The sequence below is a fragment of the Azolla caroliniana genome, unplaced genomic scaffold, assembly GCF_043228905.1.
Source record: "Azolla caroliniana isolate FFs.n. ecotype wild unplaced genomic scaffold, voAzoCaro1.0.p SCAF_22, whole genome shotgun sequence".
In the NCBI taxonomy this organism is placed as follows: domain Eukaryota; kingdom Viridiplantae; phylum Streptophyta; class Polypodiopsida; order Salviniales; family Salviniaceae; genus Azolla; species Azolla caroliniana.
The window spans coordinates 11,338,193-11,450,480 of NW_028230457.1; the positions used below are offsets into that span (position 1 = coordinate 11,338,193).

General features: G+C 44.5%; 8 protein-coding genes and 2 non-coding genes across 14 annotated transcripts; 6 read left to right on the forward strand and 4 right to left on the reverse strand.

Moving 5' to 3' along the window:
• The first annotated feature begins 5,670 nt into the window (after nucleotides 1-5,670).
• LOC147849997 (cyclin-A1-4-like) lies at nucleotides 5,671-9,578 on the forward strand. Of its 3 annotated transcripts, none has more exons than XM_087336913.1 (10): nucleotides 5,671-6,025; nucleotides 6,387-6,690; nucleotides 7,225-7,349; nucleotides 7,769-7,998; nucleotides 8,162-8,237; nucleotides 8,351-8,427; nucleotides 8,553-8,586; nucleotides 8,683-8,832; nucleotides 8,983-9,117; nucleotides 9,284-9,578. In XM_087336913.1, exons 1-10 carry the CDS (start codon nucleotides 5,720-5,722, stop codon nucleotides 9,344-9,346), a joined length of 1,500 nt encoding a protein of 499 aa, XP_087193039.1. In that variant the 5' UTR covers nucleotides 5,671-5,719; the 3' UTR covers nucleotides 9,347-9,578. The 3 variants fall into 3 exon arrangements, with proteins under 3 accessions (XP_087193039.1, XP_087193040.1, XP_087193041.1); XM_087336914.1 differs by having other exon boundaries at nucleotides 7,228-7,349; XM_087336915.1 differs by having other exon boundaries at nucleotides 5,671-5,986.
• A 2,319-nt stretch (nucleotides 9,579-11,897) lies between these two features.
• Nucleotides 11,898-15,276, forward strand: LOC147849998 (pentatricopeptide repeat-containing protein DOT4, chloroplastic-like). Its single transcript, XM_087336878.1, has 2 exons — nucleotides 11,898-13,989; nucleotides 14,065-15,276. The coding sequence occupies exons 1-2, from the start codon at nucleotides 12,495-12,497 to the stop codon at nucleotides 14,316-14,318; spliced, it is 1,749 nt and encodes a 582-aa protein (XP_087193004.1). The 5' UTR covers nucleotides 11,898-12,494; the 3' UTR covers nucleotides 14,319-15,276.
• A 119-nt stretch (nucleotides 15,277-15,395) lies between these two features.
• On the reverse strand, nucleotides 15,396-20,574 carry LOC147849999 (pentatricopeptide repeat-containing protein At2g39620-like). 3 transcript variants are annotated; one of them, XM_087336877.1, is made up of 3 exons: nucleotides 20,526-20,574; nucleotides 20,232-20,477; nucleotides 15,396-20,069 (listed from the first exon to the last, which is right to left on the reverse strand). In XM_087336877.1, the coding sequence occupies exon 3, from the start codon at nucleotides 19,946-19,948 to the stop codon at nucleotides 16,466-16,468; it is 3,483 nt and encodes a 1,160-aa protein (XP_087193003.1). In that variant the 5' UTR covers nucleotides 19,949-20,069; nucleotides 20,232-20,477; nucleotides 20,526-20,574; the 3' UTR covers nucleotides 15,396-16,465. The 3 variants fall into 3 exon arrangements, with proteins under 3 accessions (XP_087193003.1, XP_087193001.1, XP_087193002.1); XM_087336875.1 differs by having other exon boundaries at nucleotides 15,396-20,074; XM_087336876.1 differs by having other exon boundaries at nucleotides 15,396-20,074; nucleotides 20,232-20,380; nucleotides 20,508-20,544.
• A 2,417-nt stretch (nucleotides 20,575-22,991) lies between these two features.
• LOC147850000 (pentatricopeptide repeat-containing protein At2g03380, mitochondrial-like) lies at nucleotides 22,992-26,825 on the forward strand. Its single transcript, XM_087337011.1, has one exon. It carries the CDS (start codon nucleotides 23,244-23,246, stop codon nucleotides 25,590-25,592), a length of 2,349 nt encoding a protein of 782 aa, XP_087193137.1. The 5' UTR covers nucleotides 22,992-23,243; the 3' UTR covers nucleotides 25,593-26,825.
• A 1,619-nt stretch (nucleotides 26,826-28,444) lies between these two features.
• Nucleotides 28,445-31,261, forward strand: LOC147850001 (ATP-dependent zinc metalloprotease FTSH 2, chloroplastic-like). The gene is made up of 4 exons (XM_087337012.1): nucleotides 28,445-29,714; nucleotides 29,795-30,108; nucleotides 30,219-30,459; nucleotides 30,767-31,261. The coding sequence occupies exons 1-4, from the start codon at nucleotides 28,482-28,484 to the stop codon at nucleotides 31,106-31,108; spliced, it is 2,130 nt and encodes a 709-aa protein (XP_087193138.1). The 5' UTR covers nucleotides 28,445-28,481; the 3' UTR covers nucleotides 31,109-31,261.
• Nucleotides 31,262-35,386: 4,125 nt separating this feature from the next.
• Nucleotides 35,387-38,573, forward strand: LOC147850002 (pentatricopeptide repeat-containing protein At3g09040, mitochondrial-like). Its single transcript, XM_087337010.1, has one exon. It carries the CDS (start codon nucleotides 35,434-35,436, stop codon nucleotides 37,789-37,791), a length of 2,358 nt encoding a protein of 785 aa, XP_087193136.1. The 5' UTR covers nucleotides 35,387-35,433; the 3' UTR covers nucleotides 37,792-38,573.
• A 621-nt stretch (nucleotides 38,574-39,194) lies between these two features.
• LOC147850003 (pentatricopeptide repeat-containing protein At1g06140, mitochondrial-like) lies at nucleotides 39,195-43,499 on the reverse strand. Its single transcript, XM_087337066.1, has 2 exons — nucleotides 39,580-43,499; nucleotides 39,195-39,540 (listed from the first exon to the last, which is right to left on the reverse strand). Exon 1 carries the CDS (start codon nucleotides 43,199-43,201, stop codon nucleotides 40,628-40,630), a length of 2,574 nt encoding a protein of 857 aa, XP_087193192.1. The 5' UTR covers nucleotides 43,202-43,499; the 3' UTR covers nucleotides 39,195-39,540; nucleotides 39,580-40,627.
• Nucleotides 43,500-49,305: 5,806 nt separating this feature from the next.
• On the forward strand, nucleotides 49,306-52,632 carry LOC147850004 (Transcription factor TFIIE, alpha subunit). Its single transcript, XM_087337154.1, has 10 exons — nucleotides 49,306-49,400; nucleotides 49,513-49,638; nucleotides 49,961-50,081; nucleotides 50,722-50,847; nucleotides 50,927-51,042; nucleotides 51,136-51,319; nucleotides 51,391-51,594; nucleotides 51,674-51,928; nucleotides 52,005-52,191; nucleotides 52,340-52,632. The coding sequence occupies exons 1-10, from the start codon at nucleotides 49,366-49,368 to the stop codon at nucleotides 52,435-52,437; spliced, it is 1,452 nt and encodes a 483-aa protein (XP_087193280.1). The 5' UTR covers nucleotides 49,306-49,365; the 3' UTR covers nucleotides 52,438-52,632.
• Nucleotides 52,633-67,314: 14,682 nt separating this feature from the next.
• Nucleotides 67,315-67,395, reverse strand: TRNAL-AAG (transfer RNA leucine (anticodon AAG)). Its single transcript has one exon. It is a non-coding gene; the product is annotated as a tRNA-Leu (tRNA).
• Nucleotides 67,396-67,481: 86 nt separating this feature from the next.
• Nucleotides 67,482-67,562, reverse strand: TRNAL-AAG (transfer RNA leucine (anticodon AAG)). The gene has a single exon. It is a non-coding gene; the product is annotated as a tRNA-Leu (tRNA).
• Nucleotides 67,563-112,288: the final 44,726 nt, after the last annotated feature.

Below are 112,288 nucleotides of genomic sequence, written 5' to 3' on the forward strand. Positions count from 1 at the left end.
ACGAAGACGTCACGCTCCTTTAGATAACTATGGCGAAATGAGCACACATGGTTTTGTGCTTTCTGATATCATAATTTTGTACCTTATTGTAATAGTAGATTTGTATATTTAGTGTATTTTCTTGGCTACCAACCATACGTTGTAAGAGAACATTTTGTACAAGGCGGCATTTTGTATATGGGTTATACATATGAATGAAAACATTCATTTTGTATATGGCACATTTTTTACAAGTCACTATTTTGTATATCTATTATACATACAAATGAAAACAACCATTTTGAAAGTGTAGGTTAAAATTGTTAGTTTTTATTTTTATTTTTAATAAAAGATATCCTGTCATTAGTATAAACAATTACAAGATTTTAAACCTCTATGTGATTGGCGGGGGAAACAACCATTTTGGCGGCTGAAAATGCCAATAAGGAGTGTGTTGTAGTTGGATGTCATGAATGGAGTAGTTGTCCAGATTATAAGAAACTCACTCCGTTGAGCAATTTTAACCTCAAAGTCTCCAACTATACCATCCCGTTGACCCTTCAAAGTATGAACTATGTCTAACCAAATGTTCGAAACCACTTCAACTGGTGGTGTTTTAAGTTGATGGAAAACGAGAGAACACTGAGCCTTCCAAATGTGATATACAATGGTACTACTCAATATCTCCCATACTGGCTGGACTTCCTTCCTTACTCCTGAAAACTGTAATGATAGCAGTGGTAATGTATGAACACTTCCATATTTGGTGTAAAATCCATGGTCCATAGATTCATTGTCACAGGTTAAAATTGTTAGTTGCCAAATTGGGTGCGCAATGTTGATGATCATGTTCAAACTTATAATATAAGGCCAAATTCTATACATAATATGGAGATCACACTCATTTTGAAAGTCAGTATTAATTTTTTGTCGTTTCATCGGGTGTGCAATGTTGGTTATCACTATTTGGAAACTTATAGTGTAATATCAATTTGTATGTGTAATGTGGAGATCACAATCATTTTGAAAGTATATATTGATTGTTAGCTGTGTCAAATTGGATGTGCAATGTTGGTGATTATGTTGAAGCTTATAGTGTAGTGTCAATTGATTTGCATAATATGAAGATCCTTAGGGTTTTGGCCTTGGTACTTAGGACATTTTGTGGCGCCTACCATTGTGTAATTTGAAGTTGTTAAGTTAAAAGTTGTGTAATCGGAAGTCTTTTGGGTTTTTTGTGGAAATTTGGTGTAAGATTTTGATGTCATTTTTTTACACTTAGAAAAATTTGATGTCTGAATTTGAGTCAGGCGCCCCCAATAAGATAGTAGGGTGGGTGCATGATGATAGAGGTGGTCAAAGTCAAGAGTCTGATGACAGAGGCAGTTAGATAGTTGCTTTTTGGATGAGGCATTTTTGTTTTTCTCATAGATATCAGACGATGCCGATTGCACGCACCCTCAGCTAAGCACCTTGCAGTGTCCATGGCCGTGATTCCCTCACTAGGAAAGCATATTTATGATTTGGTAGCAGATAGACACAAGCATACATACATAAGTACGTAATATACTTGAATGCATTGGCAAAACATTCTCTTTCCATATGATTGCAAACGAATGCGTATGTTATCAAAACATTCATATGTTTTTAAAAATATTTTTTAGCTTAGAAAAAACTTTGCCAAATAAATAATGAATACAAAAGTATGGTATTTACCATACTTGGAGGGTGTTTACCATGCTCGAACGATTGAAAACATTCTTGAATGCGAGTGCACGTATGGTTCGTATGGTTCATACTATGATTCCATACATACATACCATCCCATACATTATAGTACACACACACACACACACACACACACATACATGCATGCATTCATACCATACCATACCATACCATACATTACATACATACATGCATACATACCATACCATCCCATACATAACATTACATTGCTCATGTCTATTCTGCATCAAATCATAAAGAGGATTGGCGAGGGAATCGCGGCCACAGACAGTGCACGTCGCTCAGAGGAAGGCGCGTGCGATCTGCACCGTCAGATTTCGACAAGGAAGAACGCGCGAAAAAAACCTTGTCAGAGGTCGCCCAACTTTGACCGTTGCAAGTCGCCCAACCTTTGTAGGTCACCCAACCCTGACCTTTGCAAGTCGCCCAACCGTGTGGTCGCCCAACCAAATGTATCATTTTGACCAAAATCTTCAAATAAGCTTGATCATTACCCTTAAAACTTACAATAACATATCAAACAGTAACAAAATCCAACCTTAAATTATTCAAAATCGACGATCTTCACCATACTTAACATAAAACAAATAATCATCTTAAAAGTTAAAAGTTAAAAAACATAAAAAACATAAAACTTAAAACAGAGATCAACTTATAACATACTTGAAACATAAATCTACATATGACATATTTGAAACATAAAACTTAAAACATAAATCAACATATGGCATACTTGAAAAATAAATCACCATATGACATCCTTTGAACGTAAATCCACTTTAAACATCGTAAACCCAAATCAACATGTGACATACTTGAAACAGGAAACTTAAAACATAAATCAACATATGACATACTCCCAAATGCATTAGTCTGCAAAACCACTCAAGCTATGTTTATGGCTCATCCGGAGATGATGGCAAGATGCGGCCACAATTCTTGCAACAATCAACATTTGAGTCCCTTAATCTAAAGGTCAAGGCATCACAATGCAAGCATAGAATCTTCTCTGTCGCAGATATTGGCAACCGCCTCCTAGCTCGACTTGCGCCTCTTTGTATTTTTCCAGTGTGTGCCTTGGAAGTGTTTGGGGAGCTGCCAATAAGATATTGTGAAATGTTGACTGCTGCTCCCCTTTTTGCACCAATTGCTTGCTTACGCCTTACGGATCCACGGTCTTCTTCATTGGTTGGTTTCGGTGCACCTGCGTGATACACCACCGTCTGACTCATTTCTTCAATGGACTCCATACATGCCAAAATTGTTGCACGGTTGAGGGATCGTAACCCTTGCCTAAGACATTGAATAGCCCCCTCAGCCGTTTGTAATTTTGACTCCCATCCCTCCATTGTGATGTTATAGGTTTTGTCTCCTCGACCAGTTCTACCTTTGTCTCCACTTCCGTCTCTGTGAAATGGTCATTGCGCATATGGGTTGCATGATCTATAAAAGGCAATGACCCACAGATGTGGCATGTGCCTCTCAATAATCATCCTGATGCTGAGTATATGCTGGTTTAAAAAATCAAATCAATTGGAGATCACAACTTCAAGTTGGTTTAAAACCACAAATCAACTAAATTAGATCACAACTTGAGATTGGTTTAAAACAACAAATCAACTTGAGATAAACACTTGTTGTAAACAACTTTTCCATTAATAAGTACTCACGATATACAATGAGTCGATTCTCGCTATACAAAATTTGTGTGGATTCCAAAATATAGTTACAACATCAGCTCTATAACAAAATCTGTGTTGAAAACAACAAACACAAAATTTACAATATGGAGCCACCGGTTGCAAGTGCAAATCCTAGTACCCTTCATGCCCACTCGTCCACATGAATCCGAAGTGAATCCACTTCGCGTTTGGTGAACCACATCTTTGTGCCCTATCACAAAAAATGCATAAGAACACACACCTATCATTATCTTAATGCTTGTGGTAGAATGATTAGGTTAGTTGGTGTGGTGGAATGAGACTATGCTGAAGTTCAACAAATGTATCTAGGTTTTCTTGTGTGGATCAGACATGGTAAGCAATGATCTCCATGATTTAGTGATGGTACGGCCCATGTACCGTATGACCCTAATCCCTAATCCCTCACTTCCAAATCTCCGAATATGTTATATCCTACTTATCATGTTGCAATAATTAGATGCCCTCTATGTAGTCTAATCCTTCCTTTTATGTAGTAAAATCCCAATCCCTCAACAAGAAAAAAAATCGCTCAACTATTCCAAACCCTAATCCCTCAACTATTCCTACCACATGTAAAAAAAATCAGATAAAGTGATGTAATAGGGTTTGGTACATACATAGGAATAGTGATGGAGGAGATTGATTGCCACTTATGTCGATTGCAGGCCGCCTGACGATAATTTTCTTTCCCGGCAAAAAAACCCTGTCAATCTCGTTTGAAAAAATGAGAGATAATGGCATGTTTTAGGCTTTTATAGTCGTCGGTTGGGCGACTTGCATCTTATATTGAGTTGGTTGGGCGACCAACTCAATATAAACTTACCTACGGTTGGGCGACCTGCTTAAACCAGTCACCCAACTGTTTTAAAAATATACGGTTGGGTGACCAACTTAATATAAACTTACCTGTGGTTGGGTGACCTCTGCAGAAATATTTTTTTTTTCGTGCGTTCTTCCTTATCGAAATCTGACGGTGCAGATCGCACGCGCCTTCCTCGGAGCGACCTGCACCGTCTGTGGCTACGATTCCCTCACCGGCCCTCTTTATGATTTGATGCAGAATAAACACGTCGCATACATACCATACCATACCATCCCATACATTACATACATACCATCACATTCCATACACACATACATGCATGCACACCTACCATCCCATACATCCCATACATACCATCACATCCCATACACACACACATACATGCATGCACACATCCCATCCCATCCCATACATACATAGACCTACATAGACATACATACATTACATACATACCACCCCACACATACATGCATACACATCCCATCCCATCCCATCCCATCCCATACATACATTATATACATACATGCATGCATACATAGCATTCCATCCCATACATATATAGACATACATACATTACATACATCACATGCCGGAAGCTTTTACCTTTGATTATGTATTTCTTTTGAGTTTTTACATTTCAAACCCTCTCTCTCTCTCTCTCTGTGTTTCTGTTTCTGTGTGTTTTGTTTTGGGTCATTCCCGCCTCACCAAATCCTTCTTTTTGTGTTATAAAAATTGAACTGAATCTCCTCGTCTATCTCACTCTCAGTGATCCTCTCTCTCTCTCTCTCTCTCTCTCTCTCTCTGTGTCTGTGTTTGTCTGTCTGCTTCTTGTTTACAGATTACAGTGATATATATATAAGTCTGTGTGTGTTCTTCAAAAGGAAGTTATACACTTATCTTCTTCTTCTTTGGGTAAGCTGTTTTATACATTTAATTCTTGGTTCTGTTCTCCATATTTGGATTAGGGTTTCTTCTTCTTCTTCTTCTTCTTCTTTTCGTCCTCTGTTTAACAATCACTTCCTTAGGCACCGATCGCATTGAATTTAAAATCTTGTAAAAATGGTTACACTAATGAAAGGATATCTTCTTTACAAAAGAAGAAGAAGATAACAATCACTTCCTTAGGGCATCAGAACATATCCTCTTGTCTGTTTAATCAGGTCGTGATCAAAATCGAAAATTTCTCTTTTTCATTTCCAATCTCTCTCTCTCTCTCTCTCTCTCTCTCTCTCTCTCTTTCTTTTGCATTACACATGTATACATTCAGACACCCGCATTTGCATACAGAAAATTTAAGGCGCAAAAGAATTGTATGATTTGATTGCTACTTTTGAACACACTATTGGGGAATCACCATTTCATTCAAACATTGGTTTTGGTTTGTGATTAGTTCTTGGCATTCTTCCATTGGATCCAACTCCATTTGTTTGCACCCCTCTAATCAACAATTGTAAGCAAATCAATGGCAAGAGAGAACCCGACATCTGGATCTGCATCTACAAAGACAAAAGAAGAAGAACCGATGGGTCTGCTATCATCTGCAAATCCATGGAGCATTGATACGGGTGTTAACAATAGGATCAGGTGGCCCTCGGCTCAGTCTAAGAGAGTAGCCGCCAGTAATGATAGACTCCCATCTATGGTTCCACATCAACACCCGAAGAAAAGGGCGGCCTTGACAAATCTCACGAATCAAAGAGGTTTGGAGACCACAACAACAATGGTTAATGCAAGTGTACTCGCCACAGAAACATCTAAACAACCACATGTAATATATGTATTTTCTGTTTTTTTGTGTGTGTGTCTCATTTGCTCATCTTATTAGTGTGGTAATCATCATTTCATGTCAGATTATGCGTTATGGGATCTTGTATATATGACTGTCTTATACCTATTCTTGTTTTTATTTGTGTCTCATCTGCTCATCTTATTAGTGTGGTAATCATCAATTCATGTCAGCTTATGCGTTATGGGATCTCGTATCTATGCTTATCACATTTATTTTGCATCTATGTTTATCTTATATCAATTATTGTTTTTTTTTTGTGTCGCATTTGCTCATCTTATTAGTGTGGTAATCATCATTTCATGTCAGCTTATGCGTTATGGGATCTTCTATTCCAATGTAGGTGTTGGGTATTAGAAGCAGTAAAGGTTCAAGCAATGAGTTGAAGCATGCCATTGTCGTCAAAGTGTCAGATGGAGTGAGTGGTGGAACACAATCTTTTGAAGGGGTGGTGTCACAACAGTTTTTGTCTATTCAGAGAGATGAGAATTTGCGTCCAATGAACGATGAACTCAACAATAGCAAGAGTAGTAACGATCTCGAATCCCTTGTAAATGATGTGAATGCGGTGGCGATTGGTGGTTTAGAGCTTGAATCAAAGAATAACCTGACCATTTCTGATGGTTCTGGAGCTTTTATACCACAAGGTATAGAATCAAATGGGGTTGTTTTTTCTCGTGATTTGGGTGTTTGGGGCACATAATTTGATTTTCTATTCAATTGGTGTATGTCCCCCCCACATTCCATTCATAATAGTGGTATGGTAAGTTGTTATCTAATAAGAAACATCAAGGTATAGAATCAAATGGGGTTGTTTTTACTCAAACTTTAGGGTTTGGGGCACATAATTTGATATTTTCTATTCAATTGGTGTGTCCCCCCCACATCCCATTCATAATAGTGATATGATATGTTGTTATGTAAGAAGAAACATCAAGGTATAGAATCAAATGGGGTTGTTTTTACTTGTGAATTAGGCTTATGCCCCCCCACATTCCATTCATAATAGTGGTATGGTATGTTGTAAGAAGAAACATCAAGGTATAGAATCAAATGGGGTTGTTTTTACTTGCGAAAATCAAATGGAACTCATAATTTGATTTTCTATTCAATTGGTGTATCCCCCCCCTCCCCCCCCTCCGTTCCATTCATAATAGTGGTATGGTATGTTGTTATGTAAGAAGAAACATCGATGAAGAATGGGAGCTTCAACCATAATGGAACTGAAGACCAGATGTGTGTGGATGTCGGGAATGATGGAGTCTGCAGTACGACAGGAATCTATCACTTCCTCCGTTTTTCTGAGGTGATAACTACATTTGAAAATTGGGATTGCTCAAAAATTTATACATCACTTGCTTTGTTTTTCCAAAATGTTATGTGTTTGTGTGTATACATATAAATAATAGCATGTGTGGATGTCTTTTCCTTCCAATTCTTTTTTCTCTAGGTGTTCAGAGGCTTGGCAGAAGCCTCCTATTCCATCTTGTCTACCACGAACCCTAACCCTTAACTGATTATGCCTGAGCACTATACATGGACTAGCATGCATGCGCATACATCTGGTTATGTATAGACTTAAAGCCTCAATGCCCCCACTCCCACCCTTATTCAAACCTCTCGGAGAGCACACAATTAAGTGGAAAAAGAGACATATTGCCTGCTCTATCACACCTCTATGTGGAACTGCAACATAATGCCCGGTCTTCTTGAATGTATTTACAGGTGAAATGGAGACCGAGGACGGATTACATGGAGACAATCCAGCATCACATCAATGCGAACATGCGTGGGATCTTGGTGGATTGGCTTGTGGAGGTGGCCGAGGAGTACAAGCTTGTCCCTGATTCGCTCTACCTCACGGTTGCCTACCTCGATCGCTTCCTCTCTCTGTGCTCCCCCGTGAAGAAACATCAGCTACAACTAGTTGGAGTTGCATGCATGATCGTTGCTTCGTATGTGTTTTTCAGTCTCTAAACCCTAAACCCTAAACCCTGTCTAAACCTTAAACCCTGTATTAACCCCAACCTTAAAAAACCTCTTTTATTGATTTTTTGTGACCTCAATTTGATCTGTTATTATGATTAATCTAATCTATTGTTTTTGTGATTTATCTAGCAAGTATGAGGAGATCTGTGCCCCGCAACTAGAAGAGTTTTGCTACATCACTGACAATACCTACAACATAGATGAGGTTGGTACATAAAAACATATCGTTTTGCTGGGAAAAATGGCCTTAATAGGGATCAAAGGAAAGAAAGAACAAATACTATGTGTTTTTTTTTTATGTGTTGCATATATTTGTAGGTTTTGGATATGGAGAAGCAAGTCCTTCATCACCTTGATTTCAACCTTGCTGGCCCGACCCCGAAAACATTTCTTCGGTAAAAGAGATTGTTTAATAACACTTGTTACTTTCATTTCTTCTTTTCTTCTTGTTTCTTGTTTCTTTATTTATGCAATGTCCGAACAAGAATATGACTTCGGAATTGTTGGAATAAATGGCCAGGCGATTCATTCGAGCTGTCCAAGCCTCGAAGAAGGTATTTTAATTTGTAATTACAGATCTATATTCTTACTTGGGATGTGTTTTGGTCATATTGCTGATTTTAAATATCTTCTTTTAACCCCAAATGCAGAGCTCTACGCTTTGCATGGAGTTTCTAGGGAACTACCTGGCAGAGCTCACATTACAAGAATACAATTGCTTAAACTATCTGCCATCCATGATTGCAGCATGTTCAGTTTTTGTGGCGAAATTCACACTCGAGCCAAATGTTAACCCTTGGGTATATGCATTTTATTTATTTATTCACACATTATATGTATATATAGAGACATAACACAATAGTTTGATCGACTTTTCTTTATATCATATGAAATTTGTTGTCAATTGTAAGCTGATATGTATAAATGCTTGTTTCTCTTTTATTTGGTAGAATGAAACATTACAACAGTGTTCGGGATATCGAGCATCAGAATTGAAAGAATGTGTCCAAGTGATACATAGCCTACAACACAATGTGAAGCAGTGCGCATTGCAGGCTGTTCGAGAGAAGTATAGGCACCCAAAGGTATTTTCGGTTCTCTCATGTCCAAGGTTTTTATCATCATTAACTTGAAATTCATATTTCCTAATGGATTTTTTTTTATCTGCCATATTATTCCTTAAGTATGTTGAATCTATGTCCTTGTTTATATGTTTTGAGATGAATTTATATCTGGTGCAATATTTTGCAGTTCAAATGTGTTGCTGAAATCAATTCTCTACGAACCATTCCGTCAGAGTATTTCGAGGATTGAGAAGTGTTTTTCAGTTGGAATTCTTTTTGGATTGTTTTGAGCTTCTTTTTTCCTCGTTTTAAAGGGAAACTTTGCTCTTGACCTTTTGCAACAAATTGATATACATAGACATAAGCTTCTAACTGTTGTGTGAGGTTGTCTCATTTGTAAGTAAACATCAAGATGGCTTTGCCTCGATTCACATGATTTTTTGTAACATTGTTTCCAAATGTAAAATTTTGTTACTAAGACATCCACTTTTGGTTTGTGCAAAAGCAATGATTTGTAGTAAGATGGTGAAAGTGTCGTCCTTTATATTCTAATACCTAAAAAGATAATGCTTCTTAAGGTTTGTCGAGGATTGATTGAGACTTGAAAGTAGAAATATTCTTTAGACCTAACAAGGCAAAACTTGTTGTTATAAAGAGATCAATCAAACATAAGAAATTATATATATATATATATATATAATCCATGTGAAACTTGAATTTCAAGACAAAATGGAAGTAAGATTTTAAACCTATGCCCATTCTCTTTACTTTTAGCTCTATTGGGGCTTGGTTTGTGATGATTTGAAATTAAGTTGAAACAAGTTTAATTGACCAATATAAGACAACCAGTTTGAGTCATGAATCAAATTAATCCACCAACCCGAACTTGAAACTAATCTACCAAACATGAATTCCTTAAACCATTAAGCTATTCCATATCTATTCAAGTTATGGGTAAACATGTCTCCATGTATTCAATTTGACATGGGTTGGATTTCCCAATGCAAATGATCAATAAACACCTAATAAAAAGGAAAGCTATTAGTAAAGTATGTTGAGAAGGGTTAACACACTCACTTGATGGGCGAGCAGTTTCCTTGGCACTTGGCCTATTTTAAACAATCTCCCAACTAAAGCATGTATATGGACAATATTTTGCACATCTTCTCAATTTGGAATCGCAATAAACTTGCTTTTGGAATTTGAGGATTATTAGCACCCATGATAACCCCTTTCTTCCTTCTAGATTAATGCTTCTTGATTCTCTAAACTAGAAGGAGAAGTATATAATTGTGAACCACATCTTAACTTTGTGTTTTTGTAATCCCTAGTACCCTGGAAGTGAAGCTTATAATCATAGTTTCTTTATAGTTTGATGTTTATTTCTTAGGATTAATGTATGATTTGAGTGTTTAATTACAATATTATTTAATACTACTTGTTCCTATATTGTGTTTATTGTCTTAAGTCGCATTCCTATCCTCCTCAAGTGGCTCATTTGGAAGTGACAATCCAAGTGGGATATTACATGAACTAATGGATGAAGAATTCAGAATTATGGTAGATGCTTTTAATTGGCAAATCATGCTAGAAGAGGGGGATTGTCAAGTCTGTGTGTACCAAAGTGAATGGTTGCTTACATGACACTACCATTACACCATCACGAATTTATGTGTGTGTGTGTGAAATGTGAATGGGTCCCATTGAGGACTCGAACTAGAGAGGATGGAGTGGACTCATGTTATGTCGACTTCGATACTTTGAAGTTCTTTCACTTCTTCGTAACATCTATGCGTGTGAGGACAAGTGAGAGTAACATGTATTTTTTTGGTTATGTTTACATGTATATTTGCATAACTGTGAATATGTGTGCATGTGTAAGAGTGAATGAATGGAGGTGTGAAAGTATGTGATAAGAACAACAATGACATTGATGGGAAGAAGAGCCTAATGTTCAACCTCTTTCCCACCTCCACTCATTGACACCTTTGTGCACAACATCCATTTCATTATGATTAATGACAATGTCTATAACTCATAGATGTGGTCCTCAGAGAAAGGCCCTCACATTTACTTAATCGCCTTGATACACTCATGCCCTATCAACTCTGCCAATCACTAATTATCGTACATGTGATGATCCATTGTGACCTCAACAAGGTGTGATGCATAGTAACAACATGCATTAGGTTAGATGGCCTATTGCAAGTCTAAGCCCCATTTTGAGGTGGGTGCGTGTCATGAAGTTTAGGGCCCATTAATTGAACGAACCGATCAATGCTTAATTACTTTGGGCACATACATTAGTTTCATGATCTTGATTTTGACACATACAACCTACAATGCACCTATCAACCATACAAGTAAGCTTAACCTTTTTTTCCCCCCTCGATGCATGTACCAACCACTTGTTTTCTGATGGCTAATAAAGAAACAAGAGATAAATAAGATGAGAATGTAAAGACATTAACAAGAAAAACAAAACAATTACAAGAATATGCCAAAAGACTAGCATTGAACTAGAATGATTTGTCTATAACTAGAGCATTTTTCCTTATATATATATATAAAATATAGCAATCAAAATCTAGAATGGTTTGTCTACAAGTATAGCATTTTCCCTTGTATATAGCAATCAAAATCCTCATCAAAAGTGTTGCTTAAGCCTTAAATCTTGGTCCTACATTTACTCAAGAATTCTCCACACACTTTAATTCATAGTTGTTTTTACCCTTTGCATTAAGTAGACCTTCAAATTGATCTGGCATGGGAAATAATATCCATCCATGTGAACAAATTCATAGAATCTGTAAAAAGAGAAAATTACAGAAGAAGAAGAAGTTATATGGGTGAAGTAATCCATCAATGACGATTTGGTAAGAAGAAGAAGAAGCAGAAGGAGGAGGAGAAGAAGAAGTTATATGGGTGAAGTAATCCATCAATGACAATTTGGTAAGAAGAAGAAGCAGGAGAAGCAGAAGAAGTTATATGGGTGAAGTAATCCATCAATGACAATTTGGTAAGAAGAAGAAGCAGGAGAAGCAGAAGAAGTTATATGGGTGAAGTAATCCATCACTGACGATTTGGTAAGAAGAAGAAGAAGCAGAAGGAGGAGGAGAAGAAGAAGTTATATGGGTGAAGTAATCCATCAATGACAATTTGGTAAGAAGAATAAGAAGAAGAAGAAGAAGAAGAAGAAGAAGAAGAAGAAGCAGGAGAAGCAGAAGAAGTTATATGGGTGAAGTAATCCATCAATGACAATTTGGTAAGAAGAAGACGAAATACAGACACAGAGATCAAGCAGAAGAAAGGGAGAGCTGGCTGATCATCATCAAAGGGTGAGCACCCACATCTCTCTTCTCCTCTCACATGGCAACTCCAAGTCCCTCACCCATGGCATGCTCACCCATCACCTCCTCCTCAGCCATGGCCTTGAGGACCACCCTTCCCTCGGAAGCCACCTGCTCCAGATGTATGGCAAGTGCGGTGCCGCCCCCGAATCCCTCTCCGTCTTCTCTTCCATGCGCCTTCGCAATGTGTTCGCCTTCAACTATGTCATGGGCGATTGCGCCCGACATGACCGCCTCCCTGAAGCCTCGGACCTCTTCCACAGCATGCTGCAACAATCCATTCTACCCAATCGTGTCACTTTTGTCACTCTGCTCTCTGCATCCGCTGCGTGCCACTTGTCCTTCGGCCAATGTGGTACCCACATTCATGCTCGTGTGATGCGGAGCGAGTTCCAGGATGATGTGGTGGTCGGGACGGCATTGGTTAGCATGTATGGCAAAGTTTGTAAACTCAACGATGCACAGAGAACTTTCGATTCACTGCATGAACGCAATGCTGTTTCGTGGACAGCTCTTGCAGCTCTTTATGCTAATCAAAGGCAGCATGATGTTGTTCTTCATCTGTTTCAGCAAATGAGAACAGAAGGAACCCTACCAGATAAAGTCACTTATGTGAATGTGCTTGGTTCAGTTTCCAGTGACCGGATGCTTGACTGTGGGAAAAGGTTGCATGCACTTATACATCTGGGTGAACTAGAATCTGACATTATGCTAGCCAATGCACTGATCAACATGTACAGCCAATGTGCTAGCCTTGATGATGCCAGGACATTGCTTTTTATGATACCTCGACGAGATGTTGTCTCATGGACAACAGTTATTGTCATGTGCATGGAGCAAGGGCATGGATCCGAGGCATTGCATCTCTTTGGACAGATGCAAGATGAAGGTGTAATACCCGATTTAGTGTGCTTTATGGCTACCCTTACTGCTTGCAGCAAGAATGGGACATTAGCCGAAGGCAATGTCATCTATTGGTGCCTGTTGAATACCAATTTTTTATCGAATATCAATGTTAATGCTGCACTTGTCAATATGTATGGAAAGTGTGGCAGTCCGGATGATGCAAAGAGAGTGTTTGATGCAGTATTGACCAGAGATGTTTTTTTGTGGAATACCATGATTGCAGTGTATGGTCAGGCTGAAGAGCTAAAAGAAGCCCTTCATCTGTTTGAGATCATGCAAAGAGAGAACAAAGTCCTAGCTGATGTGGTAACTTTTGTTACCATGCTGGATGCATGTGCTGGAAAGGCAGCTTTAGTAGAAGGCAAGATTGTGCAGACTATCATCTCTAGCCATGGTTTTGAGAAAGACGTTATTATATGTAATGCTGCTATCAATTTGTATGGAAAATGTGGTAGCCTGGAGGATGCACAAAAGACGTTCGATTCAATGGAACAAAGGAATGTAATCACATGGACCACGGTCATTTCTGTCTATGCTCAGCATGGGCAGGGTAAGGTAGCATTGCGGCTTTTCTCACAGATGCAGAAAGAAGGACCCACACCCGATGCAGTGACCTTTCTCGGTCTACTTGTTGCATGTAAACATTCTGGATTGGTTGTGGAGGGTTGCCAGTTTTTCTATTTTATGACTCAAGTTTATCGTCTCTCCCCAGGGGTGGATCACTTCACTTGTATGATTGATTTGATTGGGAGGACCGGAAGGATAGATGCTGCTGAGGAGCTGTTTGATAAGATTCCGTTACAACCCACAGTTGAGGCACTCACAGCATTGCTTGCTTGTGGCCACCAGTTTCATATGAAGAGGGAGGAATGCACTTTGGATTACCAGATGGGTTTTGAAATGGACACTGTTTTCGCTGAAATAAAGGAGCATGGTGACAGAAAACTACTAAGATGTGCAGGGTAATATTGGGTTGTTTTGGGATGTGTTACATTTGATGTTTGTGCAGTACTCTGGAAAATGCAAGTGGAGGGGTTTTGTGTATGTAGACTGCAGCATTACATGGTATACAAGAAGAACCTACATTCAGTGTTTAGATTGATGCAGACAGCTTATAAAGATCATCTGACCATATAAGCATTTGTGCTGATGCAGCAGAATGCTTCAGATATATAGATTGAAGAAGCTGCAGCCTACTGACGATGTGCTATATTGGAAAAGAAGGAATGGACAAAAGAGGTGATATCATTATTTTAGCCTGGATATTTGGAGACCTGTCTGTATAGTCGTCAGGGGGCTTGGACATTTGATAGTTCTTGGTTGTTTAACTGAAGCAGAAAAGGGGTAAGAAATTGATGTGTTTGGATGTTCGATTTGCCACTGTAACTTTTCCGATTTGCAGCACAGAACATGGATCCAGATTTGAAACGAGAGCTGGAGGATGTAATTGTCCAACTTCAATATTAGATCATCCGTGAATCATGATTATGTATTAAATCTCTTACTGATCTTTCGGGTTCTACATACACGGCCAAAGGCATGCATTATCCTTGAACATACATGTGAACATGTGCTTCTCATGTTCTTGGATTTAGAATGTGTCTATTGTTCATGGGTGCTGAAGTGTTGCTTCGCTTGAGAGTGCTCAATTGTGGTTCAATTAAATTATTTCAAAGATCGCCTTATGAAGAAGAATTCTCATGCATTGTTCCACATTATGGAGATGGTATATGATATGGGAAGTGAAAGTTCTCATAACTTCCTGTCCATTTTTTTATTAAACAGGTGGGTTTAGGATAGGTACGAATCACAGCCAGTGTTTGACATATCAACTACTTAACTAGATAACACCCAGATATAAAGATGAAGTAAGAAAGAAAAGAAAAGGGACCATGTTGTATAAAGATATCAAACTCGAGGAAATATTTGGCCTCTTATTGATAAAAAAACATTACAAAGTCTACTTCTAATTGATGCGATGTTCTGACTCGGAAACAGGATGATTACAATTGGCGTAATTCATAATAAATTGGCCATGATACACCAAAAATGATGAAAGATATGTATTACAAATGACAAGAGATTTGACTCATGAGGAAGAGAAAGGGAGGAGATGATGGTTTTTTGACAATAGTCTCCATTGAAATGCCTCATATTTACTCTTTCCAACTTTCAAGTTCAATTCCATATTTACACAGCCTCATATCACATCTCAGGGTCGTTGAATTTCCTCCTGTGACGATATGCATTTAACACATGCAGGAAGTGTCATTCCAGAAAAGACTTCTTTTTTTTGTGTTTGCGCAAAGCATTCCTGCAGTTAGTACATTTCTTACAGGAAGCTCTAGAAGGACTCACTTTGCTTTTTCTAGAACACTACATTCCTGACAAAGCAGTGCCAGGCAAAACAGTTCTTTCCAAAAAGTAGTGGCTTTAAATATCATAATATGAATCAGTTGCCCTTGTCGTAGCTCCTATATTGCGACAGGCCTCAATCGGGGAGTGGCCTTCCCTTTGCATTCCCTACAATTAGTGCATATGGAAAGACTACAATTGCCTTCAAGCACTATTTGCATTTTTGCAAGTTTACCACATTTCACATTAATATCTGCGAAAGCATTTTCAAGATAAATATATTTTTATTCTCTTAGCAGATTTGAACATGTATCAGCTTGCTAATTTTCTGAGGTATTATGTTTCCACTCCATTTCTTCAATCTGCAGTTGCCAACTCACCATCAATCTTTCCATACGTACTTATGAACCTGCATTAGAGTAAGAGCTATTTGAAAAGTTGTTTGAAGTTCCAACTTCCATTTAGGCAAATCAAATCAGGTTTCAGGGATACCCTTGCATACTGAGACATCCCCCTTCACCACAACGACATTCATTGTTACTCCTACATGTATATTCGGAGCCATCCAAACAATTAAATAAGGTTGCATAATCCTTATTTTGGCGAACCCACTCAAGATAAAGCATTAACGTATGTTTTACATCCCATTTAATATGCAAGACATTTGACAGCATGCAGCTGTTTCTGTAGTGGTATTGCTCACTGTCATGGCTTCAACCATACATGCATGCTCTTGTATACCAGCAGCTGCATAAATATTACTCCTCAGAAAATATGCCCAACTCAAGATTCTTATCATGTTGTGTTATTTGCTCAAAAACTAGTTTTCCAAGCTTCATGTTACCCCATTTACGAGAAATTGTCAATAATGCAACCCAAGCTGAAGGTTCAGCAGTAGCTGCCATTGTTTTAACCACTGATATTGCCTTGTCAAATTGCCCTGCAAACCCATAAATCACCACCATGCAAGTCAAGTGTTTCAAGTTCGGCAAGATTCCATATTTTCTGCTCATGTTCTCATAATATGTCTGGGCATCATCCAATTTCCCTGCATGACAGCATGCTTTCAGTACACATAGGAAGGTTACATCATCAGGAGAGTGACCCTCTCTTTGCATTCGTGTGAAACAGTTCAGTGCTTCATGACTGTGCCTCTCTTGTGCATATCCTGTAATCAACGCTGACCAACAGATTGTGTCTCGATAACGAAGTGCTTCTAGAACCTGCTGTGCCTTAGCAAGTAATCCACATTTAGCATACATACTCACCAAAGCGCTGCCTAACACCATGCTTTTATCTAGTAAACCTGTACATAAAATATCATCATGAATTTTCTTGCCCTTTTCAATAGCCCCTGTTTTGGTACATGCTTTCAGGATAGAGACAAAGGTGGCCTCATCAGGAGAGAGACCCTCAGTTTGCATGCATTCAAAACATTTAAATGCTTCATGACCTTGATCAGTTTGAGCATACCCTGAAATTAGTATATTCCAAGAGACAGCATTTCGAACAGGAAGGCTTTCAAACACTTCTCGTGCTTTTGTGATTTCACCACATTTACCATACGTACCCAGCAATGTGTTACCCACGATTATACTTTTCTCCAATAATCCTCTATTGACGAGCTCATCGTGAAGTTTCTGGATCCTCTCACTTCCTATGCTGCTGCAAGCCTTTAAAATGCAAACGAAAGTGACTTCATCTGGAGAGAGACCCTCTCTTTTCATTTGATCAAAACAGTTAAGTGCTGCATGACCTTTTTCCTCTTGGGCATACCCTTCAACCAGGGCATTCCAAGTTGCTACATTTCTAATAGGAAGCTTTTCTAGAAGTTGCTTTGCTTTTGCAAGCATGCCACATTTGGCATACATATCCACTAAGGCATTGCCAAGCTCAATATATTTTTCCAAGAAGCCCCTATCAAGAATTTCTTTATGTATCTGTTTGCCAACATCAATAGCGCCTATGCTGCTACATGCATTTAAAATACATGTAAAAGTAACCTCATTTGGATAGAGACCCTCCTTTTGCATCTGTTCAAGACAGTTCAGAGCTTGATGACCTTGCCCTGCTTGAGCATATCCTGCAATAAGTGCAGACCATGACACAATATCTCGCCCATGGAGCTCTTCAAAAGCTTGCTGTGCTTTAGAAAGTATACCACATTTGGCATACATGTCTACCAAAGCTGTGCCGATCACAAGATTTCCCTTCAGAAACCCCCTCCTCACAATCTCATCGTGAAGTTCTTCACCTACATTGATAGCTCCCAGGATGCCACAGGCCTTTAGAATACAAGCAAAGGTAATCCCATCAGGAGAGATGCCCTTTTGTTTGACCTTTGCAAAGCAATCCATTGCTTCATGGCCTTGGTTGTATTGCACATACCCTGTGATTAGTGTATTCCAAGAGACTATATTTTGAGCAGGAAGCTCTTCAAGAACGTCTCGTGCTTTAGAAAGCATTCCAAATTTTACATACATATCCACTAAAGCATTTCCAAGCACAACATTTTCCTTCAGCAAGTCCCTACTTATAATCTCATTGTGTATCTGTTTGCCTTTGTAAACTGCTCCTATGCTGCCACAAGCCATCAGTACACAAGTGAAAGTAACTCCATCTGGATACAATTCCTCCTTCTGCATCTGTTCAAAACAGTCAAGTGCGTCATGGTATCGCCCTTGATGAGCATATCCAGATATTAACACCGACCAAGAGACTGCATCCTGAACTGGAAGTTCTTCGACCACTTCCCGTGCTTTTGAAAGCATGCCACATTTGACATACATGTCTACTATAGCAGTGCCAAGTTTAACAGATTCCTTCAGCAAACCCCTGTTCAAAATCTCATCATGAATTTCTCCACCTTTGTCTAAAGCTCCAATGCTGCCACACGCCTTCAAAACACAAGCAAAGGTGACCCCATCTGGAGAAATACCCTCCCTTTTCATTCGTTCAAAACAGTCTAGTGCTTCATGTCCTTGCCCCTGGTGGGCTAAACCAGAAATTAGTGAAGACCAAGAGATGGCGTTTCGAACAGGTAGCTCCTCAAGCAGCTGTTGTGCTTTTTCAAGCACACCACATTTGGCATACATGTCCACCAAAGCATTTCCAAGCACGATATTTTTCTTCAACAGTCCCTTATTGATAATCTCTTCATGAATTTTCCGGCCTGTGTTAATAGCTCTTGTGCTGCCACAGGCTTTGAGAACACAAACAAAGACAACCTCATTTGAAGAGATACCCTCCTGTTGCATCCTTACGAAACAGTTCAACGCTTCATGACCTTGCCCCTCTTGGGTATATCCCGCAATTAATGCAGACCAACAGACCACATTCCGAGCAGGGAGTTCATTAAGCACTTGTTGTGCTTTTGTAAGCACACCACATTTGGCATACATATCAACTAATGCATTACCAAGCATGATATTTTTCTTCAACAAACCCCGGTCCATAATTTCTTCGTGAATTCGTTCTCCCTTACCAATAGCTCGTATGCTAGCACATGCCTTCAGAGTGCAAAGAAAGGTAGCATCATTCGGTGAGATGCCTTCCCTTTGCATCAGTTCAAAACAAGAAATTGCGTCATGACCTTGCCCCATTTGGGCATATCCTGCAATTAAGGTAGACCAAGAGACAACATTCCGAACAGGAAGGTCTAGAAGCACTTGCCGTGCTTTTGCAAGCATTCCACATTTGGTGTACATATCCACGAGAGCATTGCCGAGGACAACATTTTTCTCCAACAAGCCCCGGCCAACAATCTCCTCATGAATTTGCTTGCCTTTGTCAACATCTCCCATGGTCCCACAAGCCTTGAGTATACAGATAAAGGTGACTCCATTGGGAGAGAGGCCTTCCTTTTGCATGTTCTCGAAAGAGTGAAGTGCTTCATGCCCCTTCCCTTCTTGGATATAACCCGAAATTAAGGCATTCCAAGAGACTGTATCACGTATGGGAAGCTCGGCATGCACTGCTTCAGCTTTTCCAAGGGCACCACACTTAACAAACATACTGATTAAGCTGCAAGCAATGTAGGGGTTCTTTTCAAGTAACCCTCTTCTCAGGATCTCAGCATGCAAGCGAATTCCCGTATGAATATCTTTCTTCTTGCTACAAGTCTTAAGTAACTCTACAATTACATTATCTTTCCTTGCATTTTCAGTGGTAATTATCATCCTCAACTCACTCTCTTCTTTTTTTGGTAAGAGAGATTGTTCATCTAGACTTGTGGTCAGCATTTCATCTGTGGCTCTTCTCCTCAGCAGCTCATTGAGAACCCAAGATGGATTAGTGTAGCATCCATCGATCCATGAAGATGATACATCAGTAAGCCTGTGCTGAAAGTCTTGTAATCCGGAGCTATGCTACACAACATATACACACACATATATGTATGTATGCATAAACCATACATACATTATCAATTGCAGCAAACAGAAAGAATCAATCAATCCCTGTCTTTCTGTTCTCAACAAGAAGAAGACAAAACACAGAAGAAGAAAAATGCAGCATTACTCTAACCTTGTAAGGGCTGAAACAGCAGAGCGATGGATCCCTGAAGTAGGCTTTCCATAGGAGGTGTGTAGACATGTCTCCCTTCTTCATTATTGTTTGTCCCTAACAAAGCCATGGAAATTCCTCATCACCATCACCATCTTCTTCTTCTTCTTCTTCTTCATAATCATTGTCTCTTGCATCACCATCACCATCTTCATCATCATTGTCTCTTCTAAATCCCTCTTTTTTTAAATTCCTCATCACCATCTTCTTCTCCATCATCATTGTCTATTTTATCACCATCACCATCACCATCACCATCTTCTTCTCCATCATCATTGTCTCTTTTATCACCATCACCATCTTCTTCTCCATCATCATTATCTCTTTTATCACCATCACCATCATCATCATCATCATCATCACTACTTTTAAGTCCCTCTATGCAAACTAGCGAAAATCGGAGAAAACTTCCGATATTCCCCTTAGGTCCTATGACCGGAGCAAGCAACCGGGCCGGACATATTTAATCATCCCCGGAAGCCGGCCGTTTAAGTTTTGACCAAGCTCCGCAACACCCCACTTGTAACCAGCGTCATATCCTTCCACGAAGACATTGATCCACAATGCTACCGACCATGGCCTTATATCCTAACCATTCAAGGCTGATTTTTTTTTTGGTTCCAACTCAAGACTCTAACGTCATTACCCATGGCCTTCATGGATAGCGGCACGATCGCCCATTGAATCATTCTACCAAAGAAAAGGTGAAGCTTTCCTCAATGATGGTTTTCACCCAATGAAACAATCGGCAATGGTTTGCTTCGAGAATGTCAAAACTCAAACCGTTTAGAAATTTTGAAACTTAAACCAAACCAAACCAAAACCATGAAACCATTTAAACCAAATCGTTACAAAAAATTCAAGCTCAAACCAAACGGTTTTAGAGACTTTCAAACCTTGAAACCGTTAAAATCGCAGTTTCGCGATTTGGTTTTGGTTTTCATGTTAGGTCAAAATTCAAATTTTCACATTTTAATTTTAAAAATTTAAAAATTTTCAATATTTAAAAATTTAAAGATTTTTCTTAAAAGATCAAAATGAGGCTTCAAATGTTCAAACGAAAATTATCAACTGTCAATCATATACCGTCAAACTATTTAAATTGAAAACCGTTAAATTGATAAAGGCTCGAACCGAACCAGTAAACCCCCAAACTGAATCGAACCGAAATCGGACCATTTACAAAAGCTTGAACCTAAACCGAACCATTTAAATTGTTAAGCCACGGTTTCACGATTGGTTCGGTTCAAACCAAACCGTTGTCGATTCGTGACATGCAAGGTTGGCATTGATGCATAGAATAGAGGAGTCTCCATGTCCTACATTGTAGGATATGCATGGTCAAATGTGAACTTTCTAATTAGCGAGAAATATTCCCCTTTATTTCTCTAAATATAGCCAAAGGAGATACGAACCCATTACCATTATATGCCCATTGAATTTGGAAACATCTCCTATTATGGATCATACCTCTCACTTTCACTCATGTATGTATCATCGGAATAAAAGCCCTACAACATGTCCATTCATTGGAGCTAGGTATGGACAAGGACAAAATGAGAGAGAGAGAGTAGAATAGAATTGGTATTTTGTCATCCATGATGAGGCCGAATTTGACCGATGGAACCAAATCAACATATCTTCTTGTAAGTCACTCCTTCCTAAGAAGGGGTTTACTACACTGTAGCAAAACTCTCAATGGTGAAACTAATGCATACACATAAGTCTTCACCCTTCTTGGGTGGAAATTTGAGTATGACACTCACATGATCATGCATGTCTAACAAGTCATCATATTTCTCTTGAATAACCTTATATGTAGTGATGAACATGTGATAAGTAAGTCATATTGTTTGTCCTCAACTAGATGCTCATTAGATACCTTGCTTATCTTCATGTTTGTGTGGTGATGCCATGATGCCACCACAACACAGACACTAATATGAACACGAACAAGGGCATAGACATGACATGGACATGGATAGAGACATAGACACAACCACAAACACAGACATGCAAATGGACATGGACACATACAAGGGCACAAACATAAACACGAACATTGACATCGACACAGTCATGAGACACAAGTGAGACATGAGACATAGGCACAGACACACACGAACACGAACAAGAACATCAACAACGACAACTAGACTTGGGGGGGAAATGGCAGGGCAGGTTCACTTTACTCTTGTGCATGGTGTATGTATGTGTGTGTATTTGCAGATGAAAATCAATCACCCTCGCTCAGATTTAGGAATCGACAACGGTTCGGTTTCGAACTCTAATCAAACCGGTTTAGGAATCGACAACGGTTTAGGGGGGGAAATGGCAAGGTAGGTTCACTTTACTCTTGTGCATGGTGTATGTATGTGTGTGTATTTGCAGATGAAAATCAATCACCCTCACTCCGATTTAGGAATCGACAATGGTTCGGTTTCGGCCAAACCGGTTTGGAAGTTTGAAAACTCTAACCAAACCCGTTTGGACAAACCATTTGGCCTTAACCGGTTTATCCCAATTCGATTCGGTTCGACTTGAGCCTTGCCAAACCGAGCTCAAACCGGATTACGAAGCTAGAGCCTGAACCGACCCGAGCCGACAAACTGTTTATAAACGGTTTGGCGGCTCGGTCTTGGCTTGAACCGAGCCGTTGCCTATTCCTACTCAGATTGCAGAAATGGTAAGCTTGATCCGAATAACAGAGACAGATACAGAAATACGAAGATAGTGAGCGAGTTGCAACAATTGCCGGCAGCCTCTAATGCCATGGAGAAGATGCTGTCTGGGAGCTAGGGCATCTCTATCAGTATTCATCATGGCCTGCAGGCAGCCTGCATCTCTTTTAGGAAAGGTGAGATGATTCATGGCAAGAAGAATGAGCATCCATGATCGTCTACTACCGATTGGCATCTTCATCAGTATCATCATGGGCTGCTGGCAGCCTGCCTCTCTCTTAGGAAAGATGAGATGAATCATGGCAAGAGAATGAGCATCCATGATCGTCTACTACCGAGTGGCCGGCAACAGAATGATCACATGTACGCATATAAGTTTGTGGATTCGCTCAAGGTGTGTGCCAAGGACAAGAATCTCTCTAGAGGCAGTAGGCTACATGCTGATATTCTGAAACATGGTTTACTTGGAAGGAGCCCTTATGTTGCCACTGCTTTAATCAATATGTATGCCAAGTGCGGCGTGCTTGCGAGAGCTCATCAAGTGTTTCAAGAGATTCCTGCTCCAAATGTGGTAACTTGGAATGCTCTCATTGCAGGATATGCCCATGATGGGCGAGGTCATGAAGCACTCGAATGTCTGGAAAGGATGCAAAGAGAATGCATGACTCCAGATGGAGTCACCTTCATCTGCACCCTCAAGGCCTGTGGCAGCACGGGAGCTCTTGACAAAGGCAAACAAATCCATAACAAGATTGTAATGAATGAAGGATTGTTGGAGAAAAATATCGTGCTCGGCAATGCCTTGGTGGATATGTATGCAAAATGTGGCGCCCTATCAAAAGCTCGCATAGTGCTTGACATGCTTCCTGCTAGAGACATTGTGTCTTGGTCTGCACTCATTGCAGGGTATGCCCAAAAGGGCCAAGGGCACGAGGCACTTGAGTGTTTCGGTCAGATGCAAATGGAGGGTCTTTCTCCAGATGAGGTCACCTTTATTTGCGCTTTAAAAGCTTGTGGTAGTATAGGTGCTATTGATAAAGGCATGGAAATCCATGATGCAATTGTCAATAGAAGAATGCTAGATAAGCAGATCGCACTTAGCAATGCTTTGCTGGATATGTATGTCAAATGTGGTCTACTTGAAAAGGCGCAACGTGTGCTAGAAGAGATTCCGATTCGAAATGTAGTCTCCTGGTCTGCACTGATTGCGGGCTATTCACATAAGGGACAAGGACATAAGGCACTTGATTGTTTTGAGCAGATGCAAAGGGAGGGCCTCTCTCCAAATGATGTCACCTTCATTTGCATCTTAAAGGCCTGCGGAAGCCTAAGAGCTATCAACAAGGGCAAACAAATTCATGACCATATTTGCAATAGTGGCATGCTGAAGAAAAATATTGTGCTTGGCAATGCTTTGGTAGATATGTATGCCAAATGTGGTCTCCTTGCAAAAGCACAACAAGTGCTTGAAGAGCTTCCGGTTCGAGACATAGTCTCCTGGTCTGCACTAATAACGGGGTATGCCCATGGGGGACAAGGACATGAAGCTCTTGAATGCTTTGCACAAATGCAAAGAGAGGGCCATTTTCCAACCGATGTTACCTTCATTTGTGCTTTAAAAGCTTGTGGCAGCATTGGAGCCATCGATAACGGCAAACAAATCCATGATCAGATTGTTAATTGGGGCTTATTAGATAAAAGTATCATGGTTGGAAATGTTTTGGTGGATATGTATGCCAAATGTGGTGTGCTTGCAGAAGCGCGTCTTGTGCTTGAAGGTCTTCCAGTTCGGGATGTAGTCTCTTGGAATGCACTAATTGCAGGGTATGCTCAAGTAGAAAAAGGTGGTAATGAAGTAATGAACTGCTTTGTAAAGATGCAGAGAGAGGGCATCACCCCAAATATGATCACATTCACCTCAATCTTGAAAGCCTGTGGCAACATAGGGGCTATTGACAAGGGACAACAAATTCATGAACATCTTCTCAATGGATGCATGTTGGAGCACAATATCGTGCTTGGCACTGCATTGGTGGATATGTATGCCAAATGCGGTGTTCTTGCAAAAGCACAAGAAATGCTTGAACAGCTTCCAGTTCGAAACATAATCTCTTGGAATTCACTCATTGCAGGATATGCTCAAGAGGGACATTGGCATGAAGTGTTAAAGTGTTTTGAACAGATGCAAAAAGAGGGCTTCGTACCAGATGAGGTAACTTTCCTTTCTATGCTGAGTGCATGTAGTCACTCTGGGAAATTTGATGAAGCCCAATGGTATTATGAGAATATGAGCAGAGTCTATGGGATTGCACCAAAGCTAGAGCACCATACATGCATGGTTGTTATTTTTGGATGTGCAGGTCGCTTTGAGAAGGCAATGTCTGTGATGAAGACAATGCCATCTTCTAGCGATCATTCGGTTTGGCTGGCATTCTTGAGTTCGTGTAAGAAATGGGGAAATGTTGCACTTGGAAGGTTAGCTTTTGATGAGGTAATGCATCAGGATATGAACATTCCCGCAGCTTATATTCTAATGGCCGATATTTATGCAGCTGCTGGGATGCGAAAAGATGCGGAAACAATTGATGCCCTAAGAGTAGAAAAATGTTGCACATGGAGAAGTAAGGAAGTGGGGTTATGAAGACACGCATGCAAAGTCACAAGGCATTTCTGTCGAAATGTTGAAGAGGATAGTTGCAAATTCTTAAGTGTGCATTTGGGTGATTCACAATGCTTTACTCACAAGTGTGTGTGCATGCTAAGGAAGATGGAGGTCAATCTCTTGAAACTCACTGATTATTAGTATGTTGTAATACGAAAACAGGGAGCTGCCTAAAGTAAAGAAAGAGAAAGAAAGTGAGTGTCTTCACAATCACTCTTATTGAAATTATTAGGTTCAAGGCAACAACAATTTGAACGGCAAAGGAACTCCAAAAGAGGAGAATTCAGAGAGTGTGCTGGACGAAGGAGAAACAGAAATACCACTCATTAGAGGAGCTACAAATAGGCAATCAATTATTATGGAAAGCATCGATACTTTTCCAATGAATGTTCGAAGAGGCAATGAGAGAAACGAACAAAGAACGTGAGGAAAAGAAACGGTGTATCTACAATTGACTCGAAAGAAGCCCACAAAAATAAGGCTACAAAGGATAGCGAAAACAAAAAGCGCGAATGTTAACAAAGATGACGAAGATGGAGAAGACAATCGAAGAAGCATAATTAGCGGCAGAGAGGAACTTAGGCTTAGCTATGAAGAATATCTCAAGATTGGCATTGAGAAGTCGACATAGAGTTATGCATGCAACCTCTCAAGAGTTTAAAACTGTGCAATCTGCAAGACATGCATACTCACAATTTACTAGGACACGATCGAGTCTTCACAATACAACCTAACAATTGTGAGAACATCCCCAAGAACATTGTATGAACTACAAAAGTGCACGGGGAGGTCGAGTCAGGAAGCCATCAAGGTTAATTTGCTCACTATGTGGAAGGGATGCAATCGATTACTTGTATTCCAACTTAAGGGCAGGTTGCCATGATGTTGTATGTTATCTCTGACTTTTATATCCGGGAGTTGGTTGGTTCCATGACAATGCTCAACACAACCACGACAAGTAGTGGAATTGTAGTGCAACTTGCAAGGAGCTAACATGTAGTTTCTTACCAACGTAGAAACCCTACAAGACAAATAATGACACACTGTCCATAAAAGAGTGATAGTCAATCCTCTTTACTCAGTATAGTATAATTAGTTATCTTCCATGATAACTATCTACACAAAAAAATTCATTTATAATCCTTGCTGTTCCTCGAATACTTAACGATTGGAGGGTATACACTAGTCTAACCAACTAAACTTTTATCTTAAGAGTGTCCTATTCTTCGATGTGTATTTTCTAGAGATATGCATGCACAACCACATGCTCGGCTATGTGCACAATACAACCATGTCGAAGGATGTGTGAAAGGGTTCAAGCCCCTCTTAAAACACTTATTAGCACGTTATCTCAGGTATCATAATATATAGTATATCTACCTACAGGTGCAATGTTCCAAGGAATGTATGTCTATCTCATGCAGTTAGCATACCATGTCATGAACTATCTCCTTTTGCCATATACTAGTATCGATTTTGATTTGATGCGAAGATGTGTTGTAATCGAATGCAAATCCATGTGAAAGATGTGTATCCATGTATCTAAGATATCCAGGATCAATACCTTGGGAGAGTAGCTAGAGAGAAAGTGGGATTGATAATGGGTCATCCTCATCCCATGGGGGTTAACCCATGTCCTCTCGTTTTAAACCTCAACGTGTCAACTTTTATCACTCGATTCATAAGTTGGGGTTTACAAGCAAAACGGAAGTAGCTTTTCTAATATATATTGCCATTAGCAAGCCTAATTAAGAACTCATTTGAGCATACCAACATTGTTTATGTGCCGTTGTTTGTACGCAATTGTATAGAGCAAAACATTGTTATCTTGGATACATATGTGTATGCGTATGAAAATCAATGACGATAGAAAACAACTTTTCACGCAAAAACAAGAAGACAAGGGACCTTTTTTTTTGCCAGCCAAGGCAAATCAAAGAATAATCGGCTCGATGACGTGTTGTCCAAAGGGTCACACATGAAGGCAAGGGAAGATGATTTCCACATGAAATTTGTGGATTTGATTGATTTTTATTTGTTTTTCCGGTGGGGACCATAGAAAGAGAAGGCCATCATCATCCAACATCCTTTTTCTCGGTGGCGTTGAACAGATGGCGCGACTCATCGTTCGGGGACACGAGGAGGCTGGAAGATAACCAGGTGGTGGTTCGGAAGGGACGCTGACGATTTCTTGGGGGGGGGGGTTCTTCTTGCCTGGCGGAATGGAGAGTGAAGGTGATAGTTGGGCAGGCCTTCGATTGGTGCAGGGCAGGGCAGGTGTCCCCCGAGACCAGATGAGTCAAGTCAAGTCAGGTTGAGTCAGGCAGAGCCAAGTCGCGTTAGGTCAAGCTGACAGGTGGATGGATGGACGGGAGCAATGGCACGGGATCGAATCGTCGGGATCAACCAACAAGTTCGTTGGTGTGTTGGGCAAATCTTAGCCTCTCTCTCTCTCTCTCTCTCTTCTCTTCTCTCTCTCTCTCACTCTCTCTCTTCTCTTCTCTTCTCTTCTCTTCTCTTCTCTTCTCTCTCTCTCTCTCTCTCTTCTCTTCTCTTCTAAGGTGTGTTGGGCAAACCTTAGCCTCTCTCTCTCTCTCTCTCTCTGTCTCATCTCTCTCTCTCTTCTCTCTTTCTCTGTTTTTTTTTGTGGGCGATTTGGGAAGAAGAGGCAGGGAGGGGTCTGCAGCCATGCCACGTGGCAGGCGCCCATTGATCCAGAATATCTAGTCTCCTTTTAGGCGCTCTGTTCCTCTCTCATCCAATCCCTTCTTCTTCTTCTTCTTCTTTCTTCTTCTTCTTCTTCTTCATCTTCAGAGCTGAAGAAGCAGCAGCAGCAGCAGCACAGAGACCTCCCAAAGAAACAGAGCTATGGCGATCTCTTCATCCTCCTCCTCTGCAACAGCCTCCATGACCACCATCTCCTCTCCCTCCTTCACCAGCGAAATCTTGGGCCATCTCCACCTCAAATCACTCCCTCTCAGGCGCCCCCCTCTCTTCCATACGGCTATCAGAGCTTCATCATCATCATCATCATCTTCTTCATCATCATCATCGCCCGATGATCAGCGCGTCCCTGATGCGAAGCGCAGGGGATTCCTTCGCAGCTTCCTTCTGGCCGCCACGGCCACAGCCTCTGCCACAGCCTCTGCTCGTGCCGCCGATGAAGAGCCCCAGGGTCAGCAGGGCGTCACTTCTTCTCGCATGTCCTACTCCCGGTTCTTGGAGTACCTCGACAAGGATCGCGTGAAGAAAGTGGACCTGTTCGAGAATGGCACCATAGCCATTGTGGAGGCTGTCTCCCCAGAGCTCGGCAACAGAGTGCAGAGGGTTCGTGTTCAGCTCCCGGGCCTGAGTCAAGAGCTCCTTCAGAAGTTCAGAGAGAAGAACATCGATTTCGCAGCGCATAATGCTCAAGAAGACTCCGGAGGCCTGCTCTTGAACCTCATCAGTAACCTGGCTTTTCCTCTGATCCTTGTCGGCGGATTGTTCTTGTTGTCGAGAAGGTCTCAGGGTGGGCTAGGAGGGCCTGGCGGCCCCGGAAACCCTCTCGCTTTCGGGCAATCGAAAGCTAAGTTTCAGATGGAGCCCAACACTGGTGTTACCTTCGATGATGTAGCCGGTGTGGATGAAGCCAAACAGGATTTCATGGAGGTAGTCGAGTTTCTGAAAAGGCCCGAGCGCTTCACAGCCGTAGGCGCTAGGATCCCCAAAGGAGTTCTCCTCGTGGGACCCCCTGGTACCGGGAAAACCCTGCTAGCCAAAGCCATAGCTGGAGAAGCAGGGGTTCCATTCTTCTCCATCTCAGGATCCGAATTCGTAGAGATGTTCGTGGGTGTCGGAGCCTCGCGTGTGCGAGACCTCTTCAAGAAAGCGAAGGAGAATGCCCCTTGTATTGTTTTTGTGGATGAGATTGATGCTGTAGGAAGACAGAGGGGTACAGGTATTGGTGGTGGCAATGATGAAAGAGAGCAAACCTTGAATCAGCTCCTCACGGAGATGGATGGGTTCGAGGGTAACACTGGTATTATCGTCATCGCAGCTACAAACAGAGCAGATATCCTTGATTCAGCCTTGCTTCGACCTGGCCGATTCGATAGACAGGTAAGCCCTATTCCATTCCTCTTGTTCTTTTTCCCATCCTTTTTTTATCATTCATATGAACACATCGGAACTCTCCTCAGGTGTCGGTGAATGTACCCGATGTGAGGGGACGAACCGAGATCCTCAAAGTTCATGCGGGCAACAAGAAATTCAGCTCGGATGTCTCTCTCGAAGTCATCGCCATGAGAACACCGGGATTTAGTGGTGCGGACCTTGCCAATCTACTGAACGAGGCGGCAATTTTGGCTGGAAGGAGAGGCAAAACTGCCATCTCGGCAAAGGAGATTGATGACTCTATTGATCGAATTGTGGCTGGCATGGAAGGTACCGTCATGACCGATGGCAAAGCCAAGAGCTTAGTTGCGTATCATGAAGTTGGGCATGCCATATGCGGGTGAGTACAATCCAAGGATTTTGTTCGTGTTTGTTATCTGAATAACAAAAAGAAAAGAAAACATGTGGAGCTAATTCAGAATTTCATCTATTTTGTACATCCTTTTCTAGAACATTGACACCAGGCCATGATCCAGTGCAAAAGGTGACTCTTATCCCAAGAGGTCAAGCTCGGGGTCTCACGTGGTTCATACCTGGTGAGGACCCATCACTCATTTCGAAGCAACAAATCTTTGCACGAGTTGTTGGTGCACTCGGTGGGCGAGCTGCAGAGGAGATCATTTTCGGTGAGGCTGAAGTGACAACCGGTGCATCCAGTGATTTGCAGCAAGTCACCTCCATGGCTAAACAGGTGAATACTTTTCTAACTCATGTAGTTTGTTTTAATTTGCAAAAAATTGGATATGAAAGAAAAATGTTTAATTTGAAGTTCAAAACAGCCGAATTTGTTGGGTATTTGCCAGAATGCCCCCCAAGTTTACAAAAGATTCCTCGAATAGTACAAAATATATACCACATATTTCAAAGATTACCCATTTGAAAACTAGTTGTGTTTTGGACCATATCCAAACAGTTCAGAGTTTTTTCCCTTTGATGTCACCTCTGGATTGGTTTATGCTGATACCTGTTTTGCTCTACTATGTTTTGGTTTGGTACAGATGGTGACTGTGTTCGGCATGTCCGACATTGGACCTTGGGCTTTGATGGACCCCTCTTCACAAGGTGGAGATGTGATCATGAGAATGATGGCTCGGAATTCCATGTCCGAAAAGCTTGCTTTGGACATTGATACTGCCGTGAAGGCCATCTCAGACAAAGCTTATACAGTTGCATTGGCTCACATCCGTGACAACCGAGCTGCTATTGACAAGATTGTGGAGGTTCTTTTAGAGAAGGAGACTATGTCTGGGGATGAATTCAGAGCTCTCCTCTCTGAGTTTACCGAGATTCCGGTCGAGAACCGTGTCCCTGCAGCCAAATCCCAACCAGTAGCTGCCTGAATTTGAAGTTTTATGTACATTATAACTCTTGTGAATTATTCAAAAACCAATCATTCTATTGTTCGAGGACATGGCAATGGGGTGGGATGTTAAAATCTTTTTGTTTTTAAACACTTATGTAATGTTAAATCTTTAATTGGGTATGTTTGTGTCTCTGGCTTCTTTAATTTCGAATTCCTCGATTCCTGGCTTTGATCATCACAGGCTACTTTACCCAAATTCCCTGTAATTTCTCTACGAAATACATAAGGTAGAATGGTATGTGTGGTTTTCGTTCGTCATTTAATATGTGGTTATTCATTCGTAAGAAGAAGAGAAGACATGTGGACGTAGAAGGTTTAGGCTTTATGTCTTGTGACAATGTGAATGCTCTCTTGAGATGCATGAGACTCTCCTTCAATGAGCATCAGAGGTAACCAGCAAGATTCTTGAGGTGTTAGATTTGAAATGATGAAAATTGAAATGGAAAGAGATGCATGATTCTTAAAGGGCTCATCATAATGGACTTGGGACATGTTTGCTTGTAAGTACGAATTACATAAGACAAGTTTGGATTACAATTTTTACTTGTTTGCGCTTCTCTATCAATTAGGATGTTGTATAAATAAGCTCTAGATTGAGTCATAATCTCACTCATTATGTTCAAAGGTCCAACAAAAGTGTTTCCAAAATCAAGTAAATGCATGTATTTTTATTAGTAGTCTTAGATGATCTTGTAAATCACTCCATGGGTAATGGAAACCGATTATTTCCTTCCTTTTTCCTATGTAATTGATGTACATGCGATTCTTTTGAATTGGCAACGGCAATAATACACTTCACTATTGGTTTTAAAGTGGGTATAATGTGTTACCCTTACTTTCCTCTAAGTGATTCATACTGTTTCACCATTGATAATTTTACCTAGAATATCATGAGATCTAAGTTGAGGTAAACGCTCTTTAGAGAGCCATTGCTAAATAATTTACCACTAGCCCAATTTCGTCTTACTTTTTGATAATGATTGCCATGCACAACGACAAGAGTTTCATTAGGTTATAGCTTGAATGTTATTCATTAGTACAATAGTCAAGAGCGACAAGAATAATTAGGACAACAAATGCATTTTAAACTTTTGGCCCAAGGTCAAGCTTCACTTTAACCTTTGCACTCAATCAGAAGTTGAAGATGGAGTCTTGGCCTCGAAATTTTCTAATTACTTGGAATCATCTATGCATAATTAATATCATGTAGTGAAGTTTTTCAAACCGTGAACATTTCTTTGGGTTCCACTTTCACAACTTTGGAAACTTCCAAAGCTTGAAATTGCTTCCAAATTTAAGCACTTGATGCATGTTGGAATTTCACTATTGCTAAGTGACATCACTTTTAATGTGCTTTGGCCTCCATCCTTTGAATCAATACTTCTTACCATGCAAGCTCTCATGGATGTGAACCCTAGATGCAAAAGAGAGAAGCCTTTTGCTCTTTATGCACACAACAAATTGGAACTAGATAACATGTTAGCACTCAAGACTGCATGGCCGAATTCTAAATCTACTAGTCCTTATCGATGATAAAAAGAATTGTAATTTAAGAGGAGAGTGATAAGAAAAAGAACAACCAGGCATAATTCCTAATTGACCGCTTCTAGTCCACATAAAATCATCCCCATAAACCTATCTAAACGAGAAAGGTTGTCCCTTGCCAACCGTTTGCTAGATCTTGAAAAAGATAAGGATTCTTGTAATCTATTAAAGGAATGGACTGACCAAAGATCAACCAAACGTAGTGACATACATAGCCATTCCCACTCCCTAAGTTCTGTTCCAGAGATAATACGTAAGCTACTACCTTGCATATCTTGCACATCCTCTAGCATATTAATGCCCAGTGATAAATTTGTTGGGGTATTTCTAATAAAATTCCACTCCAGAAACGAGACCTCGCTACCTCCGAATTTGGGCCATAAAGATTAAGCAAACCCCACTTAATCTCTCCTATTTGAAAAACAATGTACTATGCTCTTTTATTAGATAATGATCTTGACATAATTACATCTAAGGCCCAAATATGTGAAACTTCAATACATAAACCCCCTCGAATATCATTTGGTCCAAAGGTCGGCAACCTGAAGTGTAGCCACCTCCTAGGGAGAAGATTTCCATATCTTAAGAGACATTGTTCCCCTAAATGATGCTCCTGAATCATGAGCACATTTATTGTGCCTACATAAGGTTTTTTTAATTCCTGTCTAAAACCCCCTCTCATTCGTCGAAACCAACTACCTCCTAATCCTTGTACATTCCATGAGATTATATTCAGAACATCCATAAATAAACTAGTTATTATGAAACTATCATTTTCTCCGCCAAAATGAGTCCTCTACATTTTCCTTCCTCAGCAACTCGTAATTGTCTTCTAGTTGTCATTATATCTTTATCTGAATATTTGTGTGAACGGATTGGGATCACCTTTTCCAATGTAGGAGTATCCTTTGTAACCAAGGATATTGCCGAAAAAGAGAAATCTTTAGTATTCTAAGGACTTATCTTTCCAAAACCGAGATAGACTTCTGTTTTGATGTATCTTCCTCATAGATTACTAAAGATAATTGATTTTCACAATCTATGTCAACACCCAAACAATCAATCTTTTGCCCCTTGTCCTGAGAGACCGGGTGAGGCAAGGATTGAATGATTTGCTTACCTTTATCCCCCAATTGATTACCTTTGGCCTACCCAATAGACATAGCCTCTAACTTATGATGGCTTGTAGGGGAGACCGTAGCATTAATTTCTTTTATCATCAAGACTTCTTGATCCTATTTCAAGGGTGGTGGAATCTGTACTTCAGTGACTTTATTCACCTCCCTTAAATTATTTTGCAATGAAATATCCCTACCTTCATTGCTTTTCAAAGGATTATACGGATTGCAATCCAACAAAAACATAGAATTTACCGGAGAGTTAGAATGTTTACAAGAATGCTTAGCATTACTAGTGTCCAATCGGATCTTCCCACCTTAAAAGTCGATTTTAAGGCCTCCTCTAATTGATAGCGTCTATGCGGACAATCCTTCCCTGAATGCCCAAAATGTTTGCATATAAAACATTGATCCAGAAGCCCCTGAAACATAATCCTCTAGGACAACGGTTCCTAATTTTCTTGCAGATTCAACAAAAAAACTGAAGATGGTAGTACACTATTCTTGGGTGCCAAAATCCTCGCCGAAGTTGCTCCTTGTATACGATCATCCTCTTGTGAAGCCTCGTTTTTAATAGCTATTATTGTGCCTAGAAGAGAACCTATTTGGGATAACAATTGACAAAATTCTTTCTTCAATCCCAAAAAATCGGTAGTATAGATCATATGGGCCTCTTTGTTTTGCAGAATATCGTTTGCAACCACATTATGAGTCCACTTGTAAAAATATATCCAAGCACCCTGCAATGATGTATGCTTGATCTTCAATAAATAGGCAACAGGCGAAAGATCGGAAAACTCCAAATGATAACATCCATTGCCAATGAATTGGATGTCCACCACATTATTGATTTCATCCAGAAAAGTCGCGTACAACATATGAGGCAACTCAAGCCTATTCGGCTTTGATCCTTCCATATGCGCCACCGACGAGACCACCTCCAGTCTCCGTACTTCTGTCAACACTAAGGTCCTATCATTATCTAACAAGGAGCATGAGAGACGACCTTATCTGAAATATGAGAAGACATGTCAAATTTCAAAATTCAAAATTCAAAATTAAATCTTTCAGTATTTCAAATTATTAATTTATTCCTAAAAATGTCAAAATTAGGCTTCAAATAAAAAGATTGTTCCAAAAAATATTTAAGAAAAAATAATCAAGCGATAACGTTAAACCATTTAACCGTTTGAATAGTTTAAACCACGGTTTCAAAACCGTTTGAACTGAAGCAAACCAAAGGGTTGACTCCCCAAACCGAACCGAACCGTTAAGCCACAGTTTCGCAGTTCGATTCGGTTCAAGTTTTTTAACGGTTCGGTTTCGCGGTTCAGTTCGGTTCAAACCGTTGCCGATTACTACTTGCCGGATTAAGGTTATGGGCATGCCGGTTTAAGGGTGCTAAATTCAGCTTATGGTCTTGAAGGGCGCGGTTCGAATCCCGCTCTGGTCCCTCACAATTCCTACATCAGAATCTTATTTCAATTGACTGCAATTCTGATGAACCCGTCCAAGTTATGTATATATGTGGGTGAATGCCTTAGTTCTGAAGCTTTGTTGATTTGATCGAACCAAGGAGGGGCTCGCTCTCTATGCACATCTGGTAATGACTAGCACTTAGTTATGAGGAAAGGAAAGAATGAGACGGAGATTGAGTGCCAAGTGTGAGCAAGACCTTACACTTGTGGATCTGCTCAAGGATTGTGTCAAGAACAAAGATCTCCACACAGGCTCTAGACTACATGCTGATATCCTGAGAAGAGGAATCCTCGAAAAGAGCCCTCGTCTTGCGAGCACGTTGATAAGCATGTATGCCAAATGTGGTGAGCTTGCAAAAGCCAATCAAGTGCTTCAAGAACTTCCGGTTCGAGACATCGTTTCGTGGAATGCCCTGATTTCCGGATATTTGCAACATGGGCAATGCCATGGCGCACTCGATTGTTATGAACAGATGCAAAGAGAGGGTTTATCACCTGATGGGATCACTTTTACCTGCATCCTGAAGGCGTGTGGTAGCATAGGGTTCATTGACAAGGGCAAAAAAATCCACAATGAGATTGTCAACAAGGGTTTGTTGAAGAAGAATGTCGCACTTGGAAATGCTCTGGTCGATATGTATTCCAAATGTGGTATGCTTACAAAGGCACGACAAGTGCTTGAAACCCTCCCCAATCGTAATGTAGTCTCTTGGTCTACGTTAATTGCAAGATATGCCCAAGTGGGTCAAGGCTATGAAGCACTTACTTGTTTTGAGCAGATGCAAAGTGAGGGAATCTCTCCGAATGAGGTCTCCTTCATTTGTATACTGAAGGCTTGTGGCAGCATAAGAGATATTGAGAAAGGCAAACAAATTCATGATCAAATTGCCAGTACAGGCTTGCTTATAAAAAATATCGTGCTTGGAAATGCACTAATATACATGTATGTCAAGTGTAGGGAACTTGGGAAAGCAGCACAAGTGCTTGAAGAGCTTCCCGTTCGAGACACAATATCTTGGAATACACTTATTTCTGGACATGTGCAAGAGGAGCAAGGTCTTGAAGCATTGAAATATTTCACCCAAATGCAAAGGGAGGGTCTCTCTCCAAATAGGATCACTTTCGTCTGTATTTTGAAGGCATGTGGAAGCCTAGGAGCTATCGACAAAGGCAAACAAATTCATGATGAGATTGTGAACAGAGGATCGCTGAAGGAAAATATTGTGCTTGGCACTGCATTGGTAGATATGTATGCAAAATGTGGTGTACTACACAAAGCACAAGAAATTCTTGAAGAGCTTCCTATTCGAGACATGATTGCTTGGTCTGCACTAATTACAGGATATGCTCAAGAGGGAAAAGGTCATGAGGCACTCAATTGTTTTGAACGGATGCGGAAAGAAGGCCTCTCTCCGGATGATGTCACCTTCTCGAGTATTTTGAAGGCATGTGGAAGAATAGGAGCTATTGACAAGGGCAAACAAATTCATGATGATATTATTAGCAGAGGTCTATTGAAGAAAAACATTATGCTTGGGAATGTGTTGGTTGATATGTATGCCAGAAATGGCGAACTAGCTAAAGCACAAGAGGTGCTGGAAGGCATGCCTATCCGTAATGTTGTCACGTGGAATACACTCATTGCAGGATATGCACAAGAGGAGAAAGGACATGAAGCATTGAAGAGCTTTGCAAGGATGCAAAAGGAAGGTCTCTCTCCAAATGAGATTACTTTCACTTGCATCTTGAAGGCCTGTGGAAATGTGGGAGCTATTGACAAAGGCATACAAATTCATGATGAAATTATAAAAGGGGGCTGGTTGGAGCAAAATATTGTGCTTGGCAATGCTCTAGTGGATATGTATGCCAAATGTGGCATTCTTTCAAAAGCTCTGAAAGTGTTTGAAGAACTTCCTGTCCGTGATACAATATCTTGGTCAGCACTTATTTCAGGGTATGCTCAAGAGGGGCATTGTGATGAAGTAGTGAAGTATTTTAAAGAGATGTTAAGGGAGGGTCTCGCTCCAAATGAGGTAACTTTCCTATGTTTGCTAAGTGCATGTAGTCACACAGGGAAATTAAATGAGGCAGAGATGTATTATGAGGATATGAGCCTAAAATACGGGGTGCTGCCACAGTTGGCACACCACACATGCATGGTGGTGGTTTTTGGATGTGCAGGGCACTTTGACAAGGCAATGTCAGTGATCAAGACGATGCCATCTTCTGATGATACTTCAGTTTGGCTTGCACTATTGGGTGCTTGCAAGAAATGGGGAAATGTGAATCTTGGGAAATTAGCCTTTCATCAGGCAATACAACTTGATGATAACATTGCAGCAGCTTATATTGTGATGGCTAATATTTATTCGGAGGCTGGAATGCAAGAGGATGCAGAAAAGGTTAAAGCCATGACAGTGAACATTGCTCCTTGGCAAAAGCCTGGGATGAGGGTTTTGGTTGATGTAAACGGAAATCTTCAGTCATTTTCTATTGGGAAAGTAAGGATGTATATATAAAGATTAAATATGTCCCAAGAATTGCAGGATGAGATTGCTCTGGCTAATGTGCAGTTGGTGCTCTACGAATGAACACCATGCCTGTGTCTGATGCTAGCTATATTACGACCATCATCATTGATCAACCAAGAATGGTGATGGCTTGTATATTCTCCTTGTGGGTCCAATAAAAGGAGAATTCTTAATAGCTTTTTACCATTGCCAGACTCCATCAAATATAGACATTGAAACATCTATTATGATATAAAAGAAGATATTCAAGCCATGAATGTTATAAAGAGCTGATGGTCGTGCTGTCATAAGGTTTGAACTTTGAAGTCTTGAAGAAAACAGAAAAGAGTATGACGATGACGGAAGCCTGATGGAACCACACAGTATCCAGAGTGTTTAGTGTGTCACTATGCATGACCCACTGAATACCTATGGAGCTTGTCCATATCCCACAACAAATGCATCCCACAGCACTATGTGAATTAGCAGAGTTTCAGAGAACTCAGAAATTGGCAACCAAAATTATCATGCATTGACCTGCCACATTTAAAGAAACATCAAGCTACCACAAAATTGAGGTGCTTCCAAGTCATGCACAGACCCTTGATTTGAATTATGAAAGCTCAAAAGTGAAGTATTATTTCTCTATTGCAATAATTCAAAATTTAAACTTGACCCATTACTGCACTTCAGATTAATTCAAAGTGACTTTGAGTGTCCATCCAATTACATGATGGTTTGAGCAAAGTACATGGTGCTGATGTACTTAATTTGATCTGTCACTCTATACTTCAGTCTTCAATCAACAGATGGTTTGTGAAATGCCTACTTGAAATGAGTGTTCATTCAACAATTGAAAATGTAACCATTTTTTGTCAAATTCCTAACAATTTTGCCTCAAGTAACACTACAAACTTAAGGCATATGGATCAAAATTGGCCTATATGTTAGGGAACCTACAGGACTCAGCTTGTTTACTTTTAAAATCACTGGAATCTGGTTGATCAAAGCCAAGGCTCCTAATGGTATGAATTATTTGCTTAAACACTAATTTAAATGACATGATATATTATTTACACTCTACATAATTAAAAACCATCTGAATCATCCGAAGTAATAAAACTATCGGCACCAATAGAAAAACCAAAGTATATCCTCAAGTTGATGCAATGACCACTAGAGTCTAGCACAGCGGAAAGTACCAAGAGCGAGCGGACCTCATCCTGTTCAGAACCACAGGACAGTATGCAACATATAACCATGTATCACAACAAAATCCTTGTTACATTGCTCTTGTTTCCTATGTTACCAAACTTGATCACGGGATAAAGGCAAATGCAAACATCTCAGACTGGGTAATTGTCATCTAGTGATGGCAAATATAGCGTTGAATAAAACCAAGAAAAGATAAGGTGCTAACAGGCAACTTTAGCGTGCAGTTTATGAGAGGGAACTGACAGATCACAATTTATGATGCATATTTGGCAGGACAGCCTTCAAACAACAGTGAAAAGAGGTTGAACAGCCAACATAATTTACACGGTAAGGACTGTTTTATATGCGATATTCTGTATCCTCATAACAACAAAAGTTGATTGTCCAAAAAGCATTGATCTTTGACAAAACCAATTAGAACCACGTATAGAAACAAAGGATATTGTCCAGAATACATCAATCGTGAACAGAATCAGTTAGAAACACAAGTATTAGGTCTCGAGAATGTCCATGTAAGTGAACACTTTTCAGAGATGCAGCTAGCTTCTCAACTTTTGACGCAGATTTAAGAAAGTGATGGACCTTTGGCCTTCATGTAAATAAGACCCAAGCATGACCACCAAGGTATACACTTTGCGTCAAGCATGGCTTGCATATATCATGGTTCAAGCCTAAACCGAACCGTTAAACTGTTTACAACAGTTTGGCAGCTCAGTTCAGACTTGAGCTTCATAAACCAGTTTGGCAAGGTTCAAGCTAAACCAAACTGGATGGGGTGAAACCGGTTAACCTTTAACCGGTTTGGTTCACGTTTGAAAACTTCCAAACCAGTTAAGCCGAAACCGAACCGTTGTCGATTCCTAGTAAGGTGTATCACAATAAGGGCAGGGAAATGAAACCTCAGTGGTCAAGATATTATAATCCATCTGGGCATGCACCAGTGTATACACACTGAATCTGCAATGTCGCTGTCAACAGACAGAACAAAAGACAAAACCCAATCTTTAGCTTGCATGGGCTGCAAAGGTGTTTCCTTGTGAAATAGATCAGAATAAAACTCAATCGCCATCTCCATGGCCCACATCAAATCAGTATGTAACTGCACTAAGTTCTAACTCATTCTTCAGGGTGCTCGTGTAAAGCCAAGAAGAAATCCCCATTTATCTTTTATCTGCCTTATGAGTCCATTAGGCCATGGGTGAATAATGAGAGGCAGCAGTACGATGTTACTCAAGGGTAAGAACCTCTGTATGTGCAACCCTTTGCCAAACCATCAATTAAGAATCCAGTGGTACAACTCAAATTATTGTTGCAATGAGAATAAATTTTGTACCCAAACCTTGGCAATACACAGTAGTTAGTTGATATGGCAAAACATCAGGCAAAAGGCAGTACTAGATCTACATAGAAACAGCATGTCTTTCTCTACATTTGCATCTTTTAAAGGAATATTCAGCGGGTTCAGTGGCCTAATTCTCAAGTTTCGCCAAGTGGGTTTAGATTGGAAGTCATTTTTTATATCTTCAGGAATATGATTTGTGTTTCTGTCTCCGGATACTATACTTACGCATTTTTGGATTAAACCATGCGTATACTATTCCCGGAAATCCCCCTTATAAAACTTTTTAATTTACACATGTTTCTTTATTTTCCAAGCATTTGCATCCCAAATGGAAGAAGAATTTAAATTTCTCATGGCATCGACCCAGGTGCTCTTTTTCCAAGCAACATTCTCTACTCTCATTTTCTCAACATTCTCTGCATCCTCATGCATCCCAGCAGCTGCATAGATATTAGCCATAACAACATAAGCAGTTGAGAGACTATTATCCAAATGTGTTATTTCATCAAAAGCCAACTTCCCAAGCTTCACATTTCCCCATTTTCTACAAGCACCAAGAAGAGCAAGCCAAACTGAAGTATCTTCAGAGGATGGCATTGTCTTCATCACTGACATTGCCTTGTCAAAGCGCCCTGCACATCCGAAAATGACTACCATGCAAGTATGATGCTCTAAAATTGGCGTGATACCATAGTTTCTACTCATATCCTCATAATAACTCTGAGCCACATCCAAGTTTCCTGAGTGACTACATGCATTCAGCACACTTACAAAGGTCACATCATCTGGACACAGACCCTCCCTTTGCATCCTTTGAAAACAGTCCAATGCTTTACAAACTTGTCCATCTTGAGCATATCCTGCAATTAATGCTGACCAAGAGACCACATCTCGAATATAAAGCCCTTCAAGTACTTGTTGTGCTTTTGCAAGGAGACCACATTTTGCATACATGTCCACCAGAGCAGTGCCAACCACAATGCTTTTCTTGAGAAATCCCCAATTGACAATTGCATAGTGAATTTGTAATCCTTTACCAATTGCTCCAATACTACCACATGCTTTCAGGATGCAAGCTAAGGTGACTTCATTTGCAGGAAGGCCATCCCTTTGCATCTGTCCAAAACAATTGAGTGCTTCGTGACCTTGATCATGTTGGGTATAGCCTGCAATGAGTGTATTCCACGTCACTACATTTCGCATAGGAAGGTCTTCGAGCACTCGTTGTGCATTTGAAAGGGAACTGCACTTCGCATACATATCAACCAAAGAATTTCCAAGCACAATATTGTTTCCAAACAATCCCCTACTGACAATCTCGCCATGAATAGATTTTCCCTTGTCAATGGCTTTCATGCTGCCACAAGCCTTGAGGATACAAGCAAAGGTTATGCCATCCGCTGTCAGACCTTCTCTTTGCATACATGCAAAACAATTCAGTGCTTCATTACCTTGCTCATTTTGGGCATATCCTGCAATTAGTGTGTTCCAAGAGACTATGTCTCGAACAGGAAGCTGATCAAGCACATGCCGTGCTCTTGCAAGCATACCAGATTTCGCATACATATCTACCAAAGCATTGCCAAGCACAATACTTTTCCGTAGCAACCCACTATTTTCAATTTCATCATGAATTTGTTTTCCTTTATCAATGGCTCTGATGTTGCCACATGCCTTTAGAATGCAAGTCAACGTTATCTCATCTGGAGAAAGTCCCTCCCTTTGCATTCTTGCAAAACAATTGAGTGCTTTGTGGCCTTCCTGATGCTGGGCATACCCTGCAATTATGGCATTCCAACACACTACATTCCGAACAGGAAGTTCATCGAGTACTTGTTGTGCTTTTGTAAGTAAACTACATTTGGCATACATATCCACCAAAGCAGATCCCAGCAAAATATTTTCCTTGAGCAACCCCCTGCTGACGATCTCCTCATGCATTTGTTTGCCCTTGTCAAGATCTCCTATGCAACCAGATGCCTTCAAGCCACAGGTGTAAGTGATTTCATTTGGAGAAAACCCCTCATCTTGCATATGCACCATGCATTTCAGTGCTTCGTGACTTTGCTCATGTTGGACATAGCCTGAAATTAGCACATTCCACGTCACAATGTTTCGAGTGGGAAGCTGTTGAAGAACTCCCCATGCTTTTGCAAACATACCACATTTGGCATACATATCCAACAAAGCATTGCCAAGGATAGTATTGCTCTTTAATAAGCCCCTAGGAAGAATCTCATCATGGATTTGTCTGCCCTTGTCGATATTTCCTGTGAGTCCACAAGCATTAAAGAGACAAGTAAAGGTGACCTCATCTGGAGATAAACCCTCCCTCTGCATTCTTTCAAAACAATGGATTGCTTTATAACCTTGCCCCTGTTGGGTATACCCAGAGATAAGAGCATTCCAACAGACTACATCTCGAACACAAAGATCTTCGAGCACTTGTTGCGCTTTAGTGAGAGCGCCACATTTGGCATACATATGAATCAAAGTGCAAGCGACATAAGGGCTGTCCACAAGTGGCCCATGTTTCAGGACCTCGGAATGTAATCGAGTGCCTTCATACAAGTCCTTATTTTTGGCACATGCCTTGAGTAATTCCACAAAAGATGAGCTCTTTGGCTTGCAGACTGGTGGTTGTCCCACACTGACCATTCCTGTCCTGCTCAGTTCATTGAGAACCCAACATGGGTTAAACCATCCCTCCATCCACAAGGCTTCTTTAGTGATGCTGTGTCTGAAATCTGGAGACATGGGGTTGTACTTAGAATGACGATTATCATTCCACAAGGAGGGGTTCCTAAACAAGTCTTTCCAAAGTAGGTCAGTCCTTCCATAGCTCCCCATGTGTCTTGCCATGAATGTAATGGAAAATTACCATACATCTCTTTCTCTCCCCATGGTCTCCCCTCCCCTCCCCTGTTCTTCTTCTTCTTCTTCTTCTTCTTCTTCTTCTTGAAGTATTGACACATCAACAAATTCACAGGACTGGTGGCCATGATTGTTGACATACATCCACATTGTGTGTCTGGTGCATACATAGATGCCATGCATATCATATGTATGCAGGCATGCTGCATGGTGCTCACCTCTTTCATGGATGAGCTCCAGATTTCTCATTGTATGTATGTTGTATGCACAGCCAATACGATCATCCCTTCTTAAATTTAGGGATTGCTAACTAAGAGGAATTGAACACGTGTTTCATCATGTCTTTTCTCTCAGGGGAGTCAAATTTTTAGCTTTCCTGTTGTATAAGGTAGTAGTGTTCAACCACCCTATGTGTAAGGAATATGAGAAATGGGTTCTTGTTCAATGGTGTGCATAACATTCGGCAATGGTTCGGTTTGGAATCGAACCGTTTACAAAATTTTGAAACCTTAACCGAACCGAACCACGAAACCATTAAACCGAATAACATTTTTCAAAACCATAAAACCGTTAAAAACTGCGGTTTCGTGGTTCGGTTGGTCTAATTTTAATTTTTAAATTTATAATATTTCATTTTTAAAAATTTTTTAAATTTTAAAGATGTTCCTAAAATGTGAGAATAAGGTCTACAAATGAAAAGATTGTTTAAAAAACAATGTTTTAAATTAGTATTTTTTTAAATAAAAAATAAAAAATTGTTAAGTCGTTAAGTCGCGGTTCGGTTCGGTTCAAACCGAACCGTTGTCGATTGTTAGGTGTGCACGATAGATACATAGGGTTCAAAGTCAAAAGAGTATGTATAAATGGGTTCTTGTAACTCTTCAAATTAATACTTTAACTCATAGCACGCAATCTAGAACACCAACCAACCTTTCTTCACATGAGATCACTAGGTAATGGGCTTATGAAAACCCCTTATCCTTAATAACCCTTTATTCCATCCACTTTTTTTTTTTTTCCAAAAAAAACATCTACTTCCATTAGTTAAGAATGTACAAAGGAATCATTTACAACTCATATCTTACAAGACATCTTGCATGTCAAAGGAAAACAATGTGAAGATGAAACAACATAAAAAACAACTCCAAAACACCACTTATGTTTGACAAACAACTTGTAATAAAAATCACTTGTTGTTGTCATAGTTAATCTCTTGTTTCCAACCAATTTCCAATCAAGCTCTTGAGAAATCTGCCATCTAAATCAGGATTTGGCTCATACTATACGATGATGATAATCCTTGCAATTATCCCAAATAAAAGGCACAACCTCTTGGATATACGAGATTTTGATATTTGTTGTTTGAAAGGCCATTGATATTCTTTGTGGCACCAACATAGTATCCTTCAGTGTTACCAAACCTAATCTCAAAATCCGATGAAATCGAAGGTTAAGATGTTGTTTTACATTCCCACATCAACAACCTTGATGTCACCAAAACCGCTATTTGTAATGAATAGTCACATCCCCTTTCTTCTAGAGGGTGCCATTGCACAAAATCCAACATACTCTACAAGTTGTCAACAAATGATTAACTCTCATAGACCCTACACATTTTACATGCCTTTCAGAATTAATGACATTCCACCAATTAGCTTTAATTGTCATGTTTCAAAGCTTAATTTCTATATGGCGCCATTTTCATCCAAGGTTGTACACCCTCGAACATAAAGCAAATGAAGGTAAATCAACAAGCTATCATTTGTTCATAATATTGATGCCCCACCAAAATACTTATGCTAGAATTAAGACCTTTAATACATAACCTTGTCCTCCATATTTTTAGATACACACTCAATATGTTTCACATAAGAGATTTCCACCCAATTAGATATCCACGGTAATGACAAATCATACCACGATGTACTATCCTTTTTTAACACCCTGGTCCCCAACCCCAACATATATTGTTCTCTACATGATTATGCATATTAATGCTTAACCCTTAAGCATTTGAAACATTTCCCATACATATCATGTCTTACTAATATCTTCTAGATTAGGTGCCAAAAACATGATGTGGTCATCATTTGCGAGAGCTTGAACAATACATGGTTTCCCTAATGGCAACATTAGTCCAAGCAATTCTTCATTCACAACCATATTGTGTAATTTAACAAGAATATATGATGTGTCATAATAATGAACAATAAAGTACTAATTAGGCATCCTTGTCTCATTGACCTTCGAGTAGATAGGTTGGGTTACTCCTCCATTAAACATCACAAGTGAAACAATGCCCTTCCCTAGTGTGTATATAAACGTAGACATGTGATTACTAAAACCCATATGAGACATCAATTTATTTATAAATGACTAATCCACATTATCATATGCTTTCTCAAGACCCATATGTAATGACACTAATCATTGCTTAGACTCCTCTGCGTAGTCAATTGTCATTTGAACATTTAAAATATTCTTTAAATTATCACTTTTTGCTAAGAACCTAGACTTAACATTATGAATAATAGGAGGCAAAACCTTTTGTAATCTATTGGCCGCGACTTTTGCAAAAATCTTGTACATACCCTCATCAATGAAATATGCCTCCACTTAGCAACGGAAGATGGAGAAGGCACCTTTATTAAACCAATCTTCCAGAATGAGGCATTTCCTTTTATGGTCACACCTTCTAAAATAAGACCATAAAAGGTTCATTTAACTTAATCATATATTTCTTACAGAGGTCATTTGTCAATCCATCCCACCCAAGACACTTATAATTAGTAAGATGGCATCCCAACATTCGTTGGCCAATAAGTTAATAATGAAATGCATTTATTGAGAAACTTAACTAGGAGACTTAATTTCTTTCTCCTTCTAATGGTACGATGAATTCCATAATATCTAGTTGATTTCTAAACATTCGCAACAAACACTTCCCATGTATCATACCCATAAAATTGAACACAATAAACAAATATATCAATCAATTGACACATATAGGCATGGACAACCTCATGACCTAAAAATGATGAATTGAAAATCAAAGGGTTGTTTTCCTAAGAACTTGTGAAAAACACTAACTAGGTGGTGTGTGAATTCAAAAATTAATGGCGAATGATCTGATACAATTGACCAATAAGAAATTGAAATATCCAAGACCCTTCATAATGCATAATGACCCTAAACCCTTCATTATGCATTATATCATTCAATCCAACCTACGATAGGTATCCTTATATCAAGTCTATTGAAAGTTATAACCAAGTTCATCTCCATTGATCCATTCCATACATCCCTTAACATATAGCTTTGTCTCAAACCCACTCTTGAGCCTTTATTCTATACATAATAGAGTGAATAGATGTTGATTGTTTTGTCTTGCAACAAACATTAAAATCTCCCATTAGTAAACTTAATTGACCATTATCAAGTGCCAAATTTAGTGATCTCTAATAATAGCTCCAATTCTTGTGAAACATTCAATGCATAAATACCAACTAACCAACCAAAGAACTTGCCCTTGAAAACATGTCTCAACCACTATAAATCTTCTAAACTCATATGAAACAATTACTTTTGGGTGAAATTCATCTTTAATAAACATCACAATTCAAGAACAATACCTTTGAACATCGCCAAAATAATATAGTATATAATCCTTAGAGCAACAAAGTAATCCAATATTACGATGATCTTTTTATTCTATTGCACATAAAACATCCCGAGGCTTCCTCAACACAACCCTCCAAACCTTATGCATTGGAAAGCTAGAACATATTCCCCTCATAATCCATGTTGTGATCTTCATACTTTATTTATTTTCCTTCAATCCGAGAGAATTGCCTTCTCCTTCACTGTTGATGTTTTTTTGCCATATATCAGAATAAATATCCTTGATGGGAATTATGATGGGAATGAAGAAGAACTTTAAGACCCTGATGGCTCCTCCCATGGACAAGGCGAGGCGCCTGTTTAACAATCAACAACGGTTCAGTTCGGTTTGGAGTGTGAACCTCAAACCATTTAAAAAACTGAAACTGAAACTGAACCGAACCAAACCATGAAATTGTTAAAACTGAAACCGTTACAAAAATTCAAGCTCAAACCAAATGGTTTTAGAGACTTTCAAACCTTTAAACCATTAAAAGCGCAATTTCGTAGTTCAAATTTGGTTTTCAAGTTACGTCACAATTCCAAAATTTAGATTTTTATTTTAAAAAACTTAAAATTTTCAATATTTCAAATTTTAAATTTTCAAAACGTAAAGATTTCTCTTAAAATATCAAAATTAGGTTTAAAATGTTTAAAAAAGTATTTAAGAAAACTATTGAGAGTCAATCATAAACTATCAAACCGCCGATCATATAGAGTTTAAAATCTTGTAAAATTTTTACACTAATGACATGATATCTTCTCTAAAACAAAAAAAAGTAAAAAAAATTTGTCAAACAGTTTTAATCGAAAATTGTTATAGGCTCGAACCGAACCAGTAAAACCCCCAAACCGAATCAAATTGAATCGAACCCAAACAATTTACAAAAACTTGAACTTGAGCTGAACCATTTAAACCGTAAAATTGCGGTTTCTCGGTTCAGTCAAAACCGAACCGTTGCCGATTGCAAATTATACACCTTTATGATCGAAAAGATGATTTCTCTTCAGTCTAATACAGAGTCTGTTGCAAGATATTTAGATTTGGTTGTCGAATCGGTATGACCTTCTCCCAAACATTAGAAATGCTCCCGCAAACATTCATTCTTATTACATTTCTTCGTCTATCTTTTTTTATAGATAGAATCATAGTATGTAATATACTCCAATGCATTGGCAAACATTCCTTTTCATACGAATTCAAACGAATGCGTATGTTTTCAGAACGTACTTGTGTTTTGTTTTGTTTTGTTTTTTTAACACTTTCTTACCTTCAATTTTTTTTTTTGTAACCTTATAATAAATAATGAGTACAAAAGTATAGTATTTACCATACTTCGAAGGGTGTTTACCATACTCGAAGGGATCGAAACATTCTCGAGAATGCGAATGCGAATGCTACGTATGATACGTATGGTTCATTCATACTATGGGACTCAATAGAATCATAGAAGAAACCATTTTCACTATTCACTATTCACAATTTCTTCTTTTATTTGCTCTTTCTCTGTTTTTTCCTCTCTCTGTTTCCCTAACACAGACAGAACAGAGAGAGTCAAGCCACAGACAAGAAACAGAGTACATTCAGAAGCCCACTCAGTCTCTTTTAGCTTCCATGGATATCTCCAGGCTCCTTCCACAACGATGGAGATGATGATAATGATGATGATGATGATGATGATGGTGTGATTTCTTCTTGTTTCCTGTCGTTTGCTGCTAGATGGATGCCTAGCAAATTACTCCCATCTCAGCACCTTTCGGGTATTCTATGCTTTCTGTCTGTATTATCTTCGTGTATATATATATATTTTTTCTCTTCTCTTTGTTTTTCATTTCGAGGAAGAAATGCCTGTTGTGCATTTCCTTGCTGAAACTCATACTTGATCAATCCACACACACACACACAAAAGATTGAAGGAGGCTATATCCTTGCTGAATTTCTGTTTTTTTGCTGCAATTGATGTGAATACATAAAACCCAACTTAGGTTTTCTCTGCATGTACTTATCTATAAATGGATTTTCCACACATGAAGAATCTTGAGATAAGCTTGGACCATGCATATGGCTTCCCCTTGTGAAAGATTTTGGCCAACTACAGGTCTAGCGATGTGCTCATGATGGTTTCGAAGTATTTCATACAAGTGATCTCTCTGTGTGCGTTATAATCCTGATTCCCAAAAAATTAGATTTGCACAAGATCCAGAATGCGGACCCAAAAATATTTGCATGAATCTGTACATGCTGCCTCTCATCTTTTGATGGAGAATATTAAAGAAACGACCTGAATGCCCATTTTGTGATAATGGTGAGAATCCATTCAATTATTAAGTTTTTTTCTTTGAGAATTAAAGGTGGCCTTTTCACATGTACTATGATAATCCAACTGGAGTATATCTTTGATATTTGTTTGTTCTCTTGATATGGTGTATACTTTTAGTTCTTCTCTGCAGTATCAGCAAGAGAGAGAGAAATCAAGATTGAAGCTTGAGCCATGAGTTCAAGTACAAGTACCGAGCCTTATCGTAGGTAAGGAACCTTTTCATGGAATGACATATAGAGGAAGGGGGATAGGGATAGGGAAAACGGATAGCAGAGAGCAGAGAGCAGAGAGAGATAGAGATGTGTTATTTTTCTTCAGGTTGGTGAAGCTAGTTGCAAGAGCATTCTATGATGATGATGTAAATGCGAAAGGAACAAATAAGCCAAAACCTGAGAAGTCTGACAATCGTGGCATTGCTGTAGTCGTTCTTGATGCATTGACCAGGTTTCTTCTTTTTCTGTTTTTGCAGTTTTATTTCCTTATTTTGTTAGGGATTATAGCTAGATTTTCAGTATTAGCTTTATGCTTAGTATGTAAAGTACTCTTATTAAGTTGGATGGAGTTCCTTCTGAACAGAAACTATGATGTAGTGTACACAAAAAGGGAGAATGAGACTGATATGAGCCCTTATTTTATATATTTTAAGCATAGTTCAGAGTAGGTAATAAATGCTGATTATCTGATTGCAGTGTCGCCAAATATTTCTTGATTATGTGAATTGAGAGAGGCTTTTGGAAAATGCTGAATTATGTTTGAATTGTTACAGGCGCCAATGGGTTAAAGAGGATGACTTGGCAAAAGATCTAAGGCTTCATCCGAAACAGTTGCGGCGAACATTAAAGTTCTTGGAGGAAGAATCACTGATTGTGAGGGAGCATCGCCGTGAAGTAAGGAGTTGCGAATTCTTTTAAATATAGCTAAATTTTAATGTGGAGATGCTTCTACAAATAGAGTTGCAGTCGTTTGTGATATGGCTTGTTAAGTTGAGACTTTAGGAGAATCTCATGTATTATGTCCTCATGTCTCTTTCCTAAAGGAAGGATAACTTATCGACAATGTACTTTGATTTGTTAAAGCTATGATTTTTTTATCATTCCACGAAGTCCTTACTCTATGGAACAAAGAGCTATGCTCTGTGAGGGTTTTTGCATCTGGTGACTTCTCTGGCCATTCACTGTATGTTTGAATAACTTGCCTTAGTGGTTCTTCGTACTAGGGCTAAGGCAGTTTATTTCTGAAAATAGCTTGATCATGTGTCTTGCATTTTACCACACACACACACACACACGCTTGAGAGGAGAAATTTCCCATTCACTCCTATCTCTGCTTAAAATGTGTTCGTGGAACAATATTTCCTTGGTTTTGACCAAATTCATCAGAAAATCGTTGTGTGGTGATAACATATTCATGTGAGTTTGTGGAATATATATAGTGTCACCTGAATAAGCTGCATTGAATCGTAGATATAGAAAGCGCCTGATAATGTATATCTTTTGTGTTACATTTGACAACTGCAAATATTTGCAGACAGTTAAAGGTGTGAAAGCATATAACGCAGCAATTGCTGCAACAAATGATGGATCAACAAGTCAGCGTGAAGGTGAAAAGCAAAAAATGCACACCCACTCATATTGCTGTTTAGACTATGCACAGGCAAGTCATCTAGATCGTTGCCCTTGGATCTCTATATTCAGTTCAAGAAACCACGTTCATCTTACAGTGGACTGTACAGGTGTATGATATTGTGAGATATCGTATACATAGAGCAAAGAAAAAGATAAAAGATGAGCTGGAAGACAGGAACACTGTCCAGCACTATATATGTCCAAACAGCAATTGTGCAAGAAGGTGAATTATTGGCTGCATAGGAGAAGGATATATAGTAATTCTTCTCAACTATATTTATACAAATGGTGTTGAGTTTCAAAATAATGCCACCAGGTATTCAGCGCTTGATGCGGTGCGTCTTATCAACCCTTTTGATGAAAATTTTCACTGTGAGAACTGTAATGCTGAGCTGGTTGCTGAGAGCGATAAGTTAGCAGCAGAGGAGCTTGGGGATGGAGAAGATAATGCAAGGCGACGGAGACGTGAGAAGCTCAAAGACCTTTATGAAAGGCTAGAGGTAAGAAGACACTGGGGTTTTGATTTATGGTATCTCAAATAAAATCTCCTCTTATACCTTTTTAATTGCAGAGGCAAGTCAAGCCACTGATGGATCAGGTAATGAAAGTCAAAGATTTGACACCTCCTGATTATGGTACACTACTTGCATGGGAGGCACGGGCCATAGCATCGGGAAGGATCGCACCAAATGGGGAATCTATTGCAAACTTACCAAAAGCATCCCATTCACAAGGAAACAGTGGAACACCCATGCCCTTTGTGGGTGAGACTAAGGTCAGGCTCTCATAAGTTGATATAGAGAAATCCATCTAGAATTGAGAGGTAAAGTTCTAAGATTAGAAGATGAATGCAGGTTGAAGTATCTCTTGCAGGAGTATCGATCAAAGATGAGGACTCCAAAGATGGAAATAATGGAGCACCTCTGAAAGTACTCCCCCCATGGATGATTCGTGAAGGGATGAACTTGACCGCCGAGCAACGAGGTGAGGTGAAACAAGAGGCAATTTCTGAAGACAAGATGTCTGTTGGGGGCTCAGGATCCATGGATGGGAAGCCAGATTCCAAAGCACTCGAGGATGACAAGGAAGCAATACAACGGAAATTGCAGGTACATTGCTACATGATATTCTATTTTGGGTTAACTACATTCTTAATTTTTGTTTACCTTAATCATGCCCTTTCAGGAGGAGTATGCCAAAGCATATTATGCTGCCTTAATGCAGAGGCAACAAGAAGCATCGTTGTCTACTTCAGGTACCCAGTTGACAGTCCAACAAGAAGATGAGGCTCCAGATCGCGTGGTTGGTATGAAAGCCAAGCGAGAGAGCGAAGAGGAAGAAGAAGAGGGTGTTGAGTGGGAAGAATCAACTGGTACCAAAAATATAGACCACTTCTGTGTTTTAAGTTTTAAAGATTCAAATCAAAGTTGTGTCTGTGAATGAATACTGCTGTCTTGATGGCTAGTAGCATGTAATACATCATATGAAGCTGCTGATGTGTTTTATTTCATGTGTGCTAGATGCCTATGGAACTTCGATTCCAGATAGTGGAGAGCCGGGTGGAGCCGATCAAGTGGGTGAGGAGGATGAGGAGGACATCGATTGGGAAGAGGGTTAGGGTTAGGTTAGGTAGAGCTGAATTTCGACACAACACGGGGCTGTGTGTTATTATTATTGTTGGAACTTGTTGTGCATCATTCGTTGTGGGCTCACAGGTCTTGCACTTAGAACAAGTGTGCAAATATATTGTTGGGATGATCATAAATGTAATATGATTTCTTGAGCCACTACTAATGGAATTCATTCATGATGATGTGGTGTATTTCTGTTGTACTGCATTTTTGTATACGAAGCATGATTGGCAGTGTCGGATATGTTAATGCTTGTTTACTATGAGTATCTCAAGCATATTTTTTGTTGTTTGGTGATAGTGCACGAGGGTGTGGTTTGTGAAGAGGAGGGTGGTGGTGATTGCTGTTTGATGATGAGGGTTATGGTAGTAAAGTATGATCACCACTGATTGGTTAGGGTAGGGACATTGAAGGTTTCGATTGTTCGGGTTGCTTTCCTTGACCTAAACATGTAATCAGTTGTGCTCTAACTGCCTTCTTGTGCATTGTAGCTGCTTGTATCTGGTTCTAGACAATCAAGTGGTTTTGAGACCCTAGCTCTAATATATTTGTTCCAGACAGCCAAGTGGAGAATGGTGTTTATTGATGATGGTTATGGCAAGATTAGTGTGGTCCTTAGTGAGTGGGTAGGGTGGGATGATAAAGGCTTTGATAATTTGGGTGGCTTTCGTTGACCTAAAGATGTAACCAATTGTGCTCTCACCTCTTCCTACTGAATTTGGCCGCATGTATCGGGTTTTGGACAATCAAATGGGTTTGCTACCCTAGTTCTTATTTTTATTTTGTATCCTATGTTATTTGGACACCTTTGCATGTATGTGTTGAAATGAACTCCCTTTGGAAGAAAAGTGTGATCCCTTGATGCTCTTAATATACCCCATTTAGTGATTTGCTTGAATTCAATGAAATATACAATTAGGTAAAAAATACTATCAATGTTGCGATCAAATGCAAGCTTTGGTTCATATAAAAAATGCTAAAACTACAAATGGTATAAATTTCACATCCCCATGATGTTTGGTACATGTGTAAGAGCTTGTTTGACAATAAAACACATTGCTTCTAGCTCTATAAATTGTTAAACATGTAAAGAAAATCAATAGAGAGATCACACAAATACACGCAATGTGTAGAAAAAAGCCCACACATTGAGGAAAATTCGGGACAAGCATAACCAATCGTCATCCTTGAGAACAAAGAACGAGTGTCTTCAAGATTTGACATTGGAAAAAGTATGTACTGTAGACACTAGGCAACTAAAAGAGAGAGATTTGGCATCCACATAAGATGGAACTATCACATCCCTACAGGGATTTGTATTTAACACTCTCATTTGTAAAATTTTATAACTAATGGAAGGAGTTTTTTTTGGAAAAAGGAAAAAGGAAAAAGGAAAAAGGAAAAAGGAAAAGAAAGAGCGAGACTTGGCATCAAATTGAATTTAGTGTGTATATGAGAAAGCAAATATGAAATGATAAATTGAATCTTCTGCTCATACAATGCAAATGTGAATAAATCGAATGAATATAATTGATGGATGCAACACATTCATCATAAAAACTTTGACCCAACCGATTTGATCTACTACATGAGCTCTCCCCCACGGATGAGACTTCCCCTAGTTCTTTCTTAAGCCCCAAGGAACTGATAGGAACTAAACGCTCCTTATGCGCAACGCTCGGCCACAACCGAGCTTAGAATCATACACAGAAAACGGGAAATAGATGTTCGACACAGAAAGAGAAGAGTACACAAGATGTTTACGTGGAAAACCCAAACTAGGGAAAAAACCACGGCAGCCCACAGGCTACAAACTATCACTATGTTGGAATGTACAACAGTGAGTTCATGGAGGCAACGACCTCGTGCTCACGATCTTCGCCACAGGCGGCGGTTACAATCAGAGGCAACGACCTCTTCCTCTCTCTCTCACTCTCTGTACACTGTTACGCACACACTCTTCTTACACCAACAAGAAAATAACAACAAGAAAATAAAAACAACAAGAAAATAACAACAACTAGAAAATAACAACAACTACTAAGAGTTTGCCCTAAGTCATATTTATACTAATATGACTTTTCGGCTATTTACAAATATAGCCATAATGGATTCTCAGAAACATATTTACGAATATGTCTCTTCATCCGGTTCTCACCGGGTCTGTACCATCCGGCTCTCCGTAGCTGGGTACTTGTCATCCGGTCTTCACCGGGTCTGTACCATCCGGCTCTCCGTAGCCGGGTACTCATCATCCGGTCTTCACCGGGTCTGTACCATCCGGCTCTCCGTAGCCGGGTACTCGTCATCCGGTTTCGGCACTGTTCTTCTCATCCGCACTGTTCTTCTCCCTTCCCATCCGGAGGGACCTGTCTCCCAACAGGAACGACCTAAGGTGACACCAAGCACACAAGAGAAAGTTCTCGTTAAAGCTTACAAAACAAGGAAGTGAAGAAGGATAAGTCATGTTAAGACCTTAATACAGAGCTTGAGCAGAACGACACCCAATGCAGAAGCAACAAACCAAGGTAGAAGTTTGAATGTCACGCCTCAGATCATAGTCTTCCTAGACACAAATGAGTGTGATTCCTCTAGCCAACACCTTGAACCACACCCGCAAAACACCTTGAAATGGCTAGGTATAGGGCACAAGACATTGGAAAAATTAAGGGTACATGTATTAACGGTACACAATAGCGGAGTTTCGACGACCTCAATCTCCCTTCCACTCTTGCTTCCGTCATAGGAAGAGTGGTCGAAACCCAAGATTAAAGATACACTATGTAGCCAAGTAGCATGCTTTGTAGCAAAAATAAGAGATGAAAACCTCATGAACGAACTAAAGCAGCATTGGAATAACACTGAATTCTGGTGCACCATGGATGAAGAGGAACCTCATCTCTACCACATCCACCTGCGGACTATCATAGACACCCAACTAACTCCAAGCTTTTTCTATTTCTATGAGAAGCATGAAGGGGCGATTGAAGCTCACAAGATAGCCCACAAACTCCACTCATGGATGTGGACCATCATTCCATCAATGGAAATGACTGGATGTCTAAATGGTGAGTGCTCCCCACTCATGGCATGTTGTGCAAAGCATCAAGCACAAATGACAATCTCCCACCCCATTCCATGAGTATGAAGATTGTAACATGGAATGTGCAAGGGCTCAGGAGTCGACTAGACCAACAAAACAGATGGAAGCTGAGAAGAGATCTTGAGGAATATATATTAGGGGGTGCTGCTGACATCATCATGTTGCAGGAACACCACCTTGATAGTACTCTTTCAAAAGAAGTTAGAGATCTTTTACCAGGATCATGGCGAACAATTTGGGAGCCAACAATAGGGGAGGATGGAAATCATGGTGGTATTTGCACTTTGATTGGGGAACATCTAGCCTAAGGTTTAATACACCAAGAATAACTGATACCTGAAAGGGCCCATTTTTTGCACATTGGTCATCCAAGGGCAACGTTGGAATTTCATGAATGTTTATGCTCCAAATAGCAGCACAGAATGGGCAACATTCTGGGAGCACATTCGCCAACAAGTAGCGGGTGCAGAGGAGTGGTGCATTGGAGGGGATTTTAATATGATCAAATCCATTCATGATAGCTCTAACAACAACCCCATAATCCTACAAGGAAGGGAACATAAATAATGGGAGAAGTTATGTGTACACCTTAACTTGCGAGATATATGACATTCCAACATCTTCCAACGAAAAAGGGACTCTCTCTTATTCTCCCAATCAGATGGGCGAAATAGTGGACCCACCCTATCTCGCATCGACCGTCTTTATGTAGGCGAGGCCCTAGAAGCGAAGGGAGGGTGGTGTCGCATAACTCCAGTCATGACTTTCTCTTACCATTACCCGGTAATCGGTCACTTTCACTTGCACCGAAAGTGGGGTTCATTCCAACCTCGAATCCCACACATTATCTACACAGTTATAGAGGCGAAGGAACAACTCACCAACCAATGGTCACTACCCGTTAATGCCTCATTAGCATCTGACAAACTTCTAGCTAAATTATCAAGAGCTTCAACTCTACTACACGAGATTGTCAAGACTAGAAGTAAGAATGCTCAAGAAAAGAGACAGAGGACAAAACAGGGACCAATAGCCTTACAACGACTCCAACAATGATATCCGACATGTAGTTGGATCGTAGGACAGGTTGCCATGGCCAAACATGAACTCATCATGGTAGTAAAGGCAATCTATGACATGGAGTTTCATCGAAGCATGGCTCGATGGATTCGAGTAGGGGACAAAACCACGAAGGAATTCTTCCGATCCAAGGGACCGAGGCACGCTAGAACAATGATGCATAGCCTCAACCGAGCGAATGGAACTACCATGGAGGATGGCGACGAAATGAGGAATATTGCCACAAGTTATTTTAAGCGACTACTTCCTGAAGTGAATATGGCCACAGGGGAAGACATAAGAGAAGATATTATCGTCCAGAGCATACATGAGAAAGTCACGACGGAAATGAATACATGGCTCGTGCGTCCCCTATCGATCATCGAGATATGGGAGACCCTCTCTGATTTGGATGTAGATAGTTGCCCTGGAATCGACGGCCTCACCCCTCACTTTTTCACGTGCCTTTGGGACACTATTAAAGAAGATCTTCTCCAAGCATATGAGGAGATCGTCACCTCTGGAAACATGCCAGAGGAATTTGGACAGGGAATTTGGATCGTCATCTCATTCCTAAAAGTGGTGGGAGTGCCAATGACCCTAAACCCTAAACCCTAAACCCTAAACCCAATGACATTAGTAAGTGGCAGCCCATAACTCTCCTCAATACTGTCTATAAGTTGCTCGCAAAAATCGTGGCACGCCGCTTAGCACCTCTTCTCCCTCAGCTCATTCATCCGTCCCAGACAAGTTTTGTTAGAAATCAGAGCATCCTAGAAAACCTAGATTTTGGGAAGCAGTAGCCCTTGCCAAGCATCCCAACAATAGGGTAGCTGTGGTGCTCCTAGATTTTGAGAAAGCATATGACAGGGTATGCTGGAAATTTCTAGAAAGTGTGATGGGGAAACTCGGCTTTCACGAGTCATGGATCAAAGGCATTGCAGGACTTTATAGGAATGCCACCAACTGTGTTTCAGTAGCAGGTGAAAGGGGCCCTTTCTTCCAAATATTGCGGTCCGTACGACAGGGCTGCCCACTGGCTCCATCCTTATTTCTATTATATACCGAAGCTTACGTGGTCTTCGTGTGCCTCATTCTCACCAAAGCCTCCTAGATATAGAATTTGCAGATGACACTGCGGTCTACTTGCAAGGTGACTTGGAAAATTTACAAAAGCTAGAAAGTGGTTTAGACGCATTTTGCAAGAGATCCAATGCATTGATTAATTGGCACAAATCCTATGCAATATGGCTCTCTCATGAAGCACATCCTACGTGGCACCCAGATCCCGCTTTCAAGTGGATCAATCAAGGAGCGAGCACCAAATATTTGGGTTTCCAAATTGGGTTCAACATACCTTCAGAGACTATGATTACACCAGTTATTCACTCCATTCGACAAAAGTTAATACATTAGAGTTTGAAAAAACCCTCGCTAATGGGGCGCATCATAGTGGCAAACCAAGTATTACTCGCAACAACATGGTACAACCTATCATGTTGGGTCAAAATCTCCAAGAAAGTATACACTAGATTCAGCGACTGGTACGCAACTACATTTGGTATGGTAAGGAAGATCATACAACTCGGGCCAAGGTGGCGTGGCCTATACTCACCTCACCTAAGCCAAGAGGAGGATTGGGTCTTATTGATCCCCTCTCACAATCAAAATCCCTACTCGCCAAATTTGTGGTGTGAGGACTCCAACCAAGGAATGACTACTGGAAAATGTTACTACGGTTACGCTTTGCTTACTTTAGGCCACGAAAAGGGACCAATTGGGCCCCCAAACTGGATGGATTCTAAACATGGATCTCAAACCTAGTTTCTGTCACCAACTGGAGGATAGATTTAGTGCATCCATGTGGAAGGCGTGGTGTGACATTAGACAAAGACTCAAGTGCGATCAACCCAAATTTGAACCTGCCTGGCTCAGTCAACATATCCTATGGAACCCATGTATTAGGGATGAATCTAATCAACTAATTGGATAAAGTAAGGGGCTGTCATGGGGATACATGTTGGAAGGTCCATGAAAAAGTATAGAATGTTGGAGACGGTTTATGTCATTGCCAATACAAGACCAAGCCAACATCCTCCATGGAATCAGGGGTGGATGGGCTATGAGATCTGAAATCATTAACGCTCTATTGATTAGGGAAGCTACTCATCAAAGGAGGACAACGGAGAAATGGATAGGCTACAAGGAGGAGGGCTCTTTGATCCCAAGAGGTAGGGATACACCGGACAGGATCGAAGGCTCTAAAATGCAAGACAACAAGAGTTCAACACATCATAAGGCAATCCGAGTACTAGCATATACTGAGCATAAATGGATTGTAGATCCTGATCCGATCAAAGTACAACCTGATTGGCACGTATGTACTCATGAAAACACATGGCTATGTAAGGTCAGTTGGGACCTTTTGCAATGGACATGGTGTGATCCTTATGCGGGGCAAGGAAGCAAACCTATTCCTTTCTTTCAATTCACAACAAGATTGGGTCGCCATATTATAACCGCTCAATATGCCCGAGCGCCATCTGTTGCAAAGTGTTACGAAGGCACTATGGCTCTTCTGTGTGCACAACGGATCGTGATGTGCTGGATCGTTTAGTGCTCAAGCTAGAAAGGGGAAGGGGAAGGAGACTTACCTCTACACAGTCCAAAAGCTTCTATTGCATTACACATTGATCTCAACTCGCTCTCGCCAGTTTTCAGTTTTCTGTTCTTCTTCTCTTCTCTTTTACACACTCACTTTCCACTTTTTACCTAACTACATAAGTGACTTATATATGCAGCTAATTAGCTGTCAGTAGCTAAATAGCTGTGCATAGCTAAATAGTTGTTTCACCTTTATGTCCACTAGTAGCTAATTAGCTAATAACTACATTAGCTTATTTCTCAATAAGCATCACATACCTTTGTTGAGCTTGCTTCTCAACACTCCCCCTCAAGCTCAACTTATCCTTTCTTGAGGTCATCTTCAATATTCTTTTCTTCATGCTTTTCAACTATCATATCAATGCTCACAACTCCCATCATGTCTCTAAAATGTGTATGTTTTTCCATGCTTAATCCTATCGTAAGAATATTAGGCACTTGCTGATTTGTACTTACATATAGCAGATCCACTTCTCCATCAATCACTTTTTCTCTAACAAAGTGATAATGCACTTCAATGTGCTTTGTTCTTGCATGGAACACTGGGTTTTTTGCCAGTTGAATGCTGCTCATATTGTCACAACAAATTGTAACTGCACCCTCTATATACTCTCCCAAATCAGAAAACAATCTTTTGATCCATACCTCTTCACAGGCAGCTATTGCAGCTCCTCTATATTTAGCTTCAGTACTTGATAGTGCAATAATAGCTTGTTTCTTGCTACTCCATGAAATGGCTGCACTTCCCAATGTAAACATATATCCACTTGTGGATCTTCTATTAGTTTGGCTTCCAGCCCAATCAACATCTGTCTATCCTTCCAGCTTTATGTCCAAATCAGCCCTGTAAAACAGTCCATAGTTCTGAGTAGCTTTTACATACCTCAAGATTCTTCTAATGCAGTTCAAGTGTGGCTTTGTTGGCTGTTGCATAAACTGGTTGACTAATCCAACAACATAACTCAAATTAGGTCTTGTTATGGTCAAATATATGAGCCTGCCCACCATAGACCTGAACATGTTTACATCTTCTATTTTGGCTCCCAAATCAACCCTCAATTTGTAGTTCTTATCTAGTGGTACACCAATAGGTTTGCATCCAAGCATACCATACTTCTTCAACATAGTCGTTGCATACTGTTTTTGCAACATATATATACCACTTTCAGATCTGATCATCTCAATGCCAAGAAAGTATCTTAGCTCTCCCAAATCCTTCATATGATATTGCATTTCAAGATTTTTCTTCAGCTTGCTTATTTCATCCATGGAATAACCTCCAATGATTAAATCATCTACATAAATCAAAATCACAACAATGCAATCATTTATCCTTTTTACATATAATGATGGATCAACCTTTGACATTTTGAAAGCAATTTTTTTCAGCGATTCTGAAAGTTCTTTATGCCATGCCCTTGGTGCTTGTTTCAATCCATAAAGAGCCTCTTTCAGCCTACATACATATTCTGGATGCTTCTTATCTTCACAACCTGGTGGTTGACACATATACATTTCTTCTTCTAAGTTACCATGTAAAAAGGCATTTTTTACATCCATATGGTGCAGAACCCATCTTTTGGCTGCACTCACAACATGTAGTGTCCTCAATGTTGCCATCTTTGCAACCAGTGCAAATGTTTCATCATAATCAATTCCTTGCATCTGGGCATATCCCTTTGCCACAAGTCTTGCTTTATGTCTACTTACATTTCCATTTGAATCATGCTTTGTCTTGTAGACCCATTTGCAACCGACAACAGTTTTTCCTTTCGGTAACTTTACCAAATCCCATGTTCTGTTTTTAGCCAATGCATCTATTTCTTCTTGCATTGCATTCACCCATTTCTTATTAGATTTTGCATCATCAAAACTATTTGAATAAGGGATTTGTACTGCTTTAGACATGTATGCATAATGCATAGCCATATATGTGTCATAACCAAATCTTTCAACAGTCTTTTTCTCTCTATCTTAGCTTCTCAGTTTTTGATTTGCATCCTTCATTGCTTTTTCCATACCAAGGATTTTCAAGGCTCGTATACCAAGCTCATCATCCAATGATGTATATGAATCTACACCTTCCATGTTTCTAGATCCATCATCAAGCATTTCATATTCTGGCATCTTCTGTTTTCCCTTTTTATCATCATATTTTTTCTGTCTTGCATTTTTTCCACTCCAGATTTACTACTTGAGCTTCCAGATGGTCCAATACATTCCATTGATGTGGAACTTTGTTGTCCAACATTGTTTCCATCTCCATGGCAATCTCTTCCATTTTCAGATTTTTCTCTGTCTTCATTTTCACAGTCTTCATCAGTTTCTACATTTCCTTTTGGGTTATACTAGCTACCCAACTCATCAAATATTACATCCCGACTTACCACAATATTTTTTGTCAAAGGGTTATAACATCTATACCCTTTTTGCTCCTCTGAATATCCAACAAGAACACATTTTTCAGCTTTTGGATCAAGCTTACTTCTTACTTCAGCATGTACATGAACATAGGCAAGGCATCCAAACACTTTTAAGTGTTCTAAACTAGGCTTCCTACTATAGAAACATTCATCAGGAGTTACTTCATGCACTCCAGATGTTATACATCTATTTAGAATATAATTTGCTGTGTTTACAGCTTTTGCCCAATAATACAATGGCATATTTTTTTCGGTCATTAAAGCTCTTGCTATGTTCACCAAAGTTCTGTTTTTCCTCTCAGCAACTCCATTTTGCTGTGGAGTATATCTACATGTAAACTGTCTCCTTATTCCTTGATTGCATAGAAAATCAGAAAATTCATTTGAGAAGTACTCTCCTCCTCCATCAGATCTTAAGCATTTTATTCTAGTTCCAGCCTGCTTTTCTACCATACATTTAAACTTACGAAAGCAATCAAATACTTCACTTTTTTCCTTCATGAAGTAAACCCATGTTTTCCTTGAGCAATCATCAATAAATGTTACATAAAACTTACATCCACTTATGTGACTGATTCTTTTATGCCACATTTCCACATCTGAGATTACACTCATTCCTTCTGCAAACATGGCTGTAATATTTTTAGGCATATCCACATCTAACACAAACATTCTTCCTTGACGTTTTCCTTTTGCAATAAGCTTTCCCTGTTTCTCTATAAAGCATCCACTTTGCTTAAACTTAACTTCCATTCCTTGCTCCACTATTTGTCCAACAGAAATCAGATTTTTTGCGGTTTGGCACATGCATAACATTCAACATATATTTTGTTTTCCCTTTTTCTTCCCACAATGGGATATTTCCAACATGCTCTATTTGGTGAGTAGTATTATCACTTGTCTGTACATAACCAGGAATCTCTGGTTCTCTTAGATTTTCAAACCAGTTTGCATGTCTTGTCATATGATTAGATGCCCCAGAATCTACATACCACATAAACTCTTCATTGCATCTCTATGAACATTCAACCATTGCTGCTGTTTCATGTTGCACCACAAATGCACCATCTTTATCACAATCTTCACTAGTTGAGGCATACTTATTTTGCTGTCTCTTCCCTCTTTTTTCATCATTTTGCTTTTTATAGGATTCAGCCTGTGTATGGCCTGGTTTTCCACAATACCAACAACCATCATCATTCAAATAAGTTTTCTTACCTCTTCCTCGATTGCTCCCCCTGCCTCTGATGTTGTTTCTTCCACTTACAACCTATTGTCCTCTTCCTTGATAATTGTTGTTGGTTCTAGCTGAACCAAATCTTCCATGCCCTCTTCCTCGGCCTCTTCCAACACTATTGTAGAGGGCTTGCCCCTCAATCTTGGAGTTTCCTTTGTTTACATCATCCATTTGATTTCTTTCTTCCACTACAAGCATTGAAGCCAGATTTGGAAAACTTGGGATGCTATCCCTTGTGAGAATAGATGTTTTGAAGCTTTTATATTGAGGTCCTAAGCCTCTTAAGCATATTTCCACCTTATCATCATCTTCTACCTTCACATTGATAGAAGCAAGTGATTTACATATGCTCTTTATTTTCAAAGCATACTCATTCATTGACATCTTATAGCCTTTGTGTTCAGTGCAAACAATTTTACCAAACTGTCCCAAGCTTCTTTTGGAAGCATAACATCTTGTATGTGTCCAAGCATCGAATCTGAGATGCTAAGTGAGGGCCAATGCAATACCTTTCTTGCCCCTTGATTCCATTCCTTAAATGCTTTAATCTGTGCAGCAGTTGCATTTTCTTTAGGATCTCTGGAGCCTCTTCTAGGTCTTCTTCAATGTAATCCCAATATCCTTTTCCCATCAGGAAATTTGTCATTCTAAACTTCCACGCCGGGAAAATATTTTTATCCAACTTTTTTGTGACTATTTGGCTTCCATTTTTTGTAGCCATTTTCTCTTTCAAATTAGGGCTTTTGCTACAATTACTTCAATAGGCAACTCTATGATTCAAATTAGCAAACAGTGAAACAAGCTTTCTCAGATCTGTACTGTTCTAATCTTCTTTATGAGCAACTCAACTCTGATACCATGTTACGAAGGCACTACGACTCTTCTGTGTGCACAACGGATTGTGATGTGCTGGATCGTTTAGTGCTCAATATAGAAAGGGGAAGGGGAAGGAGACTTACCTTTGCACAGTGCAAAAGCTTCTATTGCATTACACATAGAGCTCAACTTGCCCTCGTCAGTTTTCTGTTTTCTATTTTCTGTTCTTCCTCTCTTCTCTTTTACACACTCACTTTCCACTTTTTACCTTACTACATAAGTGACTTATATATGCAGCTAATTAGTTGTCAGTAGCTAAATAGCTATGAGTAGCTAAATAGCTGTGCATAGCTAAATAGCTCTTTCACCTTTATGTCCACTAGTAGCTAATTAGTTAATAACTACTATAGCTTATTTCTTAATAAGCATCACATACCTTTGTTGAGCTTGCTTCTCAACACAAAGGTCTGGCACACATATCATGTTCCTTACACAATTATCACCAAGTTTTGGCAGAAACTCTGGAAACAACAACACACGAGGCGAATCACCACTTTCCAATGGCTATTAATACATAAGTCATTACCGGTTGGTGCATGGCAGCGTGGGAACCTCAACTCTGCTAATTGTGTAGCGTGTCCAACTATATTAGAATCCATACGACATGCTCTATGGGACTGCCCAGAGTCCCATCGAATATTGCGAGGGGTTGGCCACTTATTGCAATTATGCTAGGTGCAAGGCTCAATCAAGTGGGGGAATGTATGTTGGCTATCATGGCAGACCCCAATTGACAACTATGAGCATCAGGAAGAGGGGATGACTTTGGTTATAAAAGCACAGTAGTTTTTTTTCTCCACCATCGGCAATATCAACTCAACTCCTATTAGTGCCAAATCTCAAGTTGTGTTGGACATGGTCAGCCCAATAACTCTTTGGATTTTATGGAATCAACGATGTAGACGGGTCTTCTCCAACCAAAGTGCGCAACCAATAATGTTAATGCAAGAGATCTGGAGTGAGGCTGTAGCTACTCTAAAGAGCCAATATGATGGCCTAAAGGGCGACTGCGATAGAGTTGAAAGACAACGACTAACCTTTATCCAACAATGGCCGTCCTCTCCCTTTCTTGAGGCAGTGGGCATCCACATAAGATGAACCTATCGTGTCCCTATAGGGATTTGTATATAATAATCTCATCTTTAACATCTTTATAACTAATGGAAGGAGTTTTTTATGGAAAAGAAAAAACTTTGACCCAAATCTTTAGTTTGTAATATAAAAGCATGAAAGCTTGGCTTGAGATGTGAATGTTGCAAACCACAAGCTTTATCTCTATAATGTCATGTTTAGATTTTAGAACTTCAATAATGTAACCATAATTAAATGTTCTCAAAATGCTTGAAATTACTTATAATATGATGTACAAAGGCAATGCTTCAAATAATCTTTGGCTTGCAATGACATGTTTTTCCATCATATTGGTATTGATGTTCTCTACACTTTCCATGGTGTTTGGGATCATATCAAACCTTGCTTGGATCCAACTTTCATGTGTTAGTGTTTTGATCACATTGTCAATGAGGTCTTGTATTGTCTCTAATAATGCATAGTTTATGCTAGATTTAGTACATTATAACAGAAATTGTGAAATATGATAGAGTTTTTATTTCTTTCCCCAAATGCGTTGAAGTTTTTTATATCCCCTTCTCTCAAAACTGCAACTGAACACCTCAAAAAAAATAAAGTTACCAAATAATTGAAGAAAACAGAATGAGATACATATAACTGCTCAAATAACACATACAACTACTCCAAATATATAACATGTTTCATGTAAAAACTCCTAAGAATTGCAAACATTTAACTTTATTGCCCCGGGTGTCCCTAAGTTCTCACAATTTCCCCAAATGCATGTGGTTAGTCCTTCCTTTTTGTTGTTGTTTTTCCTCTCTCATTTCAATGTAGTATTATCTTGTACTAGTCTTTCTCTTTCTTTCTTTTTCATAAATAATGACTTGGGTTACGAAAGAAAAGCACCACCATGATTAGTTTACAACAAACATTACAAGTCCAGGGATCTAAAACTACAAACCTAATCCCACACTACACACGAATTCCGATGACGAATGTGCTGACATCTCACCTTCCACAATTGGCTCAATTCATGGTTTAGATTCCATGACTTCTTTAACACTATCAATTGTCATAAAAGAAGGCTTTTTACCTTTGTAACATATTTCCTCACCCAAACTTGTGAATTAAAAGTGAAGGCATTCCACATATTCCAATTGAACCATAGCCCTCAATACCTCAAGAGCTCAAAAATAATTTGGAATTGAGGCATCACTCCATTGTTCTCCATATGTGCAAAAACATGATTAAATGAAGATAGTCTTACTCTAGCCAAATACATCCACACTAAATTGATACATCTCCAAACATTTTAGCTATTGGGCAAGAAAGAAATCAATGCCTATTATATTCCAACTCCACTTAACAGAAGAAATAGATTTTTTTAACATTATTTCTTTTGTTTAGTGCATCCTCCAATTGTAAAACTCTAACCATAACTGTGCAAATGAATACCTTCGCTTGTAGCATCAATCGAGAATACCAACTTCCCTTGATCACATGACACCACCAGATAATCATTTGTTGCTATCATAGTCAATCTCTTATTGCCAACAAATGTCTAATCAAGCTCTTCAAATCCCCCATCTTATATCAGGAATTGGTTCATACAAAGGTAATAATCCTTACAACATGTCCCAAATAAAGGTGTAACCTCTTGGATTACGAGATGTTTATCTTGTTATTTGAGAGGCCATTGATCTTCTTTGTGACACTAACATAACATACTTTACTATTACCATCCCAATCTAGCCATCCGATTCTATTAAAGGTTAAGAAATTGTTTACGCTCCCACCTTAACAACCTTGATTGTGTTGAAACCTCCATTTGCAATGAATTGCCACATCCTCTTTCTCGCGAAGGATGCCAACATAATCAAACAAGATGTCAACAAATGATTAACTATCATAGACCCTACACATTTGACATGCCTTTCACAATTAATAACGTTCCACCAATTAGTTTCAAATGTCATGTTTCCAAGCTTAATTCTAGTATTCTCGAAGTATGTCACCATTTACCTCCAAGGTTGTACACAATCAAACATAAAGCAAATGAAAGTAAATCGACGAGCTATCATATGCTCATATGTATTCAATATTGATGCTTAGAAGTACAAACATGATCCCATGCCAACCACGATATGACTGTTTCCCCTTTTCTCTTCCATAACAACCACATTTAGTGTGGTCCAACATTTCAAGCGTTTTCTTTGGTTGTGGTAGGAATGGAAGATAATAAGATACCATAGGGACCATAATTTGATTGAACCACCTTAAACCATACATGAAAAGGCTATAATGGAAACCTCCAATATGTAAACTCATCCTCTACATACATAATCATAATTCTTAGCTTAATAAATGCGTAGCTCTTTTCTGCACAAAGTCTTCAATGATGATTTTATGCTAAATTATAACGCCTCGATGATGAGAGTGGGATTTGAACCCACGCCCTTTCGGACTAGAACCTTAATCTAGCGCCTTAGACCAACTTGGCCACCTCATCAACCCTCAAGTGAATGATATTAGACATTTCTCAACAAAATCTTTACATGTTCATGGTTGATTTTACCCTAAATTGTGATGCCTCGATGATGAGAGTGGGATTTGAACCCACGCCCTTTCGGACTAGAACCTTAATCTAGTGCCTTAGACCAACTCGGCCACCTCATCAACCCATAAGTGGATAATATTCTTGGTCCTCTATATACATAACAATCATTGAACATTCTTAGCTTATGTGTACGTGAGTATTGAAATGTGTAGGCATTTTCCCAACAAAATATTTACATGTTAATGGATGATTTTACCCTAAATTGTGATGCCTCGATGATGAGAGTGGGATTTAAACCCACACCCTTTCAGACTGGAACCTTAATCTAGCACTTTAGACCAACTTGGCCATCTCATCAACCCTCAATTGTACTTAGTTTATGTGTAGAGGGTGAGAGCACGGGAACACTATTATAGCTAACGTGTAGCTAAAATGGCCATAGCTATTTAGCTATTTGTTTAGCTAAATTTTTGTGGGCAAATCTTAAGGATCATTTACGAAATTTTGAACGTAGTGGAACATGGGGAACAATGCCCTCATGTAAACTTGACTTTAATGTCACCAAAGTCCTGCTAATCTAGAGGTTTACTTCGAAATTCAAAGAGATGGAATACTCTGATCATGAATGCAGACGAAGCTCCCGCAACAACACAAAATTGCTGATATCGACATTCCACCTTCACACCACTAGTTCTCTCCTCGTCAAGGTATGCATCAACTACACATTGCATGCTTTTATATATCCTGTTTTTTTTCCTTTATTGTAATTGTCTTTTACTATAAATGATTAGGGTGAAGTCGTTGGAGTCTCCGATAAGGATGTTGCGAAAATCGGGGTCTAGAAAGTGTGTTTCTGATTGTCAAAATTTCTGAATTTGGATGTCGCGAAAATCAAATTAGGGTTTAGGGTTCATAGAATCAGATTCTCAAAATTTCCAATTAGGGTTGATTTCATACATATTTTTTATTAGGGTTTTTGATTATTAGGGTTGATTTCTAATTAGGGTTGGAAATCTCTGATTTAGGGTTGATTTCATACATATTTTTTATTAGGGTTGAAAATTTCTGATTAGGGTTGATTTGGTACACATTTCTGATTAGGGTTGAAAATATCTGATTTAGGGTTGATTTCATACACATTTTTTATGAGGGTTGAAAATTTGCATCAATACGCATTTATGATTACAATGTCTGTCTGTCTGTAAATTTCCCCCAAACTTGATTTTGGATTTTGATGCATGTGGCTGATTTTTTATTTTTGATTCTTCCCTGCTAATTATGATTCTAAATACACATGTCCCAGCAGAGCAGATGTTACATGTATTGATTTTTTATTTTAGGTGGTTGGTTCCTCCTTATCCTAGGGTGCTGAACTTATGCTAAGTTTTGCGAGATAAAGGAGGACTTCAACAATGTATATGGTTTGTCACTGGAGGGTATTGACCCTGCTATGCTAATGGATAAATTGATTAGTGATACAAACTAGTTGTCAGTCTATAAATTGCCCAAAGTGAAAGGTAAGGTGAAGCTGAAGCATGTACGACCAGAGTTGTATGACGACTGTATGAGGCTCCACCAAAAAGTATATCAAGAGATCCCCGACAACAACAAGTTGTCGGTTGCATTCGCTAGAGCCTTTGCTTACGAGTATTGCAAAAGAGCGAAGGAAACAACTAACCTTGAAATGTACAAGATAGCATGGGCTCTTGCAGGTGAGGCATTGGTAGAACGATGCCGGAAGATGGTGACAGAAATACACGCTCCGTAAGCACAACACTCGGCCATAACCGAGTCTAGGATCAAACACAGAAAACGGGCAATGTACGCACGACATAGTGAAGAGAGGAGTACACAGGATGTTTACGTGGAAAACCCAAACTAGGGAAAAAACCACGGCAACTCACAGACCCCAAACTATCACTATATCACAATGTACAATAGTAAAGCACCGAGGCAACAACCTCGAGCTTGCTATCTTCGCCACAGGCGGCGGTTACAACAGAGGCAACGACCTCTTCCTCTCTCTCTCTCTGTACACAGTTACGCACTCAAATCTTGCACCAACAAGAATGACAACTACAATACAACTAAGTTTGCCCTAAGTCATATTTATACTAATATGACTTTTCGGCTATTTACAAATATAGCCCCGATGGACTCTCAGAAAACATATTTACGAATATGTCCCTTCATCCGGTGAGCACTTCTCATCGGGCCTTCACCATTCGGCTCTTGCCGGGTACTCGTCATCCGGTTCTCACCGGGTCTTCCGTTGCCGGGTACTCCACATCCGGTTTCGGCTGAGGCCGAACCGTTGCCAGGTACTCCACATCCGGTTTTGGCCGATGCCGAACCATTGCCGGGTACTCCACATCCGGTTTCGGCCGAGGCTGAGTTTGCTCATCAACAATATTCTTCTCACTTCCCATCCGGAGGGACTTGTTTCCTAATAGATGGGGAACCTGCAATAGAAGATGCCACGATTCTGGAGCATGGCAGTTGATGATGCAATTGTTGATTCTCAACAAAACCGCAAGGAGACACCACACAAAAACGACATGAAAGAAAATGTCAATGATACAGGTGAGACATTGATTAGTGATATGCTGAAAAATGTTCATGAAGCCTGTGAGCATAGTATGAAGCATACGCACCATTTATGTTCGCGAATGCAAACCGTGTAGCGAATAGTGGCAGCAATCGAGGAGCGAACTATGTGCAACAATCGAGGAGCGAACAATGGCAACAACTTAGCGTACAATGGCCACAATGGAGGAGCTAACTCAGTCAGAGCGAACAATGCCAACAATCCAGGACTGAACAATGGTGGCAACTAATCGTACAATGGCGGAAATGGAGGAGTGAACTTAGTCGGAGTGAATAGTGGCAACAATTGAGCCTGAATAGTCACAAAGTGATGGCCAATGTGATGTGGCAATGGACCATGCATAATGGACCTAAGAATTTGGTATATAATTAATGTTTTCATTTATGGTGCTCATTTATATAATTAAAACATTCTAATGTTTCCAATTATGGTGCATGCTTATGTTGCACATTTATGGTGCTCATTTATATAATTAAAACATTCTAATGTTTCCATTCATGGTGCAAAAAGACTAAATCATTGGTAGCTTTTTGCATAGCTAATTAGCTATGTCAAGGACACAAGTAATTGTTCGCACACTCCCACGCTTTCACCCTAGACTAGTATTGAAATGCACAGACATTTTCTCAACATAATTTTTACATTTTCCTGGATGATTTTACCAAGCTAAATTGTGATGCCTCAATTGTGAGAGTGGGATTTGAACCCACACCCTTTTTGACGAGAACCTTAATCTAGTGCCTTAGACAAACTTGGCCACCTCATCTATATTCATAGATTTTCCTATCAATTTTATTCTACACTCCATCGCATGCTTAGTATATACTAACCTTTGCAACTCATTTGGCTTCTTGATTAGCTGCTTGACTCAATCGGGTTGCGGGTGAGGGTTTTGGTTGATAGAATATCAAGAAGCTAGAGAATGACTACCACATCGCGAACACGCAAGACTTTTTATTCATTCGTGACACGGTTTAGAAAGAATAAAGAAGAGCAAGATTGTTTTGGATAACCCTTTCACCCTACGTTCTATTTTTAGCTTATCGCTGGAATCGAATCCACATCATTAGCTTGGAACGCCAAGAAAGAAATGTGTAGTTCTTTCCAACATGAAGTCTTCACATGTTCCTAAGTAAATGCTTTTACGCTAAATTGTGATGCCTCCATGATGAGAATGGGATTTGAATCCATGCCCTTTTGTACTAGAACCTTGATCTAGCACCTTAGCCCAACACGACCACCTCATCAACCCACAAATGAACGATATTAGACTTCCATCTTGGCCCTATATATACATAACAATAAAAAGTCTTAGCTTATGTGTAGGCCAAGAAAGAAATGTGTAGTTTTGGTCTTGACATGTTCCTAAGTTGATGATTTCATGCAATGATGAGAGTGGATTTGAACCCACATGTTTTAGTCTTCACATATTCCTAAATTGATGATTTTACGCAATGATGAGACTGGGATTTGCACCCATGCCCTTTTGGACTAGAACCTTAATCTAGCGCCTTAGACCAACTCGGTCACCTCATCAACCCTCATTGGAATGATATTAGAGATTTCTCCACAAAATATTTGCATGTTTATGGATGATTTTACCCTAGATTGTGATGCCTCGATGATGAGAGACGGATTTGAACCCATGCCTTTCCGGACAAGAACCTTAAAATAGCGCCTTAGACCAACTCGTCCACCTCATCAACCCTCAAGTGAATAATATTAGGCGTTTCTCAACAAAATCTTTGCATGATCATGGATGATTTTACCCTAGACTGTGATACCTCCATGATGACGGTGGGATTTGAACCCACGCCCTTTCGGACTAGTGTTAACTGTTTCTGGGGAAACACCTTCGATGAGCCCACAACTATCGGTGTCAAGGGATCGTGTTACGTGGAAGCCTCTTCTACACGGGCGAAAAGAAAGGAGAACGAGGAGCATACATGAGCTACAACCTGTTAGGCATAAACGAAGCTCGATTTACGAGTACGGGGAGAATACACAGATAGAAGATTAGAAAAACGAAACTTATATTAAATGATAAAGCTCACAGTGATTACAGTACTCGGCTCTCAGCCAGAAACAGTTCGTACAGAGCTTGCTGCTAGGATATTACTCTCGCTAAGAATGATCTAGATAATCCCCCCTTGAGCTATGCATAACTCGGGTTATATAGTTTTCCTTTTGAGATAGAGCCGAGCCATCGACTGATTGTGAGGGCTAAAACACGGCTATCTATTTCCTCACCTACTCTTCTACCTAACGGCGGCGAGTTTACATAATGTACTTATATTTTTGGCCTATGGACAACACCTGGCACACCCTGGGACAGGACTTTGTCCGTCGGACCCACAGTTCACAATGTGGAGGGGTAACCATGGATTTGGCAAAACAAATTACAAAAATTGCCTGTTTATAGAAGGGCTGATAGGTTTGTTTTACTCCTCTTCTAATATGCCGAGGATATCCCCGGGAGCGCGGGGTTGGTCTGGCTGCTCGGAAGGTGGGGTTGGTGATGGAGGTTTTGTTGCCGAATCGGGGATGGCTGTGTCGTCTTGTGCGCTGTCCTCTGTTGGTACCGATTCAGGCAGGGTCGTGGTTGTAGTTTGTGACTCGGGTGGAATGTGGGGGTTTGTATGGGTAGGTTCCTCCAGTCTAGCGTCCGTGGTGGGCGACTCGGGTCCCTGCTCCTTGGTCATGGGAGCTTTGTTAGTCCCGGTAGCTAAGCGTTCCTCCTCATAAGCTTCGGCTTCTAAGTGAAACATCATTAGATCGTCAATGAATTCCTCTAAAAGTTGCTCGATGGCCGCGGTGTGGGATGCTGTTAAGGTATGATATTCCTCAATCAAGTCTTCACGGAGGGTTTGGATGCTGGTGTCATCCATTTTGTAAAACCCTTGGCCCTCCTTCCGTCGGTTCTCGGCGTCTGCGCGTAGTATGTGTAGTTCCGCGGCTTGGGTTGACCACTCCAGCCAGACACGGTCAATCGTTTCCTCGATCTTCTTGGTGAATTGCTGGTGATACTTGTTGATTAGGATCTTGATTTTAGTATCATCCATGCCGATGGTAGCTCGGTGAACCTCCACTTCTTCCCTTGCGGCCTTGGCTTCTTCTTGGCTTTTGCGGACGAGGAGCGCTAAAGTAGCTTGATTATCTTTTGCTTTTTCGGTGATGAGCGCGATTGTCTGCTCATAACGTTTGGTGAGCTGAGCTACAGTTTTGTCCATGTCCTATCTCCAAGTGTCCCGATGTTGTTCTCTGGTGGTGATGTGCTCTGTTTTGCAACTGGTGATACACATCGGAAATTTTTGCTTTTTGCTCTTCCAAGATCCTCCATTTCTGCATGTTTTCATTTGCCAATTCTTGTACTACCCTTTGGTGACGTCGTAATTCCTGGTTGTCTGCGAAGAGCTCGCGTTCCCGTTGGCTATTATGCTCTGCTTCATTGATGAAACGTTCTTTGGCCTCGGTGATAGAGACCTGAAGGGTCATCACCTCTCTTTCTCATTCTTGGAGTGAGGCCGACCTTTCAGCAAGCAGTCGCTTGAGGTCAGCTTCGCTGCCCGCGACTTGTTCCCGTAGCTGACCAAGAATGTTGGTGTGGTTCTGTTCTGCCAACTTGGCTAGAGCGATCTGGGCCTTAAGCTCCTCCTGGTAATCTCGAAGGGGAGGCCCTGTCTGGGTTGCCGCTTGCTAGATTCGAGGAGGGGTTTCCCTGTCCGTCTGTGTCGATCGTGCCATGACGACAGGTGGTTGTGGCGTTTGCGTGGAGGCGTGGCTGGTTTGGGTGTGCGGTCTTATCTCTGCCTATGATGAAGGCTTGCTTGTTTGTACCAAATCCGTCATTGTGCTGGCATCGACCGTGGCTACCCTAGGGTGAGTTGTATCGTCTTTGTGTGCTTCGGTACCCACAACACTCAGGCTTTGTTATTGCTAGGACCGGACGACAGCCTAACACAGGGTGTCCACTTAAGACACGTTGTCGAGGTATTCCTCGCGGATGCATGGAATGAGGTGGAACCTCGGGGGTCCTGTACCAAAGAGCAAGAGAGGAGGGGAAGAATCCCTCTACGTGCGAGCGTAGATCCACAGGGACACGGCCCTTCGACGCAAAGACGCAAGTGGGACAGCGACACAGAAAGACACGAATGTATGTATGTATTGACAAAGACAAACAACAAGAACACGAAGACAACAAAACACGAAGTCGGTTACAACCGAACAGGCCGGCGAACAGATGCCGATACCTGCTCGTAAACGCACAGAGAGGAAGGAGTAGGTTGGAGGTGCTGCCGGAAGCACTCGGGCATTCCTCAGAGCAGCGCGAGCCTCCCGAAACCTGCACAGAAGGAAGCTATGGCGTTTGCAAACCAGAGAGAGAGAGAGAGAAGCCTTCGCACGCAAACCGACAGCACTTCGTCCTCGACTCTCCGCGACTCTCCGCGATGCTTCGCCCCTCCTCATCTCCCTCCTTTTATAGGCAAGGAAGGAGCCGTTTCCCCTTTACTTCCTACCTACCGAATCTTCCTAGGATCTCCTATGTACAACATAAGGCTCCCGTGCATGAAGAGTCGGTTTCTACGCTCCGGTGCACCGATTCCGCTTGTGGATGGTTTTCTTCACGACATCCGCCCCCACCTAACCGCGCATCCACCGGCATGCGCCAAATCGTGTTGGGACGGAGAAAACCAGTCCAGCCTTCATTCTCCGCCTGTCGGTTCTTCCTCGGTTTCGGATCGCTCGTCGTCGCGGTCCAAGTCAACCGGATCTGGCTCGTCGTCGTGACGCTTCTTGAACGCTTTGATCCGCTTCCCAGCTACCGGTATCGCCATTCTCGTACCGTCGAGTTCCGCCAAATGGTACGTCCCATTGTCGTTGGCGCTTTGTACCACGTAAGGCCCGAACCACCTTCTTGCGAACTTCCGTGTCGCTCGGTGCTGGTTGTCGAGGCTGCTGTCGTAGACTAGCACCCAGTCGCCTTCCTCGATCCTCTTCGGTCGGAGCCGGTGCGTTCGGTCGAACCGGGCTTTGTTCCTCGTCCTTGCCACTCGAAGCTTTCCCACGGCCTGCTCCACGTCCTCCGGTCTTCGCTCGAGCTGTCGTATGCGCGCCGCCAACAGTTCCTCCCGGCTCATTTTGTCTCTCCAGTCCACGGTTGCCCATGAGGAGATCGTACGTTCCATCGGCATGATCGGCTTCTGCCCAAACATGAGCTCTACCGGCATGAATCCGGTTACCGAACTGTGCGTAGTTCGGTCCGCCCACAACGCGTAAGGCAACAGCCGCGGCCAGTTCCCGACTTGACCTCCGCATGCCCGAACCAACGCCTTGACGATCGGTCCGTGTCCGCGCTCCACCTTCCCATTCGCCTCCGGATTGTATGCAGTGATAAGCGAGAGCTTGACTCCTAGCCAGTCGAACAGCTCCTCGGCCTCTTCGGCGTCCAACTCCCCGCGATCAGCCACGATCTTCCCGACGCACCCGTACCGGCATATCACGTCCTCTATCAGGAACCGACACACGGCCGCGGTCGATTTGTTCTGAAGGGCTCGGCCTTCTACCTGGTTCGTCAGATCTTCCCGAGCTAGGACCAGATACCGCATTTGTCCTACTCCCATCGGCATCGTCACCAGATCTACCATCCATTTGAAGTGGATGGTCGGAGGGTACGTAGGGTGAAGCTCGTTCCGATGTCGGACTATGGAGTGCATCTGACAACTCTCGCAAGTTGTCACGAACCGATGCACGTCCCGGTACAGTACTGGCCACCAGTACTTCCCCTTTATCTTCTCGAACGTGGCCCACGTTCCACGGTGTCCAGCCCAAGGGTTGTCGTGGTAGGCCGTCAGCAGCTCCTCCTGTTCTTCCTTGATCGCCACCACCCGGAGCGGGACGCCGTTCCTCTTCTTCGGGTTCTTCCATAAGTATCCATCCTGGAGAAAGAATCGGTATGCTTTCTTCCGGATCCGGTTGGCCTCGTCCTTCGTCCATGACGCATCCGGCGTCATTGTCCTCAAAAATCCACCGATCTGTAGCCACTCACCGTCGTACTTGCTCTCGTCGAAGCCGTTAAGTGCCGGAGTGCTCGCCCCGTCGGTCGTCACGTACGCCGCCTCGAAGAAGTCCACGCCGACTTCTTCGTCCTCCGAAACCATGCCGCCCTCGTCATCAAACCTCGCCCTCGAAAGCATGTCAGCCATGGCGTTGTCTTTTCCGGAAATGTGTCGTATTTCCGGGTCCAAGGACTTGACGTACGCTATCCACCTGAGCATCGCCAGGTCCGGTGTCGCGCATCCGGAAACCATGCCGAGAATCGGCAGGCAATCCGTCTCGATAACCACTTCTGTCCCGATCAAGTAGTCTTTGTCGGCCTTTACTGCCGAAATGATACCCCAGAGTTCGCGTTTAACCTGGGCGTACCCTCGCTGTCGTTCACTGAGAACCTTCGCGCCGAATCGGATCGGGAACCGAATGCCGTCCTCGTCTTCTTGGTTGACGACCCACCCGATCCCGGCCGGACTCGTATCCACTGTTATGTATACTGGGGTACCTTTCTCGTAGACAACCTTCCGGAGCGCCGATGCTGCCACAAGAGCTTCCTTCAGCTTCCGGACCGACTCCGTGTGCTCGTCTCGCCACTCGAATTTTCGCCCTTTCTTTAGCAACCCGTATAGCGGCTCCGCCACGTGGGCGTAATGCGGGATCCATATGTGGTAGAACGCGCATGCCCCCAGGAACCTCCGAACTTCCGTCACCGAGCTACAATCGGTCTTCATCGCGGAGATGGCTTCTACCTTTGCCGGAGACGGCTTCCGGCCATAGGGTCCACATAGGTGTCCGACCACCAGGATTTCCGATTGCCCGAAGGCCGATTTCTCCCCGGAGAAGGTGAGCCTCACATCCTCTAGCCTTTGTAGCACCTTCTCGCAGTCGTCGATGTGTGTCGCCACGAATCGCCGGCATCCGTCCGGCCCGACTGTCTCGTCCTTCTCTTCCACCGGGCACCCTTTGATAGGGATGTCGTCTAGAAACGGCATGGTGATGTCCGGGATGCAATCCCTCAGTACCTTGTTCATTGCATTCACCATGTGGGCCACCGAGTTGGTCCCTCCTTGTGGCAGGGTACACATTCGCACTAGGCCGAGGGGAGTTCGCATCGTCGTAATGTCTCTGCTCTCCACGGCTAGCTGGAACTGGTCGTACCCCGAGTACAGATCACCGACCGAGTAAATCGACCTTCCGGCGAAGGCCTCCACGAACTCGTCTATGGTCGGTCCGATTCCTGCGTTCCGAATGGTCACTCTATTGACCGGTTGCAGGTCTTGAATGAAGCGCAACGTTCCGTTTTTCTTCGGTACGGTAAACCATCGGTTCGAGTATGGGGCACTCGACGGTTCGAGAATGCCCATATCTACTTTCTGCCTCAATAGCTCCATCAACTTCGGGATGTGAGCTCTCGGTACCGGAATCGGCTTGAGATTCCACGGCACATGCGGTACCGTGAATATCACCATCGGCTCCACGATCGTCGGGTCTATGCACCCGATCTCTTCCGGTGAGAATGCGAAGGCTTTCCCGTGCCTTCCGAGCATCCTCCGAAACCGGTCTTCCTCCGCCGGCAGAAGGAACCCGCCTGTTGGAAGCAATGTCGTCTGTGCGGAAGATCAAGAAGCACTCGATTCCTGTTTATTCCCTGTGAATGACAGAATGTAGGTCGTTGCACAGAGAGAGAGAGAGAGAGAGGCACAAAAAAGTCTTTCTATTGCATAAACTAGAATACAACAACCAACCTCACAAAGAGGTTACAAGGTCACTATATATAGTGACCAACTTAGGGCAACTACCCTTTATGCTAATTACATAAATGGCCAAAACGGGATAGTGTGAATACGTCCATTATACACATGTATTCGACACTCCCCCGTAATGGGCGTATACATGGGTTATCTAAGATTACAGGTATAGACTTAGGTTCTCGGACATATCAGCTTTGTTCGAGTCGGCAGGGTCCGAAGGCAGAAGACCGAACTGGTCGGGTCGGAACAGTTGAAGCCGATCATTAAGGAACTGATGTCGGTTGTCGGGAACCATCCTGCTCTGTGTCCGGCTCTAACCGGACTGGTTTGTCGTTACGCCCATCTGATGCCGAAGAGACCGAAAACGGTCTGCCGAAAGACACTTGGTCATTCCATCTGCGACATTGTCGGTTGTGGATATTTTCTCTAGACCGATTTTCCCTGAGATGACGCAGTCCCGAACGAAGTGATATCGAACGTCGATATGCTTGGAGGCGTTGTGGTGAACCGGATTTTTCGACAAGGCAACAGCACCTTGACTGTCGCTGTAGACAACTGGAGCCGAGTCATGGTCGACTTGTCGAAACGTGTGCGCCAGCCGACCAAGCCATAAGGCTTCTTTTGCTGCGTCGGACGCAGCTACATATTCTGCTTCGGTCGTTGAGGTCGCTGTGCATTCCTGAAGTTTCGACTTCCACGAGATTGCTCCATTGCCGAATTTGAAGCAGTATCCGGTTGTTGATTTCCGACTGTCTATACAGCCGGCGAAGTCCGAGTCGGTGTAACCGACTACGCCTGAGGTTCGGTTCGAACCGAAAAGAATGCCGTGATCTTTTGTGCCAGCCAGATATCTGAACACATGCTTGACTGCGTTCCAATGCGATCGGCCAGGATTGTGCATAAATCTGCTGACGACTCCTACGGCGTGAGAAATATCAGGCCGTGTCGCGACCATCAGGTACATAAGGGAGCCGACTGCCGGTGCATACGGTACCGACTTCATATCTTCCCCCTCCGGACCGGATGTCGGGCAGTCTCGCTGAGAGAGCCGAAGATTCATGGGGAGCGGGGTTGAAGCAGATTTGGCTGATTGCATGTTGAAGCGTTCCAAGACACGTCCGATGTAGTCGGTCTAAGACAAAAAAAGATGTCGTTGATCGCGATGCCGACTAATCTTCATGCCGAGTATGTGTCGTGCCGGACCGAGGTCCTTCATGGCAAACTTCAACCGCAGTTGCCGAACGAGATCGGCAAGTTCGCCCGAGTGGCGTCCAGAAATTAGCATGTCGTCCACGTAAATGATGAGGAAGATGGGTGATCCATCTTGAGCTGTGTTGGTAAAGAGACAATGGTCCTCATCGCTTTTTGAGAAGCCGATCGATTGGATGAAGTCGTCGAACTTCTTGTACCATTGTCGCGGTGCCTGTTTGAGGCCGTATAGACTCTTCCTGAGTCGGCAGACTAGATGTTCTTGGCCAGGTGCCACGAAGCCTTTTGGCTGCTCCATATAAATTTCCTCCTCGAGATCACCATGGAGGAAGGCTGTTTTGACATCTAGCTGAATCAGCTCCAGGTTGTCGGCTGCCACGACGCCGAGCAGAAAACGAAGGGTTGTCATTTTCACCACTGGTGAAAAAATCTCGTCGAAGTCGACGCCATATTCTTGTCGGAAGCCCTTCGCAACCAATCTGGCCTTGTACTTTGGGGTGGTCGAATCAGACGTCTCTTTTAGTCGATAGACCCACTTGCAAGGAAGAGCACGTCGGTTCCTCGGTAATTCGACCAAATCCCAAGTCTTGTTTGCCCGAATGGAGTGCATTTCCGACTCCATCGCCAGATGCCAGGTGGCCGAATCGACAGATGTCGATGCTTCTTCGTAAGACGTCGGTTCGCCGGCGTCGGTGAAGAAAATTCCAGGAGAATACCTCTCCGGAGGTTGCGACAGTCTCTCGGATCGTCGAGGTATGATTGGACTGGTCGCATCAGGTATCGAGGTCGGATGGTCCGAAACCGAAACATTCGGCTGTGCCGAGTCAGAGTTGTCCGAGTCGGTAGTATAAGGTTCAGCTACCCGTGAAGCTGACCGTGTGTTGAGAGCGGGGCCTTCTTGAAGGGTCGGCACATCGGAGAATGTTACCCTTCGGACTTCGATCGGTTTTTCGACTGATGGATTCATAGCCGACTCGTTGAACACAACGTCCGAACTTCGAACGATTTGTCTGTGTTCGGGGTCCCAGAGTCGGTATCCCATTTCGCCGTCTGATCCATATCCAAGGAAAATGCATTTCCTGGACCGAGGTGCAAGTTTTCGGCGATCATCTTTCGGAATGAGGGCGTACGCCTCGCATCCGAAGATCCTCAGCTTGTCGTAATTCGGCTTGCTGCCGATCCATAGTTCCTGAGGAATTTGAAGTCCTAGAGGTCTACTTGGCGACATATTGATTATGTGTACTGCCGTGAGTAGAGCCTCTGCCCAGAAGCCATCCGACAGTCCGGAGTGTTGGAGCATGGAAACTATCCGTTCTTGGATTGTCCGATTCATTCGCTCTGCAATCCCGTTTTGCTCCGGACTGTGTGGTGCCGTAAATTCACGTCGGATGCCGCGTTGTCGGCAGAATTTGACGAATTCTTCTGATTTGAACTCTCCCCCATTGTCGGTCCGAAGGCATTTCAGCTTTCGGTCGGTTTGATTTTCCACCATAGCGAGCCAATCGGTGAAGATCGAGAAGACCCGATCTTTGGTGCGAATTGGATAAGCCCACACTTTTCGAGTCGAATCGTCAATAAAAGTGACGAAGTAAGATGCACCGCCTAGAGACTGATGCGGCATTGGGCCACAGACGTCCGAATGGACTAAGTCGAGAGGTCTCGTTTCTCTTGGTGCTGATGTCGGGTGTGATGCGGCTGCTTGTTTGCCATACTGGCAGTGCTCGCAAAATTGATGGTCCGAGAAGGAGAGTTTGGGGATGTATCCGGCTCTAGATAGGTGCGTGATGCCGGCCTTGCTGAGGTGTCCCAGTCTTCGGTGCCATAATGATGACACAGGAATATCCACCAAAAACAGGTTACCCTCTCTGAGCGTAACATGTAACGGATACAGTGAGTGTATCTTGGGTCCTCTAGCAAGCAGGAGGTTCCCCCTGTGGAGTGTCCACCCTCCCGAAGAAAAGCCGGCACGAATGCCGTCTTCATCTAGTTGTCCGACTGAGATCAATGGCCTTGAGAGCTCGGGTACATGTCGGACATTGTGGAGTACAAGTGTAGAGCCACCTGCAAGGTTGAGCTCTACTGTGCCGATTCCGATGATGTCACAGTGTTGTGAGTTGCCGACCCGAACTGAGTCGGAGTGACGGATCGTATATTGCCGAAATTGGGACCGATGAGGAGTCACATGAAATGACGCACCCGAATCCAAGAGCCATGTGCTCGATTCTTCAGTCGTGAGCAGAACTTCTGAGCCGACTGGATGTTCGATTGATAGTATATTCGGGTCGTCCGGTAGTACATCAGCCGAGAAGCTGACGTAATTGATCTCCTCATGCCGGCCACTCTTCTTGTTGTTCTTGTTCTTGAGTGCGCGGCAGTCGGCTTTGATGTGTCCGGGTTTCTTGCAATAGTTGCAGATTCGGTTATCCCGTGACTGGCTCCGTCTTCGCTGATTGTTCGGCGGCCGTGAGGAATCTCGTCCTCGTATGTTCGATCGGTCTGTCGAACCTTGTACTACATAAGCGTCGTCTGTTGAGTCTTTGGCAAAAGACTTTCTCCGAGCTGCTTCAGTCAGGATTGCGCTCGTGACTTCGGAGTATTTAACAGTCGTGGTTGACGCGTTGCACACGGTTGTGACGAAAGTTTCCCATGATGAGGGAAGGCTGCTCATGAGTATCATTGCTCTGAGTTCATCCTCGATTGCCGTCCCCTGTGACGAGATTTGGGAGCTTATGCTTTCGTACTCATTGAGGTGTGCTTGAACCGAATCGGATTCTTTCATCCGCAAGTTGTAGAGGCGCCGGATCAGAAACATCTTCGTTGCGGCGACCTTCTTTTCGTAAGTGTCCGACAGTGTTTTCCACAGTTCGAATGCTGTCGTACACGATTGCACCGTAAAGTATACCGATTCCGATAGGTGCATCCGAATCGTGGCGCGGACGATTCTGTCCAGCTTTTGCCACTCAGTTGGTTTGTATCCTTCTGGAGGGTCTTCATTTTCGATGGGATCGATTTGCCCCTTGACTATGAGATAGTCCTGCATTTGCTCCTTCCAGAAGTTGAAGTTCGATCCATCGAACTTGCGTAGACTCATTTCTGACGAGCCGGATGTTGATGCCATCAAATTCGGTTTCGGTTGACGAAGCTCGGTTCGGAGTTGACTACGAATCTTGTTGGAGTGCAGCCGGTTGGCTCACCCGATATCGTTCTAGTCGGATTTGAACCCGAGTCGGTTCGGCTTCGGAACTTGCTCGAATTGACTCCGGTAACTTGAGGGACAGAACCAACTGGTCTTCCCGAATGTTGCCGAGTCGGAGTGAGCCCGGTTCGCTTCGGATATATGTGCCGAATACCGATTATTGAAACCGATTATCTGGACCGATTCGGCTTCGGGTGACTGCAGCGACGAGAGATACGGATCCGAGTGATCCTCCCGAATGTCGATCAGCCAGATGAAGCACGAATTTGGGTTGTTGTCAAAGTTGCACAAGGGGATTTCACCTCGAGCGGTTACGATCACAAGGGACAGAGTACAACCTGCTGGCTTACTCCAAGCAAGGGGATCTAACGCGATGAGGTGCAAACCTCGTTTTCGTTCTTCTTCTCTCTTTCTTCGAATGACGCAGGAAACCGAATGCAGAGACGACGACCGACAGCGGATTGAAGGACCGACTACTGTGCAGGCTCTGATACCAGATGTTGGAAGCAATGTCGTCTGTGCGGAAGATCAAGAAGCACTCGATTCCTGTTTATTCCCTGTGAATGACAGAATGTAGGTCGTTGCACAGAGAGAGAGAGAGAGAGAGGCACAAAAAAGTCTTTCTATTGCATAAACTAGAATACAACAACCAACCTCACAAAGAGGTTACAAGGTCACTATATATAGTGACCAACTTAGGGCAACTACCCTTTATGCTAATTACATAAATGGCCAAAACGGGATAGTGTGAATACGTCCATTATACACATGTATTCGACACCGCCCCCACCGATTTTGAGCTCCCGGAGCGTCCCGTCGGTGAAGGTGTGTCCTATGCAGGCCGGATCTCGTAAACTGGGGTCCGACGCAACCCCTCTGATCCGGGACTCGCTGCCCTCCGGTAAGGGTGCCGCGACTGGCCTTACCTTCCGGTCGACAGCCTTGTACTTTGTGCTAACTCGGGCCGTCCGATCCGACCCGAGCGCCCGACTGAAGTTCGCGATGACTTCGTACATCTCTTTGGAACATACCGGTATCGTCCGGTCTTCGTTAAGGTCTTCTCCGGCAACTTTCCTCAGCATCCCCAAGGTGTCGTCGAAGGAGACCGCCTCCACGGCTCCGCTGATTTCCTCGTCCGGGCCGAGAACTCCGCACGCTTGAAGTCGCACTTCCGCCCTTGTATTTTCTCGCCCAACGACGCCGACTATCATACACCCTCCGTTGCCGGAGACGCAGAATTTTCTACCTATCGTACAAGGTTTCTTTGGTTTCGGTTCTATCGTACAGCTGTGGGGTCTTTCCCGAGTGTCCGGACTGTCTTGGCCCCACGCCTTGGCAGCCCTCTCTAAAAATCCTCCTGGTTCTCGCCACCGAGGGATTCGCGGTTCCGCTTGTGGTTCGGTCTCACGGTCAGAAATTGGACCGAATGGCGCCCGTCCTGGCTTTTGACCCTTGCGTAGGCTGAACCGTTGTTTAGCACCTTGGTGTCCATTCGCGCCACCGTGATGTATGGTTCACCTAATATGACCGGGTGCGAAGATGTCTCTTGTACGAAGAAGTGTTGGTCAATCTCGACGTCGCCGATCTTGACTCGCACGTTCGGGCAGGCCCCATGCAGTTCCTCGGTGGCGCGCGTCGCCGCCCGTATCTTCCACCCGTGCTTGGTGTTGATCGGCCACTTCCCCTTCTTATAGAAGTCCATGGACATTAGGTTTATTTCCGAACCGTGGTCCACCAACGCCACCACCGGTTCCCGAACATCTCCGATCTTTACCGGGGTCTCCGTGGTCGCTCGGGCCCAGTGTGGCCTCGAATAGTGGCTCTCCGCCCACTCATCTTCCAGCGCCATGTCGTCGATGTGCGTCGTCCGCACCTCTACCGGTCTTTCCGGATCCGTCTCCGTCGACAGCCTCTTCCGTTTCACCAAGTCTACAATGGAGTCGTGGAACTCCTTCTTGGCGATCCCTAGCACCTCCCGCAATGACAGCTCCACCTTGCTGTCGAGGATCCGTTCCTCTAGGACCTTCCGTAGGTCCGTAGTCCTTTCTATTTCCGTCCCCAGTCGGTATCCGCCCTTCCTGGGGTTATCTTGCGAGCTGGGCCCGCCGGCATCGTTCCGTTGTTGCCCGAATCGGGTCTCGTACCGTTGTGAAGGCCCGACCGCTCCGGCTTTCCCCACTCGTTTGTCTTGTACCAGAGCCTCGTAGTTCTGGCAGGCGGCTTCTATGAAGCCCGTCTTCTCCTCGACCGGATCGCTCCACCCGGTTATTTCCCGGACCCGTCTCTCAGCGCGGTCCGTTTCATCCTTCTTCAACCGTGCACTGGCAAGACCTTCCAGCATTGCCGACCAGAATCCGTCTTTGCCCTCCTTTCGGGCCTCGCTGCCCCCGACCCGAATGCCGGCCGACGCCGAGTAGTGGATGGCCTCCACGTGTCGGGCCGCTGCCTCTTCCATCATTCTCTTCATACCTCCTCGCCCGTCGTTTCGGTTCAGGGCCCTCTTGGTGTCGCCGGCGTGCACCCGGCCTTCCCACAGGTACACCACCCAGTTCGTCAATGCCTCTGCGAAATCGCCGCAGTCCTTCTGAATGTGGCCGACCTCGTCGCACCACATGCACCTGTTCCCCGCTGCCGGCCGTCGGTCACGAGCCGGTTCGCCGCCTTCCCTTCGAGTCTGGGTGATCTGGAGATCCTTTATCGCCCGCGTCAACTCCTCCAGCGCGGCTCCTCCGGAAGAGCCATTGACCATGCCGGTCGAAGCCGGACTGGTTTCGAGCCATTCCCGGGTTTCTTCCCTTCATACTTGCGGTGCCGGTTCAAGCCTCCTTGCTGTGACAGACCCCGCACCGGCCGCCCCGTTGTCAGCCCATTCCCGCCGTTTATCGAAACGGCCACAGACTCTCTTAACTGCAACCCAGTCGGTTGTCAGCCCGTCCTCGGTTTCCAGCAAGGAGCCGATTTGGTCCCGGTCCCGCTCGTCCACCGACTTGACGAACAATAGGACCCGGCTTGTATCCAGAACGGTTCGGTCAAGCGTCGAAAGGCACGCAAAGCGTTCTTCGAACTCCCGGAGGAGTGCCGACGCGTTTCTTCCCTTGCCGGGGGACTCCACCCATTCCATGAAGTCTCGTTTCGAAAGCCGGAGCGCGTCGTCCAGCCCGTATTTTTCCAGGAGTCGGCCTTCGAACTCCTCCAAGGTACGACTCTCCGCCCGCACCTCGAGCACCTCCGCATGGATGCTCCGCATCGCCACTCGAGGAAACCCGGCAAGACGCCTCTCTTCCGGAATGTCCCACATCAGCATTTCTGCCCTGTAGGACGCCAAATACTTCGTGGCATCCTTTCCGCTGAACTGGACGATCGTACCGACGACCGCCTCAATGGCTCTGTCGAGGGCGCCGGAGCCCTCGCGTGCGCTTAGTATCTGATCCACGGCCGAAGCCATTGGCCTCTACAAGATCCGACCCTTTCATCTTCTGCTCTTCTGCCGCCTCTTTCACGTCAGGTTCACCAAGATGTCAAGGTATTCCTCGCGGATGCGTGGAATGAGGTGGAACCTCGGGGGTCCTGTACCAAAGAGCAAGAGAGGAGGGGAAGAATCCCTCTACGTGCGAGCGTAGATCCACAGGGACACGACCCTTCGACGCAAAGACGCAAGTGGGACAACGACACAGAAAGACACGAATGTATGTATGTATTGACAAAGACAAACAACAAGAACACGAAGACAACAAAACACGAAGTCGGTTACAACCGAACAGGCCGGCGAACAGATGCCGATACCTGCTCGTAAACGCACAGAGAGGAAGGAGTAGGTTGGAGGTGCTGCTGGAAGCACTCAGGCATTCCTCAGAGCAGCGCGAGCCTCCCGAAACCTACACAGAAGGAAGCTATGGCGTTTGCAAACCAGAGAGAGAGAGAGAGAAGCCTTCGCACGCAAACTGACAGCACTTCGTCCTCGACTCTCCGCGACTCTCCGCGATGCTTCACCCCTCCTCGTCTCCCTCCTTTTATAGGCAAGGAAGGAGCCGTTTCCCCTTTACTTCCTACCTACCGAATCTTCCTAGGATCTCCTATGTACAACATAAGGCTCCCGTGCATGAAGAGTCGGTTTCTACGCTCCGGTGCACTGATTCCGCTTGTGGACGGTTTTCTTCACGACAACGTCACCAAAGGGTGGTACGGTAGAATGACTTACGGCACAACGCTGTCGTAGTGTATCTCGTACACTACGTGAAAAAGTAAAAATAATATAACCGATTTAATTACATATAAATAAATAAAATAAGGATATCAAGATATTTATCACGTGCATAGGGCAAGATTTGAACCTTGTACCTCCACATAGCCAAACCTCAACTTTACCATTATACTACCTTATCTTTAGTGTTCTACAAATAGATTTAATAACTATAAGTGCTTTATTTGCGCCTACCTTTATTAAAAGGTAAATCATGCATTTTTAGAGTGCGTGAATATTTTATAGAAAAACGCAAGCAACTAAAAAGTGACTCATGCACATCTAGCGTGCATAAGCACTATATTTAGCAAATAAAAGCAAGGATTAGAAAAGCATCACATGCACATTTAGTGTGCATGAACATATTAGAAAAAGCATGTAGCTATGCTTAGTCTCTCCCATCACTATATAAGGATGGGGAACACATTGTAGTTTTTGTTGATTATTTTTCTATAATGATCAATCAACCTAAAATATTCGTGGGATTCACGAATTTGCTAAAATAATTCTCTCTTACTACCTAAATATTGACTAAATATACTAAACTCGTGGGATTCACGAGATTCTCATCTTATAACTCTTTATACCTATTCTTTACTAGCCTTATTTGTATTTTTCTTCCTCCTAGTCCAAAACCTCGGTGGTTCCCACCCGACTCACGCAAACGATCCGGAGCCGAAAGGCACGACAACGCTTACTTAGACCTTAATCGATTACTTAGCCATCCGTAATTAACACGCGTAAGATATAACAATGAATACAGAACGGTAATCAACACTGGAAGATTAAGACAATAAACTTTATTAATTATCCGCTCCTGATTACATTGTAACCGGGCCTTTATATAGGTCTCCGGTGCGAAATACAAAACGGTGCCAACCGACACCTTTACGGAATCGTTCCGGATCCAGATCGGCATACCGATTCCGGTCCGTCCGTCCACATCTTCTTATATAATAATATGTATATATTAATGTTGGGATATCGGTCCCTCCGGATGGGATGTCCGGAGATGAATGACGGCAAGCCCGGTTACGGCTACGGAGCCGGATGATGAAGACCCCGGCTACGGAGTCGGACGATGAAGACTACGGCTACGGAGCCGGATGATGAAGACCCTGGCTACGGAGCCGGACGATGAAGACCCCGGCTACGGAGCCGGATGATGAAGACCCCGGCTACGGAGCCGGATGACGAATGTACCCGGAGAGAGAGATCCGGATGCGGGGACATATTTGTGAATATGTTTGCCAAGGGCCCTTGAGGCTATATTTGTAAATAGCCCGAAAGTCATATGTGTATAAATATGACTTAGGGCAAACTGTTTGTTGTTGTTGCTCATATTTTTTATGTTTTCAGCCAAGAGGAGCGAAGAGAGAGCAGCCGTGAGAGAGATAGAGCGTGAGAGAGGGAGAGGTCGACGCCTCTGTGTAATACCGCCGCCTGTGGCGAGGATAGCGAGCTCAAGGTGAATGCGCAGAATTACGCCGACTGGAAGATCAAGATGGAGGATCTTCTGATTGTTCGGGACCTGTACGAACCGATTGACAGGTCGGAAATACCGAAGGGGGTACTTGAGTCGGAATGGAGGCTTCTGAACCGGAAAGCCGTTGCAACCATTCGGCAATACGTCGACGTGAGCGTTCTACAGCATGTGGCGAACGACACCAACGCATATGAGATGTGGCGGAAGCTGTCGGGCCTCTACGAGAGGAAGAATGCGTTGAACCGGACCTCCCTGATGAGGAAGATAGTGAACCTCAAGTACCGGGACGGCGAGAGTATGGTGGAACACGTAAGCACGTTCATGGGATTCGTGAACTAGCTTGCGGCGATCAAGTTCCCGTTGGAGGATGCAATGCAAGCCATCATCCTGATGTGTACATTGCCGGAAAGCTGGGAGAACTTGGTGGTGACTCTCAGCACCTCTTGCACCGAAGATAACTTGTCTCTACAAACGGTAAAGACAAGTATTCTAAATGAAGAAGCGCGTCGGAGAGATAAAGAACCGGCCACCGACTCGAAGGCGCTGCTTACCGAATCGGAACGGGGAAGACAGTGGAACCGGAGTCCGCAAAGACGGGAGAAGTCGGGGACCCGGTCGCAGTCAAGAGGAAGACCCACATGCTTCCACTGTGGGAAGCCGGGGCACTTCCGGAAGAATTGTCGGCATTACCGAAAGGACAACGGAGCCGACGACACCGATTCGAAGAAGTCACCGGAGAGAAACGGTGCATACCGGGGAGCCACGGACCGGAGAGGTCCGGATCGGCGAGGGCAGGACCGGAAAGGAACGACAGCACTCGCGGCAAGTGAAGAAGAGATAATGCTCATTACCGAAGAGACAGAGCTGAACCTTGCCGGTGAAGAGATGACCTGGGTGGTTGATTCCGGAGCGTCGTTCCACCTGACCCCGGAGAAGAAATACTTCTCATCCTACACAGCCGGTGAGCATGGCTGTGTTCGGATGGGAAATGAAGGTACGTGCCGGATTTCCGGCATAGGAGATGTATGGCTGATGACATCAACCGGATGCAAGATGCTGCTGAAGGATGTTCGACACGTTCCGGAGGTTCGATTGAACCTGATTTCGGCCAGGAGGCTAGACGATGAAGGCTACACGGGTAGCATCCGGAACGGTGTCATGAAGTTTAGCAAAGGGAGCCTGATAGTGGCTCGGGCCCGGAAGATCAACACACTGTACCTGATGAATTCCCGGCTATGTCTGGAGGAGCTGAACGTGGCAGCTGACACTGCCGGTGAGCTATGGCACAAGAGACTGTGTCACATGAGCGAGAAGGGGATGAAGAGGCTTGCCGAAGACAACCTGATACCGGTAAAGCATGTACACTTGGGGAAGTGTATCGACTGTCTGGCCGGTAAGCAAAACCGGACCTCCTTCCACTCAAGGCCACCGACGAGACGTAGCGCACCATTGGAGTTGGTGCACACTGACGTGTGTCAGGTAGAAACGAAGTCACATGGCGGAGCCCAGTACTTCGTGACATTCATAGATGACCACAGCCGGAAGCTGTGGACGGCACCGATGAAGACAAAGGACCAAGTATTGTCCGTCTTCAAAGAACTCCACGCGAGAGTGGAAAGAGAATCCGGCAAGAAGCTGAAAGCACTACGAGCGGATAACGGAGGAGAATACCGAGGACAATTTGAGGAGTATTGCCGTTCGATGGGAATCCGGCTCGAGTTTACTGTGCCAAAGACGCCGGAACTGAACGGGCTGGCCGAGAGGATGAACCGGACCATAATGGAGAGGGTCCGGAGTATGCTAGCGCATGCGAAATTACCCAAGGGGTTTTGGGCTGAGGCAATGTCGACGGCGACATACGTGATAAATAGATCACCCTCAGTACCCCTGGATGGAGACACGCCACAGAGAGTGTGGACCGGTAAGGAAGTGTCCTACCGGCATATGAAGGTGTTCGGGTGTCTCGTATATGTGCATGTGGCAAAGGACCGGAGAGGAAAGCTAGATCCAAAGACCCGGCCATGCATATTCCTCGGTTACGGCAACGACGAGTTCGGCTACCGAGTATGGGACCCGGTCGACAAGAAGATATTCAGGAGTCGAGATATCATCTTCATGGAGGACAAGACACTCGCCGACTGGGAGTCGGAAAGGAAGATGAAGAGCTCCAAGTCGACCGGTGAGGATAAACTCTACGAAGAGCAGTCCCGACCGGCAAGGGACCGGTTAGCACTCGAGGATCCGGCCGAAGACGGTGAAGAAACAGAACCGGCCGAGGAAGATGAAACTGATACCGGAACCGGCCCCGATCTCGAAATGGATTCGGATGAAGAGGAAACGGAGGAGCCGGTTACCGAAGCTCCGGAACGGAGATATCCTCTAAGAGAGAGAAGGGCCCCCCGGAGATTTCCGGAACCAGAGCACGTGCTGCTAACCGACGAGGGGGAGCCAGAGAGCTTTGAAGAAGCAAAGCATGACACCCAGAGCCGCAAGTGGTTGAGTGCCATGCAGGACGAGATGGATTCCCTGCATGAGAACCACACATATGAACTTGTGGAGTTGCCGAAAGGAAAGCGGGCACTTCGAAACAAGTGGGTGTTCAAGCTGAAACCGGGAGATGCCGGAAACCCCCCGAGATACAAAGCCAGGATCGTGGTGAAGGGGTTTCAGCAGAAGAAGGGCGTCGACTTCGACGAGATATTTGCCCCGGTAGTGAAGATGACCTCCATCCGGACGGTGCTGAGCATAGCGGCAAGCATGGACCTCGAGGTAGAACAGATGGACGTGAAGACGGCATTCCTTCACGGTGACCTCGAAGAAGAGATCTACATGCAGCAACCGGAAGGATTCGAGAAGAAAGGGAAGGAGCACCTGGTATGCCGGTTGAAGAAGAGGCTTTACGGTCTGAAGCAGGCTCCCCGGCAATGGTACCGGAAGTTCGACTCCTTCATGACAGACGAAGGGTACCACAAAACGCAGTCCGATCACTGCGTGTTTGTGAAGAAGTTCGAAGGAGGAGACTTTCTAATACTCCTCCTGTACGTGGACGACATGTTGATCGTCGGACGGGACCAGGTCAAGATACGGATGCTGAAGAAGGCTCTTCACCGAACCTTCTCAATGAAGGACTTGGGTCCGGCAAGGCAAATACTAGGGATGCACATCATCCGGGACCGGAAGAAGAAGCAGTTGTGGCTGTCACAGGAGAAGTACGTGACAAAGGTGCTTCATCGGTTCAACATGTTGGAAGCAAGACCGGTCGGGTCAACACTCCCGACAAACTGCAAGCTGTCCAGCAAGCAAAGCCCCAAGACAAAGGCTGAGAAGGAGGACATGATGAAAGTACCATATGCCTCTGCCGTCGGGAGCTTGATGTACGCAATGGTGTGTACCCGACCGGACATAGGATATGCAGTCGGAGTGGTGAGCCGGTACATGAGCAATCCCGGCAAAGAGCATTGGAACGCGGCCAAGTGGATACTCCGATATCTGAAGGGCACAGCAAACGTGTGCCTCCGATTCGGCTCCGGTAAGCCCGAACTCGACGGCTTCACCGATTCGGATATGTCGGCTGATGCAGATACCAGCCGGTCCACATCAGGGTATGTGATGACGTATGCAGGAGGAGCTGTTTCGTGGCAGTCGAGGCTGCAGAAGACGGTTGCGTTGTCAACCACGGAGGCGGAGTACATGGCGGCTGTTGAAGCCGGCAAGGAAATAATATGGATGAAGGACTTCATTAGAGAGCTTGGTATCCGGCAGGAGGAGTACCGACTCTATTGCGACAGTCAGAGTGCCATCCACCTTGCGAAGAATGCAGCCTATCACTCCCGGACGAAGCACATCCAGCGAAGATATCACTGGATCCGGGAAAGGATAGAAGACCAGGAGTTCGTGCTGACGAAGATTCACATGGACGAGAACGGGTCAGATATGCTGACCAAAGTGCTCACACCCGACAAGCTGGAAGCATGCCGGAAGAGGATTGGATTGGAGAGACATCCCATGCCGAAGTGAAGGGGGAGTTTGTTGGGATATCGGTCCCTCCGGATGGGATGTCCGGAGATGAATGACGGCAAGCCCGGTTACGGCTACGGAGCCGGATGATGAAGACCCCGGCTACGGAGCCGGACGATGAAGACTACGGCTACGGAGCCGGATGATGAAAACCCCGGCTACGGAGCCGGACGATGAAGACCCCGGCTACGGAGCCGGACGATGAAGACCCCGGCTACGGAGCCGGACGATGAAGACCCCGGCTACGGAGCCGGATGACGAATGTACCCGGAGAGAGAGATCCGGATGCGGGGACATATTTGTGAATATGTTTGCCAAGGGCCCTTGAGGCTATATTTGTAAATAGCCCGAAAGTCATATGTGTATAAATATGACTTAGGGCAAACTGTTTGTTGTTGTTGCTCATATTTTTTATGTTTTCAGCCAAGAGGAGCGAAGAGAGAGCAGCCGTGAGAGAGATAGAGCGTGAGAGAGGGAGAGGTCGACGCCTCTGTGTAATACCGCCGCCTGTGGCGAGGATAGCGAGCTCAAGGTCGTCGCCTTGCAGCTCGCCATTGTATATTTCTCTGTGCATAGTTTTGGTTTGGAGTCTTGCACTCCCGTGGTTTTTCCCGTATAGGGTTTTCCACGTTAATCCCTGTGTTATTGTGTCTTTCTCTGTGTTTCCTATTTTCTGCTGCATTGATTCGTGATTTCTCGGTTGTGGCCGAACGGTGAAGGTGAATCGGAGCGTTGATTCACAACAATTAATACTACTAATTACAACAGTTCCCGAATAACTATTCCTTTCACACTTTGGTTTGGACCTCCTTAAGCCTTCTTTATCGGCCAGTAACACATGGCACGCCCGTGGGACAGTACCTTGTACGTCGAACCCACTATCCGGCCCTTTTACGCTTCGTCCAAAATGTCCAGAATGCTTTGCTCCAAAATTTCCAATGGCTCGTCGGGAATCTGTTGTTGCTGTTGTGGCTGTTGTTGTGGTTCCGTTTGTGGCTATGGCTCCGTTTGTGGCTCTGACACCGGCGTTTCCATCGTTGGTTCCTCCGTCGAAGTTGTTTGTGGTTGACTAACCCCGACCTATTCCCCCTTCGGTCTTTGCACCGACGACGGTTCCTCATCACTAAGGTTGACCGTTGCCGTCTTTCGCGCTTTTTCTTCCTGAAGCCGGGACTGCTCATAGCTTTCGAACTGGATTTGAGCCTCCAATTGATCATCGTCCAGTTGAGCTACGAGCTGCTGGACCTACACCAATTGTTCATCCGCCAGGGCTGTGAAATCTTCTGCCAGCTCATCCCTGATGGTGGTGAAGTCCTCTGAGGTCAGCATATAGCAGTCGTCGCCCTCCTTTCACCGGTTTTCAACGTCCGCCCTAAGCAATTGGAGTTCTGCGGTATTCTACGCCCATTTGGCCCACCAATGCACAGAGCTATCATCAATCAAGCTTTTGGTCTTAGTGAGCCATGACCGGAGGATGCACTTGATCCGTTCGGCTCCCATCTGTGATTTATTTTCTGCAGCTTGTCGCTCTTCCTTCAACTGCTTGATGATCCGAACTGTGTCCGCCTCTTGCTCCCTATAATGCGACAATTGACTTTGATAGGTTGTTTGCAACCTCTGTAGTACCATTGTCGCTCTTTCCTTGTCTTCATGGTTCTGTTTGTGGAGCTCCCTCCGGTCATTCGCTGCTTCCTCCAATAGCCTAGAACTTTCCGCTCGTTCTTCGGCGAGTGCCGTTGTGGCCCTATCAACCTCTTGCCGGAGCTCGGCCATCCGTTGTTGATGCTCCGTCTCCAGCTGCTTGTAGTCCCAATGCAGATGATCGAAATCATCGGTCTTCTGCTTCAGCCTTTGGTTGATCTGACGGCGCGCGCGGTCCTCCTGGTCCTTCTGTTGTAGGAGCTCTTCCATCAGCCTCTCGATTTCCGTTTCCACCATCCGTCGCAACTTGTCTTTTTCCTCCAACACTTTCTCTTTTTCCTCCTTCAGCCGGTCGTAAGCATAATGTCCTTTACGCAGGTTTTCCTCTGCACGACGAAGGTTCTTAGCAGTCTTTCTTAATTCTTCTTTGACCGCCTTCTTCATGTCGCGTTCGCGGCTCCGTAATGCTTCTTGTGCGGCGAGCTCATCTCGTAATTCCGCAAGCTCTTGGGCTTGTGCCGCCTCTTTCTCCAGGACAGTTTGTGTCTCCGGGGTCTTATTCTTCTGTACATCCACCGGAGTCACCGGTGCTTGGATTTGTGTTGCGGTTAAGGCCATTTTGGCCATATCTCCTGTGATCCGATCCAAGTCTTGTTCAAGGCACCGGATCCTTGACCGGGCCGTCTCCAATTCATCGGTTGTGACAAGCAACCATTCCGTTTGCGCTCTTTCCTCCGCCTCTATGCATCCAACTACTCTGGCAATTTGGTCTCCTATCCATCGGAGCCATTGACTGCCAGTGCACTGTTGTTGCACTTTCACAGAGAGTTGGCTGATGGGTTCATTCGTCGGTGGCTGGTCCCACCGTTTTGCGTCAAGCTGCACTTCTGGTTTTGCCAGATGACCACTTTGTCGTTCCGGCTCTGAGTTTGTTTCGGCTAGTCGCCCCTTGTCTACTTGTTCTTGGCCGGCTGGGGCAGTTGGCCTTTGTATCTCCGGCTCTTGGGTGACGGGGCTTGTTGGTGTTGCCTGTTGTGCCAAGACTTCTGTGACCGGTTCCATCCGAACCGGTTCCGGTGCCTCCCTTGGCGTGGGTTGCTTAGCATGAGTTGCGGGTGTTCCATCCTTTTGTGGGTTCGAACGCTTCCCAGCTGATTCTGCGGTGCTCTTCACCGGCCGCCGCTGGAGGTGCTCCGTGGGTTCTTCCTCCATCTCTTCCGCCTGAGTCCCAACATTCATTCTTGCCGCCAAGGTGTCCGTTTCCTGTTGCCCTGGTCGGTGGAGTGGGCTCTTCAAGGCCCATGCCGATGTCTCCTCGTGCGTGTCCGTCGGTCGCTTCCGGCTGGCGCACTCCTTCGCCGCCTTCTCTGCTTCGGCCGTCTTACCCTTAATGGCCTTGGAGGCCAACAATTGTTGCCGTTTCGAAGCAGGTTTCGGGGTGCCATCCGTTGCTCTTCCCCGCTTCTTGGTTTGGACGGGCTCGACCAGTGGCGCCAACAGGGTGAGCCATTGTGTCACAGCATGCCATATTTTCCGGCCTTCCTTGCCATCCTTTCCTCTTACTATATCAATGGCCGTACACAGCCCGTCGGTGATCAGCACCGGCCAATCTACCTTGACCCCTTCGTACGTTGCGATGATCAAGCCTGCTTGGTTCTAAGGCATGACGGGGGGTCGAGGGTACACGTGGCCGAACTCGTGGAGCACACGGGCAATTTCACAGAATAGCATATCTTCTCTGCCCTGTGTCCTATAGCCCTTGCTGGCTAGAGAGTACTCACCGAGATATTTGATGAGTTGCTCGGGGGTAGGATTGTCGATCGTGTAGATACCTCCCTCCGGAAGGCCTATTAACGCACGGATCGCCTCCTCCGTGATCACCTCCGTGTCGATTTCTTTTATAATCTTCTTGGCCTCCTTGTGTGGCGCCGCCGCCATGATCGTTAATAAACCCTCCAGAACGTGTTGCCGTAACCATTTCTTGGCGGCTTCAGACAGCGTTTGGCAGTCCATCTCTGTGTCGAGGTTGGAGAGCGTTGGAGAGGTTTGATGGTGGGGAGAATGTGAGAGAGAAAGTTCTGAGGGAGGGGGTTCTTTGTGTGCGAGCTCTCTACGATTTATCTTCACGCGTTGCTCTGCGTCTGTTCTCCTTGGTTCATGATAGGAGAAGGTCTCGATGTGTGGGGGTTTTTCTCTCTGCATCTTGGCGCCTTTTTCGAGCCTCCGCATGTGCAGGTCGTGTACTATAATAGCATTGCGTGCCATGTGGCGGTGGTTTAATGTCCTATTCATAGCTCCTCGTACCTTTTCGACGTGCCTCTTTACTCCTCGTGTGCATGGCCGTTTCCACCACTCCTTTCCATGATTTTTTTGATTCGCTCCTTTATTCTCTTCTTTTTTTTCTTTTTTTAACTTACTTGTGTGGTTAGTTTTTCTCCGGTCCTGTTGGACCTTTGCCCGAAGCGTGCAACTCGCCGGCCTCTTGTCGGTTTGCCGTCGTTTTGCTCTCCTCGGTTGCCGGCTCATGCTTCTCCTTACTGGCTTGGTGGTAGCCGTCGTCTTCACCGGTTGCCGTTATGGTTGGCCTGCCGGCGTCTGATTCGGTGGCGGCCCTTCGTTCAAATGGGTTCTTAGGTATAGGTCCTTTGTATGGTTTTAGTCTAAATCCGTTGACCCATTTGCCCAGCACTTCTCCGGCAAGTGTCCCCAACTGGTAGGACCCATTGAACTCGCGTGTGATCCAGTATGGTCCGGTTCATCTAAACTGTAGTTTACCTGGCATTTTGCCTATCCGGGTCTGGAACACAAGTACCGGCTTGCCGGTTCGGAACATCTTTTCGTTTCCCTTCCAGTGCCAATCTACAAATGCTTTCCGTCTCCGTTGTTCCAATTCCAGGTGCATAATGCTCGCCAGTCGGTGTGCTTCTAGTTCGCATAGAGCCTTTAACCGAATTGCCTCCGATTCCTTTTCGTTCAATCGTTCCCGTGTCTGAATCCGTAAGCTTGGTACCTGGAACTCGACCGGCATGACTGCCTCCAATCCGACTGCTAACCGGAACGATGTTGTCCGGATGCTTGTTTTGTATGCTGTCCGGTAAGCCCAAAGCGCACTGTGCAACGTTGTGTCCCAATCTGTCTGATTTTCATTGAAGATCTTCCGGAGTATATTCTGGAGCGTTTTGTTCGTCGACTCAGCTAACCCATTTGCTTGCGGATAGTACGGTGTGCATCTTTTATGTACTACCGCATAGAACGTCGTCAAACTTTCTACCACTTGCCCAAGAAAGTGCCCTCCTCGGTCGCTTATCAGCTCTATGGGGCATCCGTACCGGCACCAAGTGCATTCGTATAAGAATTTCGTTGTTGACGCCGCGGTGTTGTCTCGTAGGGCTTTCGCTTCCACCCACTGAGTGCAATAATCCGTCGCGACGATCACGTACCGGTTGCCGGTTCTCATTGCCGGTGGTTTAAATGGCCCGACGAAATCCAGCCCCCATTTCTGGAATGGTTCTAGTGGTAGGACTGGCTGGTGTGGCATCCGAGCTTGTTCCGTTGGCTGACCCATTGGCTGGCATAGATCACACTCCTTCGCATACCGAACTGCATCTTTCAATGTGGTCGGCCACCATAGGCCACTTTGCCATACTTTCCTTGTCGTCGCATCTCTGGCATAATGGCCTCCGGCGACTCCGCAATATGCCTCCCGTAGTATTACCTCCTTCTCGTCGCTGCACACCGCTCGTCGCCAGATACCATCTACACCTTTGTGGTATAGCGTGTCCTATAATAAACAGAAGTGTTGGCTCTGTACCGCCAGGCGTTTTCTCTCGTCCCGGTTCATCTCCTCTGGAGGCAGTCCAGTACTCAGAAACTGGTGCATATTAGTTAGCCACTTATCTTCTTGTGCCACCGTTTCATCTGTTGTTGTTTCCATGGTGACTCGAAAAAGCTCTGCATCCGAAAACTCGTCCAGTACTCCGTCACCTGTCTCCTCGGAATCTAACCGGCTTAGATAATCTGCTACCGCATGTTGTATGCCGGGTGGGTGGAATATCTTGAATTCGAACTCTTGCAACAACAAAGTCCACCGGGCCAACTTACCGGTAAGTGACGCTTTGGATACTAGGTAGAGGAGTGCCGAATGATCTACATGAAAGGAGTACTTTCTTCCCAATAAATAATGCCTGAATTTTGTTACACTGTAGATCATTCCTAAAGCTTCCCTTTCCGTGGTAGAATAATTTCGTTCTACTTGGGATAGCTTCCGGCTGGCATAGTACACTGGCCCGTACCACCTTGGCTCGGTAAGCTGCATGAGCGCGCTCCCGATTGCGATATCGGAAGCTTCCACGAACACATGAAACTCTTTACTCCAATCGGGAGGCTGCACTACCGATGCTTGTGACAATAACAACTTTAGTGCCCGGTACGCCTTGTCTTCGATGTCGGTCCATTGGAATGGTGTTAGGTGTACTGCCGCATGCAGAGGTGTAGCCAGGTCTGCCAAATATTGGAGCATACGGCTATGCCAGCGGATTTGTCCTAGGAAACGGTGTCGTGAAGAATTTCGGCCAGAGGCAGAAACCGGAAAACATTGGCTACATCGGTGGGGTGCAGCGTGTGTACGCACCCATGTACATTTAGTGTGAATAACGAGGGCGCCTTTATGGCGCCGAATAGTAGTCAAGTCGGGACAGACGATCCCATGTAAGTCGGGATTTATCCCACATTGTAACGCATCCCTCTCCTTGTTCTATAAAAGGAAGGGAACGTCCTTTGTGAAGGGGTTGCCCATTTTGCATTAGAGGGTATACCGTTAGGTTTAGAGTTAGCTTCTTCTTCTTTTTCTTCCCCCCTTCGTGTTCGCTTAGGGTTTGCTTCAGCTCATCTCCTGCGCAAGACCCCGCTCGGCGCGACGAGCCCGTGAGCTCCCCGACGGCGGCTTGGCAGCTGACGACTACTGTAACCTACCTTGGTCTGGCTCGAAGCCGGGAATGTATTCTTTTTTATATATATATACATTTGCGTCTGTCTGTGTATATTCGCGTCTTCGTTGGCGAAAAGCAGCGCAACAGGCGGTTGAGCGAGTGGTCGAAAGAGTCGTCTGTTTCAACGGGGACAAATTCCCATCTTACCTTGAAGCCTACAACGTGGAAATGGAGGAGCGCGGCGTAGACGAGGCATTGAGGCTGGAGTTCTTCTGTCGGGTCGTAGCTGTCCGAATGCATGCGGAAGTAAAGGAGCTCCGTGAGGCTTATAGTTCGTGGGAGACCTTCGAAGAGGCGCTCCTGAAGGCATACGGAGGACGGCGGAAGAGCCGGGGACGACACGACTTTGACCAGTGGGTAGCATTAGCAAAGACCCACCGGGGCGCGGCCAAGGCGTTTCGAGAGTTCGAGCGGCGGCTTGCTTGGCTCCCGGAGCGGGAACAAGGTTTGGTGGGGGCGGACAAGGTCCTATTGTTCGTCAGGTCGATCGACCGAGCGGAACGGGAGGCCATCGGGGTTGAGCTCGAAGACGATGATGGAGCGAATGGGCTTATGGAGGACTAGTCGAAGGTCGGAAGGGTGTGCCAACGGCTAGACAATGAGCGAGCCGAGAAGGCTAAGAGGAAGGTACGCAACGGCGTGCCATCACAGCGGGAAGAGGCCGAACGGCAAAGAGAGTCGGCAAGGGTCGGCGTTGGGGCCAGGATTGCGGAGGCGTACACAGCTTTTGAGGCGATGCTCGAGGAAGAGGAAAGACAGAGGCCACAAGCCGAGACTGAGGAGACGGACTTGCCCCACACGACGGCAGAAGATCGGTACGACGGTACCACGGGAGAGGGTGCGGAACGAAACGCCCTCTCAACTTGCGGAGATAGAACGGCCAAGGACGAGGCCGAGATACAGATCGCGGAACCAGAATGTTGGGACCAGCGGTTTCGGGTGTGTCAGCCCGAGATCCCGGTTATTGGAGAAGCGAGCCAAGACGGGGCTTGCGCGATCGGTAAGAAGACGACCGCCGACCACGAAGAGTCGGTGGCTACGGACAAGGGCGTAAAACGGACGGGCGATTCTTTGTGTCTTCCCACACTTGCTCCCGAGACGATGGCAGTCGGGCCCGAGTGCCCACGTGAGTCCCAAGCGGAGGAAGACGGCGGCGAAAGGCCAAGAATCACAGGCGAAACGATACGGGGAAGGAGCGGACGAAAGCCCACGGACCCGATTCCGGAGAACTCGGCATTCGGGCCCGTATGCCCATGTAAGACCGAGGAGATGGATGGCGGTACCGAGGAGTCCTGGCACGATGCCAACAAAGATGGATGGGAAACGGCCTGCGGGGAGGCCAAGGACGGACGCGGCACGAGGAGATCGGCATTCCGATACGGGTGGAGCGTGATCCGGTCGTGGATTGTTCGATCGGGGCCGGATTCGGCATAAAGGTGCCGATACGGGAGAGGGTGCGGGACGAGCCGCCCTCTTTTACATGGGGAGAAAGACCGACTGGGCGAAGGTCGAGTGTTGGAAGGAGAATGAAAGCCGGTCCTATGGAGTTCCTTACACCGATCCGGCTGCCGGCCCAAGTGCCGACGTGAGTCCTATAAGAGAGATCGGTGGCGATAGGAGAACGAGACTCTGCAATCCGGAGAAGGACGAACGGACCCGGATGACCATTCCGGGAGGAAGGAAGAGAGCAGGCCTACGAAGAGGCCGAGGACACGATACGTCGGTACCACGGGAGAGGGTGCGGAACAAAACGCCCTCTCGGCATGCGGAAAAGGATGACCCGGGACAGGGTCGAGAAGACAAATCGGAGGCCCAAGGAGGATCCTTCACACTGGTTCTAGAGACTTCGGCAGTTGGCAACGCGGTCGACATAAGACCAAGATACTGACGGTGGTGGCGAGGTGACGAAGGCAAGGGCTACAGATGGGCGGTCCCACGAAGATCCTCACACCGATCCGGTGGTCGGCCCGAGAGCCGGCGTGAGTCCTATAGGGAAGATCGATGGAGGCAGGAGAACGTGATCGGACGACAGGAAGCGACGAACGGCAAGGAGGTATCAGGCCGGCGAGGCGGCCAAGAACCAAATCGGACCTTCCGGCAAGGTCAGTGGGCGTAAGGAAGTCCGGTCCTATGGGATCCCCACACCGAATCAGAGACCCCGGCTGTTCGGCCAACGTGGCAACGTAAGACCGAGGGAGAAGGAAGGTGGCGGCGGGAAATGGGACCCGACTACGCGGAAGTCACGAGGAGAGTCCGGGAGAGACTCAAACAAAAGACACCCGAATTTCGGCAAGCATAGAAACAGAGTCCGGTCCTATGGGACCCTCACACCGATCCGGAGACTCTGGCAGTTCGGCCAACGTGACCACATGAGACCTGGGGAGAAGGACGGTGGCGGCAGCGAACGGGACTCGACGACACGAGGTTTCGGAAGGAGTCGGTAGGGGCAAACACGGGGAGGTGTGTCGGGTCGGAAAGGCACACCTGGGACGGAATAAGAGTCTCGCAAGTGGCCATCACGGGCCGGATCAAAGCGTAACTACGGGACAATGTTCGGCATGGGCGGTGCCGAGCAAAGGAAGCGAAAGATGGCACTAGAGAGGTGCCGGGAACGAGGTGACAAGTGCCTAGTGGACTGCACAGGGTCAGAGTCAAATGGACGACAACAAATGGAAGACAAGCTGGTGGGGGCGAGGGGACGACAGCAAATGGAAGACTCAGGACTTGTTGCAGCAGCACGAAGACGGGAAGGGCCAAGCGGGCTACTACGGGGTGTTCCTCGGATGCAAAGGACACCGGTATGTGGGCGAGCGGCGATGCACGATCTAGCCGGAAAGGGGGCCGACAAGGCGTGCAATGAACCGGAGTGCGATACAGGCAGTGCCAAACAACGGATGAGGGTATGTGGCACACGAAGGTGCCGGAGTGGAAAGGCGAGCGCGGAGATAAGTTGTGCGGTTCGGAGGTAGCACGGAGAAGACCGGAAAGGGATCCTCCACACCGTTCCGGAGACCATGGCGGTTCGAGCCGACGCGGCGATGTAAGACCATGGAGAAGGAAGGTGGCGGCGGGAGGACGAGGGCAACGCGAAACAACATGGGACGGCAATCAGGACGACGCGAATGATCAACAGAGGCCAAGCGGGCCGCTACAGGCGTTCCCCAAGCGGAGGACATCGAGCATACGGCGGGAGCGGGGTGTTCATACGGCCGAACAAGGGCCAACGGAAGTACACGTACTACGGAGATCGCGGTAGAGGACCCATCGACGGGTCGAACGAGCCTACGGGGAGGTAAGCGCGAGGGAAGAATCGAAGCCGACGGATCAAACCGGCAGCGAGACGGGACGCGGATCACGGAAGACCGGTTTCTTACCGGCCGAAATCTCTCACCCTTCAACCGGACTTGGCACATACCGGTGGATGTGCGGTTGGGTGGGGGCGGATGTCGTGGAGAATTTCGGCCAGAGGCGGAAACCGGAAAACATTGGCTATATCGGTGGGGTGCAGCGTGTGTACACACCCATGTACATTTAGTGTGAATAACGAGGGCGCCTTTATGGCGCCGAATAGTAGTCAAGTCGGGACAGACGATCCCATGTAAGTCGGGATTTATCCCACATTGTAACGCATCCCTCTCCTTGTTCTATAAAAGGAAGGGAACGCCCTTTGGGAAGGGGTTGCCCATTTTGCATTAGAGGGTATACCGTTATGTTTAGAGTTAGCTTCTTCTTCTTCTTCTTCTTCTTCTTCCCCCCTTCATGTTCGCTTAGGGTTTGCTTCAGCTCATCTCTTGCACAAGACCCCGCTCGGCGCGACGAGCCCATGAGCTCCCCGACGGCGGCTTGGCAGCTGACGACTATTGTAACCTACCTTAGTCCGGCTCGAAGCCAGGAATGTATTCTTTTTTATATATATATACGTTTGCGTCCGTCTGTGTATATTCGCGTCTTCGTTGGTGTCGGGTGCTTCCCCTTTCCTGCACTTCCTATACTTAAGGGTGTGAGTCGGGTCGGCATGTGTGTGTGTGTGTGTGAGTGTGTGTGCGTGAGTCGGTGTTAAGCGCGCGCCCTCTCTCTCTCTCTCTCTCTCTCTCTCTCTCTTCGGTTGCTTCCGGTGTGCTTATGGGATGCCCCGGAAACGGTGAAGCACGACTTCCTACGCTCCATCATTCCCTAGTCCAAGACCCCTGTGGTCCCGCCTTTCTCCACGCACGCGCGTAACAACGCGACAATGGCTCAATGCCTTTGTCGTTGCCGGTGCCAGTGCTTCCCAGATTGCTTTCACTTTGTCCGGATCTACGACAATGCCTTCCTTGCTCACTATATGCCCTAGTAGTGTTCCGTTGGACACTCCAAATACACACTTCGCCGGGTTCAGGCTTAGCCGGTACGCCCTACACTTCTCTAGACATAGTCTGAGATGCTACAAATGATCTTCTTCTCTACTATAGACGACGAAGTCGTCAAGGAACACCTGCATAAAAGCCGGTATGTATTCGCCAAAGATCTCCATGATGATCCGTTGGAATGTTGATGGTGCCGTTTTCAACCCGAACATCATCACCACCGCAACAAAGACTCCCCATTCGGTGACGAAAGCCGTTTTCTCTTGATCCTCAGGGTGCATCCAGATCTGATTATACCCGTTGAATTCGTCTAAGAAACTGTAGACTTCATGGCCGGCGACGGCATCCAAAACTCCATCCGTAAATGGAAGTGGAAATGCATCTGTTACCGTTGACGCATTGAGCTTCTGGTAGTCGACACAAACTATAATTCTGCCGTTCTTTTTCGGTACGACTACGAGCGGGCTCAACCATGTAGATTTCTTTACGGGACGGATGAAGACGACCCTCAGTAATTTGTCGATCTCCTCCTTGACTTTGGCGGCGTAGTTTGGGTTCATCTAGTACCGACGTTGTGGTACCGGCTTGGCGTCTTTGCTCAGATGTATCTGGTGCTGATACAACTGAGGATCCAGGCCTCTCATATCCTCGTACGACCAGGCAAAGACGTCGCGAAACTCGTTGAGTGTAATTATCGCCGTTTTGTTCTCTGCATTCATTTCTTTGGCGATGTGCACTGGTTTTGCCTCCTCCGTCGTTCCTAGATTTACCTCTTCTAATTGGGACACTTTTACACGCTGGGATATGGCCATTTCCCTTTCGAATGCCTCCGGCGCATGCCGTAACTCCCAGATAGCTTCTTTATCCGGTTCCGTTCGGTTGCAGTAAGTAGGGTGATACCGCTTCCGCGACGTCAATTTCGAATAGGGGTACAATCTTCGGGTTCTCCAGCAAGTACTGCTCTTCTTCTTCGTCTGCTAATCCTTCCAGCATATTGACACACTCCGCATATAACGGTGTCAGATCCTTGCCGGTGCCCTTCCTTTGTTGTGTTGGTACCCGTACCTTCGTTTTTCCCCGCCGGAACGTAATCATATTCCTCCTCCAATTCCGCTTGATATGTGCCGTCTTTAACCAAGGGCGTCCCAACAATAATGGGTACGCTCCTTCAGCCTGCAACTGGAGAACTACGATTGAGATTCGGAATGTGTGGCCTCCGATGGTTACTTCCAGGTTCCGTATTAAACCTGTCGGTCGCACCGAGCTTGTGTCCGCCATTCGGTGCCAGAACGGACATGGCTCCCACTCTAGGATTCCAAGAGCATCGCACGTCCGGAGGCTTATTACATTAAAACCGGAGCCTCGGTCTATTATCGTGCTGGGGAGTTCTTTCCCTTTCACAATGGCCGTAATTGCCGGAATGCTGGTGTCCACCACCGTCGGTCCCTCCTCCGGGTTTGAGAAGAATGCCGGAGCCGGTGGTGTTCCGCCTGTCGTCATGCCTTCCTTGAGTCCTTCTGAGAATCTTGGTACTAGCTGCAAGAGTCATCCTAACGGCAGCGTGATCTGGCATTCCTGCAATACCTGCCATGTCGTGTTTTCGGATTGATTGCCGCCGGCGAGCTCTTCGGTGTTCTCCTTCTGTTGCGCGAGTTCTGCTACGTTTCGCTCATTGGCCTTTTTCACCCATTCCGTTGCCTGTTTCCGGATGGCCTCTTGTGTCTCCCATTCCGTAGTCTTCCCCTACGACCTTGTGGTGACCTGCTGGAGGTCTGCGACTTCGACGACTACCATGTTTATTGCCGGTCGCTTATCATAGCTCTTTGCCGGACATTGATTACTATAATGTCCTTCTTGCCGGCAGTAATAGCAATATGCTTTCCGGGTCACCAAAGGGTGGTATGGCAGAATGACTTACGGCACAACGCTTACTTAGACCTTAATCGATTACTTAGCCATCCGTAATTAACACGCGTAAGATATAACAATGAATACAGAACGGTAATCAACACTGGAAGATTAAGACAATAAACTTTATTAATTATCCGCTCCTGATTACATTGTAACCGGGCCTTTATATAGGTCTCCGGTGCGAAATACAAAACGGTGCCAACCGGCACCTTTACGGAATCGTTCCGAATCCGGATCGGCATACCGATTCCGGTCCGTCCGTCCACATCTTCTTATATAATAATATGTATATATTAATACTACTAATTACAACAGTTCCCGAATAACTATTCCTTTCACACTCTGGTTTGGACCTCCTTAAGCCTTCTTTATCGGCCGGTAACAGGCTCGGGTTCGGAAGAGTGGCTGGTGAGACATCGTCACTCGGCGCAGGGAGGCTGTTCTGGATGTTGCTGCTTGAATGACGTCGGTTTCTCCTCGGCGGCTTGCCATAGCTCAGTAGCCCGTTTGGCTTGCTGATGCGCCGTTTTGATCCGTCGGGCATGTCCTTGGCTGCCCGAGTAGTGTGGTGCAGATTTCGATATGCCTCGACTAAGGCCGTGTTCAGATCTAGTAGCTCCATGAGGAGAGAAGCATTCTGTGCTTGCTTCTTCCGTCCTATCTTCTGTAAGGCTTGATCCCCGTAAGGTTCTATTTCTCCCATTAGAGCGTGTTGGATCATCTTGGTTTCCGCGTGCTCCTTAGCCATACGAGCGGCGGCAGCAACTTGGGCGCGCGTGAGAAAATCCATTAACTCATATGTTGTGCCCAGTCGAAGTAATGCACTGAACTCGTATGCCTCCGCGGGGAGATCTTTGTAACCGAGGACTTCCTCCTCTGATATTTGCGTGGTTTGTCCATGCTCGATCCTACGGACTTGGAGCCATGACTCTGCTGGTACCAAGGCCGTGGAGGTCGAGCTGGCCTCTTTTGATTTCTGAGGATGGTTGGCCTCGGTTGCTGTGTTTGACTCTCGAAAGATGCGGCGTCTTTTGGCGGCTGATCCTGTGAGTCCGGGGTCGGTGGTGTTGGCTCCTCAGATTCTTTCCTCTTTCGTTGCCATATGCCCGACTGCTGGCGTCTTTTTGGCAGCTGATCCTGTGAGTTCGGGGCTGGTGATGTTGGCTCCTCGGCTTCTTTCCTCTTTTGTTGCCGTATGCCCGAGTGTTGTTGGCTTGTGGGCCGTGGGCTCTGTTGTGGAGAGGGCATTGATGTCGTGGTGTTTTCTGGCGTATGGTGACATCCTCAGTGATGGGCTCCTCGGCCTCGTCCCATTCGACACGGGTTGCTGTTAACGCCCGATGTTTTTGTGTTTTTGGTGGGGGTGGTGCCGAGGCGGAAGTAGGGTTCCGGACGGCCGGAGGTCAGGATGTGACGAGGGGAAACCGAAGGAGGTGGGTAGAGGACTGTGAGGAAGTGATTAATCACAGGCAACAAGCGCTTATTGGTTTGAAAAGATTCGAGCGTTGCACGGACTCCTTCGTCGGTGATGTTTCCCCAATCGATTTTGTCGCCTTCATACACTCGAATGATGATGGCAGCTTTGTTCAGTGGCATACTCGTGGGATTTGTATGCACAAAGGCATATTCCATCAAAATACGAGCGATCTCCCCAAAAGCTTTGTTTGGCCCTTCGTAACTGTGGTAAGCTTTACCCGACATCGAATACATCCCAAAATATTCCTTGATAATCGAGTGGGGAGGGATTTCGACCTCATGGTCTCCGCCCTGCGCAAGGTCCAGAGCCGCTCGAATCATGTTGTTGGATACTGTGTCAGGGTGGATTCTACGTGCTATCGTTGGGGCGTCAGGGTGTGTTGGGGCGTCGATGACCTGTAAGTACCCACCCAGTCCTCGTTGTTGTAGCCAAGAACGGGTTTCCTCCGATGCGGCGAGAGTCATGGTGGATGCAAAGGTTTGCTGGCCAGAGGCGTGGGTAGAAGCGATGAGACGAGGGCGACACAGAGCGTTGGGGGAACGTTGTTGGTCTGTGCAAGGGCTACGAGGGCGAGAGGTAGGAGTCCGTTTGTAGGGGCTATGAGAACGAGATAGACCTGCAGAGCTTGAAGGCGGTGAAGGCAAGAATGCGTCTGAGTGAGTGGGCGTGTTGTGTGTGGGGTAATTTCTTTTATGTGACTGCCTAGGGTTTTGTGCAGGGAGAAGATCCTTGAGATTCCTAGTCGTGCCTGCCATAATAAGGTATTATGGCCACACGTCCCATGAGTGCTAGTGTGGTGTGCATGCTCTTTAAATATTCTATTTTAAAGTGGATGTGACTAGCTGGTGCGCCTAAAAAAAATAAATCTCGTGATTTGGGGTGATTAGTTAGGTAATTTTAGGTAATGCTAATTTAACTACTAAAAATCATTCCTACTATATACATTTGGTGGGTAGGTCATGATTTTACCGATGGGGACACGTTGTCGTGGAGAAAACCGTCCCTAGGCGGAAACCGAGTATAACGTGCGTAAACCGGCCCTTACATGTGGGCACAAGTTTTGTTGTATAGTACGTAGGTAGGTACAAGTCACCTGAGGCGAAATCCTAGGTAGTACGCGTTCGGTAGGGAGGAAATCGAGGCGTATCCCTGTCCGAAAGGACAGGGAATAAAAACGATGTAACGAGTGGTAACAGCCTCCCTCCTTGGGTTATAAAAGAGAGGGAGAAGGGAGGAAGGGCTGTCGGACAGGGACTGAGCTCTCTCCTCCATCGTTCGACTTTCTCTGCAGGATTTCGGACTGTGTTGCCTCTGCTTCGTGGACAACCCGTGTGCTTCCGGTAGAGGCTCCACTGTGCAGTTGGGCTGAGTGCGTGCGTCAACATCGTGTGTATGTGTGTGTGTCTGCCTGGGTTGGGTCCGTCGCCGGCTTGCCGGTTGTAATCGTTGTCGATTGTAATTAAGACTTTGTTCTCTATCTCTTTCCTCCTCTGTGTTTCTACAAGCCGCTCTCTCTCTCTCTCTCCCCTCTTTCTCACACCCCTTGGTTCAAGGCCGATGCGGTCCCGCCTCTTTCTGAACGCGAAGAGCATAACAACACGACATATTTGGTGAACCCGACGTGAACAGGCGGCAAAGGAGTGAAGGATGAGGGGATCCGAGCTTGCTAAAGCTATGGCCGTAGCTGTCGACCGGCTAGTGAACGCTCGCGAGGGAACGGGTGCCCTCGACAGGGCCATTGAGTCGATCGTCGGCACCATAGGTCGATTTAGTGGGAAGAATGCCATGAGCTACTTGGAGGCCTACCGGGCCAAAATGATCATGAGGGATATCACGGTGGACAAGCGGTTGTTCGGATTCCCTCGGGTAGTGATGCCGAGCATCCACGCAGAGGTGCTCAAGGTGTTGGCCGGATGCTGGACTTGGGAGGAGTTTGAGTTGCGGCTCCTCGAGATGTATGGGTTCGATGACTCGCTTCGGTTGTCAAAGCGAGACTTCATGGCATGGGTTGAGAGCCCAGGGAAGGGGAGAAACGCATCGACGCTCCTCTAGGAGTTCGAGAAACGGTTCGCACAACTGTCAACGCTGGACCAGACCGTGCTCGACAAAAGCCGGGTACTACTGTTCGTCAAGGCGGTGGACGCCATGGACCGGGAGAAGGTGGGTCTCCTGTTAGAAACAGACGAAGGGCTCATGGCAGACTAGGCCATGGTAAGGAGAATGCGGTCGTTTCGACAAGCGGCGTGAGTGGAGCAATGAGGGCTCGTCGGCGGCAAGGCCGGTCCCGGCGAGGGAGCTCGAGGAGCTGGTCTAGGTACCGGCTAGGAAGGAAGAAACTTGGAGTTGGCTTGAGACGGGCTCAGCCCCGAGCGGAGTGGTCAAAGGTCCCTCCGGAGGCACGGCTCTAGAAGAGCTGTCGCAGATGGTGTGAGATCTCCAAATCGCACAGGCCCGGAGGGACAGTGGCGAATAGTCTCGTGACCGAAGGCGAATAGCCTCTAAACGGTGCATGTGGTACGACACGGTCAGCCACATACGGAAAGAATGCGTGGATTTCGTAGAGGCACTCAAGACAAACGTGGTTTACCTCTCAAACGAGCGAGTGCACGCGAGCGAGACCCGGAAAGCCCTAGAGTTGAATTCAAGGCGCGGCGGAATGAAGTCGTTGATGGAAGAGGCCACAGCACGACATGCAGAGGCCGTTAACTACTCGGCGTCGACGGGAATCCGGGTCAGTGATGATGAGGCCCGGAAAGCGAAGGACTCCAGATTCTGGCCGCTGGTGCTAGAGGGTCACCCTAGAGTACGGTTGAAGAAGGAAGAGGTAGAGCGCACGGAACAGCAGATCCGGGAGGTCACCGGATGGGACGACTCGGTGGAAGAGAAGACTGGCTTCGTGGCAGCCGCATGCTAGAACTACGAGGTTCTGGTAGAAGACAAGCACGCGGGAAAGGCCGGAGGGGCATGCCCTCATAGCGGTACGAGACCCGGTTCAGACCGAAGCCGAATGAGACCGTCAACGTCGGCGCACCGGAGAAGAAGAAGCAGGCCGGTTTCCGGCTGAGCACCGAAATCGAACGAACGACGGACCTGCGAAAGGTCCTAGAAGAGAGAATTCTCGACAGCAAGGTTGAGCTGTCGTTACGGGAGGTGCTAGGGATCGCCAAGAAGGAGTTCCACGACTCTATCGTGGACTTGGTGAAGCGGAAGAGGCTCTCGACGGAACCGGAACTGGAGAGGCCGGTGGAAGTGCGGACGATGCACTTAGAAGACACGGCCCTACAGGATGAGTTGGCGGAAAGCCACTACGCGAAGCCGCATTGGGCCAGGGCCACTACGGAAACCCCTGTTCGGATCGGCGACGTCCAGGAGCCGGTGGTGACATTGGTAGACCACGGTTCGGAGATCAACCTGATGTCCATGGACTTCTATAAAAGGGGGAAATGGCCGATCAACACCAAGCACGGGTGGAAGATACACGCGGCGACGCGCGCTACAGAGGAGGTGCATGGTGCGTGCCCGAACGTACGCGTGAAGATCGGCGACGTCGAGATAGATCAACATTTCTTCGTGCAGGAGACTTCCTCGCACCTGGTAATTCTCGGCGAACCGTACATTACGACAGCGCACATGGAGACGAAAGTACTGGACAACGGTTCGGCGTATGTGCGCTGTCGTGGAGAAAACCATCCCTACGCGGAAACCGAGTATAACGTGCGTAAACCGGCCCTTACACATGGGCACAAGTTTTGTTGTATAGTATGTAGGTAGGTACAAGTCGCCTGAGGCAAAATCCTAGGTAGTACGCGTTCGGTAGGGAGGAAATCGAGGCGTATCCCTGTCTGAAAGGACAGGGAATAAACATGATGTAACGAGTGGTAACGGCCTCCCTCCTTGGGTTATAAAAGAGAGGGAGAAGTGAGAGAAAAATATCGCATTTTTTTTTGGGAGTGAGGAGGAAGGCTTGTCGGACCGGGACCAAGCTCTCTCCTCCATCGTTCGACTTTCTCTACAGGATTTCGGACTGTGTTGCCTCTACTTCGTGGACAACCCGTGTGCTTCCGGCAGAGGCTCCATTGTGTAGTTGGTCTGAGTGCGTGCGTGAGCATCGTGTGTATGTGTGTGTGTCCGCCTGGGTTGGGTCCGTCACCGGCTTGCCGGTTGTAATCGTTGTCGATTGTAATTAAGACTTTGTTCTCTGTCTCTTTCCTCCTATGTGTTTCTGCAAGTTGCTCTCTTTCTCTCTCCCCTCTTTCTCACGCTCCTTGGTTCAAGTACCCCGCGGTCCCACCTCTTTCCGAATGCGAAGAGCGTAACAACACGACAATGTGGTGTCATTCGAGGCGTCGTCCCTGTTCTGGTCTGTGCCGTTGGTCTCAGTGAAAGGATTAACTGGGGTCGTCCCGTGGTAAGGTCGAAGTCGGAAGCCATTTACCCAGCTCTTGATGATGTCTCCGGCAAGTGTGCCGAGTTGGAATGTGTCATTAAACTTGTCAATGATCCAGGAGGGGCCTGTCCATCGGAATCGTAATTTACCCGGCATAGCACCGAGTCGTGTTTGGAAGACCAGCACCGGTTTGCCGATGGTAAGTGCTTTCTCCGCGCCCTTTCGGTGTCGATCAATGAAGGCTTTGCGTTGTCGTTGGCGTTGCTCCAGGTGAGCCATGTTGGCCACTCAGTGTTCGTTGAGTTCGAGGAGTTGTTCGAACCGATATTGCTCTGATTGAGGCTCGGGTAGCCTTTCCTTAACCTGAACTCGGAGACTCGGAACTTCGAACTCGATTGGCATGACTGCTTCCTAACCAAAGGCCATCCGAAAGGGTGTAGACTGAGTGCTAGTTTTGAATGTGGTGCGATACGCCCATAATGCACTCTGGAGCTTGTCATCCCAATCGGTGTGGTTCTCATTGATGATCTTTTTCAGGATTGTCTGCAAAATTTTATTAGTCAACACCACCAATCCGTTTGCCTATGGATAGTACGGCGTACTTTTCTTATGTACGACCGCGTAGTGTGTAGTGAGTTCGCGAATTATGTGGTTTAGAAAATTCCCGCCTTGGTCACTAATGAGCTCGATTGGGCATCCATATCGGCACCATAGATGTTCGTATACAAAATTTGCTGTGGATGCAACGGTATTGTCCCGCAGTGCCTTAGCCTTGACCCATTTTGTGCAATAGTCCGTGGCCACGATGATGTATTTGTTACCGGTGTGGGCCGCGCCTGGTTTAAAAGGTCCTACAAACCAATTTGGTGGTGTGCGCTGCATGAGCGTGCTGCCGATGGCTATATTTGATGTGTCTACGAAGACGTGAAAAGGTTCCGACCAGACCGGTGCCTGTACCACAGGGGCATGGGAGAGCATTAACTTCAAGGCTTGGTACGCCTCGTCTTCTGTTGAAGACCACTGAAATGGGAGTCTATGCACTGCCATGTCCAAAGGAGTCGCGAAATTGGCTGAGAGCCTTCGTGGTAGAGGGCGTGAGGGCCTTCAGAATGGCCTACACTTTATCCTGGTTGACTATGTGCTTGAGCAGGTTGCCGCTTGTCACCAAGAACACGTATTTTGCCGGATTTAAGCTCAAGTGAGCGTGTCGACATCGTTCGAGACAGAGCCATAGCAGGGTCATATGCTCCCGCTGCTGGCCATACACGGCAAAGTCGTCGAGGAACACTTGCATGAACGCCGGAATATACTCGTTGAAAATCTCTGAGATGATGTGTTGGAACGTGGCCGGTGCCGTTTTTAATCTGGACATCATTACCTCGGCCACGAAGACACCCCAATCCGTGACAAACGTCGTTTCTTCCTAATCGTCCGGGTGCATTCGGATTTGATTATAGCCACTGAACCGATCGAGGAAACTGTAGCATTCATGACCAGCCACCATGTCAAGGACACTATCTGTGAACGGAAGAGGAAACCC

Bases quoted from the DNA above. Each gene is read 5' to 3' on its own strand.
- LOC147850004 (XM_087337154.1), top strand. From the start codon at position 49,366: ATGAGTTCAAGTACAAGTACCGAGCCTTATCGTAG. The intron at 51,043-51,135 runs GTGAATTATTGG...TAATGCCACCAG, and splicing joins AACAGCAATTGTGCAAGAAG to GTATTCAGCGCTTGATGCGG. The intron at 52,192-52,339 runs GTACCAAAAATA...CATGTGTGCTAG, and splicing joins TGAGTGGGAAGAATCAACTG to ATGCCTATGGAACTTCGATT.
- LOC147849998 (XM_087336878.1), top strand. From the start codon at position 12,495: ATGCTCACCCATCACCTCCTCCTCAGCCATGGCCTTGAGGACCACCCT. The intron at 13,990-14,064 runs GTAAACATTCTG...GTCTCTCCCCAG, and splicing joins TCTCGGTCTACTTGTTGCAT to GGGTGGATCACTTCACTTGT.
- LOC147850001 (XM_087337012.1), top strand. From the start codon at position 28,482: ATGGCGATCTCTTCATCCTCCTCCTCTGCAACAGCCTCCATGACCACC. The intron at 29,715-29,794 runs GTAAGCCCTATT...AACTCTCCTCAG, and splicing joins CTGGCCGATTCGATAGACAG to GTGTCGGTGAATGTACCCGA. The intron at 30,460-30,766 runs GTGAATACTTTT...GGTTTGGTACAG, and splicing joins TCACCTCCATGGCTAAACAG to ATGGTGACTGTGTTCGGCAT.
- LOC147850000 (XM_087337011.1), top strand. From the start codon at position 23,244: ATGAATCATGGCAAGAGAATGAGCATCCATGATCGTCTACTACCGAGT.
- LOC147849999 (XM_087336875.1), bottom strand. From the start codon at position 20,315: ATGAAGAAGGGAGACATGTCTACACACCTCCTATGGAAAGCCTACTTC. The intron at 20,075-20,231 runs GTTAGAGTAATG...TATGTTGTGTAG, and splicing joins GCTGTTTCAGCCCTTACAAG to CATAGCTCCGGATTACAAGA.
- LOC147849997 (XM_087336913.1), top strand. From the start codon at position 5,720: ATGGCAAGAGAGAACCCGACATCTGGATCTGCATCTACAAAGACAAAA. The intron at 8,238-8,350 runs GTTGGTACATAA...ATATATTTGTAG, and splicing joins ATACCTACAACATAGATGAG to GTTTTGGATATGGAGAAGCA. The intron at 8,428-8,552 runs GTAAAAGAGATT...ATAAATGGCCAG, and splicing joins ACCCCGAAAACATTTCTTCG to GCGATTCATTCGAGCTGTCC.
- LOC147850003 (XM_087337066.1), bottom strand. From the start codon at position 43,201: ATGGCAAGACACATGGGGAGCTATGGAAGGACTGACCTACTTTGGAAA.
- LOC147850002 (XM_087337010.1), top strand. From the start codon at position 35,434: ATGAGACGGAGATTGAGTGCCAAGTGTGAGCAAGACCTTACACTTGTG.